This window comes from Heterocephalus glaber, unplaced genomic scaffold (assembly GCF_053883595.1).
Source record: "Heterocephalus glaber isolate CG9 unplaced genomic scaffold, H.glaber_assembly_v1.0 deba00001610, whole genome shotgun sequence".
Taxonomy (NCBI): Eukaryota; Metazoa; Chordata; class Mammalia; order Rodentia; family Bathyergidae; genus Heterocephalus; species Heterocephalus glaber.
This window is the reverse complement of record NW_028258381.1, coordinates 3925488-4050322: the sequence shown is the minus strand read 5'-3', so window position 1 is coordinate 4050322 and position 124835 is coordinate 3925488. Positions and strand designations below refer to the sequence as shown.

The window sequence follows — 124835 nt, the reverse complement described above, 5'->3', positions numbered from 1 at the left end:
TTTTGAGGGAGATTGATGGTAATGTGTCTTTTAGTGTAATAATTATGCTTTAAACATGTACTGTATTTTCGATCCCACCTTGTATATTGGTGCAGCTGTCTTTGAGAAATAGTTTAATACTCTCTTCTGTGTTCTTCTAAACTTCTCCCTAAAATTAAAAAAAGTTTCCTTTCAAACTTCTCTATTGGCCCAACTTCCCGGGCTCCTAGCAACAAGACTAATAACCAATCAAGTCATGTCCTTCCCAGGGGGAGTGAGGCTGAAACCCCAACTCTGTAAGTAGAGGATTTCTGGCCCAGCTCAGCCCCGTCTCAGCTCTGAGCGCCCCACCCCTTCCCCAGAGTGGCTTGGTACCGCTTCCTGCAATAGCTATAGCAAAATTACTTTGCTTGCATGGGTCTTCTCGTACTCCTCTTCCTCTTTCCATGCCGGAGAGAGACCGGCCCAGTGAGGGTGAGTCTGGGGACCTGACATCCCAGACCCACTGGACCTAACATGCTTATATTACCTTAGTGTAGTATATCACTTCCTGCAATAAGTATATCAATATGGCCTGACAATTTGCATTTTATCAAACTCTTATTTTTTTAAATTTTCTTCATTTCTTACCATCCCAAGTTCACAGAAGTTTTCTATGCTTTCACTTTTAATTTTACCTTGCCTAATAGTAATATCTTACTTAATTTTTGTTTGTATTTGCCTAGAATATCTTTGCTCATGATTTTTGTTTACATTTTTCCTTTTCACTTTAAAGGTACTTTCTTCTATTTGGGGGTGTTGGGGATTGAACCTAGGGCTTTGTGTGTGCTATGCAGGCACCCTACTATGAACTAAATATACTCACTTCCAGCCATGAATACACTTGTTATAAACAATAGGAGTAGAATTGGTGTAGGAGGGTCATTCAATCCATTCACTTTTACTGCAATGTAATATAGTTGCTTTTATGCTAAGTCCCTTTATAATGACATCTTTCTTACTCTCGATGGTTTTGTTCAAATCCTTTTTGTCCACTCAATTCTGTAACTCTCTACCAACTTCCCAGTTTCTATCTTAAATTATTTTAAATATTTTAGTCCCAGACTGCTATAAAGTTTTAACAAGTATTATTCATTGTTTTCAAGGATCCTACTATGTATTTTAAGCAGTTTCATAAATTGTGGAGTTATTGCAGAAGTGACTCCTGGTTTCCTATTGGAGCTACATGTTACTATTTTCCCTAATTTTACCTGAAGTATTAATGAGCCCAGTTCAAATCCTTCATTTCATGACAATAGGAATCATCAGTTTCTAGCAAAGCTACTGAAAAGGGGAAAAGGCAGACAGATCTCATGTGTCTTTTATCTCTCTCTCTCTCTCTCTCTCTCCCTCTCTCTCTCTTTGTCTCTCTCTCTCCCTCCCTCCCTCCCTCCCTTTTTTCTTCTTGGTATTATTTGGGCACCACAAATGGAGCTTCAGAAGCCACCTTGCTCATGAACAGTCTTAAAACGAAACCTTCTCCAAGAACACAGGGTGGAAATGCAGAAGCCTCACACCATGCTGACGGGGACACTCACACCCAGATCAAGCAAAACACAAGTAAATTTTAGTCTTTCTAAACCACTCATTTGGACTTCCTGTTTTCTACAGCTACTGCTAATCCTACCTCATAAATGATGGGTTTTGACTTTGCCTTGCAGATCTTAACTGCAGCTCAGCCCATTTATGTCATCTTCTTGGACCTCTTTTTGTTGTCTCACTTTGTCATGTACCTTGAAGTACTTTTTAAATTATCTTCCTAGGAGGTATACTTCCTAGAAGCATTGACTCCTTAAATGTCTTGGAAGGGCACCATTTGGTTTGGCACCTTCTGGATTTGGAACCCACAGATAACTGATTCTTCTTAGTAACAGAATCCAGAATCCAAGCAGAGACAAGGATGATGGAGCTGGGGTTATAGTGGGTGCTACAAGTTTCACTACTGTGAGGTGTCCTCTGGGAAGCAGATGCTCATGAGGAAGCTACATCCCTGAAGAGCTGCTGGCACTTGGACCTGGGACAACTTTAATATCAGACACTCTGATGCATATAATATGAGAAAATGTGGCCTGCTTTTCTCCTGTTTACAGTAGATGCCCGCCCAAACCCACACTCACCAGCAACACACCCTTACAGGAGGGGGCGGAGAAAGAAGAGAAGAGAAGAGAAGAGAAGAGAAGAGAAGAGAAGAGAGCCCTCACACCACACTCTTCGTGGCCAGGGAATATCTTGCAGAGCAGGCTGCTGTGGGCCAGGTGGTGGCAGATTCTTGGCTGTAAGACTAGCAAATTGGCAGCCACAACCGGGTGCCTGAGGCAGCATATGCCAGGAGAGGGGTGGAAGTCAGTGGCTGGAAGAGAAGAGAAAGGCTACAGCTCGAGGAGAGAACTTCCACGTGTGATCATGACTCAAAATCTCATCACTGTGAAGATAGAATGAGAGCAAGTTAACCCAGGCAGAACAGATTCACATTTATTTAAAATACCTCGTGCTCTCAGCTACTGGAATAGCAATTCTGTTAAAGTGGGTGATGGCTGGGATCCATTGTAAATAGAGTTAAACATTAATGTGATCTCTCTTATTCCCCAAATCTTCATCTAGAAATTAAAGCTAGTGTTTATTTTCCATACCAATTGACACTGCCTTGGTTGGGATCCAAATTATGTTTCTTGAGAATAAATGCTTCTGTAAAAGCCTATCTGAAATCTAAATTTGCAATATTCGTCTGCCAAATTCACTGTCTAGAGAGGTATTAATACACGCACCACAACTCAAATATAACATGCCACTCCTCTGGATCAACTTCCCGAATTGTTCCCAACAATATAGCACAATTTTCTCATTTCCTTGAATACTATAGAGTGTTTTTAGTATCTACCCCTTTCCAGTGCCCCATTTTCCAGTGGTGTGCAGTGCTCTGGAGGGGGCTGTTCCCCTGTTCTGTCCCACACTGGATGGGCCCTGCTGTCCTGCCAGCTTTCCTCAAGTTTTCTTATAGATTCTAGTCAAAGTTTGTTCAAAGTCAGCTTGAGCAAGACAGAGCCAGAAGTTTTATCCTGTTTCACTAACAGTGCCTAAACTTGACTTTAAAACTTTGCTTAAATTCTTCATTACATTTGGTGCAAATTTCCAATGATGAAGGTCATTGTATTGTATACCTTAAAGGTACCAATAAAATTTTTTTAAAAATACTTTTGAAAAAATTCCTCTTCACAAGAACATTAGCTTAATGTGGGCAGGAATTCAGTCTTTTTGCCTTTTATCCCCCTCCTTAGAAAAGCATTTAGGCAAATAATAAACATTCGTGATTATCTTAATTAGCAATGTTTCACTTTGTTTCTAGCACTTTTAGAAGTTAAATGAAATAAAGTAAAACACTGGAGAGGAAGAGATCACTCCATTTACCATTTTAATCAATAAAAGTTTATTGAGGGCCTAACATCTTCTGAGGCAATGTTTGAGGCCCCAGGGCTGGCGCACAGAGTGTTTGAGTATAGTATATTCAATTTTTTGAAATAATATGTATCCTACTAGGGAAGAAAATGCCCTGATCTGCAATGAGTTGAGAAGACTGCTACTATAGGGTTCTTAAAGAATATCTGGGAAATTATGGAATTAATAATTTTGACAAGACCATTGTGCATACTTAAAAGTGTTTATTTTTTCAGTCTTAAAAATGTAGTATGTAAAGTGTTCATCAGGATTTGAAAACCACTCCTGGGAAAAGAACTAAATGAATCTGACATATAAAAAACACTGACTTCACTGGTGGCAATTTTGAATAATACTGCTAATGAGCTGCAGCCTGGTACAAGGGTGCAGATCCCACCTGGGAGATGAATGTATGCGCAGCGGGGATAATCCCTGTCTCCAGCTGTGGCCGGGCAGCATTAATTCCCCCAGTCTCCAGGGACACCTGAAGGCAGGCGAATGACTGCACAGAGGCCATGATCAGTGAACTGGAACCCCAAATCTGCATTTACCTTATCTATATGTTTTAAGTTCAAGTCTTCCCTCTGTGATACAGGTTAGTTATTTTTAAAAGAAATCCTATACTAAAATCATATCTGTGTAAATGTATCTGTAGCTAATTTTTAGTTTTTCTTAACATTCACCTCTTTAAATTTTTCTAAGTATTTTTGTTTTGTATTAACAAATTCTATTTATATTTATTTGTTCCAAGAATTATTTTTGTACCAAATACAGCTTTTAAAAATTATGTGCTGGGAAATGGAGGTAAACAGGGAAAGAAGATGGGAAAATAAAGGGAAGCCAGATGGATATTAGCATATACAATGTTGGCCATGATGTTTTTTATACTTGGAGTTGGTCAGGTTACAGATCTGCCTCTAAATCCTTCCAGAGAGCAACTGGAAAATTGAGCACAATTTAGAAAAATAGAACACTGTGCAAAATTCTTAAGACGAAAGAAAAAGAAAAAATACTTCTGATAAGAAAGTACTCCCGTTACTGAGTCCAGGCAGAAATGTCCTTTTATGTACTTCTTTATAGGACTTTAGAATGCCATAAGCAATGTCTGCAGCACTTTTAAGAAAAAATAATATGGTGTTTTTAGGACTCTTCCTTGGAATCCTTTTCCAGATTGTTATTATCATGTCAAAGTGTCAGTGTTTACACACACACACACACACACACACAATCACACACACACAGGTGCGCAAATGTAATAGGAGGACTCAGCCCTACTGGGAGTTAAAATAAGGATGAATTTTAAAGTAGGTGGCAACAAAAAAGATTGATTAATCCTACAGAAAAGTCTCCAAAGATAGCATTTCCTGTCATAGGTTTTGATACACAAAAAGGCACAAGTAAATTCTTTGAGATCTTTTTATCTCCAATTAGTGTATGAAGAGTCATTTGGAAGACTATCCATAAATAAGTCCAAAATGAGACCATCTGCTGATGGTAGAAAGGATTTTGTTTCAGTTTATAACTTTTTAAACATTAAATATTTTTCGTTGAAAATTTATACCAATTTTATTCACTGAGAATATCAGTGAATCCTGATAAGACCATGGGAAGTAGCTATGTTACCAGAAAAAATGGAGCCATGTAAGTAAGTTTTTGTGAAATGGGATTATAGTGACATTTCTGAACATTAAGAAGCCAAACAAGGACAGTGACTTTTTTTTTTTATGGTACCAGGGGTTCAACTCAGGACCTTGGGCTTTTGAGGCAGGCAGTGGCACTGAGCTAAATCCCTAGCCCAGAACAGTGACTTGAATAAAATGCTACCAACTCCAAGAAGTAGTTGGCAGATAGGCTCCTAGATGACTGACACCCTCCTCAACATATAATGAAGTATAGTCTCAATCAAAAAGTGAATGCTAGACCCCGAGTTTCAGGGGATAAGTAGTGGCTAAATGCAAGTCTAGGCAGTGTTGATCAGAATGTCCGGTTTCATCTCAGATCAAGTAAAGTAATGTATTGGGCATGGTGGTCAAGGAACCTGCATTTTAAATAAGAATCTCAGGTGATATTGAAGCAAAATTAGATTAGCAGTCCCTTCCAGGAAGTCTTTACATACTAATTTTAACCAGGAAATAAGGTATAATCAAAGAAATCACCACAATAAATCACTAATAGAATTCCCAACTTTAAGTAGCACTAGCTTGATGTGCCCTCCTCACTGGAATACAAACACCAAAATGACTGGATGAAACTTCTAGCTGGATGGACACACTAGCTAAAATCTTATGGCAGGGCACAAGGTGTACAAACATTGATGTGTGAACTGACTGGCATATAGCTGTACAAAGTAATCGTGTTTGTTAAAGGATTTTGCCTAAAGCTCTTTTGTCACAGTAGTGCTTAGCTGTTGCAGTATTCCATTCTGGATGTTCTTGGTGGTAACATGATCTAGGGATAGTTATATAAAATATTAACCATTTCTGTAACAGCCAAAAGGCTCCTAAATTCATCAAATTTCAATATTGGTTTAAACAAAAATTTGGAGTTATTTAATAAAGGGGGAAGAACTTACTAAAACTGTTTACCACATCAGAAAATCTTCTTAAGGAATGTCTCCCCAGATGGTGGCTCCTATGAAAATATCAACTTCCTACCAGTATCAGCATCAGTAGCTGGTCTTAGCTGAACTGTGGCCATCAGGGAGAAAAGGACATGGGTTCAGCATTCTAAACAAGTTGTGTTCAAGCTCATTCTAACCTGCATTTAATTTGTTGATGAGTAATGAGCATGAAAGACTGTCCCACTAGAATATGTCAAATGCTGTTAACTTTTAGAATAGAGATTTCTGCTCATGGAATGAAAATATTTTCTTCCTCAGTCTTCTGAGCTCCAAGTCTTACTTCACTCCAGTTATGTACAAAATAAGGCATAAAAGTAACACAATTTAGGAATAAGGAGGTGATGAAGAGGTGGCCCCTCCTAACAGCAGGACTATAAGAACCTTGGGGTGATATATGGCACCCAGTATTCAGATTCTGTTGGGAAAGCCAAACAAAACACCCTATAATGATATATCCTAAAGGGCTAGGCTAGATTTTTCACATGAGGAAAGTGGGCTTTGAGGAATATAGATGCAAGGGGATACAAATTTTGTAGAAAGGCAGTTTTCTAATAAGATGCATTGTAATTAATTTAGTCAATTCTTTAAAGCCAAAATGTATGACAGAGCACATAAAGAAAAGCTCCTCTCTGAGTAGGATACTCAAAGAATATTCAAAGAAAACAGTAACAGTGGTTTAGTAATAAAATGCAAAGTAGTTTAACCTGTTCAAGTTGCAGAGTACAGTGAGGCAATATCTACTTTCACTATAGTTCCTGAGAGAAGAACCACAGGATTTACAAAGCAAAACAGAGTGCCAGCCGCAGATGGATTTGAAATGAATAATTTATCATGTATAAAAGATGAATGAATAAATTATTAATAGCTAATGAAGAAAAAAATGAGATTTCTCTTCCTTCCCCCAAACATACCCAGTTAAAAGCAAAGATTGCACAATACAAACAAGGGTTTTAGAGGCTTTGGAGATCAAATTTAAGGAGATTTATGTGGTCTTAAAAATAATCTGTGAATAATAAAATTATTTTCCTGAACAGTTTCTCAAGTGGAAGAAAAATAATGGTAGCAAGATGGGGTGAAGAAAGTCATGCAGCTACAGCCACGGCTGACTGCCTGCCTGGGCCTCAGCTGCCAGCTGGGTGGGTTGAAGGCCTGGTTGATGGAGTCCCCGAAACTTCACTGCCCTTTTGGGACTGGTTCTTCTCAGTGCTGTGGGAGCAGGTTCTCTGTTGTGTGAAAGCGGACATGATCCTCGTTGTTTGAAAGAAGCAATGCCTACTAATGACAGCAATGCTGTTCATGTTCTCCTTTTCTCTGGGTAAGAAAGAAAGTAGGTCCAGAATGGAACTTGTTATCAGAGACCTTCAATTCCTCTATGTTATTGATGTGGAATATTGGAAGAGATGAACACTTTACAGGCCTCTCCTTATCACTTCTCTCAAATGCAATAACTATATGAATGCAAGTAAAAATAAACCTAACAAAATTCTTTACAAAGAAAGAAAGAACAAGAAAAGGAAATTCTTGGGAAAAAGTTTTTCTAGATTAGCAGAAGAATGGGATCTGGATACTTACAAAAGAATGAGGGGAACTAGTTATCAAAATAAAAGAAACAATTTTAGGGAAATAGTGAATTAGATAAAGAAATGAAAGGATGACATATAAAGCTAATACACATTATGGGATTTTCTCAGAGGAAATCACTGTGTTGCATAGCTGAACACATACACAAAGTGTACAGATGCTGTACACTCTTTTGGGTGTGTGTGTTGGTAATATTCTAATATCATTTTTTCCATTCCATAAAGGATCTTCTGCATGATCTAGACACGACTTTATAGACAAGTTCTCCCCCTTAAACTTCTAAGTCTGTACCCCTGAGAAAGAGAAAGGAAGCATTCTTCTTTTCTGAGGATGTCCTCATTGTCACACTGATATTACAGCAAGCTTCAGAGAGCAATGCACCGTTAGGGATTTCCCCGCCCAGGCACGCTTCATTCAGACCATTCTTCCCTGATAACTAACATATTGCCTTAAACATTTTGAAATTAATTGGAAATTTATTATACAATAAACAGTCCTTAAAATATTTTTTTCTGCTGCTGCATCAAAGTAGACCTACACGAAGAAGTGAAGCAGAATTTTGGTCCTGAAGGTGCCGCCGCAGCACCTCCTCAAAGCCAGCCTGGCTTTGGATCTCAGCGCCGAGATTTCCCACCAGGGGGAGGCCGCGAGCACTGCTGGGGCCTTGGACAGGGAGCTGAGGTGACTGGAAGTCCGCTCGCTGTTCAACAAGGATGTTCTGGGGAAGACATAAACGACTTTGAAAACATAGGGAATTTTAAAAAAATTATTTGGGGATATAAACTGTAGTTTTAAAGTTTCTCCTTGAGCTCTGCTTCATTTGTTCTCAGATTTTCCACTTGCTCACCTGATGCATCATGCCCAGACACAACTGCATGATTTGAGGCTGAAGGAAGAGCCAATAGCCGGGAGCTCTGCAGACAAGGGAACTATGGGGAGAGGCTCTACCTGCTGAGCTGGGCGTGTGCAGTGCGGACGATGAGGGAGGAGACAGGGCAAGGAGGCTGCACGGAAAAGCTGCTTCAAGAACCTTTGGTACTGCTGCTGCACAGCCACAGGCCCAGCTTGGCGTGAAGATGCTGTAGCCCTCACTTGGGCCCCCTGGAGGAAGAAGGCCAAGGGTCTAGTGGGAGATGATGGACGGCTCACTGCTGCAATAGCGTGTCTGTCCTGAGATCTCACTGTGAAAAATGTGCATAGTGAAACCACTGGAAAACCGCCCCACACTCTGCTTACATTTGTTTAGGAGTCGAGTATTCATCGCTTCACCTTTGGATGATTGCTTCACCTTTGATAAGAGTTAGAATAAAAAATACTGAGTAAGAATTGATTTTTAAAATTAAAATCCTTGGCAATTGATTCTGAACTTTATCAGAACCATTTTGGTTGAAAGAAAAGCAGAAAATATATATGTAAAAGTACATATTTTTTAAAAAGTATGTTTTAAACTTTAAACAGTCTTATATATAGTGGCCTAGAAAAAACTTAGGTGAATGCAATACATTTACATAATTTCATAATAAATTGAAAATAATGAGGTCATCATTTTCTCTAAGTTAAAGCAGATTAAACCTCTGACTTAGATAAAACGTTCAAAATTTAATGGTATACATATGTGGTTTTACATAACTTCTGTGAAGTATTTGTGTTAATCTTAAACCTTATTATAGTACCTATTCTTGGAAACAATGTTAAAAATCTTTTATATCATGATTACCCATGATTATATAAATTTATGGGGGAAAATATTTTGGTCATAAGGACAGCTCCAGAGGGCTTAATTCAATCCCTAACTGCAAAGATTTGGCACTGATTATGAGTGAATACCCAGTTTATCTAATTAACAGCAACAAGATTTTTCATGCAATAGAGAGGCTGGTGTGAATGTGATTATAGAATTCTGAATATGGTTTTTACTTAAGAAAAAACACATAATGACCATCTCTCACAGCAATAGATGTGTAATCACATTGGATTTGATAAGAAAGTTTTCCATGAAGACACAGAACAAACTAGATGCAAAAAACTTTAAAGGTGTAAGATAGTTGTTGAATAATTGACATGATGTTACATCCATGAGTCACAACAATTATAGAAACACATTTCATGTAAAACATAAAAGACATTAAAATTCCAAAGCTTATAGAGAAAATGTAAAGAATAGAAATACAAATACGTGGCAAGTTGGGGGAGTGTTTTGCGCCCCCAGTTTCAGTAACAGTAGTCATATAGAAAACAATTGCCTTTGAACTTTGAAAGACAAATACAATGTTTTCCATGCCAGTGCACTTCGTTTTCTGTGGTATATATGGTAAGAGAACAGACTAACATTAACAATATTGTCCCTGTTTATATATTGGCTCTAAAAAGAGTCTATTATTTTGCTTCATGCAATTTGAGAACTATTTGACTATCATCTAAAGGAATTTACTTTTTGTTTGATTTATAATTTGCAGGAAGTAGAAAAGTCATCTGTTGTAAAATTAACTTTCACTGAAAAGGTTTCTAAATTGTAATGACTAGCCAGATTTTTTGAAATGCCATTATTACTATTATGATTTACATCAAGTGCAAAACATGATATTATTACACTAGATCAAGTAATAATAGCCTTCCTCACAATTTAAGTCCATAAACAGCTTTGGTACTTTGCTCTTCTGATTCAGATTTAAGCATATTTAAACTAAATTTTGTTAGCATATTTATCGTAATCTTCCTTAAAACAGTGTACACTGGGAGTGAAACTCAATATCATTGCAACTAACACTTTTGCAATTAACACATCAATAATTTATAACTGGTTGCAATATCTAAGAAATTCTCTAAGTTTTAGAAAAAATTCGAAGTTTTTTCCTCATAAACTGAGAGTAATTCTTTTGCCAAGAATGAATGAATTCAAATATCAAGGTCTTCATGGCTTTGTAGATGCGCAAGAAATAATGAAGTACAAATATATTCTACATTAGGTAAAATTATCTCATCCACCCTTATGGATGACAAAATTTCAGTGACATTAACATCTCATATGAAGTCTTTGAATGTAACAGAAAAAAAGGAAGAATACATATTCAATGGACAGCATAAACAGCCCCAATGCACACTTTGCAGAAGCCTTCTCATTTGTGTCATTAGCACATAATGAGGTAAGTAGTTGATCCTTTTTATCCCCATAAATTTGGGGGCGGTTTAGGAATGCCTGCTTCTTTACCTTTTGTTCTATTAAAGTAACCATACTAAGCCTTTGCCTCTTAAAAGGATTCCTAGGTGCATGTATTGAGAGATATATCCATTCCTAAAATTTGTTTTTCAGAACTGGCTTTATTTCATATTTGCTGTCTGCTTCCACAGAATCTGTAATTTAATAAATAAGATTGGGATTTGAAAGTTGTAAACGCTAAAGTCAAGCAGGTCATTATGAAGCTCCTCTTCTCTCACAGGGAACTTGCAACATAGTGGCAATTGTTTTGAAAATCATTATCTCTTTGAGCGAGATGACACTGATGAGATTCAACAGGGAGCTCTGCCTCTTCTTTCAGATCTCCAGCCAGGCTGACAGCAGTGAGGGCTGCGGCCCCTGGTGCAGATTCCTGTGTGGTGAAAGACTTTATTTCACAGGGGCCAATGCACCAAGGCCTGCGGGCCTTACTCAGAGAGCAGCTGTTTTCACATCTGAAGGAACTTCACAGCCACCCTTGGGGCTTGGTAACAGGTAGGGTCCCTGGACACCACCCCCAGGGCTCTGGTTTGGTACACTTGGGGTAGGGGGTAAATCTGAAAGTTTAGTAAGTTCCCAGGAGATGTTAATGCTGAGAGATCAGAAACCACACTGAGAATCAATGATTTAGAGCAAAAGAATCCCAACTTCAGCTCTGCCACACAAATGTTACCGGGCTGAGTTGCTCTCCTTCCCCACTCCATCTCCCTCCCTTCTCCCTCCCCCCTCCACTTTTAAATAATGACAGTTCTATTGGCATCTAAAATATTTACACTTACTCTGAGCTGTTACTTTGATTTTAAGGCATACTGCCAATACTTTTTAAAGTTATCTTCAAACTTATTAAAGTGCTAGCTTTCATCCTGATCTGAAAACTACAACTCTCCTTTTATGCAGCATAAATTCTCAAATGTACAAAGAGGAGAAAGGAGAGATTTAAAATACATTACTTTCATTAGTACAGTGCCGAGATTTAGCAAAATAATTTCAATAAACTTCATATAAGAGTTTTTGCTTGAAGTAGTAAAAGGCACAAGGTAATTAAATCCTAAAATCTAAAATGAGAAACCAAATTGTGGATGATTTGGCTGTGTTATTTTTCTCTGAGAATAATGAGTTGGGAAAACAACAAGATCACAAAATATTAATTCTATTCTAAGACAAAGTTTCTTAAATACAATGCCCATGCCTCCCTTCTATATAATCAGAATACCTGCTACTCTATTCTAAGATGAAGATCGTCATTCTATGGTCACTTATTTTACATTAAGTGAATATTTGAATTTTGAATCAGAAAAATTTTGCAAAGGAATAATTTGAAACACACAGTGCTATGGGTTCCAGACCGAGATTGATATAAAATATACTGCATTTCTTTCATTTGGATGTGAGTTAAAAACAAGCCCTTCCCTAGCCACATAGCGCTTAGTCCCAGGTTCTGGTGGAATTCACTGACGTAGAAAGTGCCACGGTAGTCACATAGGGGAATGGGGCAATGGTGCTGCCCACAGCTGGAGAGGACCATGTGCTTGGTTGAGTCCCTGCTGTGCCGTGCCCAGGCACTTTTCCCAAGTTCTCTTTCCTCGAATACCAACAAGTCTGGCTTAATAGCTGCAGCTCCCTGGAAGGCTTCCTTGGGTCTACCCCCTCCTCCTCCCTGTGATCTAGCACAGTGCCACATGCCTGATGTAATCCAGCAAAGCTGACTGTCTCATTTGATTGGTTAGAAGAATATAATAAGGTGATTTTGTCTTATTTTTAAATGCTGAAGTCATTCCCTGGATTTGAAAGTTCTTATATATTAAGAGTCACTACAAAATGTTTATTTTCATATAGTCTTAGTGGTCAAATTTTTGACAAGAAATGTTAGAGATGATCAAGTCAAAGATCTGAAAGAATTGAGCAAATGCATGATAAAATTAGTGGAAAATAAAGTTAAATAGTGTATACTTCATGTAGTTTTGAAAGATATCTTTTGCATTATCTCACATAATATGCTACTTAATATACAAATATTCTTTCAGATGACAGTCTTTTGTGACTTTTAAAAAACAAGTCAACTAAAATAAGTGTGCTGTTAACTGGGAGTTAGTAATTGTTACTTATTTTAGCAGCCAAAAGACAACCACTGCCTAAATGTTTGTGGCTTTTAGCAACCAATCTGAATGTGTGAGATTAAAATAACAAGAGATTGATTCTAAAAATAACTAAAAATGTCAAAATATTTCACACCAATTTTAATACATGAAGCTAAAAGTGAAATAGGCTGAAATAAGTTCAGGTGGAGGTAAAACTTCTAACATATTTAATTCAAAAGTTGAGAAATGATTTTAAACTGACTTTTTTTTATTTCCAAAGAGCAATCGATTATTAAAAAATGGATTGACAAGCATTTTAGCTTCAGATCATTAAGATAATAAAATTCGGTATAGAGAGCTTTTAAAAAAGAATAGCTTGACTTGGGTATTGTTGGCAGGGGAGCAAAGAGTCTACCAGTCGTGCAGCGGGCCCGCCCCATTGGCCGAGGGGAGTGTGCTTATGCTGGTGAGGACCACCTGCTCAGATAGCTTGGACACCACGTCGAAGTTGCTGATCTGGGTGGTCAGGGACTTGCGGCTCTCAGTGCTGGTTCGCCCCCTCGCCAGCCGATCCTCCGGGTGATGGTGAACTCCCAGGCAACAGCAAGCAAATGCTGCTTTAAATTCCTCCCGAAATTTTCCTGGCAAACCAGAGAGAACGGAAGGAAAAAGAATTGCACACAAATGTCTCAGCAAATAACTCAGAGCCTAAAATGGGCTTGGTCCCTTAGGCCAGAGTAACAATGAGGTGTAATATTTTGCCGAGATGGAGCAAATGGGAAAAGGAAATTAAGCTTATTGGAAGCCTGGTAAATTCCTGAAACAATTTCATAAAATTAGGAGACTGATTTTCATACCTGATGCTTGCAGTTTGTTTCATTTCTTTTTAGTCAAACCTTATGTATGAGTGAATGTCCTAATACTCTGTCTATAGAATCATTGTAAGAATGGTCATTCACAGATGCCCAGGAACCCAAAGATTCCAAACATAATTAAGCCTGTACCATAATTGGCTAAAATATATAGGAGTGGCCCTGCGTTGTAGCCTAAGGAAACTGCTACAACAGAGTTCAACAAAATATCCAGAAAAAAATATTAAAACATTTCTAAAATTTCCAGTTTCATAATCTACATAAGGCAGAGCAAAAAAAGAAAAAAAAACTGAAAAAAGAAAAAGACTTTAGAAGTGCTCCTTGTGTTTAAATTACTGGCGGTTGATGGGGGAATTGAAAATGAAATGTTTGCCTTTGTTTCAGCAAACGCTGTCACTTCTGTGCTCTGAGCCTCAGTTACCCCGGGGGGTTAATGAGTGATCAAGTGAGAGTGGAAATGCTCCTAGGCCGAGGAGGACAGCAGGCGCAAACTCAGGGAGCCCCCTCTGCCTCCCTGACTCACCCTGAAACCCACACTAGCACTTTCGCCCAGGTAGTTTCTGTTTCACTCTTCCCCACCACAGCCACGGAAGTTGGATTTGCTTTGTGCATGGCTGCGTGAGACAAAGTCATCTTTAGAAATAAAATTGTTTATCCATTTGATTTCTGATCATCTATTTAGGTAATCTTTAATTTTTTCTAAATGAATACAACAAAAATAAAAACTTCAATATGTGTATCCATTGTGTAATGTTTAAATTAGGTTAAACATGTCTATCTGTTCAAACATTTGCTATTCCTTCATGGTAAAACATTCAAAATCTTCTCTTCCTGCTCTTTGGAACATCCAGTACATAAGTATTTTCTATAGTTACTCCACTGTGCTGTGTCACACCAGAATTTCTTAGTCCTATCTAATTATAACTTAGTACCCAGAAATGTTGAAAAATGGATCCTTTTTTAAAACCCAAAAGTCAAAGATAAAGTTAAAAGATGAACATAAATTATGTATGCAATATAATGAATGGTTATTCTTCCATATAAAACTAGCATACACTTGGAAGTAGAAGTAAAAAACTAATTGTCATGTATCCTGAGAAGATGACAGAGCAAAGATATAGCTAATTAAAGCAGAATTTTAATAGGTCAAATGGAAACAAATAATAGTTATTTAAATTATTTTTATCATGTTTATTTCATAAACAGAGGTACCATAGATTCAATAAATTGCAGCTGTTTCCCTGTGTATATCATTTAGTTAATTTGTTATCTAGGAATGATACTTTTGTTATCCGTGAAAAATTTTTACATAAATGCAAGGAATGTAGCCTATAAGTGAAATAAAAATACACAGAACATCTAAGAGTGGGAAAATTCAGTTCTATTTCAATTAAGCTATATATTTTGGCAAAAGAATAACAGCAAGACAAAGTAGGTAAAGGTATTTTACATCCTTGTGAATCATATGTTTAAAGTATGACATGCAAGACTGTTTTATTCATTTCACATAATTATAACTGTCCTCCTATTTCAACATTTATTTGAAATCTTATAAGAAAAAGTCTAGGTAACTCTCTGAGTAGTTAGGTAACATGCATTCAGTTTTGTAAAGGAAGAAACTCAAGATAATTCAGGCCAGGCAAAGATAGATCTAGTGACTAAGCTCTCCCTGTACATTTAGACAGAGCCAGCTCTGCAGCTAATTCCCTCTCCTCCATGGGCAGAACTGTGATTTATAGAGAAGGAGTGAAAACTCACCACTGAGAAAATTATAGATGATTGGGTTCGCAGCACTATTGGCATAGACCAGCCAGTGTGAAAATGTAAACCAAGCATATACAGTTTCTCTGTCTTCTGTGTGAGTGAACATCCCAAACACCCTGGAAGGAAAGAACAAAGTTGGAGTGATTCTGGAAGGCAGCTTCTAAATGTTTCAAGTCAAAAGTGAGCAAAGAGCCAATCACCCACTGCAGGCATATCCCGCTGGGTTGATCACAACCACAGTTTATAGAAAAGAGCTTTGGACCTGGACACAGCTACATAATTCAATTAGTATTCAAAAGGTATATCAGGTCAGAGACAAAAACCTCTCTCTCTCTCTCTCTCTCTCTGGGAAATAAAGCAATTCTTGTGGATAACAATATAGATATTGAGAGCCACGCATGGTGGCACACCCCTGTAATCTCAGCTCTCAGGAGGTTGAGGCAGGAGGATCACAACTTTGAGCGCAGGTTGGGCATTGTGGAAATCTTAACAAAATCTTGTCTCAAAATAAAATTAAAGGGAGGGGGACTAAAAATGTAGCTCAGTGTGAAGGTCCTGCTTCAATGCACAAAACAAAAACAAAAAAACTCTTAAACTGTAGTCTTTATAAGTACTTCTTCCATCATTGGCATAATGATAAAAGCATACATTTGGTCTTGCTGCAGTTTGATTGCTAGGAGCTCCTTATACTCAGAGATCTAGTTTTCTGCAGATAAGATTCTGATAATTTCTTAAGATTCATGAGTTTTAGTTTTTCATGTATTAAACTCTGAAAATTTTTATTATCTTATTCTTACAGGCTATTTTAAGATCTGTTACAGTCTTTGAGATATCTCCTGTATCAAATTCTATTGACTAATCTACAGAAGACAACTCTGCAGCTATCCAATAAGTTTATAAGTTAAAGACTACAATGGATTTCCTGCCGTAGGCTATCGTCAGTTCTGTGGCACATCTGTATTTCCTTTACAGTAGTAAAACACATGACGGAAATTCATTAATGCATTTCTGGAACAAAGTGATGCTCAGAGAAGGAGGGAGAGGGAGAGGGTGAGGGAGAGGAAGAGGGAGAGAGGGAAGGAGAGACGGTTTCAGCAAAGAGAATTTATAGTATGCTACAGCCCTCTACCTCAACATCTTTGAAATCTTGGAGAAAGCAAAAATGCTTTAAAGAAGCTGTTTTTGACTAATCAGACAAAAATTTAAGTTTTAAGGGAAAAAAGCTAAGATTTTTTCTTATATGAGAAAAAAAATAATATGGAAGGACAACCTTAGAGACAAACATTTAAAAAAAGGTTTATAGAAAAGAGAAAAATAAATTTCAAGATACTTTTAAAAATGTGTATGGTGGAAAAGACAAGAATGCTAAAAACCTTGAAAGTACTTTAAAATGAACTTAAATGTTTTTCTTAGAAAGCTATTTGCTTTTCTTCAATAAGAAGGTATTTAAGTCAGAAGAATAGGGTAAATATCAAATGTTCAGATAGAAGAAATTCAAATGAACAACCAAGACAGGGAAAATTCAGTTTTCCTTGAGTTTTGACTTTCTGGTGGAGGAGAGGGAGCAGCACGGGTGAGTGAAGCAGCGGAAGCACATTCAGTATCAGCATGTTTGCTTAGGGTTTCCAGAACAGACAACACCATGTAGCAGGGACCAGGATAAACTTATGCGATATTTTTCTGAGCAAAAAGATAAGATGGGGGTTATGAAAAGCCGCAGAGGGCAAAACAGTTTTTACTTTCTTGTGAGCTGGCACATGGATCCAAACTGCGCCAATTCTTATATTTTTAAGGCTGTGACTACAGTAAATATTACTGAACAAAAGTTCGTTTTTCCATTTCTTCTCCATTAAAAAGGGAGATTTAGGGGAGATAAGGGCCGGGGATTTAGCTCAGTGGTTCCAGCGCCTGTCTCGCAAGTGGCAAGTGAAAGGTCCCGAGTTCGATCCCCTCGCCGGTACCAAAGGGGGGGGGGGCAACAATGAAGGAGAAATCTGTGCAGCTGGTTATACCAGCTTCAGTGTGACCCCAGCCAAAGCCGCCTCTCTCTAGGGTCCCCAGCTGTGAGGAACATGATATCGACTCGGAATCAGGGAAAAGCGCGGAGCAGATCGGGTGAAGTCTGAAGCCTTCTATAAACAGAATTCATATCGCCTCGGGGCCAGTCTAAGTGCAACAGTTGTGATCCTTAAGGAAGTTCGGAGTGTACCACTGTCTCTGCGCGGCTCTTCCTGTCTTTGTCTATTATTTGAACCCTAATTTTTGTGTAGAGTATACCAAATTACGTACTTTTCCCTTGCTGAAAAATTTGGTGCTGATTTTTATTAATATTCATCTTGAGCTTGTTTCAGTCGCTTAAACCAATTTTCTCTCCTTCTGTTTAAACATTCCACGTACAAATACCTGTTTTAATTTTTGTTGTTCAGTGCTCAAAACAAAACATTCATCTCTTTTTATCCTTCAGAAAGAGTTCTGTCATTATTGCCCCTGTCTTTGGAATCAAGTTTTGCAAATTTCACTTGTTCTCATCAAAAAATAAACAAGCTAGGAAACAAAAAATCTGCAAACGAGGTGATTTTGTTTTCGTGGTTTTTGGTTTTGCATTAGAGCTTTCTGTGCACCTGAGGCTTAGCAGCCAGCTGGGGAGGTTCTGAGCGTCTGTGTGCTGGGGGCCACTGTCTGAGGCCTCGGCAGGGGTCGGCCCCAGTCTGCATGCTCCAGGGCTTTGGCCTACCCAGGGCTGACACTTGCATCACCAGCGCTCCCGGCCTGACAGGCTCTCCAGGAGGGAAGTTCAAAGTTTCTTAGCCACAAAAAGTTAAAAAGTTACCAGTTAAAACGTGAGGCCATTTCATTTTCAGATAATGGACGAGCAGCGTTACCTCTTTAACACATTGAGGATGCTGATTGGCAAGTAACAGATCGCAAACACGAGCAGCACCACCATCAGCATCCGCGCTGTTTTCCGTCTGGCCCGGATCTGCTTTATCTCTGCGGCCACCGCGCTGATCCGGGACTTGGCCTGCGCTGCTGAGCTCCGAGGCTGCGAGGCCGGCTGCAAGGGCTTCCACCTCCGTTGCACCACCGAGGACGTCCCGGGGATCTGCAAGGAGAGGTCACGCTTTACAGGCACGGCCTCAGGGACTCTTCACTTTGGAGCGAGAGGACACAGTTACATAGGAGAACGCCAGACGCCGAGCCCTGCCAGGGCTCAGCCCGCTTCTCCGAGCATTTTCTAGGCTGGGCTTGTTCCTGGCATTCATTTAGTCCAATGCCAGAAAGGTGTTTGGGTGGAAAAAAAGGTTGCAACATCACAATTTTGTCATGGTCTACAGAGAATAGCACATGAAAAATATTTCTCCTGATAAAAATGGAAGCAAAAGCTGGAGAAGGAGAATGCAAAGAAAAGACCGTCATTTTATCTCATTAGGAATTCCAAATCCAGCTCTCATGGCTAAGTTTAAGAAGCAAACCCAATACGTAAGGGTAGAGGCACCTGAATTAGTTTTTCACGCAGCAATACTGCCACCTGCCGACCGATAAAGATAGTCTTATAGACAAACTGCTCTAGCTAGGTTTTCCTCTCAGGTTTGGACAAAGCAAATTTTTAAATGGAGGAATAAAAAAATAAAATAAAATATTCTCTGTTGTTTACTATTTGCACTTGTGAATTGAGACCAATTCTACCTTCTACGGTGCACAGAAAACATCGAAAATCCCTTATATTAACATTAACGTTTAGGGCTGGGGATTTAGCTCAGTGGTTCTGCCGCCTGCCTCGCAAGTTCAAGGACACGAGTTCGATCCCCGGTACCAAAAAAAAAAAAAAACCCAAACCATTAACGTTAACATTAACGTTTCAAATAACTAGAATTTGTAACAACAGTTACACAACTTGTGCTTTTCTGTTTCTTTTCAAAGTTTTTTGATAATAACAGGGACTCCAGTCAAGTATAATATTTTTAAAATTATAAACTCATGAAGATTAATAGGGATTAGTAAGCAAAACAATAAAATTCTGCAGGGGTAATTTTTTAAAGAAGAAAATGTGCCAACATCACATCATAAGGCCATCTTAGTTCTATTAAGATTGTCCAGCTGTGGCTTTTATCTCTCTACTGCATGCCAGGACAGATCCAGGTGTCCCCGTGACCTCCCAGAATGGATGTTAGATGCATTCTGTTGCTTTTTACACCACAAGATCAAAGTGTGTTAGGTAGCTTTTAATTTGATAGCAGTATTTTACTTTGATGTCCACAGAGATGGAATAATACAATTCTCCTTTGACCATCTTCGCTCTACAAAAATGCAAATGTTGCTAATGAGAATGTGCCTTTACATAGAAAACACCTGATCAATTAGTTTTCTTCTAATTCTGTATGTCCTGTCATGTACAGTACCCTTTCCAAATAATGATAATCTAACTTTTAGTTCACTGGTTAGGGAGAGACAGGATCAGGGAGCCATTCCTTTCCTGTGATTCTCTCTCTCTCTCTTTTTTTTTTTTTTCTGTGACTCTCTTTTGAAACTGTAGTTTGTTAAACAGCTGAGGAGAAGCAAAAATGAATGTTGGAAAGTTCCAGAAGAACTCTAGCATGAAAGCCCTGTAAGTGTCTGTTAAATGGTCTTGAACTGTTTTATAAATGACCAGGGAGATCATTTAAACTTCTGCCACTCTATTATTGAGTGTTCCCCTGAAGGAGAGAACCAACATTCTGCTTCTGATGACTTCTGCAGCTCTCAGAAACAGTTCTCATAAAGAGAAACCACCACAGGAGCACAGCTATGGTCCCTGCATCAGGGAAAAAACAAGAACAAAAAACAAAAATGAAACAGTGATCCTCCTTTTAGATGAAAATCTATATAAGGAAGGATAGAGATGCTTAGTCCTGCATTTCAGTTTGAGGAGCATAAATTTCTCCATAATAAACAGTACAGAGAAACTGAATATTCAGAGAAACTTAGCATAAAACTAAAGAGTCACCTAAACTAGCTGAGCTTCAGGAATTATGCATAGACTTGAGGAATCCTTAATACATCCATAAAAGATTATTATAAATTTTGTTTTATAAATCAATCAAACAGATACTAAGGATTAAATAAAATATCCAAGTCCATATGGTTAATACATGTGAAGCCAGAATTTACACTCAGATTTATGTGATTTCACAATTCATCTTTTTCCACTTTGATGCACAGTTCCCATTTGTAAACATAAGCCCAAAGTGATACCGATGGATAGAAATTTTCAGTTCATGCCTTGCAACAAAAAACAGTGATAATGATACAAAACGCCTTTAATGATCATTCCTGGGAGGTTTTGTAGGAGAATTTTCCTCCTGTCATGTCATCAAGGGCCTTTGACTGTGAAGAGTACAGACACAAACTCACCATTTTTACTGGACTGTTACCAATAAACTTCATACATCATCTTTGACCTAGATGTCTTGAAAATGGTATTACCAAATTCAGGGTCTGAAATGGCATGTAAGTGATGGTCCTTGGAACGACTCTGTTGTAAGAAGTATGTGTGACCAGAATGAAGTAATAAGAAAAGGGAAAACATGCTACAGACATTAAAAGGGAATAAGAATATTATGAATAACAATAAATTTACCGATTTATGTAAAATGGACAAACTCTTTGAAAGACAATCATTACCATAATTAATGCTGAATAGTACTGAAAACCTGGCTACAAAAATGTCCAGGTCCAGATAGGTTCATTGATGAATACAATCAAACAGTAATCAATAAATGATATCAATCTTTTTTGTATTCTCTATGAAATTCATGGAAAAGATACTTCCCAAAAAATTTTATGAGGTCTCAGTTTCCTTGGTAATCAAAACAACAACAACAAAAATACCTAATATCTTTCATCAACAGAGAAAAAAATCTCCTTAAAAAATATGTTATCAAATCAAAGCCAACAGTATGTAACTGGGATAATGCAGTTTCTCAATTAGAATTTTCCCAGCAGTGCAATTGAGGCTTACAAAAATCAATTAATCTAATTTATCATATTAACAGCATAAAAGAAAACAATTTCAATAGATGAAAGAAAAGCATTTGAAAAATTCAATACCCACTTGTGATTTTAAGCTAACACTCAGTAAACTAGTAATAGAAGGAAAATCTCTCAACTTGAAAAAGGGCATCTATGAAAAACCTTTCACTATGATCCTACTAAATGAAGAAAAATGAGTAATTTTTTCTAGGATTTGGAGAAAGGTAATGAAATCTCTTACCAATTTTACTCAACATTTTATTGGAGATCTGGCCAGTATAAAAAGAAAATAAAAATAAGTAAAAGGCATACAGATGGATTCTATTGAGAAGAAAGTATTGCTTACAAATAAAACCCTGAGGAATTCACACACACACACACACACACACACACACAAACTAGAACTAAAATGACTAGCAAGATAGAGGACACAAACTCAATAAACAAATCAACTGCATTTCTATGTGCTAGTAATAAATAAGTTGAGAGTTAAACTGCAAATTAGTAATTTCAATAGCAAAAAAAAAATTTTTTACATACATTCAATAAAATGTAGACAAAATATGTATCCTGAAAACTATGAACCATGGTTGAGAACTATTTGAAAGGATCTCAATAAAGATAGATATTCACGGTACTAGAAGATTTAATATTGTTAATACAGCAATTCTCTCAAAATTGATCCATGGATTTTAGATATTCCAATCACATTAAGAAATAGCAGGGCCAGGGATTTATGTCAGTGGTTTTGGGGCCTGCCTCGAAGGCACAAGGTCCTGAGTTTGATCCCCAGTACCAAAAAAATAAATAAATAAAAGAAAGAAAGAAAGAAACAGCATTCTTTCTTCTTTTATGTAGAAATTGAAGTGCTGATTTAAATTTTTTTAAATGCAAAGAATCTGTAATAACCAAAACAAGTACGAAGGTGGACTGAGTTTATATAAAGACTTAAAATAAAGGTGCCATGTGTGTCTATGTACGCATGTGTATAATTGTTTGCATCCCAGAGGACTAGCCTGATCTACACATTTTTTAAAGTATTATTTATTCATACATATTTTATACATTTTAAAAGTGTCTGGGAGGTTTCTTTCAGATATCATCTAAAAAGAGGTATAGAATTATGAAGAGATCTGGTAAGGTATCATTTAATGGGCAGAAAAGAAAAGATAACTATGCAAAACAAGACATATAGGAAGGTCATCAGAAAGAACCATAGGAGATTGTGAACAACATTGCTTAATACTGTCAAAAGATCAAGCTTGAAATTATTCTCTAGAAGTCATTGTTGACTTTAGCGAATGCTGTTTCATTGTAGTGATGGAATTTAAAACCAGAATAAAGTGGGCTGAGAAATCAGTAGTTTGAGGGGTGAGAACTCAAAGATGGTAAATGCTAAAAAGCTAGTCATCGTTATCTGAGAGTGGGAGATGCAGTGCTGAGTTGGTAGCTGGGTGGGTCTGAGTGTGTGGATGATGCTTTTTCTTAGCACTTAACAAATGTCTGCTCCAGGAAGACAAGTCCCAAGTTGCTTTGACTTCTTATCCATCTCATCATAACAGATGTAACAGATGTTTAATGGGGGCTGGCAATGGTATATAAAACAATAACTTCCACGCATTGTTCTGTTTGGCAGGAATATGGAACATTTTCTGGTCCCTTGCACTCGACAACATTTGAGGACTGTGGAGACTTAACCCCAGGTGACTTTTTCCCATTATACTTTATGACTCTGCATCTTTCGTTATCGCTGTTGTTCACTTGGCACTGCTGTCAGAATTAAGATCCACATGCTGGGTTCTTATGGTGAGGGTCCTACGAATTTCCTTTGTCCCTTACCTTAATTTCATGCTCATGAAATTCTGTGTTTAATATAACTGTATTTTTTAACTTCCCTGGGAAGAAATGCTTAAGAAAAAATGGCAGTAGAATAAGTTGGAATAAGAGCTGGAAAATGGAATTTTTATCAACATCACTAGAAGCTTGAAACATAGGCTCAAATCTATAGTACAGTTCACCTGCAGTGTGTCACATTGTAAGAGCTTAATAGCATCTGAGGAATGAATGAGCAGATGTTCACATAATGATGAAGATGTCAGTGTTCAATTACCTGAAAACTGAAATGGAAAGAATGCTGACAGCTGCACATGGTGCCTAGCATGGCAAGACTAAGACGTTCTTATGGGGATCAGTGTTGGAGAACTGTCTGTGAGGTTCTCAGAGTGCGGTCTGAGTCGTATGGCCAAAGAAAGAATTTGATTAGTTGATGATAGCAAAGTAATAGTTAATTCTCTTAATGAAGCTGAAAGTTCTTGAGAAAGTCAGACAAAGGCACAGAATTTGCTCACTAATAATCTAAAACTTACTAATTTGAAAAAAGAGATTCTCTCCATCTGTAATTTCAAGCAAATAGGACAGGCCCTTCGTTCAATAGGTCATTTAATGCAGCCTTTGGCCCACATAATGCCTTACAACTCTGTTTACAACAGGACAGTTGGAAACTGAGAGTTCCTCCAGGAGAATTCTACATAATTACCCAGTTGGGGTTAATTTACTTTATTGTTGCTGCTGAAGGGAGCTCACCTGAACTTGCCATTCTCTACACCAATCTGTTTTGTAAATGTTTTTAGTTTCACAACCAAGCATTTTACCACAAATCTCCTGCAACATGCGACTTACACAGGAAATTTCCTCAAAACTGATGTGGATGATTCCTAAACCTTTAATACAACTTGAGTTTATTTTAGAGTTTGGGAAACTGGAAGTTACAAGCTTAAAAATGCAGAAGTAAACTCGAGTTTGGTCATCGTCTATTTATTAAAAAATATGTTTTGAATTCCCTCTGCGAGGCACCATGTGAGGTTGGGAATACAACAGTAACAAGGTGAATCCATGCATGGTCCTTCAAGGACTTTGAAGGTGTGTTAGTTTGTACATGAGTGAAAAAGCAAATACGAACTTCTATTGTATATGATGTACACAAACCAGTTAAAAATATGGAGTAGAGGATGCTTTTAGCACTGAATGTTTTTAGTCAGAATCTCAATCTCAATTTAAGTATCTTTATTTCCATATGCTCATTAAATATTTTTCCCTCTAAAATGTTTTTCTAATTCAAGTTTTTCTAAAAATGTGTCCCTGAGTAACTGGACAATGGACTCTCCCGTGTTCTCTTTTATTCAAATTCTTTAACACTTTCTCCCGTCCTTATTTTGTATACAGCAATTACTGATTAAGTGATATGTGTTGAGCATGTGCTAATTGGAGGGATACAAAGATGAAGATTAGAGGGTACTACCTTCATTTAATAGAGTAGAGGAGACAGACTATAAAAGAATCATTATAATGCTAATTTAAAGTGCTATGTAAGAGGTTATTTTTAAAAAAACTTTCATATTCAACAATTCAACATATGATTGTTATTTTAGAAATATGAGCAGAACTAGTTGAAAATCCAAATAACAATATATACTATTAAGGTATTTTATTTAGGGAATACTTTCTATGTTTTAGGCACTTAAATTAATTCATCTAATGCAGGTAACACACCTGTGAGGTCAATGCTATACAATCTCCTTTAAAGATGATGAAAGAGAGACAGAAATAATACAAATCATTGACAAAACTCATGTATCTACTAAGTGGCCTGGTCAGAGTGTAGATGTACAGTCTGGCCCTTGCATGTGTGTGTTTTACTTTTCTATCCTACATCATTTCAGATTATCTATCCCCAGTGTGTAAGGAGATCCCCATTGTCCTGGTGTGTTCCTGTCACAGAATAAATACTTCTCTTCTTCGTGGTCAAGCTTAAACACATCAAGTGTTTTGGCTGGTGAAAAGTAAGGAGGTACAATGTGTGCCAGTTCGGAGTAGAAATTTTCAGATATCTGAACACCTCTTCCAGCTTTCCGCCCTTTCCCTGGTTTCCAGAGCTGGAGTGTGGTGTTCCCTCACACGGTGCAGAGCCACAGCTGACCTCACACTGACACAACTGTTGTTGCAAACCATATACAGTGGTACCCGGCTTCATGAATTCAATCCGTCCCACGATTCTGGGGAAGATGGCCATGGTCGTGTCTGACACTTGATGTAGAGTTCAAGAATCGAAGCAAAATGTTGCTGAATGCTTCTGTTCGAGACCCTCCATTCTCCCCCACCCCAGCCTGGCCATCCTTCCTGAGAGCAGCTGACACAGACTGAAGTGTGAGCCAGAATAAGCCTTGCCTTCTCTTAAGTTGGGGGTTTGGGGGTATCGTGTCTCAGCAACCAAGAAAATGACTAAAACAGTAAATGATATTTGGTGAGTGAATCACTGAGCAAAGGAATACAAATCTTAACCGACATAGAAGAATTATTTAACAAACTGCAGTAACCCAAACTCAGATATATAAACAGTTTTTAAAATTCTAAATTCGTGGGTTGGAGATTTAGCTCCGTGGTTCCGCCACCTGCGCCGCAAGCGCAAGGACTTGAGTTTGATCCCCGGTACCAAAAAATAAAAATAAAATAAAATTCTAAATTCTGCCTGATTCTTTTACGCTTCCAAAAATGAGATCTTTGAAGTTGGAGATTTAGCCTACATACTAAAATGTATTGTAGAAATGGCATGAACATAACCTTCTAGACTTACAGTCTCAGCAAACTTTAAAGGAATTTTTATTTGCTATTTCTCATAAAAAGCGAAATTAATAATGTGACTCCTAGACAAAAATCAGCTCAATCACTGAGATTCAATTTTTGTGATAAATTTAAAGTCCTCAAGGCAAAAACTTGAGACATTCCTCAAAGAGGTCGAGGTGCATTTCCACAGCTAGAGCCTCATTCATTTAGAACAAATAGTCCCTTGATAAGTATGTTATGCTGGTTCCAAGCATTCTTAAATTTTGCTTCTAAAATCCTAAAGAAAGCGCAACCAAAATATTTGGAATTACATACCTGTCTGCACCACAGTTTACGGAATATCTGCAGATAAGCCAACACCATGAGACACAGAGGGGCTATGTAGGTGACCAGAAAGAAGCAGGTATGGTACATCTTGGGGTAAACTTCACCTGGGATGAAGGTCAGAATAATAAAAGTCTCACGTTAAAATTCATATATATTTTCAAAAACAAATTTTGTCAATGTATTTCCATCAAAGTATTAATTTAACTTCTTTATGACTTCATCAGCATATTATGATCACAGATGGAAAAATAATTTACAATATTTATCTTTATGCTTACTCAGATACATATATATATATGGTGGAGTTTTAATTTCACCTAATGTACTCATAGAGAAATAACAATTAGCCATTTCTTAATTTATGCTACCCCAGTCTATCCAACATCGAGCGTGCATTTCTCAAAAATCCTATTATTTGACTTGACTATATCTGACTAATTAATAAATATTAATTTGGATTATTTATTTGCATTTATAAAAGTGGCATAACTCAATCAAACCTTAATGACCAAATCCTTGGTTAAATTGGGAAGAAAATAGAAATTCAACTGATTCCATCTCATTAAATGCAAGTTCACTGAGAAATGGGAGGCTATTTCTAGTTATACGTCCAAATGCAAATGTGAAATATTTGGAAATTAAATATAATAAACAAGTTGTTGAACCTTTTTGTTGACTTACTAGAACACACAGAGAATTTCTCTAAGCATTTTGTATGTCTGTATGTGTATATGGGTATCTGCATATAGTTTTAACAAATGTAGAATTTTAAGGCTTTTTAAAGTTAATTCTTAATCTACATGGATATTTTCATTTTTATATACCTCTCACTTATTAAAATATGCACTTCTTGAGTTTCAGTCATTTTTAAATTTATTTTTAATCCTAAATACATGAGGTTAGGAGTTTTTAAAATAATCTTTTCAATTAATTAATTATGGATTTATATTAATATTTAAGCATTTCTAAAACATCTACTAAAACTTTTTATATAGTTTTTTTGTGGTGCTGGGGATCAAACATGTGTTTGTGGATTGGGCAGACAAGGGCTCTGCCCTACCATTGACTCTTTAAGTGCTTAAATATTACTATCTAAATGTACCACATTTAGCCTATCTCCTCTTACTATAATGAAAAATAGGAAACAGGATAGTGTACTAAGGTCCATGGATATTCAACCCAATAACTCAATTCTAACTGAATCTAACAGAACAAAGGGTCATTGTATTTATCTGTTTTAAATAATATATTATTACCAAGAGATAACGTTATCACCTCTGTGTATTCTTTCCCTTTACTATATGAAGATGAAGTCTGGATTTTTGTGATCAAATTTGTGATAAGGGCAAGTGATATTCAAGATTTACCAATAAAAAGTATGGTAGTGACTTTATCAATGCACAATATTTATTTTGTAACCATGGATTTAATTCTTAATGAATACATTTTAAATATGTCTATGAATTCCTTTGGTAATCATGGAGTTAATTTTTACTGCATCATTTTAAATTTATTTATGAGTTTGTGATTCGGAGTTGGCTGAATTTGAGTCTAATTTTCTCTGTATTCTTTTTTTTTTTGAAGCTAAATATTTATTGTTAACACTCATTGCAGGGAATTTGTATTCTGCCTTATATAACTCTGGGGGTTTTTTTTTTTTGTTTTTTTTTTTTTTTTTCTCCATGGAAATCTTCAGAAGGGATGGCAGGCTGCATGTGCCTAGGAGATCTAAGAGATGAATTGAGGCATCATTTTCACCCTTTCTCTGCCCAGGAGACAGCTGCCTCATCAGTTTCTAGCTTCTTTTCAAGTTTATCCTGCAAACAGGCAACTTACATAAAAAGTGATAGAATTCAAACAGTTTGATTAGAGGAATAGCAAGTAGCATTTCCCTTTGAAGTACTTCAGCCCAAGCAGCATTGGCTGGGCCAATTTCAAAGGCTCTGGAAGGTGACTTCAGCACATTCCAGGCACCTGAGTGGCTTTGAACTTTTATTTTTTTTGAAGAAAGTGTCACATGCGCTTTCCACATAAAAAATACACCTTTGAAGCTTACCTATCTGTGAAGCCCTAATAAATATGTCAGATTAAACTGAATGACCAAAGGAGGATAGATTTCAGAAGTCACTATTTTTTTTTCAAACTACATCTCTGGATACCATCATGTAATAACGGTTGGAAGCTTTGAATAGATGGAAGTGAAAGAAAGCTCAATTTGCAGGTGATATGTTTATAAACTGTTGGGAAGATACATGGTGGCTAGTTAATGCCTATTATATGAGCAATCACATGGAGAAAAGTTGACCAAGCAAAATGACACTTCTGGGTTAGATTGTTTTAATAAGGACATTATTATAGACTATTAGGGAAAAATGACAGACTTAAATTTTTCATTTCATGCCTACAGTATAAGCTAATTTAAATTCTAGATATGCCACTGAAAATTTAAATTGTGTGTTAAAGATTCCTTTGAAGACTTCTGCACTTGATGAGCATTGTCTTCAATATATGTTCTGATACTTTTATGTATGACCTTGAATTAACTAACAAATCTGTTTCACTTGAGGACGACTTTAATTAGGAACCAGCATTTTGAAGACTGACAGCTGTTGAAAATCTGTGTCTACTCAACCGATGGCAAGTACAATCTCAATAAATCACTGCACATATATATGTACATATGTAAGCAACAAATGAGGAACAAATGTGATTATTTAAATAGTCTTTGAAATCAGACAGTAAAGAGTAATGTCATATATTGTACAGAAAAAACAATTTTCCTTAGATGAATTAAGGCCCATTGTTCAACTAGCATGTTAAACTAATTGTCTAAAAATTACAAACCTTTCTTCTTCATGCTACATTTATCTTGGATTGAATGGACAAGTAGATTAAAGGTAAATTGCTGGTATTCAATTTGACTTTTGTTTAAAACTTTATGGGTCTATTAAATTTAATGAATCTTTAACATGCTTTATTATCCTTCTTAATAAATGTTTAAAATTTCCAATTAACACATGTATAAGTGTATTTAGATGACTTCAAAATCTCATAATAGGCCAGATTTCGTAATTATAATCACTTTCAAAGAGTTTTCTCAAATGACTTCTGAAAGCTGAGTTTAGACTTTTAGGTACTCAGTGATAATTAAAAAGAAAATATACATGCTAGAGCTACATCATAAAATACTAGGTGTAGAAATGAACTTTATGAATTTATACTTATTGTTCAAAAATAATTTGAAATAATATGCCCATTAATCACAATCATTGATAAGAGTCTGTATCTTTGCAATATTTTTGTTAATAAGAGTTAATCCAAGGCCAGGGATTTAGTTCAGTGCTTCTGCTGCCTGCTCCACAAGCTCAAGGACCCAAGTTTGATCCCCGGTACCTAAAAGAAAAAAGGTAATCTGACTGGATTATTTAGGGCACAAAAAGTTTGTTTTATATTTTATAAACATGTAAATGAATGAAAGTTATTACCATAATACTTTAGGGAAAATACTACTGACATATTAAATAATAATAACTATTTTATTACATGGACACATTTCTTGAACAAATAATTTAATCTCATTAGGGCTCAGTTTTGTGGTGAACAAAAGATTCTGACTTAGAGATTTTATACTGTTTTCCAAACATAATTTTCCATAGAAAAATTGAGTAAGAAACATGTCAAAATCCATCCTTGAACCACCTTCTGTCCAAATTCAGTTCTTTATAAACCACATTCCCCTGTGGCCTAGAAGCTACATGTCCTGACCTTCTGCCTGACTGTCTTAAAATGTGTCCACAGGTGGTTTTCTTGCTTCCTGAAATTCCCTTTTCCCTCTTTCTCCCTGCGGGATTCTGCTCATCTTTAATGCTTTGCTGAAATGTTAGCAGCCCCATTGTAGATTTGGTCAAAATGACTAGGTGTGGATTTGTTTTCTCATGTGTGTTCTTAGCACTTTGTGTGTAAATAAATTAATGTACTGGTCACACAATAATCAAGTGCTTAGTTTCCTTTTAGACTTACTGGCAGAGTCTATTTCTCTTCTGGTTGCCATAAAGCCTGTCATACTCTAAGACTGAAGACATTGAGAATTAAATAAATGGTATATATGAAACATGAATTATAACCATCATTTGGAATTTTTCATTCATTTCGTTTTTTATCTGCACTATTAAAGAAGAAAATTGGGAAAAATTGTATATTGCCTAAAATTACAGTGAAATAACTACAATGTTAGAAAGGAATTATAGAGATCAATGCAAAAGATATATTTGATATTTGCCTTAATAAAGCAAATTGTGAAAGTTTTGGTATTGGATGTCTTATGACAATAATATAAAATAATCCTAGAACCTTTTAAATTTGATCTGCTAAAATGAAAGTGTTATGCTAAATTTTCCAGTTACTGATTTTTTCTCTTTTCAGTTCTTCTAACAAAAACACCTCAAGTGAGAATTATCATAAATACAAGGATTCAAATATTTGAAAATATGACAACTATAAGGAATCCTGGTTTTGATAATATATTTGAACTCAGAACCTTGCACTTGCCAGGCAAATGCACTGACCTACATCCCCAGCCCAATATTTTCAAAGAACTCAGAGTTACTCTGTGAAATTTTGGGGATGTCTGCTGGGTTTTCACACTTTTGCAAAACTGTGTTATCAAATGCCAATCAAATCGACGAGACGAGCTTTACAACAGCTACGCTCATGGAATTTCTGTTTGCAGGTGTGAGGTCGTCAGCCCCGCCCCCCCTTACCTCCCCAGCGCTCGTCACAGACTGTGAAGAGCATAGTTTTGTTGGCTAAGCCGGGCAGCATGGTGCTGCACTCCATAACGATGGCCTGAGGAATCATTATGATGCAGGAGACGATCCAGATGATGACGATGCTGTTCCGGGCCCGCTTGGCTGTGCTCTTGAACATCAGGGGGTGACAGATGGCGTACCACCGGTCCAAGGCGATGCAGCTCAGCGTGAGTACAGACACAGACACCGACACAGTCTGTAGGAGAGAGGGAGGAGCACGGGAGAATCCCAGGTGCGAGGGGAAGCCCGCAGTTACAGCGGCTGCGTGGAGGAGGCAGCACCACAGACAGGAGCATGAAGGTTGCCCCACACACAATTCATGCAAGTGATTTCTATTTTAAGAAAAACTATGTCAAAAAGAAAAAAAAATAGAAGTATATTGGAAAACTATGTATTTCCTGGTAGACATCAAACAGGTTCTATAAAAACCTTGCAATCTTTTTTATGCTAAATGTTTTAATTTATAATATGACCCTCTTTGAATAATTACTGTCATTATTTTCTTTTGCAAGTTTTTATTGACAGGGTAAATTATAGCCTCAAATGGAAAGAAATACAACACATATGTTTAGTCTGAACTGTAAAATTCTCTTTCATTTAAGGAGAAAAATATGCTGACTGGTCATAGTGGCACATGCTTCTAATTCCAGCACCCTGGGAGACAGAAGCAAGAGGGTCACAAGTTTGATTCCAGCTTGAGCAGTTTGGCAACTTAGTGAGACCCTGTCTTGAAGCTTAAAATTTTTACAAAGAACTGGGGGTGTGGCTCAGTGTGCAGAACCTGGGTTCAATCGCCAGTACTACCAAAAGAAAAAGAGAGGGAGGGAGGGAGAGAGAGAAAGAATACTATGACACTTCTTTCTTTTCATATAAATTATCATGTAGGAATTTGGTGAAATTACATTTAATTAGGATGTATGAATTATGTGTGCCTAAGTTCATATTTTCAAATAAGGGATATTTGTACATTAGTTCTAATGTTGTAGATTAGAACTAATGTTGTACATTAGTTCTAAAATGTTGGATCTAAATAAAGGCATATGTCACGTTGAAAGAAAATTTTGTTTATGTAGGTCCTTGGTATAGTTTACTTGCTGCTAGCATAAGTAACTTTCCTCTAAAAAAAAAAAAGATCAGGCTCACCAGTCCAGATTTCTAAATAATGAATAAAACCACACATGGTTCTTTAACTTGGAATTTTAAGGGGAAAAAAGAAACATTTTAAACATGCCTATTCCCACATTTTTGTTTTTTATTCATTAATTATATTGGTACATTTTAGGTATACAATATGATGACATTGATCATTGGGAATTTATACCTTTACATGATATATCTTGGTTCTTATTTTTTCCCCATTCCCCTGCTCTCCCTTCAACCCCTCCATCCCTCCCTATTTACAAAGACTTTGTTTCCATTTTTTCCTTTTCTCATATCTACTCCTTTCCCTTCTTTTCTTTCCCCTACCCCTCCTACTTCTCCTTCCCCTTTGGATCTTTTCTTCCTATTTCACATTATCTATTATACATTTTGATCTTTATTTACACTTTCAGTTTCTCATACTAGAGAAATTATTTGCTATTTACACATGTGTGCTGTATTTATTTCACTTAAGAATATGGCCTCAATGTGCATTCATTTAGCTATAAATATCTCTAGTTTCTCATTCTTTATGGCTGAGTAGTACTCCATTTTATTTTTTAAAAACACACATTTTTCTTTATCCAGTCTCCAGTTGATGGGTAATTGGACTTTTTCCAAGTTTTAGCTATTACAAACTGTGCCATTATGAAACATGGGTGCACATATATTGGTGTGGTATGATTCTTTTAATTCTTTTGGGAAGATACCCAGCAGGGAAATAGTTGGGTCAAATGGGACCTCTAATCCTAGCTTTTTTGAGGTATTTCCATACTGACTTCCACCAACAGTGGATTATGTAGTCATGTTTAGTGTGTTTTTCTCTACTGCATGAAACATCAATTCTGACTTCACTCTCAAAATTTCCCCTTAAATTAGAGGTTTCTTTTAATTTCTCTTATTTATCTTTGTTTTTTCTATTGCACTAAAACTCTGTGTCAGAAGGAATTACCTTTTTTTCTCACAACTGTGTCCCCAGACCTGACAAAGAGTTGATGAGCATTATATAATTAATTATTTTTTACTTAATTAATAGTGGTAAGCCTCACTCTACTGTAGTACATGTGGCCCACTCATTTTCCTCTTTTTTTCTGTCCAAGTTCTATTGATCTATAATATGTGTTATGGGCAGGAAACTCTGCTTCTTACATTATGACCTTCTTTCTTAATGCATTCACTTTGGGTAGGAATGAGTGGCAGGAAATTAAGTCACTGCAGACCAGGAGAAGGGGCTCTGGGGCAAGGGTCAAGATGGCCTTTCTGTTCTCACTCGTCCACCAGTGAGTTGCATAATATTGGATCACCTGTGTGTGTGTGTGTGTGCGCATGTGTATGTGTTTCTGTTAAATGGAGGAAAACTAAGAGATGAAATTCTTATAGTTCTGATTCTTTAGATTCTCACTGGAAGTGTAATTGGAATAAATTCTGCAGCCCATATGCAGTGCCTGATTCTCATCTCACCATGTGATCCTGGGTAAGTACTTAACCTCTCTATTCTTTAGTTTTCCCCCCTGTGTAACATGGCAAATAGTACCCTACCATTGCATTGTAGGGAGAGTTAGTTGAAATGTAAAATTCCTCATGCAACTCTGCCATGGAAGTGCTGTGTGCTTGCTATTACTTATATAATTATATTAAAAATAATGATGATTACATTCATTAGTTTTATCTTCCATTCGAGAGTTGGGAGATACAGATCATAATTGAAAAGGACTACTTTTCAGTCATAGAAATTAGAAGTAAAAGCTTAAGCTTTGCTAAATTCTCAGAGGCCAGTTCATTGTAAGTGTAATCTTAAAAGACTGAACTGTACCAGAAGAGGGTTAGGTTACTTGCTGACTCCTGAGGATTTTTTTAGTGCTCTGTTAGTGTGCCTTCAAGTCTGTACCTCAAAGAATCTCACTCCTATCCCAATCTCCATTCCTTCATGCAAATAAACCAAGACCAAGGGCTTCTAAATTCCACTGCTAACCTGGAAATAGAACTATGGCAGTGTAGATCTGCACTGTTGATTTTCTCAGCGATTGGGCTGGGGCTATATTTATCCTCTCTAGCAATTAGACAAGTATACTGTTCATCCAGCTTAGTGATTTATTATGCGTGAATTCTAATCAACCTGGATGAAGAGATAGAAGAAGCATGATTCAAATTTAAATGTCATTTTCAGTATTTCCCATTACTATTAAATAGTAATAGTCAATTCCTATCACTTCACAGGAAAGACCAGTGCCAAGAGTAATGGAGGACACTGTGCCCTCTCTATTGCATAGAAGGTGAAAGAATATGTGGCTGTGACTCTAATGGGATACTCCATTGACTCTCAAGTACAATAATTCAATGGGCCTTTGCCAGTGTTTTAATAGTTACTGTTTTAACTTCTATATTTGCAGGTGTATAAGATACATTAGTATGTAATTAATATCCAATTTGTAAGATTTTTTTAGAAGGACATCAAATTTCATGTTATTGTTCATGATTATAAATGAGAGCTTTATAACTGCTTTCCATTTATGGGAGAGCTCTTCTGGGTGTCTTCTTTATTTAGAGCCTGGCATAATGTTAGATTGAGTCAGTCTGGTAGTAAGTCATTTGAGAAATGAATCCAGTGTGGATTATTAGTATTGCAAATCTGAGCTAGGGAACTTCCTCTGCCTTTATGTCCTTGGCCTTTCACCTATACCATGGGTACTCTGTGCACAGAGCAAACAAAACTATTAAATTTTGTAGAGAACACCCTTCTTTTATACTGGCATGTAGTGCTGCCAAAAGATCTCAGAGGTCTGTGACAAGTAGGACTGGACATTTTGCCAAAACATAGATTTGAGTGATGGGCACTAATAGATAGGAAAATGATAAAGTAGTCTTTCTGCCTACCAAGCATCTACACCTATGTCACACTTGTGTTTTGATCTTTTTTTTCTTGGCATTTCTTATGCAGAGGTTCCTAGGCAGTTTTTTTTAAAAAATCACCCTGAAAAAGTAGCCAACTGCTGCTGTCATTAAATGAAATAAATGATACTTATTCAACCAATATACTGATAAATGCTAATGATCTTGAAATTATAGGATTATTATATATTTAAAGGGTCACTAATTATTCAGCTAAGATTTAATACATCTGTAGAATTTTAGGTTGTTTGAGCATTTGCCAAAGTGTTGTAAATCACTCATAAATCTAAATATTATGCTGCATTTAGAAGAAAAAGAACATATGTATTAACACAAATTAATAAATGTCCAAAGAATATTAAATAAAACCTAATAACCTTAAAACATGGCTGGCAGTTATGTAATATGTTTTTCAATATTCAGTGGGACATAAATATCTGAGCAAAAAGTCCATTAGTTTTAAAATATCTCAACTATTGTACATTGGCACGGTTCATTGCATTTGAGAAAATTCTATGGGAAAGGATCAACAATTAGTGTATGAATCTCCTTGTGCATTTACGCATGTCCACCAAGAAGTAATGCTGAGTGAGCTAATGGCTGGATCTAGTCTTTCTATCCATGGTTGCCTATTAGTTTTCTCTTTGACTTGTGGAGAAGAGAATCCACTGTGAAGTTGAGTAGGCTGCACACTATTCATATGGAAGCCAACAGAATCATTGTGGTGGTGAGCATGTTCCTTTCACTGTAGGACTTGCTAATAAGTCTGCTCTGTAACGAGTACTGCCTGAGACTTTGAGACTCATGCCCTGCATTACTCACTGTTTAACTCTGCCTTTAGTTTAGTTTGTCTTTTAGTGCTCACGGAAGTCTCCAAAATCTCTAATCCACAACAAGATGTTTCTGTGCATCAGAACAAGACTGCACTTGCCACAGGTGGCATGCCTTTCTTTCATCCCTCTATTCCTGAAGCTTCTGGTTCACAGAGAGAACAGGAAATGTTCTCAACAAGTTGAGGGTTCTTGGCAACTAGGACCATCCTGAAACATAGGAACCTAGCCAACATTTTCTCCTGGGTGATTCTTATAACTAAGAGACAGAAAACATTTGCTGGAAGTACCACAGAGATGCCAAACTCTAATAATTCTCTGGGATTTATGGTTTTCCCAGGTTCTCTATGAAAACACCATCAGAGCCATAAAACTTTCATGATTTTTGTTTTATGAAGATATTTTTCTCTGTTGTTTCTTATATTGTTTTTCTCCAAATATTTGCTACTGTTCAATTTTTAATCCATCCATCTTTTTAAGTAGGGTGATCCAAACTAACCTTATAACTTCTGTGACATTTTCAATAATACATGACTCAAAATCATCCCTTTTTTTATAAGATGTTATTGAAAAACTATTGAGCTGAATGAATTATTGTAACATTTTGGTTTCAAAAGACTAATCAGTACAATCTCTAGTAATGGGATATTTGTAGCCCCCCAAAAAAGTTTCTATTGTTTTCTACTTGAAAATATAATGATCACCACCTAGAAGACTGGAGAGAAGATGGCCAAGGCTATAGGGAGGCTACAGGAAGACAAGCAGAGAGTAGCTACTGTTTAACTCTGCCTTTCTCTTAAAGTGAATACATCTCTTTCAGTAGTGTAGCTGTATTAGAATCTTTTTTCTCCAAAGATCATAGACTACAGGAACAATCAGGAAATTACTCTCTGAAAGCATTTATTCCTAACTTGTAATGACAACTACATATGGAAAAGCTTCCTTCTCTATTGACCAATCAACCATCTATTGATGGCATTGATAACTGATTTTAAGAATATACTATCAGATCACCAGAGGATGATCATCTTACCAATAGATTCATGTAAATTATTTAAGTAAATTGTCACAACAACATTATGAAATACATGTCACTAAAAATATTGTCCCTTTTAAATAAATGACTTACAAAGAGATTTGATAGCATACCACCTGTAAAGGACAGAACACAGATTTCAAGCCAGGTAATTAGATTTAGAACTGATGATAAAACATGTCCATTGTAATCCTTTGACCATATAGCTCTTAATTCTTCAGGATGTAAAGAAAACCACTTATAAAAAAAAAACAGAGATCCTTGATTATTTGGACTAAAATAGACTCTGTTATTAATTTGTTCAAGTCCATTATTTAATACTAGAAGAACTAAGAATTAAAGAAGTCAAATATATGTAGAACATTATAAGATGATTCGAAAGTTTTGTTGCTTTAATTTTATCCAAACTTTAACTTGTGTCTTCAAAAATCTCCAGCATCATCTTCTATAAATTTGCAAATACTTAGAGAAATACATTTCTTTCTTTTTAAAAAAAATTTGTGATTATTACCATAATTTTACTTTACTGCATATGAATGGTTTACTTTAGGATCAGAAATTAATTTTTAGATTTTGTTTGTCCTTTTAATGTGATTATTTCATCTTCTCCTTAAGAAAGATACCTAAGTTTCCTGAGCCTTGGTTTTCTCATCTGTACATTTCTTTCTTAATTCACTCATTAATGTATCAGAGGTCATAACTATGATTGAAAACTTTTTTAGTAGTTTCTGATTGAACTAAAATGTATGAGAAGGAATTACCTGTAAGTAAGGAATCACTTTGCAGAGGGACTGTCCAAAGAACCAGGTCTCCGTGATGTCGACCACCAGCGTGGCTGGGAGGCACGTGATCGTCACAAGCACATCGGCCAGAGAGAGATTGACTATGAAGTAGTTGGTTACTGTTCTCATGTGGTGGTTCTTCCACACTGCCACACAAACTATACCGGAAGACATAAGGAATAGGAACTAAACAAACAAACGCTGTTAAGATTCTTAGCAAGTGCGTGTATAGCACATATTTGGAAAAGGAAAGGTAATGTAAGGCTGTGCTGTGCTCTTACTGAACCAATCTGTGTAAATGTTGAATGCACGCTTAAGTAATTTCATTTGCCCTGTTAGACATTTTTCAGTTGATCATAATGGGTATGTTTATTTTGACTTGATTTTGAATCACACATCTCAGAAATTCTTAACAGTCTGATATTCTATATATTCCCTCAGCACTCTGTATACAGAACTCCAAAAAAATAGTTGGTGAGGAGCCAGAGATTTAGCTCAGTGGCACTGTGCCTGCCTTGCAAGGGCAAGGTCCTGAGTTTGATCCCTGGTACCAGAAAAAAATAGTTGGTGAGTTGAGATGAACTAAGTATTAGCAACTTTTGATGAACTGATGAGTTTGTCTCATCTGTGACCTTGACCTACATCCACTCTGAAAATCTGCATTTGGAACTTCTAACAGATGAAGAATCTTATCCTTAAAATACAACAGCCAACATTTATTTAGTCCCTCCTATAGGTCAGTACTGAGCTGGATGGCTCATTTAGTCGGGTTTTAATCCTGAAAACAATCTTAATGGAGGAAGACATTAACCACATTTAATGCATGAGGTATCTGAGATGGAGGGAATTCATGGGACTTGCTAAGAACACATGGCTTAAAAATATGAGACTTAGTTCCAAAGAAAAAACCTGTCCTTTTACCACACAGGCACCTTCTTTCATGAAAATGAGGGAGCTGTGACAAAGCACATATAGATTCTGGAAATACAGAGTTTCTGTCTGGAACTCACAATGGCCTCTAAACATCACCCTCACATCAAGAGTACTTTTCAATTCTTTCACAGCAGGCCTCCCTCTTGCCTTGTGGAGCCTTTCCAGTTTAAAAGCCATGCTATCTGACTCAGACGGTCTTTTCTAAAAGAACATTCAGTTCCTCTTTTTTCTGTCCTCTACATTTCCACTATAGACAAAGGTCACAAAATCACTGGCAGCAGAATTGTATAGGTATATGCACTGCTACCCACATCTGTTGCCTCTTATATACTGAAAATAGCTGTGGCTTTTGTCTGGGGTATCATTAGCCTGTCAAAGATGTCATCTATACTCTCAGACCATGCTGTGATTAGTAACACTATATAGTGTAGAAATAAAAGCACATTTTGTTAAATTTAAGTCACTAAATAAAGATTTTGTTTTGACAATTATGTACCATTTAGTAAGAGTTTGGGATCCTGGAGAATGCTTTCATTTAATCCAAAGACTAAAATGGGCCATCAGTTACCAACTGGTGTCAATTTAATAAAATACTTAGATTTCTGAGTGTTTAATTTTGAGTACTTCACATCTCTCTCCAACACAGTAATATCCAAAAACTCAGGTAAGCCATAAGTAGGTATGTTCTTTATTGTTCAAAAATAGTGTTGTTGAAAGATTTATTTCCCATATACTCACTCTTCATTTCTAGCATTATGAAAAACATTATCACAATTTATAATCAGAAAATTGGGAAAAGCATTGTACTTCTGTTTTTTGGTCTGAAAATGGCCCAATTTGTACAAATCTAGATCTAAAAAAAGACATAATATTGAAAGATGCAATTAGTGGTAGTTTGACTATAATACTTCAGAGTTTGAAGATGAGGAAGGACAATGGTGTGAGAGATATTAGACACAATGTAAAATGGTGCAAATATGTATTCAGCAGCCATTCTTCCAATACTTACTGTATGCCATGTCCTATTCTAAATGCTTCAAATTATTAACTAGTTTAATAGTAATGTTGCTGCAGAGCCAACACTATTAGTATCCTTCTTAACAGGCAGGGAACTAAGGGTGAGAGGTTGACACACTTAATGACTAGTGAGTACTAGAGTTTGCATCTAAATCTTTACTTCCATGCTGTCTCATCCTTATATACTCTTGAATGAAGCAGAAGATTAAAAGCAAGCTACTGACCTCGTTTTGCTAGGGCTGTAGAATGTTTTACTGGAAACCATGAGTCTAAGCTGCTCTCTGATGCAAAATGACCATCTTGGAAACATGTTTGATCCATCCTGCCTAAACACTCAGAACTGGCAGAGGCCTTTGAGTGCATTTTGTGTTAGCTTCAACTACTGGCAAATTCTTGTTCATATTGAGTTAAAAATCTGCATCTCTTTTATTTATGCTTACTAATTCTGAATTCTTAAAGCCTAAGGAATAAACTTTATCTGTTTTTAAACCCTGTACCTCTATTAGTTACCTAGGCTGCTGTAAAAAAGTATCATAAGTTGGGTGCCTTAAAACAAGAGAAGTTTGTTTTCATACAGACTAGGCTAGAAATTTGAAAGTAAGCTATCAACAAAGGTATCCTCCCTCCAACTCCTGTCGGGAAATCCTTCTTTGCCTCTTCCTTGTAAACAAACATAACAGCCCTACTGGACTGGAGGCTTGCCCTAGTGCACTGTGACTTCTTAACAAATGATGCCTGCAATGACCCCATTTCCAAATAATAACACCTTCTGAGGTAATGGAAGTCAGAACTTCATGTATTTTTTGAGAGGACACAATTTAACCCATAACAGTATTTGTTCAAATGTTTTAAGACCACAGCTATATCTATCCCCTCACTTTTCTCTGAGCTAAAGATTTCCAGATTCACAGGCAGCTTTGGGGCTTTGCACACCACCACTCCCTGATCTTTCATCCCGAACATGCTTGAGCTACTAGTACTGGCTCTAAATGACTGTCTCTCACTGCACACGCCTCTGAGTATGGTATATCCAGAGTGGCAAAGCAGCATGAGTGCTTTCTCACCAGCTCTCTACTCAGACAGCCAGAGACATTGCAAGCCTTCTTAGCCGCCAAGCCACAAATTTGGGGGTCCTATATATATATCTAATGAGTCAAATGTTTTTTATGATTGGGTCTTTACCTTTGAATCCTAGAAAGCCATGAAAGGGATAAAAGAAATCTAGAAAGAAGATTATTGGGACTATTGAAGAAATTTGAATTTGGGTTTTAAATTGGGTTAAATGTAGTGTTTACATTCTGTCCTTGCAAATATTGACAGACTGTAGCTATGCTTACTTTGCAGGATATTGCTTCTCTCGGAAAAACATCAACAGACCCTTTGTATACAAAAGCAGAGTTTTATCTTTCTTTATCCTGCTCTGTCTATTGTGAGCCGACTCCCAGTTATCAGTACTGGGTTCTAAATGACCTATCCACGGCTGCACACCTCTCAAGGTGCCATCCCTTAAATCTGTGCGAAACAAATAGCTGTTTGTTCCTTCATTCATCCAGTCAAGTCCCAAAGGTACAAAGCAAATGCCACTTTCTCATACCACAGGAAAATTTATGGAAATTTAAATCATTACCTTTTCCTGGACTATGTATTCTCTGCGTTGTAATATCTTTCCTTTCGCTCCTCAGTGAATGATGCTTAAAATTTCCAAAATATCTTCTACCTCCATCACAGTCTTTCCATTCCTTTTGCAAATACTCAATATCACATGGTTGAGACCATTGGTTACAGTTATTTCCCCTTCTCCACTATATCTGTCTCTACTCTTCTGCGCTTTATCCATTAATGCTATCGCCATTAATAACATTAATTCTTTATTTTCAGTGGAAATCTCTATACCTTTCAACTAAAGTAAGGGAATTAACCAGAAAACCCCCAAATAGCCTGTGCCTGAATTTTACCCCTTTTTCTTCCCCAGATTCCTTGTTCAAAATGATTAGTTAACCAACACATAGCTTACCTCGTGGTTGAGATCAAAGGAAAGAACATATCTTGTCTTGTGGTTAAGAACAAAGGATAGCACATGTTATACTGTGGCCCTAACCATAAAGTTAGGAGTTTCCTACCAGATCCCAAATATTAGATTTTAATCTAACTTGCAATCTGCTTCTGTACCCCTGTGATTGCTCAAAGATGAGATTATGACATTCTATTGTGTGGATTTTCCCTTTAAAAACTGGGGTTCCCTGCTTGCTCAGTACCAAAGGGAGGTAAGAGTGAGAGCTCCCCTTTTGCTCACCGGCTATTAAAGGACTTTTAATTTGGACATTTTTAATGGCATGATTCTTTTTGCTAAAACAGCTATAACAGGACTAAATACAGAAGTCTTCAGACAGCAATTCTACCATTAAGGTCGAGTTGAACTTTGCCCCTCTATCTTGCAGTCTTCCCCATAAAATATGTGAAATTCCAGGAAAAATTTAAAATCTCAGTGTATCGTAAATATATTCCTGGTACTCATCATTCATACCATTTCTTTGTCTGAAAATGCCCATTATTCATTTCGAACCATTTTTCAAATAATTAAATTCTTCTCAGCCAACCAACTAGCTGAATAAAAACTTTCTGATTCACAAAATATCTAATCAACCTAGTGCAACCCTATCATACGTTCTACATTTCACGGTCATGAGTCACATTCTAAAGTTATGAATCGTTGTTGATATTTTTGTACATTTATCCCTTTATTGGCACAAAATATTATTATGTATCATTATAATCTGCCTTTCCATTTTCCTTATTTTTCCTAGTGTCTACAACTTTGCTACTGACGAAAATGTTGCCTAGAACATACTTTGCAATAACTATGAATGAAATTGACTTCCTCGTACATTTACGGTACATTGCTTCTTTGATATGGTACATTCCCCCAAGAGTGAATTCTTTTTAAAAAGAGAAAAATTCTAATGGCCAAAACATTTACTTTCTTTATTTCCTTTGAATGAAATCAGAGAGCTGACAGAGAGTTTAGTTGCTTGTCAAAATTCTTTTGTACATAAGTAAGCAATTGTTCTCATATTTCTACATACTACTCTCTAATGGACTCCGAGAAGTTCCAAAACTTGAATTTGATACATTTGAAATCACTTCTATGAGTGACCATAATACATCAATATTAAGGCCTTTTTGTAGATAGTCTGCACTTAAAACCTGCCTCCTAGGCTGTGTGTGAGGCTCACTGGCAGAGTGCATGCCTGGCAAATACGTATCATTTTCATCACTGTGGTAGAAAACAAATAGTCTGTTTCCAAAGCAGAGAACAATTAGACATGTAGAGGTGAAAGAAAATAGCAGAAAGCAAGATATTGAAATAGGCATTTCTGAAATGCTGAGATGCCACAAAGATGGAAATCCATTCCCTCCTTTGCCTTTTCCTGGTCTCTTGGATTGCCACTTTCCCTGTAAGCACATCCCAGTGCATAGCTCCTGCCGTTTGTCTGCATGGCAAGCAGGAAGGAGTGGATCAGGCTGCAGGACAAAATCTGCAAGCCAGGATGCAAAAAGAGATGTTTTAAATAATGTACAAATATGGTCTATGGAAATGACAATCTACTTGCTAGTTGGGGGGGTATAAAACTAAAAGATTAAACTGATGTTCATATGGGAAACTGAAATGTTGATTTTTTTATTGTTATTTTTTTCCTTTTCTTTGGGTACCAGAAATTGAATTCGAGGCCTCACACTTTCCCAGGCAGATGCTGTGCTCCTAAGCTATATCCCAGGCCCTAAATGTTGATTTTTTAAAAATTAATTTCATTGGTACATTTTAGGTAGACAATATAATGACATTCATCATTGGAAATTTGCATCTTTACGTAATCTTTCTTGGTTCTTATTTTTTCTCCTGCCCTCCTTTCAATCCCTCAGTCCCTCCCGATTTACAAAGACCTGCCCGCCCTTCAACCCCTCCATCCCTCCCTATTTACAAAAACTTTTTTTCCATTTTTCCATTTTCTCATGTTAATTCCATTCCCTTCTATCCTTTCCCCTACCCCTCTCACTTCCCCTTCCCTTTTGCCCCTTTTCTTCCTATTTCACATTATCTATTACACCTTTTAGTCCTTATTTACACGTTCAGTTTCTCACACTAGAAAAACTATTTGGTATTTACACATGTGTGTCTTGTTTATTTCACTTGAGTATCACCTCAATGTGCATCCATTTAGCTATAAATGTCTCTAATTTCTCATTTTTAATGACTGAGTAGTCCTCCATTTTATAAAAAACAAACAAACCACATTTTCTTTATCCAGTCTCCAGTTGATGGGCATTTGGGCAGCTTCCAAGTTTTAGCTATTACAAATTGTGCTGCTGTGAACATGGGTACACACATATCACTGTGGTATGATACTTTTAATTCTTTGTGGAAGATCCCCAGCAGTGAAATAGCGGGGTCAAATGGGACTTCCAGTCCTAGTTCTTTGAGGTATCTTCATACTGATTTCCACAGTGCTTGCACCAGTCTACACTCCCACCAGCAGTGGAGCAGGGTTCCTCTTTCCCCACAGCTCCACTGGCATTTGTTATTGGTTGATTTCATGATAGCAGCCATTCTTTCTGGAGTGAGGTGGAGTCTCAGTTTTGTTTGCATTTGCATCTCTGGAATGACCAGTGATGTTGAACACTTTTTCACATGTTTATTTGCTACTTCTACTTTTTTGTCTGAGAAATGTCTGTTCTTTGCAGATGCCCATTTTTGGATTGTGTCTTTAAATTTTGGAGGTCTGATCTTTTTAAGTACTTTATAGATTCAAGATAGTAGACCTTTGTCTGAGGAATGGCAGGTGAAGATTTTTTTCCCAGATTGTGGATTGTCTCTTCACACTGTTGGTGGTTTCTCTTGCTGTGCAGAAGCTTTTTAGTAAGAAGAGATCCCACTTGTTGATTGTTTGTTCTAGTTCACAGGCAACTGAGGTTTTGTTCATAAAATCTTTGCCTACACCAATGTCTTCAAGACTTCTAACTAACCTCTGTTCCAGGTGATTCAGCATTTCTATTTTAATATTTAGATACTTAATTCATTTTGTTTTTAGTTTAGTGCATGGTGAGAGATATAGGTCTTTGGGAAGTTGAAACTCAAGCTTTCCAGCATCATTTACTAAAGAGGCTATCTTTCCTCCAGTGAGGGTGTTTGGCTTCTTTGTTGTAGATGAGATGACTGAGTGTGGCTAGAGTTGTTTCAGCATCTTCTGATCTATTACATTGGTCCTCAGCTCTGTTTCTTTGCCAGTACCTTGCTGTTTTTTTCACAGTAGCTTTGTAGTATAGTTTCATGTTGGGGATTGTGATACTCCCTGCCATGTCTCTGTTATGTAGAATTGCTTTTGCTATTCTGGGTCTCTTCTTGTTCCAAATGAATTTTTGGATTGTTTTCTCAAGGTCTGTGAAGTATGCTGCTGGGATTTCAGTTGGGATTGCATTGAATCTATATAGCAGTTTTGGAAATATGGCCATTTTCACTACATTGATCCTTCCTACTCAGGAGCAGGGGATGTCTTTCCATTTTCTGATATCATCTTCAATCTCTCTTTTCAAAGTTCTGTAGTTTTCAGAGAAGAGGTCTTTGATTTCTTTCATTAGATTGATTCCTAGGTATTTCAGTTTTTTTGATGCTATTGTGAAAGGAATTGTTTGCCCTATTTCTCTCTCAGTGAGTTTATTGTTCATGTAAAGGAAAGCTATTGATTTTTGTGTGTTGACCTTGTATCCAGCTACTCTGCTGAATTTGGATATTAAGTCTAGGAGACTTTTGATGGAGTTTTTGGCATCTTCTATATAAAGAATTATGTCATCTACAAATAATGACAATTTGACTTCTTCATTTCCTATCTTTATTCCTTTTATTTCTTTCTCTTGTCTAATTGGCATGGCTAATGTTTCCAGAACTATATTGAACAAGAGTGGTGATAGTGGACATCCTTGTCTTGTTCCTGATTTTAGTGTGAAGGATTTCAGTTTTTGACCATTTAGGATGTTATTGGCTGTTGGGTTTTCATAGATGGCTTTTATCAGTTTGAGGTAGAGACCATCTGTTCCAATTTTTTGTAGGATTTTTAATTATAAATGCGTGTTGGATTTTGTCAAATGCTTTTTCTGCATCTGTTGAGATGATCATATGGTTTTTGTCCTTGTCTCTATTGATATAGCATATTAAATTTATTGATTTGTGTATGTTGAACCACCCCTGCATCCCTGAGATGAATCCCACTTGGTGAGGGTGTATGATCTTCTTGATGATCTTCTGCATTCTATTTGCCAGTATCTTATTAAGGATTTTTGCATCTATGTTCATTAGTGAGATTTGCCTATAGTTCTCTTTTTTGGTTGGGTCTTTCTCTGCTTTGGGAATCAAGGTGATGTTTGCTTCCAGGAATGAATTTTGGAGTATTGTTTCTCTTTCAATTTCATTGAAGAGTTTAAACAGTAGTGGCAGTAGTTCCTCTCTAAATGTCTTATAGAATTTAGCAGTGAAGACATCAGGACCTGGGCTTTTCTTAGTTGGTACGTTTTTAATTACGTTTTCAATTTCATTGATTGATATTGGGTCGTTTAGAATTTTTAGGTCTTCTTCATTCAACTTTGGTAATTCAGATGTATCTAGGAATCTGTCCATTTCTTCTGTGTTTTCCATCTTATTGGCATATAGTTTCTGGAAGTAGGTATTGATGATCTTCTGGATTTCTGCTGGGTCCGTTGTAATTTCTTCCTCTTCATTCCTAATTGCATGGATTTGGGCCTTTTTGTCCTTTTTTTGATAAGGTTTTCTAAATGTTGATTTTTCTTTTCTATTAAAAGCTGTACTCATAATAAAGTAGATTTTGTTTCAATATGGACAAAGTCACTTTCTCAGATTATAATTGTGCTTAGAAAATTAAAACTAAAGTGAAATACAATTAATCTACTGGGGGTCTTATTTAAGAACAAGTCAACTGAATGGGTAAGATTATAGCCCTTATTAAACATATAGTATATATAATTAGCATATGTACTAATTATATATAATAAGTAGTGTACTACTCCGATCCTTAAAAGATCTTTGAAAAATGTGTTAATTTCGTTTTGAAGATTTTCAAGTTCATTTACTGCTTTAACATGAGCAAAGAGCATAGACTTCTTGATGGCCCCAAAGAAGGCAGACACCATTTATATGCGGAGCTCAGAGCAGTCCCAGCTCCAAAGTCCAAGCAGAACGGATGTTGCTGGGGAGCAGGACAAAGGGAAAGTGAATGGTATTATTTAGTGGACAAAGAGTTTCAGTTTGGGAAAACAGAAACGGTTTTAGGGAGATAGGTAGTACCATTGCTTGCCCAACAGTGTGAGTATGTTACTCCATTACACATTTAAAAGTGGTTAAGATGATAAATTTTAAGTTCTACATATTTTACCACAGTTTAAAAAATTACTTTCCATGAGAAGGGACACCACAGTGGAAAACAAAACTTTTTTAACCAATAATAATTTTCCTTAAAATCCTTTTTGGTCACATCAATTTTCTTTCTCTAATTAAAGTTATTTTTTAACTGACGCATTAATATGTCAAGATTGCATATATTTGTGGAGTAATATGATTTTATAATGCATGTGTGCGTTTTCTAATGTTAAGATCAGGTTAAAGATATCTATCTTCTCAACATTTATCTCATCTTTTAGGGAAAACTTTCTAAATCCTTCCTTCTAGCTTTCTGAAATAGACAGCATCTTATTGATGTCTATAGTCAGTCACCTTACTGTGTAACTGTTTAATAGAACTTCTTTCTCCTATCTAATTGCAACTTAGAAACCACTGATCACCTGTTCACCATCCTCTCCTCCCCTCTGCTCTCCCAGCCCTTCATAAGAACCATTCTCTCAACATCTATGAGATAAAAATTTTAGATTTCACATGAGTGAGCTCATTCGGTTTGTCTTTCTGTGCCTGGGTTTTTTCACTTAACATAATGACCTCAAGTTTCAGCCATGTCATTGCAAATAACAGGATTTCATTCTTTTTATGGCTGAATAGTATTCCTTTGTGCTTATGGAATGCTATTATTCTCTCATTAGTCAGTGGACATTCTGGTTGTTTCCATTTCATGACCAGTGATCACAGTGCTGCAATGAACATGGGAATGCAGCTGTCTCTTTGTTTGCCAATTTCTGTTTTTCCGGTACCAGGAATTGAACACAGGACCTCATGCTTGCTAGGCAGGTGCTGCCCTTCTGAGCTGGATCCCCAGTCCTGCAGATGTCCTATTTAAATGCTGATTTAATTTTCTTTGGGTATATATCCAGAAGTGGAATAATATGTAGATCAGAAGGTAGTTCTGTATTTGATTTTTTGAGGAATTTCCATAAGGTTTTTCATGGGGCTGTACTAACTTACATTCCCTCCAACACAGTGCAAGGGCTCCCCTGCTCCACATCCTTACTTGCTCTGTCTTTAATTCTTTTGAAAATATCCATTCTTTCTGGAATTAAAGTCTTCAAAACTCTTACACACCAAATCGAAATCCCTAGGGATAATCCTAATGTGTAATTTTGCAAATATATATTATTTTTCACCAGTAAAATTGTAAAAGAAACCACAAGTTTTAAAAAATACTACCATTCTAATATGTTGTGGTAGTAAGAAAGATAGAAACTCTGCAATTTTAACAGAAAATTTTACTCATTTATGAAACAATTATAGCTTGTAGTATGTAGTGATATGTCAGTTTAGATATTACTAATGAAATATTTTGCAATTTTTTGGTTGTTTATTTAATATACATATTTACTGGTATGTAGATCTGTATACAGATATGTAAGATAACAGTTACCTGATTGTTATTTGTTATATCATACACATACAGAAGAATAATTTTCAGGAAGCTTGTCCAAAAACTACTGTAGTTCCACCCTTGGCCACAAAGCGTCAGTGAAAGCCTTTGGTACTGGCTACCTGTCAAGTCAGAGATGTTTTAAACGTTACATAAATGACAATGCTCCTTATAATATAAAGATGAATATATTTGTTTTAAGTTGGATTTTCTAAATCACACAGAATGCTAAAGGATGGATAAGCTGGCCCACAGCTATTTGAAAGCACAAAGGGGGAAAAAAAAAAGCAACTGAATACATATGGAAGATAGTGTATGGTCAACTCCTTCAGAGAGTCTACTTTGAAACACATTTATGGAATGAAAAAAATCCAGTTATTATGACAGGAAGTAGAAGCAAAGAGGGGGGAAATTGACCATCAGTACATTCCTGAAGTGGTAAAGCAAAGATCTTGCACACTGCCAAGGCATTTTCCTACATTTCATCTTCCATCTACCCCACCGTTATGGAGCTGGTATTTTTCTACCATTTGTTACACCCCCTTCCCTTCCTGACCCACAATTCTGCTTCAGTCTCCCATTCTCCACTCCATCCCTTGGAAAAGTTGTCTATAAACCTCTCTGTCTCAAACAAATGGCTCACAGACATGCCACTTCCTTTTCTGAATGGTGGAAAGGAGGAGCACTGTGAAAACTGCACATGTGTTGCAAACTATGCCACCCAAAGACCATCTAAAATTCACAGAAGGTACTCTATATGCACAGCAGCAATATGTTTAAAATGAGTTTCTGCTGTTATTTGCTCAAGAAAATATTACGGGTTATAGTGTGACTAATTTCTTCTGGTGGGTCCTTGGTCATTTTGTGAATAAGGGCAGGAATTCTCAGTGACTAATGGGCTCACTGTGGTGTTGATGCCAGTGAGGCACTGTTAGGGTACCACAACTAATAATGTGGAGAAAGATTTAAAAAGACTGTGTATTCACACACACCATGTGCAGGGAGGACATGCATAGGGGAATGTTATACAACTGAATCTGAAGGGCTACAATGATCCGCAAGAATTAAGTCCAAAAACAAATTTTCCAGAGAGAAAAAAATATAGTGAAAGAAGTGGGAAAATCGGCTTGTCAACTGTCTGTGAGTGACATGATTCTTCGCCAGGAGGAGTACCGAGCCTTCCACGCAGGGAACACACCAGCACTGTCCCACACCAGTGTCTGTCCGAGGAGAAGTTTACCAGGATGAGAGGTGTCAGGATCTGAGCATCTGCAGCTCGAATCATTGGACATCAAAGACCTTGTTTTCCAGGAAATGTCAGCTTGATTACCCATGCTTTTTACTGTGCAGGTAAATCGCTTCAAGGCCTTGTGCCTAGGGCAGCCTCTCAGAATGACACCTGGGTTTCTACTCCATTCTCCAAGTCCTTCTGGTCCTTATGTTCAGCTTTCATCTCAGACCCCTCTGTGCTAGTTTACACACAGGCAGCTGAGCATTCCCCTGACTGTGACTTCTGCCCATTCACTGCCTGGAGCAGTCCATAATCTGGGTCTCCTTTGCTACCACATATATATCTTCAATGGTCTTGTCTTCTCTTTCCACACTCTTTACTAAATTGTCACTATCAACTCTCATTGCTCCAGCTTTCATCACTAGGAGATGAACCCACAGTGAAAACCAAGAGTCATAACTTTAGTTCTTGGCTCTTTCTTTCTGTACCATAATTCCTAAATAAAAAGTTCTGTTTTGACACGGTCCTGCAGACTGTGAATAGTACTGAAAGATTTTAAGTGAGAAAATGACAATTACTTGTTTCTATTTTTCAAAAACCATTCAAGGGAATATATAGAAATCATATATCCCTTTATACCAAACGAGAAAAGATCAATTTCAACACCAATTTTTAGTTCCAAATAAGTAAAGCAGTGATCAAAAAATGAGAAAAAAATAATGAATTTTAAAAATAACAAGTTTAAAATATGAGGTGAAGGATGAGATAAGAGCAAGAGGGAAGGAGAAGAGTGGAGGGTGATCACCAGCTACAGTGCCTGACTGCAGGTTAGAGGCAGAGATTCCCTGAAAGAGAGTGAGACAGCTCTGTTTGGCAGCAGGGATAAAGGATGAGGAATTCAGCTGTATATGGCCACATAAAACACGTGTCAATTGTCTAGTGTCAATATCTAAGTGCCATCTGAATTTATGAGTCAATATTTCAGGAGATATACTTCATTTACAGGTAATTATTTGAGATTCATCAGGATAGAAATAGTGATCAAAATGAGTTGAATGGCTGATTCTAACCAGAGATAGGAGAATAAGAGAAGGACCAGTTATTCCCAGAAATCTATGCAATTTCAACCACGTATGACTCGTTGGGAAATATGTAAGAATTAGTAACTATATTCTGAAGTACCATGGTACTAAAGCATATGTTTGTTTCACTATTACAATATAATTTATATTTGTGGAGAAGGTAGGTAAGCTTGCTACAAACCTCCCACTTAAAACAATCAGAAGTGTTACTCATCTCTTTTAAGGCTAAAGCAACAAGGGCTTGAAGGGCCAGTATCTTGGAGGAAATGCAAGTGGAGAGATGTTCTGGCCTTCAGTAACTCTTTTATTCACAAGGGTCTGGGAAATTTGCAAGTATAGCTTGCCCTTCCAGCTAAGGGCATAGAAGAAAAGCAGAGAGCAGAAGCTGAGATTATCAGATGTTGAATAGGAACTTCAGCTGTCAACTGGAAGGGAACAATAATTAGTATTCAAGGCCTGCTGGGTGGGTTAATAACCTTGGCCTTCAGCTGCAACTCTGAGAGGTGAACTTCAGTAGGGGTGAACCTGACACAGACAGGCTCTCCTAAGGAATGAAGTCCAGGTTCAAATACTTACATTGACTGGCTAGATAGAAGTTTTGTGTCTGATACTAACCATCTACCAAAGTCTAAGAAAATTCTGTATGAAAGAAGATAACATTATTTTTTTTTGAAGATAACATTATTTATAGCATCATAATTCCTATAAGTTTTCATATAAAATATTGCTCAATCAGTAAAAATATCTATAATATCAGAAAGAAATATCACAAAACCCAAAGTCTGTAGAGGACAATAAGAAATCCTTAATTTAAAACCATTGGATTAATAAATTCAAGAAATTAGATGTTAGAACTTAAAGAATACTGTAACTGGAAATAGAACAAATGGATTTAATAGATTAGAAAGAGTCATCTGATAGGAGTACTTGAACTAATAAAAAATATTCCAGCAAAGAATAGAGAAAAACTTTGAAAATACAGAAATGAGTATGAATAACAGAGTGAAATGCAATATACATGTAATTAGACTCTCAGTGTGTGTAGAGATACAGAATGAGGAAAGGCAATTTTCAAAAATTTTCTAGCCAGGAAGAAATATTAGCCAAGAATTTTTCAGAACTAATTAAAGCTATTTACCTACAGATTTAAGAAGCTCTAGAAATCTCAAACAGAATAAATCTAAGAGAAAATCACAGTCTGTTATATTTTAAAACTCTCAAAAAGCGATGATAAAAGAAAAAAAATCTTGACATCAGAAGAAGAAATACATCACCTTCAAATTATCGTGACAAAATTGACAGGTAAGTTTTCAAAAATAAATATCTACATATATTTTAGTAAATATATTAAATAGTGTTTCCCTTTAAGATTAGCAACATATGCACAATACTACCTATGTCACTTCTATTCAGCCTTGTGGTGGAGCACACGCAAAGTAAAAGAAAATAAAAGGCATGAAGTTTATAAAGGATAAAACTTATTGTTATCTACTGAAGTCATAGTTGGTGAGACAGGTATAAAGAAATGTCTAGTTAAACCATCAATTTTAATAAATAAATTCATCAGATTTTCTAAGCATAAAGTGATAAGGCTGTAGTGCATGTCTTACAGTATGCTGTTAAACCTCATGTGTTAAATGCATGCTTTGCATGTTGGTACTATTGGAAGTTGGTGGTTTCTTTAGGAGTTGAGGCCTGGTGGTGGCCTTTGGGTCATTGGAAATATACTCTCAGAGAAGATCATGAGTCTCTGGTTCCTTCTCCTTTTTCTCTTTCACTTTATGGTCATTAGGTGAGTAGTTTTGCCCCATCATGCATGAGACACCACAAAGTAATGTCATGTTCTAGGACAAAAGCAGTGGGGAACTAGATCATGGACTGGACCCTGTGAAACTGTAAGCCAAAAAAACCTTCTGTCTTTACAAGTTGATTAAGCTCAGATATTTGTTATAGTACTGGAAACCTAACACAAATACATAATATACAACTATACCAATAGAATATCCAATTTTAAAAGGTGATACTATTTACAGTAATATAAATATATTCAATATCTAAGAAAGATTAATGAGATGCATAAAACTTCTATAATATAAACTGTCACACATACTACAAATAGTGTTAATAAATAGAGGGATAAATTGTATTTATGGAATAGAAGAATAAGTATTATCAAGCTATCAATTTTCTCTCACATTTATATACAGATTCAACATATTCCCAAAGTATTGTATCAGATTTCTTTTGGGGAAGCTTGACAAGTTTTTCTTTTTAACATCATGTTGTGATCTTTGTTCCATTAAATGGTCTTAAAACCAGAAGCTTAACAGAAATATGCTTTTAATATTCTACTAGCATAATCTCATCCTGATGAACTTTTAAAAACTATTAAATTTTAAAGCCATTCAAAAGCAAGGGTCTAGCAGAAAGTACTTTTAACAAATCTTTTTTTTTAAGAAAAGAGAAATGAAAGAAAACTCAGGAAAATTTGTATTTGTTCAAGATTTAACTCCTTGAAGGGTTACAGCCATGACAGACTTTATTCAGCTGAACTAGGAAGCTCTGGGAATCAGGGCAACCTTCCCTTGGTTGGTGAAGCACTATTCAGTCTGACACATGGAATTCCTTCCCAAAGAAAAATTTCTTCCACAACCTTTTCACCTCTAGATTTGTCTTTAAAAGTTCTTATTATGGGGTACTTAGGTTACTAATTATCCAAGTTACTGTTCCATCTTTCCTTTTGTTCATTATATTTGTGGTTTAAGGTTTTCTATGTTTTTAAGATTTAGAGATTCAAGTCACAATGCTGCATGTGGCTTTTTAGAAGAAAAACAGTAATCAAAATTGCTTTTTAAAAAATCCTAATTACATCTGCTAGAAAATAGGATGCTTGCTACAATCCTTTTTCCCCCTTGGGGAAGGAATGACAATTTTGTAAAGTAGCTTTTAGGAACAGAGACAATCCTCTGGATTAAAGGCATCCTTATCTCTCTGAACATAGTAAACCCTTGACCCAACAGTTGACTTTTTTAGTTTTTATTTTTTGGTACTGGGGATCTACTTCAGGTCCTTGTGCTTACGCAGCAGGTGGTGAAACACTGAGCTAAATCCCTGGCCCAGCTGTTGACTCCTTATCCTGAACCTCAGGTGAAAGCTACCCTCTTGCCTCAGATGACACTGAATGGCACTTTCCCCCGGGAGTTCTCATCTCCTGGAGTAGCTGTCCCTGGGCTGACTCTGAGCCACCTACAGTAACATTTATGAAAGTGAGGACTCCAGGACCCAGCCCAGATCAACTGAGGCGAGCCCTGCGAATCTGAATTTTCAAACAAACCTCCTAAGGAAGTCTTATGCTCTCCAAGGTAGATGAGAACAACTGCCTGAAATGTAACTGCAATATGATCTACCATAAGGATGATTCTTCAGTTGCAAATATCTTCTATGATGGGCTTCTTAATGACATTTTTTTTTTAAGAGTCACAGGAAGGGTTTATTAGGCAGAGGTTTTAGGATGCACTCAAGAGAGGAGCAAGGGCCCTCAGAGAAATGAAACAATGTTAATAAAATTTTTAAAAGTTAATCACACAAATAAATTGTACTTGCATAACTGAAGCTTATCTTCGCATTCCATATCCCCTGACTAAAATGTTATTGGATCCAAATGTAAGCTAGAATAACGTAACTCATATTGGCTACCTTTGATGGAAACATTGTCACCCCAAATTATATTCCCATAGTTATAAACAACAAACAAACATTGTACTATGAAGACTTCTATATAAGTTATATTATTTTTCTTAAATCCTAGATAAAATAAAATCATTTTATTTCTTTTGCCTGGGATGAAATCAAACTAATTTTTCTACAACTCCTACATACAAACTCATATAAACTCACCCTACCCAAGGCACCATTTTGATAAGTCAGGGAGAATACTGTATGTGACAAGCTGAATTTAAAACTTAAAGGAAAGACACAACAGGACAAGGATTGCTAATATGATATTGAAAAAGAACAAATGTAAAGGATTCTCACTAGTAGCTATGAAATATTATTATAAAACTTCAATAAAGAAAATAGTATGGTATGGCATAAAGATTAAAAATATATTAAAAGAACAGAACCAGGAGGTGAGATCCATGTTTGCACACTTAAGAGAGACTCCTGGCACATAACAAAAGTGCCATGTACTGCCTTATGTAAGGAGTATCTCTTTTGTGGATGATACTGTGGAGCATGATATCTACATAAAGAAACAAATGTGATTTCTATTTCTTAGCATATATATGTATTTTACAGGTCAATTATAGATTTAAGTTACAGGTCAATTACAGATTTAAGGTTTTTTGTTTTTTGGTTTTTTTGGGGTTTTTTGGTACCAGGGATCGAACTCCAGTCCTTGCGCTTGTGCAGCAGGCAGCGAAACCACTGAGCCAAATCCCCGGCCCCGATTTAAGTTTTAAAGATAAAAATGAAGCTGCCCATGTTATAACTTTGGGGTACATCAACATTTCTTGAACAAGATACATCAACAATATTAAACATTAAGGAGATTTTTTATAAATAACCCTGAAGTTAAGGTACATCAAAAGCTTGAAAATACATGCCACAGAATGAAAGAAGTAATTTAAAATATATTTATTTGAAAAAAGGAAATTCTCATCATTATCTTTGTGGTGTATAGGCTTTGTTGTTGCCACTACTGGTGTTGTTGATATGAAGATATTTTTATTTCCCTATCATACATGCACAAATGCATACAAGCCACACATTTATCACTCCACGAACTATCATGAGTGAACGTTCCCTTGTCACTACTAATCAGGCCAAGATAGAGGACACGACCAGCACTCAGATACGTCTTTCACAGTTTCTTCTGCAAAAGCCTCCTCTGCAGCCAAATGGAAACCTACATGCTGCATGCTGATTTGTAACACCACACTTTAATTTTTAATGTAATGTAAATAGAAATCAAAATGTGTGTCTCATTGTGCATCTGATCACTATTACTCATGATTAGGATCTCAAGATCACTCATCTTTTCTGAGTGGCTGATGACCCTTCGTTCCCATTGCTGGAAAGTACTTCAAAGTATGATTAGACTAAAAAAAAAAAAAAAAAAGTATGATTAGACTATCTTTGATCTGCTCTACTTAGGATGACCATTTTACTTTATTCTAATTCAGGATGTTGTAAAAAGGTTACTACTGACGCTATTGTGCATGTCTTTTGACACACAAATCTGTGGATTTCTGTCAGCTGTGTATCTCAGAGGAAAGTCAGTACTGTAGCATGTGATTGACCACCTATGACTGCCATGGAGTCTTTCAGGGCGCTGGGACAGGGACAGGTTCACTCTCGTCAGCGAGTGAGAGTGTACTGGTCACTGTGCACAGTTGGCCAGCACTTAGCACTGTCAGGGTTGTTTTCCATATTAGACCAGCTTCTGTGTCTGGTTTATCCCATTCCTATATGTTTATTGGCTATTTGAAAATGGATTTTTGATTTTACTCTCTAGAATATTTGTTATTTCTCACAAGTATTGTTAAAAATTTATTGGGAAATTTAAATGGCTACTTTAGGATATGATTTCTTTCAGAATTAACATAGTGCTTCTTGGTTTAAATTTGTACCTATTTTAAAACTAGGTATCCTTCAAATTCATGTAATCATTTCTGCTTTCTTCCTATAGTATGTTGAAAACATTTTCTTTTGTTGTTGAAAACATTTTTATCATTTAACATAGTCTATCTTTACATTTGATATATCGTTTACACAATTGAATTTTTACTTTTTATTGTCTTTGGTGAGGGGCTCTTATGAATGTAACAGATGCCCAATAAATATGGCGGACTGACTGACCCTATATGAAATTTACATGACTCAGATTTTATTTTACATTACAGAAATTATCATGAATATTTAATCCTGGAGAGGAAAAAGCTCAATATAAGTAAATAACAGTATCTACTTAATAATTTCTCATTTTATATTATTGTGTTCACATAAATCCCAGCAAGTCTCAGAGTATCTTAGGTGAAGGCTGAAAACAGCAGATTGACCTTTTAAATAATAGGAGGGACCCCACTAAGTCCATTTGCACCTCATGTAGAGACCCAAGGGGAACCTTCTTGTCATAGTATATATAGGTACAGTACAATTACAAAAGTTCCATCCACTAAAAGCCATATTAATTTCTATTTTTAATAATTCATAGTTTATAAACATAAGTGCATTTACTATTTAATTGTTACATGTTTAATTTTATGAAATAATTTTAAATCACGTTTGGTTGTCTATGAATATAGTAGTAATAACTGAGTAAAAAACTGGAAGCAAAGACTATTTGTATCACTTTCAAATATCACTAATTTTAGGCTTGGCCAGGATTATGGCATTTAATTTGAAGTTTCATAATTCTGTGCAATGATCTCTTTTAAACACAGCTTTATTGATTTTTTAAAAATCAATCATTGCCTACTTGGCTATATAAAATATATCTTACTTGTTTGAGATTATGAGACATTAATTTCTCCAAACAAATATTAAAGAGTTTGGGAGGGTATAAAAATACACCTTTCAGATACACTTTTCTAAGACAAACAGAGAGAGACAGAAAGACAGAGAGACAGACAGAGACAGAGAGGGGGAGAAAGACAAAGACCAAGGCACTAATCTTTGTCTCATCTTTCTACCCTGTTAAAATCACTGTCCTTGTACAAACACAGATATTGTGGAAGTGAACTTCATGACCTTTGGAGTTAAAATATCTAATTCCTATTCTGCCTTCTGTTAACTTTGGGCAAGTTATTTAGGCTGTCCTTTAGTTGGGACAAAGCGTGAGACTATAATGCATGATAGATATCCATGAAAAGTTACATATTTTTGAACAAAGTAAAATTGAATAAATGTTCCCATCCATGATCTCTATCATACAATAACTAAGATTTTTATCACTGGAATATTGAAAAAATTTCACTGAGAAAGCCTTAAAATGTGATCTTCTAACAGACATCCACAGACATCTTCCAGCGTTAAGGCTCACACTGAATAAGGGAAGCTCATGTCTTTCTAGACACCATGTCTGAGTAAATTAGTCAGTTGTTTTGTTTTTTTTTTAACTCATCTCTGTGCAAGGAAAAATAAAAGAATGTCTATCTGCCTCCATCAGCCAAGAAGAGCAATGGCCCAAACAGCCACTGCTATTTTAAAATTCGCATCTTGTGGATTCAGTAGAGAATTCCCAAGAAATTAGGAATTACGTGGTGCATTTTAATAAGTGAATATGTAAAGATTATATTAATTAACAGCCCATTTGACAAAGTAATATTCATACCCCAGTGAATGAATGTGAAAGTGAATTAAATGCAAATTAATGTAAATAGTTGCACATTGACAAAGACAAGATGGTCTTTGAAGCAATTTTAGTATTGTTAAATTTTTAATTAAATGTTCAAGCCAAATGTTTCTATCAGAACAGATCTTTGAAATAAAAAAAGAATCATTTTGTATAAAAAAATGCAGTTCGGAAAATGGTTTACGACACATCTGTTCCATGGAAGATTATGCACAATTAACAAAAATTGAGAAATTAATCGTAGTAGGAAGATTGGGATGAAGGTGATGAGATTATGAGTTTTATTTTGACCATTTTAAATTTGCTATGCCCTAGGGAGTGTCCTTTAGAAAATGTACTGACTTGTAACTAAATGCAGGGCAACACAAATATGATTAAAAACAGAGACTCGATATAGCCTTTATTAAATGAAAGTTCATCAAAATAGTCCAGCATTTTACAATTTCGCAAGCTTTGACGATCCTTTTCCTTCATTCATTTATTAGGGGCCAGGTAACACTGTACTCCATCTGCCCTGTTTGGAGTTACAATTCTCTTCTAACTTGAAAAGATACATGAAATGGACATATGTTTTTAGCAATCCTTGCTTCCTCTCCTTAAAAAATATGTATCTACTATAGTTTAAATTAGAAGCTAACCACCTACACAAGTTTTGTTGTTCATTTAAATAATAACTTTTAAAGCAAAAGATAATTTTAATCCCAGTAAGTTACCTCAACATGCATTTTTCTTTTCATGTAAAAAGCACACAAAATTTTCCTAGCCAAAACACCAGGAAATAATAAAATATTTTCTAAAGACTCTTACAATATTACTGCTGAGAAATGAATTTCAGTAATTTTCAAATTCCATGTATAAAACTGATGATTATCTCTAAATGACAAATGTTTAACTATTTTAAAAGTCAGTTTCAAGGGCCGGGGATTTAGCTCAGTGGTTTCGCCGCCTGCTGAGCAAGCGCAAGGACCCAAGTTTGATCCCCGGTACCAAAAAAACAAACAAACAAAAAGTCAGTTTTATGTGTTACCAAAAACTATGATTATTTTGGTGTTTTTAATCAGTAGCTGCATGAACCATCTTTGAAATACAAATTCAAAAATAAGCATATCTTTTATTTCCCCTTTGCATTAGTATATGCTTGCAATATACATAGTACATATATTCCTCATGGGGGAACTGATGAATATCCAGATCATATTTTATTACTTGAATTATTATAGCTATTACAACACACTACTAGGTTTCAAATGTGAATATTATTACTCCTGCACTTTATAAACATTGATGTGGATTAATTACAAGGTCTTTGACAATCTTCATTTCAAACACTGTATTTAAAGGAAAGGAGAAAATTGTATAAGTCAAGAAGTTGAGTCTTAAGGTTATGACCGTTTGCTAAGATTGTCTGAACTTCCACACTGGCAATGGAGGCAGAGGGAGTTCAGTCTGCTTGGCTGGCTTGCTGTGATCTGCTGTGTGTGTTGATGTGCACAGTGACTCCCCGCTTGGCTTCCCATCTGTGAGTAGCAGTGGCATGCTCCTCAAGTGCTCAGTGTCTGACATGGACCAAAGGTCTCTTTCCCTTGGGAACCACTTAGCAAGAAGTAACCCTGATTTTCTTCCTGATAAAGAGTCTCAATGTTGATATCAAGGGGCACACACAGTGGTTATTGTTTTTAAGAGTTTTCTCAAAATAGAAAAGTACCTTCCTGGTTTATCTTTCTAAGAGCAGCTTGTTTTTGGCCGGGTAAATTAAAAAATGAACTTCTCTTCATGTATGACTTCTCTTTTTCCCCAGGCTGAGATTTTGTTGGGAAGAGGTGTCAAGAGCAATTCTCCATAAATTTGAGGGGGAAATCATTTCACAATTAAAGTACAACTATAGCTGTCTAAGGCTCAATGTCACCTTGCCCATAAGCCCACTATGGCATGTGGAAACATAACTCCATTTTGCCTCTGGTCACAGCTGAGGCCTCAAGGGTCCCATGATGCTGTGGCACTCAAGGCAAGATTGCCTCAGCTGAAGACATGCTGGTTCTCTTAAGTTTGTGTGTCTGATTTATTTCCCTTAAGATCATGATCTAAAAGCGCATTCATTTTCCTACAAATGACTCAAATTTATCTTTCCTTATGGCAGAGTAGTACTCCTTTGTATACAAATAGAACATTTTCTTTATCCATTCATCTGTTGATGGACTTATAAGATGCTTTCAAGATTTAGTTATTATGAGTTGTGCTGCTATAAACATGAGTATGTACCTATCATTGTAATATGATGTCTTTAACTCTTTGGGGAAGATACCTGGAAAGAGAATAGCTGGATCAAATGAAATTTCTAGTTTCAGTTATTTTGAAGACTCTCCATACTGATTTCCATAGTGGTTTTACTACTTTACATTCCTACCAAAAGTGCAGACTTGTTCCTTTTCCCTCATAGCCTCACCAGCATTTGCTATTCGATTTCTCGATGATGCCCATTTTTTCTGGAGTGAGATGAAATCTCAGTGTGGTTTGCATTTGGGTTTCTCTAATGGCCAGAGAGGTTGAGCATTTTTTCATGTATTTATTGGCCATCTGGACTTCTTCTGAGCACTGTCAATTCATCTTCCCTGGCAAAGGGTTATTTCTTTAACTTATTTCCATGGTTGATGATTGAGGAGATTTGGGATAAATGCTCTTCAAGAGACATTCTTGTTTTAAAAGACTGTTTTCTTTTCTAGCATGAAAGTCTTCCTGTCTCATGAACAGCACAGTGGTGATGAGTGAAGAAGTACAGAGCTTTTCTATTTTTTGGTTTCTGCATCTGTGAAACTTTTTTCATGGTTGTGTTTGGGTGGTGTAGTGGTGAGTAACTTTGTTTTGCTGGCTAGAGAGGATGCATAGCCATCCATCTCTGGAGAGACACTGGAGGCTCAGCAGCTTTCTTGGAGCAAGGCTGGTTTCTGGATGTGGAGCTGGCGTTGGGACAAGGCCAGAAGTCATGAAGGAGTTCTGCAAAGCTTCCTCAGAGTGAAGGTGGTGGCTCCACAGGCTCTTTTTCCTCCTCGTTGGCAACTGTTCATCAGTATCCTCCCTGTCCTGTCTGGCATTGGGACTTTCAGAGCCATCTTCTTCAAAAGATGACCACTTCTCAGTGTTTTCTTCAAGCCTTTTTGTCTTTAGGAAGTCACTGGACTTGGAGGTTGTATGGAAACACCCCTCCTTTCTTTAGGTTTGCTAATTTACTCCCAATCCTGCTGCTCCTATCTCTCCCCCTTTTTCTGGTGGTATACCTCAGTGTATGATTTCATATGGGTAATTTATTCTCCCTCCTCTTGAAAGCAATTATTATTCTTTTCACATATTTCTAATTTTATTATAAAAAATTTAAATTAATGAGAGTAGATACTGTAATTTTTGCTGGTCAAAGTTGAAAATACCTTTAATAGATTACAAAAGTAGGCACCTATTATAAATATATAGGAGTGCTATTTAAAATTGTACCCACTTCCAATTAGCTACTGAATGAATGTGTGCAGGTGACTGGTGTAAGTAGATACATAGTTTGGATCATATTTTTTTAGAAAAAATGGTGTCTGTTTCTTAGGCCTGTTCAAAACATTTCTCTGAATGGCACTCTAGAAGTGGCAAGAGCCCAGAAGCTCGGAGGCTGTGGGAAGCTGCAATTACCTGAGCTAATTATCAACATGACTAAGTGGCCTGGCCCTTCTCACTGCCTCCAGCCCCCAGGAAAAGAGTCTGTGCACAGATAAGTGGCGTGTACCTTGGTCTTGTTGGGCAGTGATCAATTAGAGAATCTTTGAATGGAGCCATATTTCTTAAATTTTTGCCTGAATTGTTATTACTTAATGCATTCTTCCAACGCATTTTTGTCCTGGTACCAGGGTCAATACATTTTTAACAGAGGATAATATTTCGAGTTTGTGAAAATAATCTACCCATATTTTGACACAATTCTTTTTATACAAAATACAAAACACTGTGCTTTGTTTTGAATACTTGTTTTCAGGATCCATTTTCTGTTCATATGAAATGGAAATTAATGTATTAATATATTAATATAAGTATATATAAAATAATATAAGTCAATTACTATAGTAGGTGTTATAGGAAAAAGTTTTGTTGTATTAATACATCTTAGAATTGTTCAATTCAGAAGAAAAATCTCTAATCTTTTTCTTAATTCACATTGCACAGTTTAAAATATAGTACTATAAGAAGTCAAACTTTTAGGTCAAGTGAAGTCTGTAGTTGCTCCATGAACTACATTTTGAATAATGAACTCCTAAGAATCTGTGCATTTTAAACTCTTCTTTTTTTGTTGTTATTGCCATGGTTATTAAGATATTGGGACAAAACTACCCTCAAAACAAACTATTTTGGTAGTTGCTAGTCAAACATTAGTAATTTGATATATCTTTGATTTATACTACATAATTTAAAACAGATTAAAAATGTGTGTATGTGGGGTGATCAAAATGGATATTGGAAGTTATCCATTTAACAATACCCTGGTTCATACATATGAGTTCTCCTTTCTCAATGATCTCTCTAGTAAATTGTAATTAAAAGACAAGAGTAAATAGTTGTTGGTGACTTACCAATCAAAGAACTTCAGCACTGTGCGACATACTGCACCCTACTCACACATAGAATCCTGGAGTCCTCCAATTTTGTCCCCAATTAATTTTCCTATAAGAGGCAGTGCAGATAAGGTCTGCCATAGTCTTTGGTTATCTTTTTATTGTGGTAAGAACACTTACTGTGACATCTGGCCTCTGGATAAATCATGAACCATTGGTACAGTGCTATACAGAAGATATCTGGAACTTACTAAATTTTCTATGATTGAATCCATATACCGTATTTCATGGATAGCAACCTTCTGCTTCTGCCTCTCTGGATCTCTAGAAACCACTATTCTGTTCTCTGTTTCCATGACACTTTCACTATTTTGGATTCCTTATACTAGTGGGGTAGTGCAATATTTGTCTTTGTTTCCCTGGCTTATTTCTCTTAACATAATATCCTTTATGTTCTTTTGTGTCATTTAATATAGCACGATTCTCTTCTTTTGCATGGTGGAATAATGTTCTATGGTATGTTTATATGATAGTTTCTTTATCCATTCATCCATGATGGACAAGCTTGTTTTGTGTATGGTAGTATTATTAAAGCTGGAGTGCAGGGTCAGGGATTTAGCTCAGTGGTTCTGCTGTCTGCCTTGCAAATGCAAGGACCTGAGTTCGATCCCCAGTACCACAAAAAAAAAAAAAAAAAAAAAAAAAAAAGCTGGAGTGCAGATATTTTTTGAGATTCTGATTCAAGTACTTTTGGATGTGCAACCAAAATGTCATTGCTGGATCATATGGTGCTTGTGTTTTTAATTTTTGATGAGCTTAAAATTTTTCTATATTTTCTATACACTCTACCAACAGTGTAGAAAAATGCTGATTTCTGTACATCCGTTCCTAACATGTGTCTTTTGTTTGTAAGTTGCGTGGCCATGACCATCCTTTTTGATGTGAATAATATTTCATTCCGGTTGTGGTTTGCAAAAATTCTCCCCTTACTGCCTCACCATGAAAATCAAGCTAATCCCCATACTCAGTAGTCAAAGAAGCAGGACTACATGGTGGGTGAATGATATGATGATGAAGTTTGTTTCTGAACTTACACCACAGAAGTGCTGTAAATTATGAAGTTTTTGTAAATAATTTCTATATTCCCAGTTTATTTTCATTATCTGCTATTCTGTCAAAAAAAGGAGTAGAGAGAACTTGAAAATGTTGTTGTAAAAAGGGATGTCTAAGAAAAAGACAAAGAAATGAAGTTATTGAATCTAAAAATGTTTAAAGATGCAAGTAAACTTACTAATTGTCTAAGAAACTTGCTTCAAATGGATAAAGTTGAATGATACCTACACAGAGAAAAGGAATGCAGTTGGGGCTCAGGAGTTGTCTAATTACTGTAACACATGGAGGACTTAGCTGGAATGCCTTGTTTATTGATAATGCCTGTTACCGTTATCCTGGAAGAAATCACTGTGGTTCCCACTAGAAAAGGTGAATGTGTGCAATGAGTATTATGTCCCGAACTCCTCCAGAGGCACAATCTTGCATTTAGATCTTCATTTCAAGTCAAAGATACTAGGAAGTAGCAACACAAACTACAGTGTTACATACGAAACCTTGATATTTTGATTTTTCTTGTTAAGATCTCTTGTTTTCTTTCCATTTTCCATGTAAAAATTTGTTATCCTCCATGTTTTCACTTTCCTTGTTCAGTTCCTCCATACAAATTTCAAACCTTTCTCTCCCCTGTTCTGTTTGCTTCTTTTCCCTGGTCCTATCATTATTCATATGATGCCATAGGCCCACATGCTTTCTGCAGAGGTTCTGTTATCTATCACTGTCCTGACAATCCTCTCACTGCCTGAGCCATCACTTTTGCATTTGTTCAGATATTAATGGACTCCTCCTTCACTGTCCACCTGCACTACAATGCCTTAGGTAAACCCACTGAATCATCTGGACTGTATCCAGGGCTTAAATAATCTCCTGTTTTCCAACTGCCTACACACTACTTATTTGGATAACTAATTGTTGTGCCCATCTTTATTTGTCTTCTCTAATCTGTCTCAAGATATTGATGTCTTCATCACATAGCTTTATCTACATTCTCAAATCTCAATTTATTGTTGATTCCATTTTCTTTTACCTTTCTCTTTTATTCTTCAAAATAGAAAATGACTTCTCCCCATTCCTCTCATTAATTGTAACTAAGAGTGTTTACTTTAAATCACTGTAGGGAAAAGAGCAATGGATGTAATATACCATCTGACCTCTGAGGACACAGTTTTTCTGGCAATAGAAAACCAATAGAAGAATATGCAAGGACTACACATGGTTAAACATTTAATTGTGCACGATGTATAGGAATGATGTTATATAGTATAAAATTCCCCTGTTGAACACACATCTTAAAGTATTAATACTTTTCATGCTACAAAAAATTAAGAATGGATTTCACACGTTTGTACACACAACACACACACTGAAAGGAAGGGGAAAAGAAATTGGAGTAGAACATAACTGGGTCCCAATTAAGGTTCTGATATATATAATAGCTCTGTGATGACTTCCAGCCTACTTAAACGATCCAAAACTAATGGGAATCTACAACTAATCCTTGCCCCCATGGTATTAATGTAAGTAGTAATTGAAATAATGTATCTTATTATCTCCATGCCTAAGTCCCAGTTAATAATCTAGAAATACTAGTGTCAACTATTCAATACTCCCATATCTTGAATTGTTACTGAAAGCTCATTAATCCTTATGTGTAGTCTATGGATAACAATAGTACTAAACTAGAGATTTGGGTAATAGTTTCCTAAATTAATGCAGCTATATTTGACCAATTTTTTCCATATTTACAATGAATAAAATTATTTTAAAATGGTCAATTAGGTAAAAGAAGTAGGAGAACATGACTAATTTTAATGTCAGGTGAGTTTTAAAAGACTTTTTTTCTGTCTTTCTTCATTATAAGAAGGTTTTTAATTAAATCTACTTTATCCTAAATATGGAGGGGTTGCCTCATGTAAAGAGATTAAAAAGAAAAGAAAAGAAAAAATGCCTGACAAAAATATCAACTGATAATATGTAGAGTTGAATTTAGAAATAAAAGTTAGGCTAGGTAACAAAAGTAATGAAGAACAATCACCAAGAGATTCCTTCTGTCCCCACACCAATTGAAAATGCTTTTGTAAGAAATGCTGTTTTTAAAAGTTAACAAAGGTAAAAGAACACCAAACAAAAGATTGTATCCTCTGTAATAGTGTCAAAAATTCCTTCAGGGTGTTCAAAGAGCAATGCTTTTTTTCTTTTTAAATTCATGCCTACATGAGAGGCAAATGAATTTGTTAATACAAGTAGCCAGATGGATTCTTGTCATAGAATTGACCAATCAGCTATTTATTTGGCAGCATATGGATAACAGCTTGGTGGATTCCAGTAACTAAGGAAGAAATTAGCAAAATGTGAAATTTGATGTCAAATTTTGGAGATTGACAGTCTAGATACATGAAAAGGGGAAAAAAACTACAAAAGTAGAGCATCAGAACAAAATATTAGTTTATTTACCCTATTCAGGAAAAATTCTCTAAAATAACAAATGAGATACTATTAACTTATTGAACTCTCATCGCTTGTTTTTAGCAGCATGTTGATTGAACTCATGTCACTATAGCTCTATTTAGAAAATTCTGTAGCAACTGGTTCTTTTAAAAATTGTGTCTAAAAAATGCCACATAACATGAAATCTACCTTCTCAGCAGAATTGTAAGTGTGCGGTACAATATTGTTAACTATTTGCATGTTGGCATATTGTTGGACACTGCCTCCAGAATCTTTCATCTTACACGACTCAGACTTCATACTCTTTAAACAGCAACTCCTCACTGATTCCCATCTTCAGTCCCTGGCAATGGCCATTTCCTTTTATGCTTCTATAATCTTGAGCATTTTCGGAACTTTGTGTAGCGTACTCATGCAATATTTGTTGTTCTGTGATATGTAATACAGTTTCCTTTAATTTCAAGGCTAAATAATACTCTGTTGTGTGCACGTGTTTATGTGTGTATGTGAATCTTACTTCCTCGATCTGTTCGTGTCTTGATAGACATATAGTTTGTTTCATTCCCCTGGGGACTGTGAATAATGCAGCAATGAACAATGGAGTGCATATAACTCTTCAGGATCTCATTTTGGAATCTTTTGGATAAATACGCACAGTAGTATTTGTTGATCACATGGTAGTTCTATTATTAGTTTTTGAGGAACCTCTAAATTCTTCCATAATGACTACACACAGGTTCCTATTTTGCCATATATACCATATTTTTTCCAACACGTTCGGTCTCTCTAGGCTATCCTAACAGTTGCAAAATGATAGGTCATTCTAATTAGTATTCCCTTGCTAATTAGTGATGTTGACCACCTTTGAATATATCTTATGTCCCATTTGTATGTCTTTTTCAGAAAATGTCTATCACATCTTTCATATGTGTCATATGTTTATTATACTGAGTTGTAGACTCTCCATATATATTTTGGTTATCAAGCCTTTAACAAATATATGGCTTGTAAATGTTCTGCCATTACACAGTTTGCCTTTTCAGTCTGTTGTTTACTTTTGTGTGAAGAAATTTTAAATTTGATATAGTTTCATTCATCTACTTTTCTGTCAACCTGTGCTTATGGAGTCATTTCTAAGAAATCATTTCCCAAAACAATGTTATGTAGCTCTTCTCTTTTATTTTGTCAGACATTTTTATAGTTCCAGATCTGTAAACATTACGTACTACAAATATGTACAGAAAGGGAGCAGGGTTGTCAAGAGGTGAGTGGAAGGGGGAGGGAGGGAAGGAAAAGGGAAAGAAAACAGGAATTAAGATGTGTTATGGAGCATGTACCAACTCCACACAAAGAATGTAAACATTATATACTACATACATGTACTAATAAATAAAAAATCCATTTTTGCAAATCCTTGGTATAAGGCACAAAAGTTTGAATTAATTCTTTTGCATGCAGCTGTCCAATTTTCTCAAATTAATTTGTAAAAAGATTATTCTTTCTGCATTGTATTGGACCTCACATAAGTAGGTTTTTTTTTTTTCCTGGATATGTACTTTGTTCCAGTGATCTTTATGTCTGTCTTTATGCCTGCTCCTTGCTGTTTAGATTAGTACAGCATCAGAATATGTATCAAAGTCAAGACGTGAAAAATCCTGATTTATTCTTCTTTCTCAAGATTGTGTTTGTTTCCAGTGTATTTTTGATTCTACAAGAATTTTAAGACTCTTTTTTATCAGCTTCTTTAAAAAGAATGACATTGGGATTTTGATAGGGATTGTATGAAATCTTTGCTTTGAGGAGTATGAGCATTTTAATAGCACTAAGTCTCCCATTTGATAAACAGGGTATCTTTCCATTTATTTGTGTCTTTTGAAGTTACTTTCAGCAATGTTTCATATTTTTCCCTGTACAAGTCTTTTATTTTGCCAGATCAGTCTAATGCTAACCACTCTATTTTTAACTTTGTTAACTCTAAGTGGGGTTGTTTTCTCAATTTTTTTCAGATATCTTCTTGTTACTATATTAAACACAACAGATATTTGTGTGTTAGTTTTATATTCTGCAACTTTGCCAATTTTATTAGTTACTGATTCAGAGTTTCCCTGTATAAGAAAGGCTTTTTATTGCTTTCTGCATATAAGCTTATATCATATGCAAACAGATATACTTATTTCTGTGTGTTTTATTTCTTTTACTTGCCTAGCTACTCTAGTAGGGTCCACTGGTACTATGTTGAGCAGAAAGAGTAAGAGCAAGTACCTTTACCTCATTCCTTCTCTTAGAGGAACAGCTGTCATGTTTTTACTATTGGAAATGACGCTAGTTGTGGGCTTTTCATAGATTGCCTTTTTTACATTGAGGTATGGGCTTTCTATTCATTTCTTGTGGTGTATTTTATGATAAAATTGAGTTAAATTTTGTCAAATGCTTTTTTTTCACCTATCGAGATATATTATGTGCTTTTCTTAAATCCTTCATTGTGTTAATGCAGTGCATCATATAGATTGATTTTATATGTTGTACCATCCTCGTGTGATAAATTCCAGTGCATCACGGTTCATGATTGTTTTACTCTTTAATGTAGCTGGCTATTATTATTATTTTTTGAGGATGTTTGTGTCCTTGGCAATTAGATATTAGCCTACAATTTCCATTATTTCAGTATTTGTCTGGTTTTGGTATCAGGATAGTGTTGGCTTCATAAAATGTGTTTGGAAGTGTTTTTGTAATAGTTTAAAAAGAGTTGATGTTAATTTCCTTTACATGGTTTCTAGGATTCTGTCGTGAAGTCGTAGCATATTGGCCTGGGGGGGCATTTTTTATTACTAATTCAATCTCTTTACCAGTTATAGTAATGCTCCAATTTTCTATTTCTTCATAATTCTGTCTTGGTAAGTTGTATGTTTTTAGGAGTTTATAGAAATAATTTCATTTATTTTAGGTTATCCAGTTGCTTGATGCATAATTATACAGCACAGTCTCATCTTTTTCTTTATGTAACTTTGACTATGATGTATCCTTTTTCATTTCAGATTTATCCCAGTCTTTTCTTTTTTCTTATTCTAGGTAAAGATTTGTAAGTTTTGTTCATCTTTAAGAAAAATAAACCTGTCTCATTGACTTTTCTACTTATTTTGTGTTCACTATTTCATTTTCCCTAATCTTTATTACTTCATATCTTTAGCTAATTTTGGACACAGTATTTTCTACTTCTTCTAGTTCTGTGCCTTGTAGAGTTGGGTTGTTCACTTAAAATCTTTCTTTGTTTTTCCAGTGTAGACATTTGCCACTATTCACTTCTTATAATTGTCTTCATTGCATTCTATAAATTTCAGTACATTGTATTTTCATTTTCTTTGTTTCAAAATATTTTATTTTCTTTGGTTTTCTTTGTTTGACCCATTAGCTGTTCAAAAGTGTATTGTTTAATTTCCACTCACTCATGAATTTTCCAATTTTTCTTTTTATTGATTTCAAGTTTCATTCTGTGGTAGTAAGAAAAGATACTTGGTATAATTTTAATACTATTAAATTTATTGAGATACATTTTGTGACCAATCATGTGATCTCTCCTAGAGATGACCCTGTGTGATTTGGGAGGAATGCATATTCCACTGCTGCTGGATGGAACACCTGTAAATATGTGTCAAGTATTTTTGATCTATAGTGTTGTTCAAGTCCTGTTTCCTCTGTGATCCTTTGCCTTCTATCCATTATTGCAAGTTGTGTATTGATGTATATTGTTATTGCATTACTGCCTTTATGCCTTCAGCTCTATCAATGTTTGCTTCATGCATTTGAATGCTCTGTGTGAGACCTTCTTGGTGACTTGACCCTTTCATTATAATGTAATTTCTTGTGAACGTTTTTTGAGTTACAACTCTTTTGCCTGCTATTAGTATAATAAACTCTGCTCTCATTCTGGTATGGTCTGCATGGATTAGCTTATTCTATCTTCTGAACTTCAACTTATATGTGTTTGTAGATTTAGTCTCTTGTAGATATCACATAGCTGGATCTTGATTTTGTGTCCATTCTGATTTTTGATTACAGAATTCATTTACAGTTAATTACTGACATGAAAGGGCATACTGCCAGTTTTCTTTTTTTTTTTTTTCTCCTTGTTTCATTTCCTTCCTTGCTACCATCTTCTTTTGTGTTTCACTGATTTTCTTTCTTTTTTTTTTTGGCAGTCACCTGCTTTGGTTTGTTTCACCTTTTAAGGTATTACTTGTAGTTTTACAAGTTGTTCAGGTTAGCATGGGGCTTATATGAAATATAGTAATAAAAACTATTTTCAACTGATAAAAAATAACAGCTCTATACTTTTATTTCTTCACTTCACACACTGCATGGTATTGAGATAGCAAATTGAATCCCTTTGTACTATATGACCATTCACATATTTTAGAGTTAGTTATTTTATATTTCAACTATGCCAGTATGAAAATTGATCTATCCACCACCATTAAAGCATTATAGCATTCTGTGTTTTTCACTAATGAGCTTTATACTTTCATATGAATTTCCTGTTCCAACCAGCATCTTTCATCTCCACTTAAGCAATAATACCTTTAGCATTTTTTGTAAGATAGGTCAAGTGATGATGAGTTTTTATCCTTCAGTTTGAAGTATATTTCGCTAGATATCGTATTCTTGTTCTACAATCTTTTAACACTTCCAACATGCAATGCTACTCTCTTCTGGCCTGCAAGTTTGCTGCTAAGAAATATGCCAACACTTTCATGAAGGGTCTCATGTAAGTCACTATTTTTCTGCTGCTTGCAAAGTCTTTTCCTTTCACTTTGAATAAATCAATTATAATATGTCTCACTGTGGACTGTACTAGGTTCAACTTATTTGTAGGCTATTCTGCTGCTGAATTTGATTATAAGTGTCTTCTAGATTTGGGGAGATTGCAGGTATTGTTTCATCAACTAGACTCCCTACCACGTTCACTCAGCCATCTCACTGTGAAACCTCCATTAACACTTGGTTGTTCTACTGCACGGTATCCCACATTTCTTTTAGACTTGCTTCACTCTTTTTCTTTCTTTTTACTCATATGACTAGATTGGTTTTTTTCTTATGTTTGTTCAATTTTAGCATTTCATGCTTCTACTGAAAATTTTCAATTTATTTATTGTTTTCTTCAATTTCAAAATTTTTGTTTGGTTCTTCTTTTAAATTATCCTTCCCTGGATATCTAATTTTGTTCTTTCATCATTTTTTAAAATTCATTGAGAATCTTTGTAATGATTATTGTGATTCTTTGTTTTATGATTCATATACCTTTACTTCTTCAGTCAGTCTTTGGAGATTTATTTTGTTCCTTTGATTGAGCCAGAATTCCCTGTTTCTTTATGGAATTTGTAATGTTGTGTTGAGAATTTCATATTTAATTAAAAACAGCCACCTCCCACAATCCTCAGGGACAAGTTAGCTTCACACAGGAAAAGGCCTTCACCAATCAACTCATAGATTCCAATGTCCTCCCAAATTTTTCCTGCGGATTTTGCCTCTCTGAACCTGTGTGTATAAATTCCTCAGACATCTAGATTGCTCTGGGTTTCATCAGCACCCAGATACAGGTGAGGCAGAAATCTTTTCCTAACACGGTCTTCCCAAAAGCCAGTGTTGAATGCATGCGGCAAATGTCTCTGTCCTCTGGAGAATGTGTGAGTTGAGGATTTTTTCTTGCTCATTCTGTACTGAGCCAGGTAGAGGAGTCATGAAACATGAATGCACGCTAGTCGAAACTGTGTCTTTATTTCCTGCAGCCCCTAATCTGACATCTTTTTTGGTTAGCACTTGGATTCAGACAAAAGTAATGTGAGAGCCTTGGGTATCTCTCAGAAATTCTAGAACACTGGATGTTTGTACATCATTCTCTTTCCATCCCCAGAGATAAGCCAGGAGCTGTGTTTTCCAGCTCTCGCTGCATGAGGCCAGGAGGAATTATTATGACAAATGAGCTCCACAAGTTTCTTTCTGATTTGATGCAGCAGATTTTGGTCTCACCTGGAACACAAGAGTCTCTTGTTTTTTGAATTGTCACCAACGTTGTCTATTTATTAATTTTAAGTCAAAGTTTTCATGGGAAGAAGGAGGCTCTGGGGCTTCTCAATCCTTTGTTTTTCATATGTCATGTTCCAAAAACTGGTTAACTTCAAATTTTCCCAATTTTTTAAAGAATAACAGGATACATAGAAAATAATTTAGAGAGTAAATGTTTTCTTTATATATTGATAAACTTTATATATTGATAGACTGTTTTTATAAACAACCAGAATCCTCCATACCCCCAGGCTCTACTTATGGCCATTTGTTTTTCTTTACTTCTCATTCCATTGTTTATAATTTCTTCAAAACCTCAGACCTTTAGGTTCCTTCATATGCCTAGGTAGTGCTGGACTTTGTTCTGCCATCCTTCTTGTTTTCTTCCCTCTGTCTTCTAACATTCATGTCTTCTTATACCATTTATTTTTCTTTCCTTCTCTCCCTTGAGCCTCATCCTGCCACTCTCTGCAAATGTCAGTGTAAAATCCGGAGCACTTATAGTGCCAGTGACAGTGCCTGGGAAGCTGTCCTCACTGAGCACATCAGCAGCGTCCTTGTTTAGATGATCTAACACATTCGATTCTTAAACTAAGTGGCCATAGATCCAGTGCATTTTTTATTGAGTCCAAAGAAGATCTTGTTACTTATGACACATTTATTTGTAAAGAACAGCTTAAACCAAAAGGAAACTTTTTTTTTTTTTATAACAAGAATCCAGATGAATTCTACCTCAGGGTTGGGGCAGTATTTTGTGATGTGAAAGGGACCCAGTATGTCCCCATTCATCCCATGGTCCTTCGTCCCCAGTTTACTCATCACATGATTACAGAATATCTGCCTCCACTCTAGTATCCTACTGTTACAGTGCACCCAAGCCAGGGGAAAAAAGCCTTCTCCTACTACTTTTGCTCTACAGCAGAGAAAAAAGTCTTCCTCAGAGGTGCCAGTGCTGAACTTCCTTTAAATCCCATTGGCTAGACTTTGTTGACATGTCCTTTTTCAGAAAAAGAAAAAAAAAAAGAGATTGAGAAAAAGAGGATTGATATGGTTTTTGCAGAAAAAACATGATTTATTCTTGAATGTGGGCATGTTTCCATTTAAATAAAGCTGGGATTCTGGTAGGAAGTGAAAAAGGAGGAATCCTGTGACCTTATCTGTAGTAATCTGACCACATCTGGCTCATAGTCATTTCCAAATGAATGTGGTCTCCAGGAGCCAAGTGCTTCCGTTAACACTGGCAGCAAACCTCACACATGGGGAAGACCCGCAGCCATGATGGGGCTCTCCAGACATGGCGTGCTTCCCTTGCAATCTCAGTCCTGGTGCAGGAACTTCTGAGTGGATGATGGACATTTGGCATGTTCTTAGGGTATAAAAAGTATGGACAGGAATTTCTCTGAGTGTATGTGTTTGAGCATGTTTTTTCGAATGTAAAACTTATTTGTTATTGGTTACTTAGTATAGAAAAGCTCTGTGCTAAATCAGGAACAAGACAACCCTGATTTCGCTTGCATGGTGCTCACAGGCTACCTGCCAGGATGTCACTGAACACATAACAAGGCACATCCTGGCACTTTTGGAATAATGGAAAGGTTCTTAGAAGAAGTGATGTTCAAATAAATGACCTGAAGGTTGTTCCATGTCAAAAACATGATACCTGCCAAGGCTCAAAGGACAGAGAAGTCTGGTCCATTTAAGGATGTGAGAGAAATACAGTAAGGCTGAAGGGCATAAGATGAAAGGAAAAGTCATAAAAGAAAGGGCCTGAGTATGAAGGACTTTTAATAATATGAAGGCTTTTGGAATTTGTACACATTCCACGAGATGTAGAGATATACAGAAACTAACCTCTGAGGTAAATAAAGAGTGAAATGTAAATTATCGGAATGAGGGAAAAAGTCCATATTTTCACATCATTATTTAGGCAAGATGTCTTTTCCAGAACTAAACAGTGTATTAATATGCTTTTAAATAGTAATTGACTTATACTTAGTGATACTTTGTAAAATATTTGAGATTAAAGGTAGAGGGCATTTATAGTTTAAAATTACTGTACCTTTAAAATTACTGTACTTTATTAAACAAATAAAATAGACCTGACAATACCCTTAAGAAGCAAAACAATATTAATCACAAATGAGAAGGGGTTTTAAATATGGCAGTAGGTAGCAAAAATTGGCTGTACTCATAAAAATATTTTTGTTTCAAGTAAAATAAGCCAATGTTAGCATGTGAAAAGAAGTAAGAATATGTTGAAAGGAAACAAGCATATCTTACAGAGCCCAATGACCAGACTGCACATGGTCACAGGGAAAAGGCTGAAGTGGAAATGGAGAACCATCATGGTTATCTTTGATTTTCACCCCACCCTGGCTTATTTATATTATTCTCTATGTTTGCTCTCCCTGCTACTGGGTTTCTTGCATCCCCACTGCAGTAGGTGAGTATGACTATTTATCTCATTTTAATATAAGTGATGGCATAAATGTGCTGCAGTTTCTCAATTCATGGTTTAAATTTTATGAAAAAAATTGATGTGACCATGGAGCATGACATGACTCTTGACTGGCAAGTGTGCACCCCTGTTATATTCAGTGAGGGTCAGGATTCCAGCAGCGCAAAGTGCATGTCTCCTGCCCATCTGGTACAAAGTGTTTGGAGAGCAAATTCTCTCACCCTGATGTGTCCTATTGCAGTAGGAAAAGACCCCAAAAGTCTATTTTTATATCAATAACAATGCTAGTTATTATATTAGTTTTTAGTAATTAAAAATGTAGCAATAGTCTATCTCGTTGTACTTACCAAAGAAATAACACCTTTTTAATAATCCTTTTTATTTTTGTAGTTTATTGTTGATGTAGGAGGGCAAATACTCAGCTAATAGTTTTGAATGGAATAACTTGGAAAGTGAAAAATAGTTCTATTCAATGAGGAACTCTATAACCTCTTCCTAAGTAATCTCCCTTGATCAATAAACCTTTTTCATGATGCTTAAGTAGCCTGATAAATGCTTCCTTATTATATGACTCAGTGGTCAGACAGCATCAAGATTAGATCACATCTGTGAAGCATGCCACAATTAGATGGTAGATTATAATTGACTGCAACCTCTTCAGGCTGTGTCCACTTTAATGCGTTTGAGAACACTGTCTAGTTGACTTCATAATGATGTTACCATGGCACAAAACAGTATGTGGAAGTTAACTTAGAAAATGCATCTATAATAAAAAGATCAAAATGATAAAATAACAATAATTTTTCAATTTGTAAATATTTTCAGTGCTAGGCTTTGACTTAAGACTCAAAAGACATCATGAAATGAGAGAGGAATAAGAGTCCTTGATTTCAAGTCCTCTGGTTAAGTCCCACATGGACTCTAATAAATAATGCTTTCATACAATTTCATTTTAACCCATCTTTCTTTCATACACAGTTCACGTACGTCTGATCCCAATGAAAACATAACTCATTAGAGTCCATTTAAATATATCTTCAACTATTCTTCATGGCTGTGTTCCACTGTAGATTTAATCTGAGGGCTTGAATGTTCATCACATCAGAAAATGGGAAAAGGGACTCCAGCATAAAGTATAAGGTTCAATTTCATGCATATAAATCAGAGAACAAATCGATAGATGACACGAGTAAGACCCTGGGATAAACCTTCCATTTCCATCAAACTCCTGTCATTGTAAGATCACATCCAATCATGAATAAGGCAGTTATGCCCAATACATTGCTACAATAAAGGTTTAGAGAAAAAATTAGAATTCCCCTTTTTTCAGTAAAGAAAGAAATTGCTCTTATAAAAAAGATTGAATATCCTCTCATTAGGCTGGCAATTAATGTTTGCTCAAAGCTTACTCAAACATAAATCTCAAGACACATCATAATGATGTCACTAATGTGCAGCTATGAAGATGCTTTGAAAAAATTGTTCTAATTTTAAAAGCTAAATTTGTTCTAGGATCACAGAGACTATAAACTCCTTTTTTTTAATATCTGTAGTTGTCACAGATTTTTGTATGCACTTAGTTTTTATTTTGACATTCAAGAATAGATTACTGCACTTGTTACTCTTAGGAGATAAAGAAGGTGAATGGTGCTAGTTCACCATCAGCAGAAGAGACCATATAGGTCACCTTGTCTGATCTTCCACTCAATTCAGAAAATCTTTAGTACAATAGCAAATTGTATGGTGAATTGCTTAAATATCTGATGTGTTTTGGAGCTTATGTCATTAGTTCAGTTTGTTCCATCATTGTACAAGCCTTAGAAGTTCTTTCATCCAAGAAGCTACAATCATCTCCCTATTATTTTGACTCCTTTTTCCTAGTACAACCCAAGAAAAGCATTGGTGCCATCCTTGTATCCCATATTCTGGTGATCTAATTGGTTTTTTAGGTTTATTTCAACAGGAAAGTTTTTTTAAAGTTACATCTAGAAATCAGACTTGATAAGGAAACTTCTAGAAAGAGATACTAATTATTAAATTTAGAGAAAATGAAAATCTTTACCATATTAATAAGCTGAATCTATGGCAAGGAAAATGTTTACCCCACATATTACATATTCAATTTGGATTGGCCACAATAGCTTTCATAATTAAATTTGTTTTATAATCTAGGAATGTACTTATATAAACTTAATTTTCCTTAGTTTATTAGTGAAATGTGTTAATTTACTCATAAATATAAATTGGATACAATTCAGAATTTATCTCCAATCCTACCATGAAGAATAATAAGGATGCTCAATCTCAAAATCTATGAATTTCCATCACTAAAAGCAAGGATTCTTTGACCTACATAATTTGAACACTATCCTCAATCTTTTCATTTTATAGAAAAGCACATCAAAGCTGAGAAGGTTAAACACATTTCACATAGATACAGATCAATTACTTATAAAGGCAGCCATATAATTAAGTCTCTTGTCTTCTAAGCATGTGTATTTTTTCACTACATGATACATTCTTGAATTTGAAAATTGGCTCTAAGTTAATTATAATTCTAAGATAAAAATTATTCTACAATAATCATTCAATTATTTGTGCTTTTTTGATGTCACATTTTCAAGATAAAGAGGTCATGTTAAAAAGTTCCTAAAATTATTTAAATGATAAGATTTTATTCTGATCCATACAACACATTTGAAGCAACACATATTTTCAACAAGTTTTACATACCTTATTTTTGCCTTCATTCTTGATATAGTTAGGGTATAGTTAGGATGTGCCAGGGATATGACCCTTCATGAGGTACACTGATTTTTTTTCAAAGAACGAATGACTTTGTAAATCCTAACAGATGCTAGTTCTCACCATACTCCTTCCACTTATTTTTCTTTCAAAAGAAAACAAGTATTTATTAAACTCTTATTATGCTCACATAGTTTCCATTAGCTCTAGTTTGTTTGAAAAGATCATATCTTTTCCCTATACTTTATCTTAGCTCATTTCATAAAATAAATATAAATAGATTACTTTTCCTTCAAAGGGGATAAAGAAAATCACCAAGTGAAATCCGAGTCATAAGGAGATCTTTTCGGTTATTGTTCAGAATCCTTTTTCAATTTTACATTTTTATAATTATTGTTAGTGGTTCTCTAGTTTCAAATATTATAAACTAAAATAGGTACCCCATAAACAGGTACTATATATATTCATAATCATATCATATGGATGCACACAGAAACGGGAAAACAAAGAAGCAAAAGGTCCCCAAGGTCTCCCAACTCTCCTGAGGTAGAGAACTAGGAGCCCCAGTGGGCAGGCAAGCAAAAACCAGGCAGCGGGGCTTTATGAACTGATGAAGGAAGCGATCGAGAAACTTGATGAGTTCAAAGAGGACAGAACCCAGAAGTCCAATCTCAGTCTTAAAATGAACAGTCTAAACAACCAACAAATAAAAATCAACTCAAACAACCACTCTGGAGTTTATTCTGTCCTCCAAATACTTTTTAACTTTTTTTAATTTCACAAGTCATTAACAGAATTGAAAAGTTGTCTATATTGTTTCTACTTCCTTTCTCTCTGTTTTCTCTTGAATTCACCCCCTTTACCTCCACCCTCCATTCCTGCACCAAAAGCACAATGGTCTCCACAACACTAAGTTCCCAGGTCAATTCTAATGCTTCATCTTCCCTGACTTATGAGTAGCATTTGAGCTCTTTACACTCTCCTTGAAATATTTCAGTTTTTTGGCTCCTTCAGGTTTCTTCTTTGCTGGTCATTCTTAGTATCCTCTCACATCTCACCATCTTCTAACATTTATTATAGGATCCTTGTGTCAGTGCTGGATATTTTCTGTTATTTATCTGTATTCACATCTGCCATAACAACAGTGTACAAAATTGTTCAATGTTTCCCCACATTGCCCTGGCTCTAGCTCAGATTTCCTTAGAAGAAGATTAGAAGAAAATGTTCAAGTAAACGTAGTTTGAGAAGTATTCCCATGAAACACTGCTGGGAAGTGGACAAATGAGGCCATGAGGGAAAAAGTTTTTAAAAATCCAATGATCTCATCCAGTTTCATTATGGTAAAAATTAAATACATCCTAATACAGGTATTCCTGGCTGAACGGACTACCTGTTTAATGACTATTCTGACTTACTGTGGAGGCCTGCTGTTTGAATTCACGATCCATCTTTTTTATGTGCCATTTTGTACATGTTTATAGAGCCTCCATGGTTTTTTTTGGTATAGTACACCTTATTGTACTGCTTATACAGTATTGTAATTTTTGCCGACTGTACTGTATAGTACAGTACCACATGTAAGAGTTATGCAAAGAAAATGCAAAGCCATCAAATTGGAGTTTCCTCTGACCATTTCTTTGTTCTGAATATTGTAATGTACATATATATATACAACTCGTCATTTCGTGTCCAATTCATTTAATGACCCAGTCACAAGCCCCGAGCTCAGTCGTTAGGTGAGGAATGTCTGTATTTCCCACGTATATATCTTTTACTTAGATTTCCCTATCAAACCTCACTCTCATATATTAAAGAACTGTATCTGTTTGGATTCTCCACTTGGATCTCTAAGACACATATTAAACTCAAATTTTTGAAAGTAAAATGTTTATATTCTTGGATTTAGATTGTCTCAAATCCAAACTTCCACTCACTCAGCACAACACTTCTTAGGACATCCTTGTCATCCCTCTCTCTTTTATCACTTTTCACAATGAATTTGTCAGCAAGTCTTGATAGCTTTGCTTTCAGTGCCTCCAGATTACGATAATACACATGATCTCCACTGCTACCACATCAGTCCAAGCTGGCTGTCTCCTATGCCACTGAAATAAACTACAAAATTCTTCCACTTTCCCACACCTTGTCTTGGTGTCAGCACAAGTTTCCTTAGAAGATTATAAGAAAATATTCAAATAAATACAGTTTATTTGGGAATTGTTCCCATGAAATACTACTAGCAAATGGAAAAATAAGGTCATGGGAAAAAAGCTTAAAAATCCACTTTTTAAAACTTCATGCTGCATAATTGTTTATAGAACACACACCCCAGACCCATCCCATTCTAGATTGTGAGAGCTGTGAATTTATCTACAGGATTTGGCAATTAGAAGTTAGGCTCATGTTAAACATAGTTAAGGGTAGGGTCATCATAGGATCTTACTTATTTCTTGGTTCCTTCTACTCTTAACACAATTGTACACACTCTAAGTACACAGTGTAAAAGAAAAAAGCAAATAAACCAAAGTCCAAATCATAGGTACAATATTGATTATGATTGCTTAATAAAAACCCAAATAATTTGGAAAAAAGTAAACTATTTCTTGAGCATAAAGCTATACATCCTATTTGTCAAATGAGTTCGTATGTATAAGTCTAAAGACAAATTTCCATTCTTCAGAGAAATTTTATTTTAAGTAGTCATAGATAAGTATTGTTTTTATTTTGTTTTGATGAAGTTTAGGCATGCAGTTTTTCTCTTTATGGAGGTAAATTTAGAAAGTGAGGTTCCTGGTTATGTAGTTTTTTCCCAGTTCTGATTTTCATGTAACAATAAAACTGAAAGAATTGTGAATAATGAACACTGAAGAGCCTTTCTTAATCAATGCTTTGCACATTTTTAAAGCAATGGAAATATATCTAAAACAACTTTTATGTGCAACTGAATGTTAAAGTAAATTGAAGCTTAGGTATAGTGTGTGTGTGCGTGTGTGTGTGTACATACCTGAAAAGTTATTGTTTCCCATACTATTTACAGCTGCTGTACTTTTGAAAGCCAAATACAGAGAAAGCGCATTCTACAGATAAGATCCTAAATTTAGCATTGCTATGGACTTAATATTTACTTCTCCCAAAATTCATTGATGATACATTTTCAGTGTGATGGTTTTGAATGTAGACTGACTCCTTGAAAACGATTTAGGCTATAAGGGTGGGGCACTCACAAATAGGATTAGTGTCCCTGGAAGAGACTTGAGGAGCTCTGTAGCTTTTTCTGACATGTAAGGACACACTAAAAAGACCCTTTTATGAACCAGGAAATAGTCCTCCCTAGCCATAAACTTCAACCTTGCACTTACTCTCCAGAACAGCTGGAGACGAAGTTCTGTTGTTTATAAGCCAGCTACTCTATCGCATTTTGGCATACCAGCCCTGATGCCTGTATTGCTCAGACAAATCCTAGGCCTGGATATCCCTCTTCCAGTTAAAAATATATTACAGCTGACAAGGAGAAGTTACATGAGTAGAGAAGGAAAACTTCAGGCTGAACCATAAAGACAGAGCATAGCCAAAAATTATTCTAAGAAATTAGTGAAAGTATTGTGAACATTTTGTTTAAATTACTCAAAACATGAAAGAGTATGGTAGCTCACTCATGCATGAGCTAAGATAAAGGCAGAACAAAAGGGTAGATGAATTAAAAATAAAGTGGTGTAATGGAGTCTGAAATTCAAAGGAAGAATTAAAATACAGGCAATAAAATTAAAATAGAGGCAATGAAAGCTGGAATCAACACTGCAGAGGAGCATTCAGAATTCAGAAGAAAAAGAGATAAAACGACCAAGAGAATATTAAGTAGATGAAACAAAGATACAGTTAAGACGTACATGCATTATTGAAGACATTTTAACAACAAGCAAAGAATGAAAATATTTTTTAAATATAAGGCCCAAATCAGATAAAATAGATTCATTCAATTATAGATAATAAGTATAATTACCATGCAGGGAAAGAAACAGGCTACGTCTCAAAGAACAAAAGAATCAGATTTGACTAAAATCATTTCTTCACAACACTAAAGTGCAGACTTTTGGATAAATGTGTACAGAATAAAATTTCTAAATTTTATGAACAAGGAATTTTATCCCCAATCAGCCTCATGTTCATTTGCAAAACTGATGAATTTAATTATTTTATGAGAAAGGGAAATTTGTATCCACAAAAATCAGTGTGCAGTAAAATCAAAGACAATACACAAAACCAAAATCTGAATGTATTTCAACTGAATATTGAAAACAATTATATTACAGAATATCAAAAATTATTTGTAATGGAGAGTTCAAAGGGAATGTTGAAAGTAACATTTATAGAATATATATAATCATTGTATAAATGCATATATTGTAACTGAACATAAGCAGAGTCAAAATTAATAAATTATAGTTTTAAATTTTGAGAAAAAATTCTGGAAATTTATAGAGATACCTAGGCTCATGGAAAATTATAAGCAGGGCAGAGCCTTTACTAAGCAATTCATAGACTTAAAGACAAACATCGGTAGAAATAGTGCATAAGTCCTATCTTCCAAGTCACAAAAAAGTTGTTTTAAATATACAAGAAAACAAATAACCATGTCAGATGTAAACATAAGAATAGTATGATTACATATAACTTACTCTGTATACTATATTTTACTATGTCTAGTATATATAGCTTATGGTATAATGTAATATATGTTATCTATATACTATCTACATAGCTTACTATATATATATAATTGTTTACTATATGTGCAATAATAAAATTTATATGTATACATAGATAGGAAAAGTTTTTAAAATGAACATCTAATGCTTGAGAAAATATATAGTAGTAAAAAACTACATTCAGTCAAAACTTTGTTTAAAAAGACCTTAAGGAATGCATTAGTGCCTCAATTACTGCAGGGGACAGACCACCCGAGCAAAGAAGCCTGATGGATGAGAATGTTCCTTTGAGCACTGTACAGTGGTGCCCAAATCTGTCAGGCACAGACTGACTCTCAATGCCTGTCTTCTTGTATTCACATTCAGAACACAGGTGCAGGTTTCGTTAATGTAGTCACTCAGGTACTGAATGCATTGCTAGTATACAGTGAGTAATGTTTTGATGGATTTAGATTTTTGATGGACTGATTACATCTTTCCCTTATGAATTTTTCATTTCATTCACATAACCCAGGGAGAAACCAGGAATTTTAATATATCTTTCTCAAATAGTCAATTATATTGAGTTTTTCTTTGGCTTTAAATTATCCCCAAATTACACGTATTTGTTATTTTTTAAAATAAAACAAATGTAATTATTTTGAAGTGCACATGAGACATTGAGTACTATTATCCCTTAAATGCATAATTGCATTTTATATTTACCTTTCCATTACTTTTTTCATACAAAGACTGTATTGCTAGAAAAGTTAGCACATGTATTAGATATTTGTAATCTAGGTGGTGAAACTAGAAGACAAGACATTGAATTTATATTTCAATTTTTACATTGAAATAAATCATATTAAATAATTAGAAAGAAAAAAACCCAAAGTTATGAGTAAGTACGCAGCTACATTTCCTGAGCAGGTCACTGTTTATATTCCCAAAAGCATTTAGTCCTTCCTTTTTTAAACATTTTCAGTTCAGTGGTATCCAATTTCCAAAGACAAAGTGAGGGACTAAGGCACCTCCAACTTTGTGAGTTGAAATCGGGGTGTTAATTACGATTACAGTTAAAATTGAATTTAGGGTTATAATTGGGATTAGAGTCAGTGTTAGAGGTGGGTTTGGTGTTAAAGCTAACGGTAAGGTTAGAGATGGGGGTAGAGTGAGGTTTGGGATTACTTTTATGGCTGGTAGGTAAGATTGTAGTTAACTTTCGGCTCAGGTTGAGAAATACGGTTGGTTTTAGGGTCAAGGTTAGAGGTAAATGGGATTAAAGTCAGTGTTAGGTTCTCTTAGGGGTTAAAGTTAGGTTAGGAGTTAACTTTATGGGTAGAATAGGGGTGTTAGGGTGTAGTTAAGACTATAGGTAGGAACACACGGAGTGTTAGTAATGTGGTTTTGTTACAAAGGTAGACTTGAGATTACTAAAAGAGCAGCATGCTTGCTGGTTATTCAGTCAGGGCTCCCTGGAAGACCACTCTGGCAATAAGTGTACATATTATCTTCATTCTCTGTTTTTTGCAAAGTGAGAGACTAATCTCATAAAAATATAATCGTGTCAGGAAAGAAAGGTCTTCAGAGCTTCTTATTTACTTTCTCCTTCTTGTTTTCCTTTAGCCTCATTTTTCCCTCATCTTTCTTAGCTTTGTCCGTGTAATAATTAGTTTCTGTTTTACTGAGTACTTTGAAAATTAGCCATTCAGATTTAATGAATACAAACTCATGGGCTGCGGATTCAGATCAGTGGCACTGCACCTGCCTCTCAAGCACAAGGTGCTGAGTTCAATCCCTGGTACTGAAAACAACAAACAAACAAACAAACATAAAAGCAAACTCAATGTACCTCAGGTAACTGGGAAAAGGTGGAGAAAGACTCGGTCTGACTATATCTATCCATTCAAGCAGAATCAGTATGGTTCTCACCAGAGCTTTGTCTATATCAGAACTTGACCTTGAATGTTGTTACTTTGTCTCCTTTTGATCCATGGTTCCATTTTTCATGGCTTAACTTGCTTAGAGTCAAATGTAGTTCACAAATATTAAATGGAAAAGTCCAGAAGTACACAGTTTGTAAGTTTTAAATGTGTCGTTCTTAGTAGCATGATGAAAAATCACAGCATCCCACTCTATCCCACTGGAGTTGCAAATCACCCTTTTGTGCAGTGTGCACAGGTTGCATATGCTGCCTGCTCATTACTCACTTAGTAACCCTGATGATAAGCTGGGGCTTGGGTTCAACTAAACGCTGCTATACTTAAAAATGATGGCAATGAGGATTTGCAATAAAGAAGCTACAAAGTGCTTCTTTGAAGTGGAAGGCTGAAAGTTCTTCTTAAGGAAAGAGAAAGCTAGTGAGCTGAGGTTGCTAAGATCTATGTGAAATTAATGTTAATCATTTGTAGTGCTTAATTCATAAGTTAAACTTTATCATTGATTTGTGTATAGGGAAAAAGCATACAAGGTTCTATACAACGTGGGATTTTGCAGGTACTGGGATATATTTGTGTGGAGTCTCATTCTGTAGTTGTTCTCTGAGGTTGGGAAATGAGAGGTGATCAGACATTTCTGTCACTGGTCCTAGCAAGTGGAGCACTGTTTGAAGGTTTATGTCCCTCTTCCTAGTAGGCGAGATGGCAAATGGGACAGTTTCCTGAAGGAAGAGGTGGTGCTATTGGAAGGTGAATGGAAGAAGGGGGAAAAGGTTGTTGGGAAGACAAAAGCCACAAGCCCGGATTACAGATCATACCCTATAATACAGGTACAAATTCTTCTGTTGAGTTTCTGGAATCTTAACAATTATATGCCTATGTGTAGATTTTTTTGATCAAGGCTATTTGGAAACCCATATGCCTCACTTATCTGTAGACCCATATGCCTCACTTATCTGTATGTCAAGCTCTTTTCCCCTGCTTGGGAAGTTTTCTGCCATCACTTCTGTGAAGAGTTTTTATGTCATCTGCACTCTCTCCTGTTTCTTCATTGACTCTAGTCAATCTTATGTTATTCTTCTTTGCATTGTCTAGCAGCTGCTGGATTGATTGCTCATGTTCTCTTATAATTTTGAAGCAATTTTTCTTTTCCTGGTCACTAATTGCAATCTTATCTTCTATATCTGAAATTCTGTCCTCACATTGGCTCATTCTGCTGTGTAGACTTTCAATGGAGTTTTTCATGTCCTGGAAATCTATTTCCATCTGTTTTATGGATTCCATTTGTTTCCTATGTTGGGATTCCATCATGTTCCTCAGCTCCTCTCTAGATTTATTAATCATGTCTTGCACTAGGAGCACAATTTCTCCTGTTATCTGAGAAATTATTTCTGATTTCATTTTTTCCAGATCCCCTTTTGTTGCCAGTTCCGTGGGTCCAGGTGGTTGAGTATCAGAGTGTTCCATCTCATTTCCCTTTGGGGTTGCTGTAGGTGATCTGGAAGTCTGGTTTTGAGACTTATTTATGTGTTTTCTCATTTAGACTGGGTGGGCAGGGGAGTGCTGTTGGCACCCGCATGGCTCACCTCCTCTGAGCTAGGAAAGGTGGGACAGGGGCCAGGAGAGGCAGGAGGGATGGTGGCCAGGAATCCCCTTCCTCTGGACCAGGAGCAGTGGGACGGTGGCTCAGAAGGCCCTACCTCTGGGCCGGGAGCGGCGGGACAGATGGCGGCCCAAAAGCCCTTTCCTCTGGGCTGGAGTGGCAGGACAGATGGTGGCCCAAAAACCCTTTCCTCTGGGCTGGGAGTGGTGGGTTGGAGGGTGGCCCATAAGCCCCTTCCTCTGGGCCAGGAGCGGTGGGACAGAAGGCAGCCCAAAAGCCCTTTCCTCTGGGCCGGGAATGGGGGGAGGGATCAATACAGGTATAAATTTTTAACATTTTAGTCTATGCTGTGAGATTTTAGACAAAGCTATGCTCCTTTTCACCTTCTGTAGACTTCCTGTGTCGGTTTCCATTGTCTCTCTTATTTTAATTGAAACCTTTTAGTCTGGATTTGACTTCAGTGATTACCTAGGATAACTTCATGCATAACGTTTGTCGTGATACCTTTGTCTAAACACATTTTAAAACTTGATCAATCTTCAAATAGTTTTCATATACTTTTCCTTTCATTTTATTATTTCTGATATTTCCCTCCCTGAGGCATTTTAGATGGCAATATTTCTGTCTTGTAATGAAGGTCCCATTGATTTTGCATTTTATCTTCATTCATTCTTTCTATTCTATGTTGTCACTGAATTTCCTTTGCATCCTTTTTTCCTTCCTGACCTTTACTCTGAAAGCAAATGACTTTGTAGCTATCACCATCACAATAAAACTTTTACTGAAGCAAATATCTAGAGTAACTAATCTGTATTTTGAAGTTTTAAATGTTTTATATGAATCTCTCAGTGTTTCTCTTTAAACCTAATTTTGTCTTTTCATATGATGGCATTTTATTTAAAAACCATATTTTTTGTAGAAATGAGAGGGTAACATCTCTTTCATTTAAAAATTGCTGGAATCAGTGATAAAGAACTTTCAATAATGTTTCATTGTTTTGGTGTCCACATTAGTAATACTTCCAGCCTACTCAATGACAAAGGCACATAATTAAATACTAAACTTGTAGAAATTGAGAACTATGAAACTGAACGGATCACGGTACAGAACCTCCCAAAGTAATTCTCCAACTTTTATGACTTTGTTCATAATGTTCATTAGAAAACTAAATGCTAGTATTAATATTTTGAGTCTTATAGTATTGTTAGTAAAGTAAATAACACATAGAATTAGAGATTGGTTAGCAACTCAAATGTAGCTTTCTGGTTTTAAATTTGAATGTGACTATATAGCTACATATCTTATCTAGTTATTTATTAAATAATTTCAAAATCCTACTAGTGGTCAATGTATCTAAATGACATTCCCATATTTCTTAAATAGAATGGGTCATAATGCGAAAATATATGTTTAAAAAGAACTGTAATTCTTATACTATTATTCAGAATAAAGCATTGTGGTCTTTCAGAGAGAATGAATCGTTGCTTAGCAACATAAAATATTTTCTATTAGGATTTTAAATGGGTGAACTTGGAACTAACTCATATTTTCAGTAATATCACAAACATTCTAGCAGTGAACAAGCTCCATGGTTTTAAAATTGGAGTGGGAGAGGAAAAATAAAAACTCTCAAATTCAAAGTTGCTTTTTGTCATTCTCATGAAACTAAACCAGAGAAATAGCAAAGTTTGCTTTTTCTATACCCTGCCTCTCTAGCACCTTCTGCTTTTCAGGTTGCTAGTCCTGCTATTCATTCCCTTGATGTGTCATTGCCTGTGTTAATATTTCCTTGTCATCTGCCGAGTTAATTATACATATATATGAACCTATGTCTCCATTATCTATTCATATCTCTTTAACAGTAGATATTACACTATTTTATGTGAATATACTGCATCTCTGTGCTTTCAATGAGATGGTTAAATCCTTGAGTTCACTGATGGTATCTTTTTGATCTTTGATCCTTCTAATGTCAAGGAAAGTGCCAGCATTTGACACTCAGTATTTTTCTCATGAATGAATGGATGGATGTCCTCTCATTCAGATTAATTTTCTACCTGTTCCATAGGGGCTCACTACCTGAATGAGTCTCCACAGAAGAAGATGTAGCCTGTGGATATTGATATTTTCTCTTGAGAAAATGGTTGCCACAGAGTTTCCAAAGGATTCCATCCCTGTGATGATGTAGTCATTATCCAAAATACCTCAGCAAGTTCTCTTCACTTCTTAATATGACAATGGGCCGTGTTTTCTCATAGTCATACTTAGTGCTAAAGACAGAGTTTTAAGTGCTTATTTATAATATTGAACAGAAAAACGGATCTTAAAAGGACAATATATAACCAGTTTCAGTCTTAGATTCCAGGCATATAGATTAATGTGTGATAGAGTTTGTCTTCAAAAGAAGAAGGCAATTATATTTAGTGAAGAATGAGTTCAAAGTGTTTTACCAATCAATATCTACCTTATTGAACTATAATGTAAACAATAACCAAGCAATAACTTGGAGTCCAGGTGCAAGAAAAGTACACAGCCCCTGCTGATGATAATAAGAGCCAATATACTTTTCGTGCTATAGAAAGAAGAGCTGTAAATTTTAACAAACTGAAATAAATATAAAGTATTCAAATTATCTATTATGAATGCTATTTATATTTCTTTTGTTTTGGTACTGGGGATCAAACTCAGGACCTTACTCTTGTGAAGCAGGCACCGGAACCACAGAGCTAAATCCCCGGCCCCCTATTTATATTTCTTTAAAATACTGTGTAGAATCATATGAGTAGAGGAAAAAATTTAGACTTAGATGCTCCATGTCTGAATCAACTTATTGTCATATAAAATGAAAATATCTATTTCAAACTGATTGTAGTCACATACATCTCACGACTTCTAAATCTTGCACAATAGTTTCATATTGCATACTCTTTGGAGGTAGAATACTTGGAAACTCTGAAATACTGAAGGAAAAAATAGGTAACCATCTGTCTGCAATGAATTAGATGGACCTTGTTAGATATGTTTCCTCTCTTTTCATAGAGGATTAAGGATTTTTCAGTGAAAATCACATTTGTAAAATCTTACTGCACAGGAGTCCTTAAAGAAAAAATTTATTCATTTTAAATCTCATTCTTCCAATATTTTCATATCTTCAACATTATTGCTGAAATGTTTTACGCTTTCAAGTTTCATGTAATCTTCATGTCTATTTTGTGATCAACAATTTCTGGTATTTATGATTTAATAAATCAGAACCACTAGGCCTGAATCAGAGCCAGCCTTCCACAATGCTTTTGTGTGAATGCCGTAACACCTTTAATTTTCGTAGCAACCCTTCAATTCTTTTCATCACATAAATGATTAGCTTCATTTATTATATGCACCAATACATACGTAGACTTTTTAATGGTTCAAGGGACACAGTAAACGGAAATGACTTCATTTTAATCCTGAAAGCCTGATTTCCTATACAGAGAATCATGAACTGAAAAATACACAGCATGGCTTTGTAATACTAATCCTATTATGTAGTAAATTCTTATTCTCTCAAATTTCTGAAATGTCCTTTTATATTTGGTAAAGTTGTATAATAGAAAAGTATATTGTTTGCCTAATAAAATAATAAAGTAAGCCAACGTATACACTCATAACTGTACCTTAAATGTTGCATAACTAACTATATTAGTTCAAAGACATCACTGAACTTTTGGTTTTTTTTTTGGTACCAGGGATCGAACTCGGGACCTTGCGCTTGTGAGGCAGGTGCTGGAACCACTGAGCTAAATCCCTGGCCCCGCTGAGAAACTTTTTGAGCTCTCACATGTTTAATTTCTCTCCTGTCCCTAACACTTCCTGTTGATCTTGATTACACTTTCTTATTTTCTTGCCTGATTCCATTTCAAGGTAACTATTTTAGTTTTTTTTCCTCTGCTAGCTATTACTGATACACTCAATTTTTTACCATATGCAAAAACATTGAACTTTCCACTTGGCCTTTGCCACAAACCAGGTCTACCCTTAGTTTCTCCTGTGGTAGGAATTCTCACATTCAGTGTACTGGGGCTGTATTTAATACATAGATTCCAGGGTTTTCACCCCCTGAAATTTTGAATCTATAAATCAAGAATGAATTTTTTTAAATCAGAATTTTTACCATGTATTTCAGTTTTTGTTTTCAACATTTTTTAAAATGCAAGATCCAAGGTGATCTTTTGTAAGATATAGCTGTGATAATTTCACAAAGGAGAAAGACACAAGTAAAATAATGAATAAGAAAAGAAATTTTTTCTACAATCTGATATCTATGGGTAATATGTAAAAGGTATGAAAAAAAGACAATACTGGTTATAAAGTTCAGGTTTATTTCACCAGACTGACTTCTTATCTGAATTACCTGAATTACCTGAATTTCTGATTTTATATTCAAATAGTCATCATACATTTACTTGTACTATATTTACTTGTACTATATTTACTTGTACTATATCAAACTTAGAATGGCCTAAACCAAACTTTTCTTTCTCTCTTTCTACTCCATGCTTCCTACTTCAAAAGAGTCCCATATCTCAGTAAATGGAGTCACTATTCACTGCTTTGATATGAAAATTTAAATTCTTCTCTTTCTTTTGCACTGGTATGCAATCCATTAGCAAATCCTGTTGATTTTACTGTCATAATAAATGTAGGAAATACTATAACTAGAAAAATTTCCTAAGAGAAGAGAGTTCATCTATTTTGCTACTGTAAGCACAAAATAAATATTTTTGAGTCAAAAAATTTGGTATGGCAAAAGGTCTTGGTACATTGAGCCACACCAAGAAACTTATATTCCCATGCATGCTTTTAATTATTAGTCTAGAAGGTATATATATATATATATATATATATATATAGAGAGAGAGAGAGAGAGAGAGAGAGAGAGAGAGAGAGAGAAATATACAGAAAGAAATGATGCAGTAACATATGAATTGTGACCGGGCATGGAGAGGGAAGCCCTCTTCCTCTGGACAGTTGCCCATAGATAATCCTTCTAGCAATTCCAATTCAATCCAACTCAATATTCGCTGAATTCATTATTTATTACACCTGGTTTTATCTCATGTTTCCTGTCTATGTGCAAGAAAATATTTCTATTAATTATAGGACCCTTTTCTCCTCCTTTAAATTCCCCATATCAGATGAGTTGCCAACTTCTATCTCCACATCTTCTTTTTTCCTTGTTTTTAATCCATATTTAATTCCATTGCCTTGACTTCATCCAGATAACCACCACCTTGAAGTGTCCCAAAAGGCTCCTAAATGGTTTTTCAACATGTGGTCTCTCATAACTTCAATCCATTTCCACCATTTCCTTACATTAATCTTCCTTTAAAAAGCTCTGATATATGAGAACTAAGTCATTTAAAAATAATTCCAGGAAAAAAAAATAATTCCAGGGATTTCAAAAAATAATTAATTCTATCCACCATGATATATAACACTGCAAGCAAATTGGGCAGATACAACATAAAGAGCATCCTGCAGGGTGGAAGCAATGCAAAGCATCAGGAACTTAAATTGTTGTGACTTGAAATTACTGGGAAAACTTACAAAAATCTATGTTTTACAGAAATTCTCTAAGCAACTTCTTAAGCATGATTAAGCATCATAAAGTTACTGCTTCATCAACTTAGGTAGAATTTCTTTTCACTCTACAACTTTCAAAAATTATATTTACCTGTCAACAAATGCAACCTCAAATGCTACCTTATCAGTGAAGGAATATTTATTATTCAAAGTCAGATCTAACTCATATTTTCACATTCTAAATCCTAGTATATGAGTTTTCCATATCCTCCCAAGTCCATTGTTTACATTTTAGTCTCCTCCACAAGATTAGAAATTTCCTGTAGGTAAGGATCATGCCTCATTCACTTTGGCATTTCCTCCACAGAATGCAATAGAACAGATTATATGTTGTGGGTGTTCAATAAGTATTTGCTGAATGAATTAAGAAAAGGAAATAGATCAAAATTAGATAAGGCCTAGAAAAGCAGTGTGCGTTGGCTCAAAATGCTTTTTTTTCTGTATTCCTTTTGCTGCCACAGTTAGACCAAGACTTCTGCTGGTCTATTTTTCTTTTGCCTTCATTTGGTGATAAAGATGTGTTCACATAACTTTAATCCAACAATCTTTAATCCATTGCTACTGTGGCCGATGCAGCATTCAGAGCAGTCTATGAAGTCCTACGTATAAAGCCAAAAAAAAAAATCTATGCATAGCTCGATTCTTGCTCTTGAATTCTTCCCTCTTCATTCCCTCCAGTCCCTGGGACCAGGTATCCAGGCTGCAAGGAGGCAATCATGATTAATCCTAGAACTCAAGTCCCCTCCAATTACATTTAGAAGAAAATGTGTATAAGTGTTTGTTTTTGCTTTAAATTTCACAGGTCACATTTTTCAACTTACTGTATTAACTAGGATAGATGGAGGAACAGAAGCAGGGAACTGAACTTCAAGTATACAATGGACCCTCGAGTTACGACCAGCCTAGCATGTAGATAACTTGAGTTACTACAGGAATATTAGTTTTAAGTGACAACTAAAGTCTGGAGTTACAACCCGAATGCTGGCTGCTTGTGCTTCCAGATAGTCTCATATACAGATTTAACCCTTAAAGGTTTCCGGAAGGAACAATACAACATTCTTTCCTGTATGGGATTAACTGAGAAATCCTGGGCCAATGTCCTGGCCCAGTCCATCATGGGCCAGTGTCTCTCTAAGGACCCTGAGATCTGCCTGCATACAGGAGAGAGACCTTGAAGACTGTGTAGAGGAGCCTGAGCCTTCAGTTGACCAACTTCACTTACAACCAGTCCTCAAGAAGAAACTGAGTTCACAAGTCAGGAGTCCACTGTACTGGCTCAAAAGACCAAGTGATGCTATGTAAAGTTATTCAGACAACTAACACAACAGCAGCTCTTCAACACTAAATTTCACTGCCTGCTGAAAGAAGGAAATAACAGCCCTTCCACACTAGTTATTGCAGGATGAAATAAATAAGCTGTGACAATACTTTTGTTAAACAGTTATGTAGTTAGAGAAATATAACAATTCCAAAAAGCCTATTCTATAAATTGTGTTGGAATTCATGAACTCACAATAATGACAAATATTAATAAATTTGATTTGATTGTTCCAAAGACTACTAGAATTAGCAATGCTACCTTTCTCTGAGCAATATTGCTTTTTGAGTTTTTAAAAATGTATAATTGATAAACATTTTAGGAAATTGAGAACCATAATCAGTCAGAAAGGTTATTGTTTTCATCATTCCCTATTAAAGGAACTTTCTAGAACTATCCAGCTGTTACCAATATTGGCCTTATGCTCCACCTGAAGTGTGACTGTGTGTGTATGTGTGTGAGTGTGTATGTGCCTGAGGAACAAATCTTGTGTGGGTCAGGCAAGCATTGTACCACTGAGCTACGTCCTTGGCTCAGTTTGTTTTTTAAATTGTCTGGAATCCAGAGTTCCAGAATTAGTATATGTCACTGGTGACATGGAAAAATGAGAGAGAATTTCTACAGCTGGGTCTGTATGAGCTTGCCTCACACACTCCATGCTCGGGTATGGGTACGCTTGGCCCTTTCACTACAGAGAGTGCAGAGTCATGGTGACATCCACTCATGGCTTCCATACCTCATTTTGGACGAGGATGGTCAAGCGCTTCCTTAGGCTTAGAAAGATAAATAAGAATCATTTTGAAACAAGCATATTCTACGCATATTCTTTGCCCATTATATGTTCCTCTCAGTGACTATAGTAATACAGCACATTATTCAGAAGGATTTTGGTGTATTTTTCTTAAAAAATAAAAAGCAAAACTGCTACACTTTACTTTTCACAATATGAGCAGGATAGTTTCAAGTATGAGTCACTGAGTAATGTCAGAGAGATCACAGTGCTGGGGAGATTTTTCAAATGGTATCTCACCATCATTAACTTAATAATTATAAAATACTTATTGTAACATACATTTCCCTTAAGACATAAACCAAAATGGCGCTGGGGTGTAGCCTGGTGGAAAAGGCTGTGCTTAGCATGTGCAAGGCCCTGAGTTCAATATCCTGCGTCAAAATAAATCAATAGGGGCAAAGTCACCACAAACATAATTCATATTACTGAAATTTCATATTAAACATTTATGTAGAAGACTTAAAGCTGGCAATACCTAATTTAAAAACTATATATAAATGATTTCTCCTTGGGGAGTCTAGCACTAATTCATTGGGAAGGTAAAAATACACTGTATTCCTGGCACTCTTGTAGGTTTAGGGCATACAAGGGCAATCAAGAACAATAAATAGAACTTATATATTACTTAAGGGGTAAAAAACCAAAAAAAAGAACAAACAAATTAACTTTATTATTTAATATGTCAGAAGCCCTGTGGACAGCAGGAATGAGAATGGGTGCTGACGTCGCACATGAGGGGCAGAGATTCAAATGGGGCTTTTTGAGATAATTTCTGTGACAATGTAACCTGTGAGCAGGAGCCAGCAATGGGAAGTTCGGGTGGGGGGGCTTACAACTGTGAAGACAGCAAAGTAGGAATATATTGACTGCGTCCAAAAATAAAAAATTACGCTACAATTCTCAACCCCCCAAGGAACTCTCCTCTTAGATGGATGTTAATTCAAGGCCTCATTCATTTCTTGTGCATTTTAATTTTTAAAAGTATACAGAGGACGGTTGGAAAACTCTTTTGACTTTGGAAAACTGAAGATCTTGTGTCCAGTCTTTGGCATTTTTAATATTTGAAAGACAGCCTCTTAATCTTGCATGAAAAAATGAGGCTATATTAATCATATTCTTCATATCATCTAACCTCCAGAATGCACTTCTCCGTACACATGAAGGGCATTCATATGTCTGACTACATGTTCTGAAGATTCTTAAGTTTTTAATTTTCTCTTTCCTCTAAAATGGTTTGTCTTCGTGTCAGCAATCAGTGACAAATTTCAATATGTCTGATGGAAGAAATTAAGATGATCTTTCAAGAATTCTGAGTCACTATCACTATCGCCAATGATTTCAAAGAACAAAATCTTTCTCAGCATCCCTATGTCCAAAGCATGAATCACAGCCAAGTACATAAATATCCCAGTAATTATTAAGCTCTCTTCCTATACCAGCTGATACATTTTGTTATGTAGTTGTTTTCAGACCTTCTAAAATTGAAAACTTTTGTACACAATATACTAATTGAAGAGATGTTTTAGCTATTATTTTTCATACAATCACAAAATAGTTTCTTACACATATAGCAACACCTCCCTTCCCCTGTTCCAGAAAGATTGCCACAATTCTCATATTTTAAGACAAACTGCTTCCAAAATGGTACTTGTAAGCATATGGTTGTCTACTGAAGTAAATAATTCATCAAGTTCATTCTAAATATGAAGTAAATTATGAAAGCCAGTGGTTTTCTCATCCCATTTCTAGCAAGGTAGTGATGATATCAAGGCCTCATATGGTTAGAAGCCATTATTATACATTTATTTTAGAGTCTCTCGGAGGCTTAGAATCTAGGAGAATGTTTTACAATTTTTTAATCACTGCTGTATGTTCATTGTGAACTACAATTTGCACATGTTTTTAAACTATTCATGCCTTCAGAAATTCTGATGTACATTATTGTACCAACCTTAGAGAAGTGTTCACCGAAATTTCCTAGGGGATAATCTGGGGTCAATTTAACCTCTTCGCTGTTCACTAACTTGTAAAGAATTTAGGAAAAAACAGGACTTAGTTGGAAAAGGCAAAATTTTAAGATTAGTTCTCAAAAATTTTTAGGGGGGATTTCAGTGAGTGGCCAAACATTATCTAAAAGCCAAAATAAGGATGATTAGAAGTATAGGGAATCACAAAAATACAAATAGATAAGTTGTTGCAAAAAAGTATTAGTGAAAACCCATAGAATATTGGAAAACATTGATAGAGTTATGGCCAGAAAGATCTATAAGCATATCTTCCAAGAAGGAATAATAACAAATTATTTGAAAGAGAAATGATTTTTCAAAGAAGAAGCAGCAAGTTTTTCATATATATGAGTCCATATTTCCTCTCTGCCCATCTTCTTCCTTTAGCTGTTTTCTCTGCATTTTCTCCCATTCTCCTTTTCACCTTTCCTTCCTTACACAGCAAGTAGAAAGCCTCCTGGAAGTAATTATCTAAAAAATTTGGATTCTGCCCTTTTATCATCAAGGTTTTTTATTTTATTAAACAGGATGAGCCAAAACAAGATACAAATCCTAGTATGACAACTTTCATGTGTCTTTCTCCCTTTGGATTGATTCTGTACATCATCTTCAGAATGCGGTCATGGAAAATGGGAGCCAATGGTGCGATCCATAGAACTTGTTAACGAGTCCCTGTAACTACAGTGTCAAAGCCTAGACCTCAAGTAGACCACCAAGTACCTCATATCCCCACCCTTCTCACTGCTCGGGCCTCATCTCCAGAGTCTCGTCATCTTTACTGTCCTCACCAGAGAGTTACCCAACTGTTTAGCATTCTCTCCATACCTCATGATATTTCTCATCGTTTTGATTTTGCTCATGTTGTTTCCTCTGGTTAGAACATCCGTACTCAATTTTCTTCACCTGGATAACTTGAATTCATCTATTAAAATGCAGTTTAGGTGTCATCCCTTCCTGTCTCTCTCTAATCCTCAAAGTGGGGCTAACAGTCCTCATTCACCTCCAGCACATTCTGAGCACCTTTCTGTCACAACACTTGTCACATTGTATTAAAATTGTCTATGTACCCAGCTGTCTCCCCTACTGGAGTGCACATCCCTCAGATTCTATTACCTTTGTGTCCTCAATCCAAGTACAGTAATAGGCACAAACCCTCTCAATATTATCAGCTACTACTGATGGAGTTCTAAAACATGAGTGACGTATCTATCAGACTATCTTAGGCAATGCCATTAGGTACTTGCCTCCTTTCAATTCCCTGTTCTAATATACGTAAATCCAATTACTTCAAACTGTTGTACAATTTCTGTGACAGAGACTACACATCTCCCAGCCACCCTTGCAGGTGAGTCGATGCAATATGATTATGTTTGGCCAAAAGATTATAGGAAGGACTGACACAGGTTTTTTTTAATGATCATGACTGACATTATATTTTGACAATAGTTAAATTCATTATATTTTCTCGATTCACTCTTGTATGCCAAATGTGCATCAACTTATTCAAAATTTAACACCTTAAAATAACAAGTATGTATAATGTTGCAATTTCTGAAGTGTTGGAACTTGTGAGAAATTGAGCTCCTTAGTTGCATCTCAGGTCTGTCATTAGGCTGTAACAAGCTAGAGATGAGTGGGGTTAAGGATTCGGTTGTAGTAATCTCAAGATGTTACCTGGACTGATAGATTTGCCTCCAAGCGCACACATTATGTTAACAGACTACATTTCCTGTGAGTTGGCTGGAGAGATTGACTCCTCACCAGGTGGGCTGCTCAAAATAGGGTAGTTCATCTCTCCCAGAGAACCAGATTCCAGAGCAAAAGAGAGCGGGTGGGTGCGCAATCTGGAAGCTGTAATCTTTCATGATACAATGCTGAAGTTTTGCACTCTCACTTCTTCTGCGTGCTGCTACCACACAGACCAGTTCTGGCATAATAGGAAAAGGGAATATAGGACACTGTGAATACCAAGGCGGGGGTCTTTGGAAGCATCTTCAAAGCTGGTACTTGAAAGAAGGCATGTGTTGAGGGGGTGCCTAAAACACAGAGAATGACTAGATCATGAATCACTGGGTGAAACAGACTCTCCAACCTACCTTACAATTTAAATAAGCAAAAAAAACTTTTATGGTGCTAAGATAATGAAAATTAGGAGTTTATTTGTAACTGTGGTATAAACTAGTTACTCAGAACAGTAATAGTCTTCATGAAAATCTGTCTATAGAGATGTCCTGGATGATTAAAGAAATTTGGACATTCTAGAACTTGAAAGACTTATTTCTCAATATAGATGAAAACATCAATTTGACAAGTTAGTGAATTTGCTTAATGTAAGTCTGTCATCAGAGTATTGACACAATCAAATGACCTTTGAAAGTCAAAGGTCATATTATCCCTAATCCTAATCCCTTCAAGTATAGAAAACTGAGGAGTTTCTCTCACCGAACACACAACCACCAGATCCACTCACAGTTTGCTTTCATGATGATGTTAAATTACTTCAAGGACTTGAGAGTTTTCATGAAACAGTACCTATTTCATGAAGTTACTGCGAATGAGAGAAAAAGTAACATTATCTTCTGAAGAGAAAAATACTATATAAATATTAAAACTCATTTCTATGTTTTTAATATTGAAAGTGAATTACTAGTAAATAATCAGTAAAATAATCTCTAAACCTTCTAGGAATTAATTTCATATTTATTTTGAGCATTTTGGATTTTCAAAATTTAAAAAAAAAGACCTTTTATCTGACAAGAAATTTAATGTGATTTAAAACACTTTTCCAGTCCTGTTACTTGGTTTAAAAATCACCGAGTCTGGTGCGGTGATACACACCTGTAATCCTATCTATGTGGGAGCTGACTCAAGAGGATCAAAAGTTCAAGGCCAGCCTGGGCAACTTACTGAGACCATATCTCAAAATTTCAAATAAATAAATAAATAAATAAAGTACTGGAAATGTAGCTTAGGAGTAGAGCATTTGTCTAGCATATGCAAGGCTCTGGATTTAATCTCTACAACTAGTTTTACAAAAAGAAAAGGGGGGGGGGAGGAAAGGAAACCAAAGCAGGGCAAGGCTTACCTATCTATAAGAAGCATGATAAAATGACCAAATTTAGTCCCTAGAATTAGCTCCTCAAAGATAAGCCATTTATTTGTGCATTTCATCCAACAGCATGGTGAAGTGTTTGGTGGTCTATCTAAAGTTCTTTTTACATATGGTATGATGTGTCTTTTTGAATGCATATAATATTTTTTCGTGGGAACAATGTTATGTAATATAAAGATTTATCTGTGCAGCCAAATCAATAGAAAATAACTTCTTTGTTTAAGCAAGTTTTGTAAATGCATGATGATAATGGACACAGAAATAAAATCCAAAGATCTTTAGATTATGTGAGGTCTCCAGTGTTTATGTTCTCATTCGTAAATCATGTCTAACCAGAGCACATTCAATAAAATAATCCTTGGCCACAATTATTTAACATTTTTTCCCATGAGTCACCCCCTACCCCCAAAAAGGCAAAAGCTTTTTTGGGCAGCATCTATTTTACCTTGAAATTTTCTCTTATAAAGGAACCTTAGCCAGGACTTGATTACCTTATCAAATGAGCTCATCCTCAGAGCTGAGGAACTGTAGTCTATCAGAGCAATAGCATGACAACAGCCCAGAAGAGCTGTGTAAATCGTCTAGAGGGCACATCAAGCACTGTCACCTTTCTCTTTCCTTCTGAGCATCTCTAGTCAGGGATACGAAGCTACAGAACAAAGAATAAAGCAATAGAACAAGTATGGGCCATGGAATCTGATGAATCAGTATTTGAAACTCAGTGCTGCTATTTACTATTGGTCTAAACTTCAAAATGTTAAACTTGCTCTATTTTATTTTCCTTATTTGTAAAGCAAAGTGGTTGTTCTGCTCACTATAAATTGATCATGAAAGCAGAATGCAATTGGTACCATTGGTTCGATTTAGATCATGGATGTCTCCCAAGAGTCTCTCGTGCTAAGGGGTGGGTTTGGAAGGTGATGGAGTTAGGTGAGCCTGCAGTTGGCACCTGTTAGAAAGTGGGGCCTGGCTAGACACAGGTCACTCGGGTCTGACCCGAAAACATAGGTGTCCCTCCTGGCTTCTCCTCCTTTCTCTCTCTGCTTCCTGACCACCATGAGGTGGGAAACTTTCCTTAACTCAGATCCTTTTGCTGTGTGCTTTCTGTATTTAAGTCTCTCCAACACAGACTGAAACTTCTCAACAGTGAGGCAAAATACCCCTTTTCTCATTGTAGGTGGTGGTTATTTTGTCCTCGTGACATGGAAAGTGACAAACACATATAAGTGGAACCCAGCATACAGAACCTGCCATATAGAACTCAGTATACAGTCTTCGTTTTCCTTTGCAGAGAGGAGGCTTCATCTGTCTTACGTCTGCTGAACCCTGCCAGGGAGACACTGCTTCACCAAACTAGCATCACTGGGAGTGTGGAAACATCAGAACACTACAGGGAGAAGGACGGGATTTTTTTTTTGTACCGGGGATCGAACTCAGGTCCTTGAGCCTGTGCAACATGTGCTAAAACCACTGAGCTAAATCCCAGGCCCGAAGGACAGGATTTATTTTACTTGCAAAATAACATCAGCAGTGGGTGTTTCTGAAATTTGAGGAGTTGAGTAAGAATTCAAGGATTTTAGAATGCTAGCATAGCTGCAATACAGGAAAAGGTACAAATATAATTGAAATGTAAAGTAATGACTCATATGAATACATGATAGAATTTAGTATTTCTGACCTACCAAAATTACAACAAATTTTAAGAAATAGAACATTGTATTTGTATTTGATTTTCAGATTTGGCTTCCGTAAAAAATTGTTTTTTCTTTCTTTCACTTTCTTTTCACTTTCACTGTACATATTTTTTCAAATATGCAAAGAAACTCTTACATTGTCAGTATCCCATATTAGTCTCATTGTTTTCTGTCCATGGTAAATGTTATCTATGAGAGAGCCATTTTGAAAGTTATCACTGGAATTCTATTCAAGCCAAAGACATGATTTATTTTATGAAGTAGACCAAGTGGTTATGGGTTTAGTAAAAACGTAAAGGTATCAATTTAATTACCATTTAGATAAATTTTCTACATTCTGGAATGAAAAACAAACGTAAAGATTAATGGCTGACAATACCTTTTACATTCCACTATCCATGATTTCTACTGAGACTTGGTATGCTTATATAATGTATGTCTCTCTAATCCTTTTCTGGTTTTTTTTGTGTAGGAAAAGATAAGTTTGTAAACACCCTAAACAACTAAATTGGGGATTAGGAGAAGCAAAACCAAATTGTCTTATATGCCTAGGAGTGGCAGGATTGCAGCTCTGCCATTTCTACTTCTGGTACATAATCTTAACCCTGTTACAGGTATTCCTCACCTCCAGTGGACCTTACCTTTTATTGGGTACACCATTTAGTTGATGATATGCTTTAATTGAGTTAAATCAGCAGTGCGTGTGTGTGTTAATAGTAGTAGTGGTAGATCAAATGGTTAACAACAGCTTAAAAACTTTAACTAAACGAGACCTGGTACATGCAAATTTAAACTGAGAGAGAGAGAGAGGGAGAGAGAGAGAGAGAGAGAGAGAGAGACTCTCATAATTAGGTATTAAAGCCCATACGGAGTGGGAAGACACTGTTGTGTGATCAGTGTGAAGACAAGTAGACAGATTGGAATGGAAAAGGAGAGTAGCATATGCTGACTCCAATGCACAGATCTCTTTAGGAAGACCTTCAACTGAGAAGAGGTGAGGGCTGAGGTCATAAGGAGGCAGGTATAGAGACTGGCCATGGAAGCAGAAGACAGACACAAACCTTATCAGAGGAGGTTCTAGTAAAGAAAAACAAGGGATAAAAATTAACATTAGTAGGCCAGGAATTTATCTTAGCGGTGCTGCACCTGCCTGGCAAGTGCAAGTTCCTGAGTTTGATTCCCAGTACTAGAAAGAAAATTAACATCAGTTAGAATTCACTGCATTTCAAGAAAAGCACGTGTATATTCCTCTATATATCTACACAGAGGATATCTATATATTATATTCTCATATGATTTCTACATTGAAAGCTTTAAAAACTTTTATTTTCAATTTGAAAAGTTGAGCTTGGCAAGTTCTGAACTTGCTAATAGTCACACAGAAAGCAAGAAACACAACTGGATGAATACCTACATTTATTGGGTGTTATAGTTTTTATATGAAGAAGATAATAGAGTCAAGACCCATACTAAGTGAAATGTAGAATATTGTTGAATGCAGAAAATTCCTCATTTTCCCCAGGTGTTCAATGTTTGACAAAAAGCATGTTTCTCCCTCCAATTTTCACTCAAGGAATTAGGATTAAAAATTACATTACATATATTTATTTGAGCTTCTCAAGAGACCCCTCTCACACACACATTAATATTAAAAGCATAATATTGCTAAAAAGTACCCTGGTTGAACAAGCAAATACATCAACTCGGATATTATACAAGATATATGTAGCTTATAAGGGGCATTGTTTTGAAGATAATGGAGAAACACTCCTTCTAAAAATAACTTTATCCCATGCTCCTTCCCAGGAGTTAAAACTACACAATTAGTCATGTATATGGCTGTTTATTAGAATACTCATGAAATTCCATTTACACTAATGAGTGTCTTCTTGCCTCATGTTTTCCAGGAAACTGCTTCATATCCTGGACAGAACACCTGATAATGAACAGGGGCATCATGACAAAATTGGGCTGTTGGGAGAGGAAGAGTGGTTGTGGGTGATTCAGACTTTGTTACTCTCCACAGAATATATCTTGTTAAATCATTTTACAAAAGGGCACATAGGGAGAAATAACTTCTAACTGATGGCATTATATTTGTACATTCAACATGGTTGATATTTTCAAAGCAGTTAGTTCCATGAAAGAACAAATGTTGGATGGATCTGCAGAGTTAGTGATTATATCTGCTGCCTACACTGTGCTACTTCACCCTAATACCTAGCTTTGCCTCTTTATCTTGCATGAATAATGTGACTTCTTGTCCTAAACTCTATGTGAAATTACTTATACCACAGGGGCAAAAAGCCAATTCTCAGTCTAATTTATTTTGCAAATTTGACAGGGACATCAAAGAGCAAGAAGTTGTCTTAGAGTAATGACACTGCTCATTTGTTTAAATGTCAAACCTAAACCTCAACTTTCAGGGAATATGCCTGTAAAGAATGAATTTTAGTTAAGCTGGAGAGGATTTCAATATTATTCAGTCCTGAGGAAAATAGCTATCAATGTCTTGAGAGTTGAGTGCACTGAGTAAATCTTTCTTTTCAATCTGAATGGAATTGACCATTTCAGCACTCGGGGTCATGGACAGTGCCCTCTTCCTCTGATGACTGTCCTTCTGGCAACTAAATCTCCCCAGATTAGCAAATTTGTATCTCTAAATATGCAGTTAGGAAAAAGAAGGCTATGTATCACCTGTCCTGTGCAAAGCAAAAAAAGAAAAAGAAAATAACATTAAAGAAAAGCATATCTTATTACCAAGATTAAGTGTAAAATAAAATCAGGGAAGAGACAAAGCTATGGTTTGTAGATATTTCTGCAAAAAACAAGGAGAGTTACTTTTCTTTGTACTGAAAAGTAAAAATATTTCTCCCCAGACAGATTCCTGGTGGAGACAGTGACAGAGCTTTTAACTCCTTGTGGCACTTTATTGACCATGGACATGGATACAGAGGAGAATGGGGAGCCTGTCCAGTAGGCTAACAATCGGGGGCAGAGGAGCCATGCTCTCCATGCTTTCTTGTCACAGAGTGGAATAACAATGAAGAATTCTGGTTTTAAGGTCAGAAGAAAAGGAAACGAATCTCAATTGTGTCCTTTAATAAATCACCACATTTTTATGTCTTGTTTTTCTACCATCTAATGTAGCTCAGTTTGAGGTTTAACTGAGAGTATATGTGAAAGGTGCTGACATACAGTAGCTACTCAATATAGGTTCATTTTTGATTATTTGCTTATCACTAAGAGCTCACATAATGCACTAAACATTGCTATGTTACTAGCCATGTGTCTAAATAGTTATAATTCTAAAGATGGATGACAACAAGGGAAGCAAGAAAAGCATTTTTATTAACTGACATCATTATAACAAGAGCCCTAATCATATGTATTTCCACATTTTGTCCACATAGGCTACATCCCTAGAAGATTCTCTTTATTTTTCCCTGCAAAAAATCAACAAAAGCCAAATATTGTGAAATAATATTGGGAGAGACAATTAGAGTTTTCAGAAGGTTCTTATGAAATCACAGTCACTGACTCCCTGGAGAATTCCTTCCAGTTCCATGCCCTCTGCTAAGCTGCCTGCTGAATTGCACTTTGGGAGCTTCCTACCCAGAGCAGCACACCTGGGAGGGAAGGCAAAGATCCCATCATGCTGAAAGGCTTTCTCATCAGCACCATCACAGTTTTAGTCTTTGCTTTTGACTTCCAAGCCCTCCTCCCAGTCTTTCTCACCTCACTCACCTTCTCCCCCTTTTCATGACCTGAAATCAGCAGCGTCTTTCCCTAGCCGCCCCATCTCCTCCTGTCATTTTCAAAACCTCCTCCACACTGCCCTCTGCGTTCCAAATGCCTCCCAGCCTCTTCTCCATTCATCAAGGTGCAAGCTCCTTCCATTCACAATTTAAGTCACCTCTCTCTTCCAAAGCGCCTGGTCTTGAAGTAGATTCGCCTCCTGCTCTAATTAATGCCATCACCACCACCCCCTGCCCCCCAACCTCAAAAACTGTGGCAGGCAGAGTGGTGGGGAGGGGAGGAACGAATTTGTCTGCTACAGACCTAGGTATTGACGAATAAGAGCGTGTCTAGCATTGAGTGTAGACTCCTCCTTGAGAAAAATAAAAAATTGCACAGATATTCCTGAGCCTGGCAACCAGCAGCCTCTGAGCAAATCTCGGTTGAGTGGATGAATGAAGGAGTGAATGGATCAGGACTACTGAGGAAGCCTCATCGTCCCGCCCCTGCAGGGCTCCTTTGTAATTAGCCCCGGGAGTGAGTGCGCTCCCCTGCTTTGCTCCTCTATACCCTCTGACCCTTCCTCCCCTCTTCTCTACGGGAACCTAGAGCTGCTCCAGGGCTGGCCACCCAGCTGACAAGGACTCTGACTTCAGCAGCCTAGCCAAGCTTGCTCCTGAGGGGCTCAGCTTTGGATTCGGCAAGCTCTGCCTCCCCAGGCCCCTGAAAACTCCCGGTCACGTTATACAAAGCATGACTGGACGACCCCCTACACTCGATGAAATCCACTTGGGCTTGCCTGTCACAACCCCTTTCCACAGCCCATAACTGAGGTCAGAGAAAAGCAAGCAACACCAAACAACACGGCTCCCCTCTTCTCCCTGCAGAAAAAAAAAAGAATCCTTATGCCAGGGCTTGGTCCTGGTTCTTAAAATCAGAAACTTTTTTTCTTCCGAATGCCATCAGCGTCCCCACCCAGAGCGCGGGACCGCTTCTTCCGCACCCCTTTCAGGGAGGGGTTCTCAGCCTGCAGCCCAGGGAAGACACCTGGGGGCCACCGGACAACTCACCCAGGACGTTCCCCACTAGCGCCACCACGAACACGATGATGTAGCCGGCGATCAGGACCCATTCGTACTCTTTGGGGTGCAGGTACTCCCTCCACAGGTACCGCAGGAATTCCTCGTCGTCATAGTCGGTGGGGCTCAGAAAGGGCTCCTGAGTTCCATTCAGCTCCGAGGCGGAGGACCAGTTGCGGCGAGGGAGGAAAGCGTGCTCCGGTTTGGTGCTGGACATCACGGGCTCGGTCGGGTTCGGCTCAGTGCTGCAAGCCGCTCTCCGCCCGCCCCATGAGCCCTGAAGATCTGCCGGGGAAGCTGCGTGGACCGGCAACCGGGGCTCCGAGTAGAAAATGACGTGAAAAGTTACGGAGCCAATGCCGCCTCCTCTGGAGTCCTCCGCCGCCAACTTGCGAGGAGGCTTCGCCGGCTTGGCAGGAGGGTGTGCACCGGGGAAGCTGCGGCAGTGACAAGGAGGGAGCCAGACCCTTCGCGCCTTCCTCGTTCAGCGCCTGGTCCTCGGCCCGGGCCTCCTCTCGCGCAGGGAAGCCAGGGCAAGGCTGAGGACGGACGACGGACGGGGAAAGTCACGGCAATGATTTAACCTGTTTGTTGGCTAAAGGCCTTTCTTTTCGAACTTTTTCCTTCATTTTCACGTGCAGTTTCTACAAACACACACAGACATGTGGAGGTCGGTGATGTGCCAAAAGGTCAACACATGTTAACACAGGAGGTGGAGGCATCTGGCTTCTTAATGGTATCCCAAAATAGGGAGAGGAGGAGCCTAGCTGGACCTCAGACAGGCCTGTGCAAGTCATTTCAGGCAAACATTGTAACACTTACACGGACTCATCTGAGCATTTGTCACTTGCCAAGTTGGAACCTTCTAAGTCTAAGCCTTTCCTTTCCTCATTGAAATTGGGGAAGTACAGTTGTTTTTCTTTTTTAATTGAAGGGTATAATTAGCAGAAATTTGTATTTGCAACAGCCAATGTCACGTGAAATACAGGAGCAAATCCTGGAGGACATCAAGGGTCATTCATACACGTGACCACAGCTAAGCGTGTCAAGTACAAGAGACCACCAGGTGAACAAGACTGAGCAGCCTCCTCCATAGGTCACAGCAGTCTTCTTTCCCTTGACCACCACACCCCTCCAGTCCCTCTTATTGACTCAAGACTGATGTCATCTGTCATCCTCTCATGAAGTGGCTTCATCTCTAAGAACAAGTGTTCTGCGGTTTTCCAGCATGTAAATTCATGATCTCTTCATGCCTGATAACCACGTTAGACCTATCACACTGGCTTCCCTGGAGTCTTGGACTTGGGAAGGCCTTGGAATCATTTAGCCTGAACTTAAGCTTAACAGTAGAAGCCTCTTAGTAACATTACTAAATGTCCCCACATAACTTGGATGTGACCATCACAATCCACAACTTCCACCATTATGGGACTGCTCTAGAGGTTAGAAAACTTCCTTACATGGAGCAAGGTCTTAAGCCATTAATTGCTTTTCAGGTTCTTTTACCTCCAATCCCAACTTTGCATTTTAGTACTATGTATAATAAATCTTCCACACAAAATTCTTCACTTATTCAAAGCAAGCCTCACACCCTCAACTGCCCTTCCAGCTCCCTATACTCTTTCCCCCCAATTTTTCCATTGTTTTTCACATGTCACTATTTCCACACCTATATGCATTCTTCATTTACCTTTAGACAGTTGTTACCATATTGAAGCATATGTAACTGGAAGGAAATACAGTAATCTGTTTTAATACTTGGTAGAATTTGAAGCACACAATTCTGCTACTTACGTTTTTAGAAGCCACAAAACAAAGATAGTTTACATTGAGCTTCTGGTAAGTTGCCCCTACTCCCAGCCCTGATCATAATTTTCACATTTGTTTTCCACATTAAGGTTTCTAAAAATTCTTTGTTATGCATTATATTAAACCCCCTCAAAGGTTGGCTATGACAAGACCCTTTTTATAGATGAGGAAATTGTTTCTGGAGAAATCAACTGATTTTCCAAATAACAAGTGATTAATCAGAAACATATCTCTATCTAGTGCTTGGTTTTGTATGATTATTATATATCACAGCACACCCTACTTTGAATATTTCCAATCTGTACTATTTACATTTATTTTTAAGAGAAAGGCATGAATGAACATTTTATTTTTCACCAAATATTTAATGACTGAGCCAATTCCACTCTGAGTGATACAAACTAAATAGGTTGGGTTTTTTCATGCACTTTGTTCTTCAGTGAAGCTAGAGAAAAAAATCAACCAACATATAAGAGAACCTTAGGAATGGATAAATGCAATGTGAAAAACAAGCTGGGAGAAGTGATAGAAAATTCCAAAGATCACCTGGTCGTGATCCAAATGGGCTCTGTGGAGAGGTGACATATCAGCAGGAGACCCAAATGATACTTGCATATATTTAATTTTGTTAATTTGAGAGTTAAGCAGACCTTTTTAAGTGCTAATGTTCCCATCCAAAGCATTGTCTCTCCTCCAGACCCCTTGTCACCAGTAAACAGGAGGAGCAGATCTTGTCTGGCTTCCTTGTGTTCACTGACACAAATATGCTAACTTTCTGCTGTTCTATGGTGTCTTCCTCTGACTGATTAATATCTGCATTTTTCTCTTTCATGGACTATTCTTCTAAAAATTGGAAAGGTTGTTACTAGTTTAATTTAGATCTGTATTTGTTAATGTCTGTAGATTCCTTGTCAAGAATAATCCATATATATGGACTCAGTCTGTTACTTCATATGTAGTGAATGCCATGAACTTCTCTTTTCATTTCACTCTTCTCTTAGATGTCCACTGCAATTAATCATCACTGTTTGTTAACATTGTAAAGGAGAAGAAAGGAGAATATTTTCAAGGTTTTATTCTGGTACCTGCCTTGTGTTGTCCATTTCCAGCTACCATGACTTATCAGGTGCTATGTTTCAAATTTGTGATACTCCAATGCCATACAAAATATGACTCAAATATTCAAATTATCATTTGCTCTCTTTTTGGAAGCACAACATAAAGATGATGAATATTACAGTACTTGTTTCTCATATAATCTTCTTTAGATCTTTTATTATCTTTCAGAACATTTGAAAAGAATGTATTGTTCTTGGGTATTATTATTCAATTGGAAATCTTCCTACTGTATATCAGGAAAAGGCGTCAACCCAATATAAGACACTAAAGGAAGTTTTTAAATTTGCCCCAAGATTTCCTCCTGAAGATATTAAAATAATTAAATGAATTGATGTTTTCAAAAAAGTGCCAACTACCTAGAAAGTAATCCAGAAGATGTTTATTAAATGGCATTATATATGATCTCCTATTTCTACCTTAATGCTTTAAAGAAAGAAATGTAGCTCACAATATTGTGAGTAATTATATTTAGCTACCTATATTCAAAATTTCCCATCAATTATTTTTCTTGTACTAATTGAATATGTTAAAAATGATGGGGGAGAGAATGAATTTCAAACAGAAGTTTTTTCTCTTAGTGGTTTTAGTTAGATTCTTCAGAGGTCTCAAGTTGTACAGGCTGTCTCAGGTTTTATTTTCTTATTCCCAATGAGAGATTATTCTTTTTGCATGTCTATTATAACTTTCTCGATTCATTTCAGTAAAAGTTACTAAGTACCCACTATGTTCTCTGGAGTTTAGCTAAAAACTAGGGACCTAAAGAGCAACATGGCCAGCCTCTATGATCATTCAGTCCTCTCTTGAATTAAAAATGTTATGATTTTCAAATAACTGAATTTAGGGTAGAGAGATACCAAGAGTATCATAGAAGCAAGCTGTGAGAAATGCCTCATTCAACTTGGATAAATCCATCTTAATTGGCTTATGCACAGGAAAAAGTCACTGGAGATGAATCATAAAGCAGAGGGAATTACCAAGGGTTAAGAAGGCGAATAGGTTAGTCAGAGGGAAAAACACTTGGTGAGGACAGCCAGAGAAAATCTGCAGAAAAAGTAAGGTGCACTGAAGCAGGGTCAAGCTTTTGGAACTCTTTCCTCCAGAAATGTGGGGAAGGAATCAGAGACTGAGGGCAAGATAGATTATGAGAAAGTGGTCTCACTTGTGGTGGTGGTGGTGAACTCAGAAGTATAAGCTTTCAATAGATATCATCCAGCATGAAAGAATCTTTTCTTAATACTTCTTTGAGGAAACCAACTACAGGATATTAATAGAATGTTTAAAATGTGTTCCTGAGTTTTTTATACATTTTTAAGGCCTCACTTTTTATTTTTAATTGACATATAGAAATTATACATATTCATGAAGTAGGTTGCAATGTTTCAACAAATGTGTAATGATCAACTCAAGGTAAATAACATATTTATCTCTTCAAACAATTATCATTTCTTTGTGATGATAAAATTAAAAATCTTCTCTTTGGGCTGGGATGGTAGCTCAGTAATAGAACATTTGTCTAGCACATGTGAGGCCCTGGTTTTAATTCTCAGTGCAAAAATTAGTCAATTAATTAATCACCCATTCTATTTTCTAGCTATTTTGAATTCTATAATTAATGATTGTTAATTATGGTCACTGAAATGCTCTGGAAGTTATTTCCTCCATTTTCACAATTTCTGTGCTACTAGAAATTATCCTTTGTATCTAACTATAACATTCTGCATACTAAACAGTTTCTCCCATTCTCTCCTCCCTGCTTCCCTCCCATCCCCTGGAAACAAATATTCTCCTCTCTCTACCTGTAGATAATATTTTGAGGAAAGAAATTTGACTTTTTGGTGTTTAGAAAGAAGTTTCTATCTTTACTTCTTCTCTGTGGATATGAAAATATAATCAAGTCTGTGCACTCTCAGTAACAATCATACACAGAGTGTGTATTTCCAGAATAAAGTCATTAGTTTTGCAAGAAGTTATCTGTTGTCTGTGGGGTTCTGACACTACATTTTCTTATAATATTTCCTAGAGCTCAATTCTTCTGGAAAAATGCTGAATTTCAGAGCGTCTAGAAACCTATTAAAAAGGAGAAGATTCCAGATGATATGTGTTACTATGGGGACTCTGTTGAAAATCCAGTAAGCTCATGCTTTAATGAACCACCAGTTACTTATTACAAATTTTAGAAAACATTTCTTTTTCTCTGTCTATATACACCCTTCTATCTTGCATTGTATTCTTCTCCCACATACTGATGTCTCCTCTCATAAGAGAGTATCTCTCTCTTCCTTCTTGTCTTTTGTTCTGCAATATCAGTCCTGATGTTTTCCTCTCATGAGACTTTTATTTAAATGATATATCTGAATGCTGCACCACTTTTCTATCCTATGTTGAACATACACAGACATTGCTGCTGTCTTATTCAATCTTTGTTGCACTAAAGGCATTACCATTATACCAAGATTTGGACAAGGACTTAACAAGGAAAGAAAACTACAGGCAGATTTCCTTAGCTGAAAAAACACAGATGCAAAAACCCTTAACAAGATTCTAGCAAAGAGAAAGCATTATTAAAAATATTATATAGGAATGGGGAAAAAAGAAGAACCAAGATACATCATGTACAGGTACACGCATCCAGTGATAAATGTAAACATATTGTATACCTAAGATGTACCAATAAAAGAAATTAAGCCAAAAATATATATATATATAGTAATCAAATTGAGTTCGCTTCATTGCTGAGATGTAAGAATGAATAATTCAACATATGTAAATCAATAAACATAAAATATCATCTGAAGTGAAGCACAAAATTCACAAAATCAATAGATTCAGAAAAAGCTTTTGATCAAAATCCCAAATCTATTCATGATCACAAATAAACCTAACAGCCACCTCATCTTTGACAAAGGAGCCAACCATCATCATTGGAGGAAAGATCGCCTATTTAATAAATGGTGTTGGAAAAGCTGGATTTCAACCTTCCAAAGATTTAAACTAGACCCATACCTTTCATCATTCACTAAACTAAGATCAGACTGGATTAAAGATTTAAATATCAAGACAGAAACACTAAATTTGCTGGAAGATAAGTTAGGTAGAACTCTTGAAGACATTGGCATAGGAAAAGACTTTATGAACAAAACCTCAGTGGCATGGGAACTTGCACAAAGAATCACCAACTGGGATCTCATCTTATTAAAAAGCTTCTGCACTGCAAGAGAAAACACCAACAGAGCTAAGAGACAACCTACAATGTTGGAAAAAATTTTTAGCAGCTGTACCTCAGACAAAGGAATGCTATCTAGAATATATAAAGAACTGAAAAAAATAGACCCCCCAAATTCAAAGACCCAATTCAAAAATGGCCATCTGACATGAACAGACATTTCTCAGACAAAGAAGTGAAAGCAGCAAATAAATATATGAAAAAATGTTCATCATCACTGGTTATTCGAGAGATGCAGACAAAAACAACCCTGAGATTCCACCTCACCCCAGAAAGAACGGCTGCTATCAAGAAATCAACCAATAACAAATGCTGGTGGGGGTGTGGGGAGAAAGGAACCCTTCTCCATTATTGGTGGGAGTGCAGACTGGTGCAACCACTGTGGAAATCAGTATGGAGATACCTCAAAGAACTAGGACTACAGGTCCCATTTGACCCACTTGTCCCCCTGCTGGGTATCTTCCCAAAAGAATTAAAAGAATCATACCACAGCGATATATGCGCACCCATGTTTATAGGGGCACAGTTTGTAATAGCTAAAGCTTGGAAACAACCCAAGTGCCCATCAACTGGAAACTGGATAAAGAAGATGTTGGTTTTTTATAAAATGGAATACTACTCAGCCATAAAGAACCAGAAACTAGAGACATTTATAGCTAAATGGATGCATATTGAGGCCAATCTCTTAAGTGAAATAAATAGGACACATATGTGTAAATACTGAATAGTTTCTCTAGTGTGAGAAACTGAAAGTGTAATTAAGGATACACATGGGCGAAATTTCCTTGTAACATATTTCCGGATTGTGTTTCCACCGTGTGTCATATGATTGTATCCAAATTTAAATTCGAGTGAAATTTGGCTTATGTGCAGTTTGCTAGCTAACTGGAGTTTTTTTTCCAGACAACTATTTGTTCAACGTTGGTTTTGGGGATCTTTCTGAAACAAATCACATCCTCTGGTGTCTTGTTGATGGTTGAGATGTTTTTTTCAGTTGTATGGAAAAATGTTTAAATGCTTTTCAGTTTTGTTTTGGTTAAGTTCTACTGTATTTGAATATTATTGTAGTTTTTTTTCCCTTGCATTGTTCTTCTTTGAATGGTTTTAATTTCTGTATGTGTGTGTGTTTGATAATGAAGTTATTTTATAAAAAAAAATAAACCTGAAAAAAAGTATAGAAGGACCACATCTCAGACTTACTAAAGTCTTTCATGAAAACCACTGCCAATATCATACTAAGTGGCAAAAAAATGAAGCATATCCTCACTTTCAAATTTAGTCACTCCTGTTCAAATTTAGGCACAGAAATCAGGCAAAAGAAAGAAATCAAAGGAATACACACAGGAAAGGGAGAAGTGGAACTGCCCATATTCACAAATGTCATAATTCTTTACATACAAACCCTAAAAAACTCCACCAGAAAGTTCTTAGAACTAACAAACAAACTCAGCCATATAGCACCACACAAAATCAATAGACTTCCTATACATCAAAAAATGAACCCACTGAGAAAGAAATCAAGAAAGTAATTCCATTCATGATAGCTTCATAAACATTAAATATCTAGGAATTAACCTAACCAAAGTATTGAAAGACCTCATTAATGAAAGAATATTGTTCTGAAAAAAGACATTGAAGAGAAAGAATATTAGAAAATGGAAAAACATTCTCTGTCTTTCCTGGATAGACAGAACCAATACTGTCAAAATGGTCATATTACCAAAAATTACACACACACACACACACACACACACACACACACACACAAACATATATTCCAATCAAAATAGTGGCAGTATTCTTCACAGAACTAGAAAAAATAACACTAAAATCTGGAACTAGAGATGACACAAAATGGGCAAAGCAGTCCTGAGTAACAAGAGCAAAGCAGGAGGCATTGCAATCCTAGATTTTGAACTACACTACAAAGTTACAGTGACAAAAGCAGCATGGTATTGGCACAAAGCACAAATGTGCATCAGTGGAACAGAACTGAGATTGTGGAAACAGTCCCAGAGCACTCGGCCATCTCATATTCTACAAAGAGGCCAAAAACATGCACTTGTGAAAAAGGTAGCCACTTTTATGAAAGGTGCTGTGAAAACTGGTTATCCACATCCATAACAATGAATCTGAACCTACATCTTTCACCCTGTACTAAAATAAAATCAGAATTATTTGAAGACCTAGATATTAAAATAGAAGCACTGAATCTATTGGAATATGAAATAGGTAAAACTCTCAAAAAGATAGGTAACAAGTAATGACTTTCTGAAGGGAACCTCATTTGCACAAGAAATAACATCAAGAATCAACAAATGAGATTATATCAAATTAAAAAGTTTCTGCACACCAAAGTAAACAACCAACAAAGAGACACAATGGGAAAAAAATTTTTTCCAGCTATGTGTTGAAGAGTACTAATATCTAGGATATGTAAAGAACTAGAAAAAATTAGACCTCCAAAGTGAAAGACCCAAGAAAAGAATGGGCAACTGAAATGAATTCAAAAGAAGTCCAAATAGCCAGTAAGTACATTTTAAAATTTTCAGCATCTTTGGCATTAGTGAAATGTAAATTAAAACAATACAAATTCCATCTTACTCCAGAAAGAATGATTATTATTAAAGAGTCAAAAGAACAAGAAATGCTGGAGAGGTTATGGGGGAAAAAAGAAGCCTTCCGCATTGTTGATGGAAATGAAAACTAGTACCACTAGTAGTTTGGAGATTCCACAAGAAATAAAAATAAGAATTTCATTTGACTCAGCCATACCTCTTCTGAGTATGTTCCCAAAAGAGTTAAAGTCATCATATTACAGTGATATATGCATACACATGTTTTACATGTTTATAGCAGCACAAATTCATGATAGCTAAATCTTGGAAGCAGCCTATATGTCCATCAACAGATGAATGGCCAAAAAGTGTAACACATATACAGCAGAGTACCCCTCGGCTATAAAGAAGGATAAATTTAAGTTGTTTGTAGGAAAATGGATCTACCTTGAAACCGTAATGCTGAGTAAAATCAACACAGAAAATTAAATATTGCATGGTTTCTCTTCCATGAGAGACCCAAAACACAAGCAATTTAAGGAGCAAAATAAAAGATTAATGCTATGAAACAGGAAGTCAGACTTTGTGGAGCTGGGAAAGAGCATCTGAGAATGGCAGAAGATGAGAATGCAGGAGGAGAAAGGGAAGTAAATAAATATGGTTAAGATATGATATGTATATCCATCAATTTCCCAAGATGGATATGATCATTATAATTGCAAAAATATACTAATAAAATTGAAAAAAACTGAGAAAACTATTGAAGATTAGACAAGTAATTTAATTCAGTAAAGTGAATGTCTTTAGATGTTCACCAGGGAAGGATTAACAATACAAGTACAAGAGCCATCTACTCCTCCAATGTGGGATCCAGGAGTCTGCTGAGATCTGAGCGAGTTGTTTACACTGAGGACTGAGCATAGAGAGTGGTAACCAATTACAGAAGCTAGGGGTGGGAGGCAGTTGGTGCCTGCAGGAGTGACTTGTTTTGGACAGAAGAAGACTCAGCACTCACTGAATGCATAGACCAAGCTCTGTGTCAAGCACATTACACGCATCAAGTCAAACTGGCACAACTCTGGGAGGCAGGTTTGTGAATTCTTATTCCAATTTTACAGATGAAGAAACTGAGATACAGAGAGCTTAAGTAACTTGCTTAAAGTCACACAAGTAGAAATTTGCAGTCTTTAGGCAAAGTTGTCAAGAACTAATTCCATTCACAAGCTCTTTGCCATTACCCTATTGTGTTTCTACAAGAACTAAAGAGTTTTCAGTATAATTAGCTATTTCCAGTATTAATAATAATAATGAAAAGTTTTGATTCTCACCAAATAAAATACAGTTTTAAAATTATATATATTTTGTTTGTTCTATATTTTAAATAGTGTTGAGGTATAAAATTGTGGAGCTAATTGCTATACTCTTCAAAATGATGTATTCCCTGAAGCAAATTGAACTCTTCTTGCTCTCTCAAGTATATACAGGCTATTTTTCACAACCTTGTACACTCAAGATCATAAATGTCCTTGAATTCATCTTTGTACCGCTAAAGTATATATTTAGGGATGGAATTACTGATTCATATTTAACCCCATGTCTAACAATTTGGAGAATTGCCAAACCATTCTCTATGGTGATTAATTTGTTTTACAAGCAATGAATGAGGGTTTCAGTTTCTCCACAATGATATCAAAACTTCATATTTTCTACTTTTTAAAACTTTACTTAGTGAGTGTGAAACTATATGTCACTGTGGTTCAATTTGCATTTCCTTAGTGACTAAATATACTGAGCATCTTTCCATGGGGTTGTTGACCATTTTTACATTCACTTTGGAGAGATAGCTATTCAAATATTGCCAGCATGGCCAGGATTTAGGTCAGTGGTTCTGGCCCCTGCCTTGCAAGCACAAGGTCCCAAGTTCGATCTCCCATACCAAAAACAAACAAACAAACAAATATTGCCTGCATTTTAAAACAAGGTTATTTGTCTCTCTTTTTGTTGTTGAGATGTATGTGTGCTTTACATATTCTGGGCAATAGATTCTCCTTATAAAATATATAATTTGCAGTTTTTTACCATTTTATAGGTTATCTTTTCACACCATAATACCACGTGATGTAAGATCATTTTTACTTTTGATGAGATGCATTTTATCAATGTTTTCTTTTGAGGCTTTCACTTTTGGTATCATATTTAAGGAAAAATTAACAGATCTAAAATCATGAAGATTTATATCCATTTTCTTCTATAAGTTTTATACTTTTAAGATTTTAGGATTTTGATCTGAGTTAATTTTTGTATGTGATATGAGAAAAGGTTCTAAATTAATTTCTTTACATAACAAATTATAGAAGATCTTTTAGTGAAAGGACTGAACAATTCCCATTGGATGATCTTGGCACCCTTGTTGGAAATCAGTTAGCCATAGAAATAGGTGTTTATTCCTTCTCCACTCTATCCCATTGACTTTATGTCTATCTTCATGTCAATACAATTATTTTAATTTTGGGTTTTTTTTTTTTTTTTTGCTTTGAGACAGTGTTTCATTATGTGGTCCAGTCTGGCCTTGAATTCAATATCATCCTGCCTTAGCTTTTCAAGTGCAAGGAATACAGAAGCATACCAGCATGTCTGGGTGTGATGTTTTCATTGCTGCATTTTTGTCATATGTTTTGTGATCAGTGTACATATGCCAATTTTTAAGCGTTTTTTTTGTTATTCAGGACTGCTTGCACCTCCATATGTATTTTATGATGTCTGTAAAAATGGCAGTTGGAACTTTGATGTGGATTGCATTAAATGTACAGAAAAATTTATAGCACATTGTGATTTTAACAACATTAAGTCATCTGGCATGTAAAGAGTATATTATTCAGCTTCTTAATTACTTTAACCATGTTTTATATATTTTCTCATACATAAACATTTTATGTTTTCAGTTAAATTCTTTGCTAAGCATTTTATTCTTTCTTATATTATAAAAAAGAACTTTATTTTGTTACTGTCATTTTCAGATTGTTCATTGCTAATATTAAAAATAGGACCAGCCTCCAGTTTAGTCTTTCGCACAGGCAGAGCAGGCGGGGTTGAGTGCACCCTGCTCAGTTCGGCTCACTCAGCCCACTTACAACCAGGAGACCTAAACCCTACTTGAATCCACACTACAGAGGCACAAGAGTGGGCATAAAGGCCATTGTCCTGAGCTGCAGAAGTGAACAACAAAGAGAGGACCTCTCTCAGGCTCCCTGATGATAACTGAAGCCCACTGGAAAAGTGAGGAGAATCTCTGCGTTACAGGCACACCAGACCACCGTGCTTGGTAAGTTGGAGAGATCATCACTTCCCATCAGAACCTGGACTATCTTCAGGGTAAAGGCAGCTGGAACCTGCAGTAGAACCTGGCAGAGTTCAACCCTGCAGGAGGTCATGGAACTCAGCTTGGGACCCGCAGCCAGAAATCTGCCTGAATCTCATGAGTCTGTGACTGGCTTGCTGAGACTCATTGACTTATAACTGCATATGACTACCCACATTGTCTATTGTGACAGCAGAGACATACCCCGAAGGAGGCCCTTCATTTTTATCTTTTATTTGTTATTTTCAAAATTATCACTATTTTTTTGCTCTTATTTTTAATTTTTTTTTGCTACTCTTTTAACATTTTTTTCTCTTTTTTCTTTCTTTTCTCTTTTCTTTCTCTCTCTCTCTGCCTCGCTCCCTTGCTGTCCCGCATTGTTCTTCATCTTGCTTTGCATTCCTGTTCTGCATCTAATTCATATTTCTTCTTTAACTTTTCTTTCTTCTCTTTCCTTCTTTTGCTTGTGCCCTCTGGCCTCACTGATAACCTTCCCCTATCCTTCTACTTACCTATTCCTCCCTCCCCAACACCTTCTAACTCCCTATCCCAAAGGGTAAAGTTTATATATTGAAGAGTTTATTCACTATAAATATATATTGGGTTGGTCCTTGATTTTGATTTAATTCACACAGTTAAAGGTGATAGATTAATAACTACCACAAATTGTCATTTTCTAAGAGGTACTTGATGCTATTGTGTTGCTGATTGTATCACATGGTCTTGTGATTGATCTAATCAGTTGTCCTTCCTGATATAAAGAAAATAAGACAGCCTCACAGCCATTAGAAACTCAAAACCTAAAGACCAGCTATATCTGGAAGACACCTCTGAAAAGCAACCATTCCATAAGTGTTCTAAATACATCAGCAAAGATACTTACAATAAACAACTTCAAAGTATCAATCCAGGAACTAAACCAAGGACAGTACCAAAAACAAAAATGAGAAGACATTTAAGTAAGGCACAAACTCAGACTTCCAGCCCACAAAAGGCAAATTCTGGGGGAAATGAGATGGAAAAATCTAATAATCAACCACCTAGACACCCTGAACTGATAGCACAGGAAGTAACAAAACAGATGAATGAGGCTCTAGAAAAATTCAAAACAAAAATAATTTCCCAGATAACTGCAGAAATGGTGAGCAGAGTGAAAGACATGATTAGAGGATCTAGAACATAAACAGATTAAAAAAAAAAAATAGATGAGCTCAGGAACATGCTGGAAGCCATGAATGCCCAGCATAAGAAAGAAATGGAAACCATGATTGTCCAACCTAAGAAAGAAATGGAACACATGAAACAGATTCAAATAGATATTCAGGAGATTAAAAACTCTATTGAAAGCATGCAAAGCAGATTAAAGGAATCTGAAGATTGTATATCAGATATAGAAGACAGGATTGCAGTAAAGGACCATGAAAACAGAGATTTCTTTAAAATAGTAAGGGATCATGAGAAATCAATTCAGCACCTGCTAGATGATGCAAAGGTTAATAACATAAGACTAATAGGAGTCCATGAAAAAACAGAGGAAAGTACAGTTGACATTAATAAACTGTACACAGAAGTAATTAGTAGAAAACAGAAGAACAAAATCCTACAGATAGTTAGAGAAAAGAAACAAATCACCTACAAAGAAAAGCCCATTAGAATCACAGCAGACTTCTCAACACAAACCCTCAAATTAAGGAGAGCCTGGAGTGAAGTATTTCAAGCCCTAAAAGAAAATAACTTCCAACCTAGAATGTTGTATCTTGCAAAATTATCTTTCAAAATTGATAGGGAAATTAGATACTTCCATGACAAAGAACACCTGACAAATTTCATGAACACCAAATCAGCACTCCAAATAACTCTTAAAAAGAAAATGAAGGTCACAACTCCATGATGCACAACAGAGGGAAGCCACCAGGCAAGGTAAGAAACTAAAGGGAAAGGGGGAAAAATAAGAAATAAAAGAGCCAACAACAGCAAAACATCATGACAAGGATGAGTCAATATCTCTCAATTATAACTATCAATGTTAATGGCCTCAATTCACCAATCAAAAGAAATAGACTGACAGAATGGATTAAGAAGAACAATCCAACCATATGTTGTATACAAGAAACACACCTAACTCAAAAAGAAACTCATAGACTGAAAGTAAAAGGATGGAAAAAAGTTCTCCATGGCACAGGAACCCAGAAGAAAGCAGGGGAAGCAATCTTATTTGCAGACAAAGTAGATTTCAAACCAAAACTAATTAAGAGAGTCAAAGATGGTCACTAAGTCCTTGTGAAGGGAACAGTCCAAGAGGAAGAGATGAAAATCCTAAATATATACACAACAAATACAAATGCCCTCAACTATACAAAGCAAACATTAATGGACAAGAAAAATCAAATAAGCACTAATACAATTGTAGTGGGAGAATTCAGTATTGCACTATCACAAATACACAAATCATCTAGACAAAAAATTAACAATGAAATTCTAGAACTTAACCAGGCTACTGAACAAATGGACTTAATAGATGTTTACAGAGTGTTCCACCCCACAAAATCAGAATACACAATCTTTTCAGGTGCACACGGTTCATTCTCCAAAATATATCACATGCTAGCTCATAGGACATGTCTAAGTAAATGTAAAAGAATTGAAATTACCTCCTGTATATTATCAGACCACAGTGCAATAAAATTGGAGGTCAATAACATAAGAAATCGAAAAACTCCCCAAAACATGGAAATTGAATAACATCCTCCTGAACAACAAATGGGTCACAGAGGAAATTAAAGAAGAAAATAAACAGTTTCTACAAGTAAATGACAATGCCAGTACAACATACAGAAATCTATGGGACACAATGAAAGCAGTTCTATGTGGGAAATTCATAACATTGAATGCCCATATTAGGAAAACAGAGAGAACTCAGATAAATAACCTAATGCAGAAGTTCAAGCTCCTAGAAAAAGAAGAGCATTGCAAACCCAAAGCTCATACAAGAGAGCAAATTATAAAGATCAGAGCAGAAATCAGTGCAATGGAGACTAAGAGAATGATACAAAAAATTAATGAATCAAAGAGTTGGTTTTTTGAAAGAATAAATAAAATTGATAAACCTTTAGCCAACCTTATCAAAAAAAGGAAAGAAAAGCCACAAATACATGCAATTAAGAATGACAAAGTTGAAGTCACAACAGACCCAATGGAAATCCAGAGGATCATCAATACCTACTTTGAGAACCTCTACTCCAATAAAATGGAAAACACAGAAGAAGTGGACAGATTCCTAGATACATATGAATTGCCAAAGTTAAATGAAGAAGATAAAGAAATTCTAAACACCCCAATTACAATGAGTGAAACTGAAAATGTAATAAAAAATTTACCAACAAAGAAAAGTCCAGGTCCTGATGGCCTCACTGCTGAATTCTACAAGACATTTAAAGAAGAATTGTCACCATTACTCTTTAAAATCATCAAGGAAATTGAAAGGGAAGCCAGGCTTCCAAATTTATTCCTGGAAGCAACTGTTACTTTGATTCCAAAACCAGGGAGAGACCCAATCCAAAAAGAGAACTACAGGCCAATCCCCCTAATGAACATAGATGCAAAAATCCTCAACAAGATACTGACAAACAGAATACAGAGAGAGGGTCATCAAGATGATCATACACCCTGACCAAGTTGGATTTATCCCAGGGATGCAAGGATGGCTCAACATTTGTAAATCCTAAATGTAGTACACTATATTAACAGAATCAAGGACAAAAACCATATGATCACCTCAATAGATGCAGAAAAGGCATTCGACAAAATCCAACATCCATTCATGATAAAAATGCTACAGAAAATTGGAATAGAAGGTCTTTATCTCAACCTGATTAAGGCTGCCTGTGAAAAACCAATAGCCGTCATCATACTAAGTAGTCAAAAACTGAAAACTTTTACACTAAAATCAGGAACAAGAAAAGGATGACCACTTTCACCATTCCTGTTCAATGTAGTTCTGGAAACATTAGCCACAGCAATGAGAAAAGAGAAAGAAATGAAAGGAATAAAGATAGGAAAGGAAGAATTTAAACTCTCATTATTTGCTGATGATATGATACTTTACATAGAAGACCCAAAAAACTTGGATCTCAAAATCTTCTAGACCTAACTGACAGATTCAGTGGAGTAGCTGGATACAAGGTCAACACTCAAAAAACAATAGCCTTCTTATACACCAATAGCAGACTCACTAAGAGAGAAATTCGGGAAACAATTCCTTTTACAATAACATCTCAAAAAATTAAATATCTAGGAATCAGCCTCATAATGGAAGCAAAAGACCTCTACACTGAAAATTACAATACTCTGAAAAAGGAGATTAAGGAGGATATAAGAAAATGGAAACACATCTCTTGTTCCTGGATAGAAAGAACCAATATAGGGAAAATGGCTATACTTCCAAAACTACTGTATAGATTTAATGCAATGCTGATTGAAATTCCAACAACATATTTCACAGAACTAGAGAAAAGAATCCAAAAATTCATTTGGAACTAGAAGAGACCTAGAATAGCAAAAGCAATTCTAGGCAACAGAGACATGGCTGGGGGTATTACAATCCCCAACTTGAAACTCTACTACAAAGCTACTGTGATAAAAACAGCATGGCACTGGGAAAGGAACAGACCTGAGGATCAGTGGAATAGATTAGAAGATGCAGAAACAACTTCCAACCTACTCAGCCACCTCATCTTTGACAAAGGAGCCAACCATCCTCATTGGAGGAAAGATAGCCTCTTTAATAAATGGTGTTGGAAAAAATGGTTTTCAACCTGCCAAAGATTAAAATTAAAATCATACCTATCACCATGCACTAAACTAAGATCAAAGTGGATTAAAGATCTAAATATTAAGACAGAAACACTAAACTTTCTGGAAGATAAGTTAGGTAGAACTCTTGAAGACATTGGCATAGGAAAAGACTTTCTGAACAAAACCTCAGTAGTACCATAACTAGCACAAAGAGTCAACAACTGGGATCTCATCTTATTAAATAGCTTCTGTACTGCAAGAGAAAACACCAACAGAGCTAAGAGTCCACCTTCAATGTGGGAAAAAGTTTTTAGCAGCTGTACCTCAGACAAAGGTCTACTATCTAGAATATATAAAGAACTGAAAAAAATCAGATTCCTCAAATTCAAAGACCCAATTCAAAAGTGGGCATCTGAAATGAACAGACATTTCTCAGACAAAGAAGTAAAAGCAGCAAATAAATATATGAAAAAATGTTCATCATCACTGGTTATTCGAAAGATGCAGATGAAAACAACACTGATTTTCTACCTCACCCCAGAATGAATAGCTATTATAAAGAAATCATCCAATAACAAATGCTGGCGGGGGTGTGGGAAGAAAGGAACCCTTCTCCATTGTTGGTGGGAGTGCAGACTGATGCAACCACTGTGGAAATCAGTATGGAGATACCTCAAAGGTCCCATTTGATCCAGTTGTCCCCCTGCTGGGTATTTTCCCAAAAGAATTAGAAGAATCATACCACAGTGATATATGTGTACCCATGTTCATAGCAGCACAGTTTGTAATAGCTAAAGCTTGGAAACAACGCAAGTGCCCATCAACTGGAGACTGGATAAAGAAGATGTGTTTTTTTAATAAAATGGAATACTACTCAGCCATGAAGAACCAGAAACTAGAGACATTTATAGCTAAATGGATGCATATTGAGGCCATCCTCTTAAGTGAAATAAACAGGACACATATGTGTAAATACCGAATAGTTTCTCTAGTGTGAGAAACTGAAAGTGTAAATAAGGATTAAAATGATTAAAATGAATAATTGATAATTTGAAATAGGAAAAGGTCCAAAGGTCTAGGGGTGGTGGGAGGGGAAGGGGAAAGGAATGAAGAGAAAGGAAAAATTATGAGAAAAGAAAAAAAATGGAAATGAAGTCTATGTAAATAGGAAAGGGTGGAGGGGGTGAAGGGTGAACAGGTAATGGGGAAAAAAATAAGAACCAAGATACGTCATGTATAGGTACAAGCACCCATGATAAATGTAAACATATACCTAAAATGTACCAATAAAGGAATTTAAAAGAAAAAGTAATAGAACATTTCATGTATTGAAATAATCTTGCAACACTGCAGAATTCATTTATTAGCTCAAATAGTTTTGTTTCTGTGTGCATGTATAATATTTATAGTTTTATGGCGTCTATTGGAGAAATTTGACTTCTTCCTTTAAAATCTAGATGTCTTTTATTCTTCTGTCAGTCCTATTTGTCTAAAACTTCTGTGTAATATCAAGTAGTATATGATATTTTCACAAATATTGCTTGTCTTGTCCTGTTCTTAGAGGAAAGTTGTCAATTTTCCACCATGAAGTATGATGTTAATTATGTTTTTTAAAGTATATGTCCTTTTCATGTTGAAGAAATTCCTTCTACTGGTTTTTGAAACTTTTTTCATGTAAAGGTATTGTATTTCATGCAAAGGTATTGTGTTTCATGTAAAGGTATTGTATTAGGCTTTTTTCCTATGACAATTGAACTAATATTATGTGCAGTTTTTTCTCTTCAATGTGGTGTGTATTATTTTGCTTGATATTTATAAGTTTAACCAAGCTTATATTCCTGAGATGAATCTCATTTGTCCATTGCATATAATCTTTACAAATGTACTGCTGTATTCAGCTGGTGAATAAATTTTGAAATGCTTTTTCTGTTGTATCTACAGTCACTGGACAATAGTTTTCTTGTCATATATTTGTCTGGTTTGGGTGCAAGAGTAATATTTTTGTTGGTTTTTTGTTTGTTTGATTTTGTTTTTGGTGCCAGGGATTGAACTTGGGAACTTTTGCTTGCAAGGCAGGCAATGGAACCACTGAGCTAAATCCCCAGCTCAAGAATAATATTGGCTTCATAAATGGGACTCTGACTTTTTTTCTACCTTTACTATTCAATACATTTTTGAAGAAGGAACCACCATTTGATAATTGAGTACTTTAGATTCTTCACTCTGCATTAATAACAACACAAATAGTCATGATATTTGAATGAGATTATGTGTGTTTTGCAAACTTTAAATTATAGAATTATATCGAGTTATGAGAAGGAGGGCTGGTGAGAATGATAAGAGCAATAGCATCAAATGACAAAGAGTAGAAAGAGCTGTCCTCAACTATGATTATTATGCTTAATTTGTTCCCCTCATAGCATTTGTAAAATTAGTTACAACCCTTCTGTTTGTGTTACAAAAACAATAATAATTGCTTTATAATAAT

General features: G+C 36.1%; 1 protein-coding gene and 1 long non-coding RNA gene across 3 annotated transcripts; one reads left to right on the top strand and one right to left on the bottom strand.

Annotated features, from left to right (window-relative positions):
• Positions 1-9284: 9284 nt before the first annotated feature.
• Hcrtr2 (hypocretin receptor 2) lies at positions 9285-106213 on the bottom strand. Of its 2 annotated transcripts, XM_087196004.1 has the most exons (8): positions 105478-106213; positions 38000-38178; positions 31296-31539; positions 26524-26639; positions 18462-18682; positions 15574-15695; positions 13359-13584; positions 9294-11238 (listed from the first exon to the last, which is right to left on the bottom strand). In XM_087196004.1, the coding sequence occupies exons 1-8, from the start codon at positions 105701-105703 to the stop codon at positions 11184-11186; spliced, it is 1389 nt and encodes a 462-aa protein (XP_087052130.1). In that variant the 5' UTR covers positions 105704-106213; the 3' UTR covers positions 9294-11183. The 2 variants fall into 2 exon arrangements, with proteins under 2 accessions (XP_004868886.1, XP_087052130.1); XM_004868829.3 differs by having other exon boundaries at positions 9285-13584.
• LOC110346481 (uncharacterized) lies at positions 31390-50185 on the top strand. Its single transcript, XR_002390565.2, has 3 exons — positions 31390-31510; positions 33864-33957; positions 49912-50185. It is a non-coding gene; the product is annotated as an uncharacterized LOC110346481 (long non-coding RNA).
• Positions 106214-124835: the final 18622 nt, after the last annotated feature.

Bases quoted from the DNA above. Each gene is read 5' to 3' on its own strand.
- Hcrtr2 (XM_087196004.1), bottom strand. From the start codon at position 105,703: ATGTCCAGCACCAAACCGGAGCACGCTTTCCTCCCTCGCCGCAACTGG. The intron at 38,179-105,477 runs GTGAGTTGTCCG...CTTCCGGTATAG, and splicing joins GCTAGTGGGGAACGTCCTGG to TTTGTGTGGCAGTGTGGAAG. The intron at 31,540-37,999 runs GTAATTCCTTCT...TCTCTCCTACAG, and splicing joins AAGTGATTCCTTACTTACAG to ACTGTGTCGGTGTCTGTGTC.